This window comes from Desmodus rotundus, chromosome 1 (genome assembly GCF_022682495.2).
Source record: "Desmodus rotundus isolate HL8 chromosome 1, HLdesRot8A.1, whole genome shotgun sequence".
Lineage (NCBI taxonomy): Eukaryota > Metazoa > Chordata > Mammalia > Chiroptera > Phyllostomidae > Desmodus > Desmodus rotundus.
In genome coordinates this window covers 137726430-137870608 of record NC_071387.1, presented here as the reverse complement: position 1 = coordinate 137870608, position 144179 = coordinate 137726430, and the positions used below count along the sequence as shown (strand labels likewise).

Sequence of the window (144179 nt, the reverse complement as noted above, 5' to 3'; positions counted from 1 at the left end):
GTCCCCTTCAAGGTAGTCACCTTGGGACCTCACACAGTTCTCCCAATCACCATCAGCTGCCCTGTGTTATTTTCCTGAATCTCGTTGACAGTCTGAAATCTCTTTCCTTTCAAAGGTGATTTTAGTTTTGGGAAAAGCCAGAAGTGGCAGGGCGCCAAGTCTGGGCTCTAGTGGGGCTGGGTAGGGCTGATTTTAAATGCCTGTAACTGTTCTTTGGCCAAAATTACAGAAGAAAGGACAGGAGATATGCACTAAGTTAGAGCACTCACAGTCATATCAATAAAACCATCGGTCATGATATAGACATAGTCTGTTCAAGTAGAATAGCTAAAATTTTTCAAGGATTGAATGAATAACTCCATCTCAATGGCAAAAAACAGGTTATGTTTTGTTTTTTAAGCTTCTAACAATTCCTATGGCATTCCAGATACAATCTCAATGACCCCAAGTTCTTTAGTCAAAGTCTTGAAATTTTAAATGTTCTACTCAACCATAGTTTATCAGAAGCTATAAATGGAATTAGGTAAGCAAATGAGCTCTCCCTACTACATCATAGAATTGGAAACTCACCTGCTATCCCAGGGGATGGGGCAAGGTAGAGGATTCAGTTTTCTTTTTTAAATATGTTTATTGATTTGAGAAAGAGAGGGAAAGAGGATGAGAGAGAGGGAGGGGAGAAAGAGAGAGAGAGAGAGATACATCAATGTGAGAGAGAGACCTCGAATTGGTCACCTCCCTACATGCACTGACCAGGGATCGAACCTGCAACCAAAGTAGGTGCCCTGACTAGGGGCTGACAGTCCAACCAACTGGCCAGGGTACAGAAGATTTGGGACTTTTTTTTTTCTTCCTTCCTTTGTCAAATCCTGTTGTTTTTATTTGTTCGTTTGAAAGGAATTTGATTTTCTTGAGCTGATTTTGGAACAGGGAGGATATTTATGGGAAAAGAAAACAAGAACAGAGTCTCTCCCTGGAAAAAATCTATGAAAGTTCAGTAAGAAAAGTGAAAGAGTCTGTAATACTTGAACCAAGATTGCTTTCTCCTTTCTTCCCTCCCAGGCTAACAAGGTGGAGATTTTACTCCAGACTGCTGTAGCCAGGAACATAGGACCCCTTCTTGCCCCAGCTCTTAGAGGGTTTCATCCCTGCTTGAGAAGGATGTTCGTGTTTCTCATACTGTTACTAGCTATCCACTGCTGAGGCTAAGTTCCAGGAGATTGCTGATGAGAGGTGGAGCTCCCGTCTTCCACCCAGACTCCACTTATGGAACGGAGGCTATACTTTGGGGGCGAAGCACTGAGAATACTGGGAATCTAACTGTATTTGCCTCAGCTCACGAGGCAGTGATTTCCTGGCAGGAGAGACAAGCTGAGAGGTACTTGGTTGCTGCCCCCTCTACTGACTGTTCAGCTTTTTGAGTGGGGTAGTCATACAGAGAGAAGCTTGCCATTGTCACCACCCCCAGCTCCAGGACCCTGGTGAACAGAGCTTGTCTAGGGAGAGAATAAGGCCTTTAGATAGCTTCTAATCTCCCCCCAAAACAAGTGACTTCATTTGCAACAGCAAGAAGAAGTTCAAGTCTAAGCAATCTAAAGAATAGTGGAGGTTGTGGTGAAAGGCTATGGCGGGGAGGGATTATTGGATTTAATGAAGATATAGTTTAGACTGTTGGTTGACAAGTTTGCATGAGAGAACCAGAGAATAAGATAACTGGGAGAAGTCTTCCTGAGGTTAGAACAGTTATCAAACACTGACCCCAGTATCTATTTCTTCAAAGGAGCCACCATTTAATCAGACCAGTTTGTAGAACAATATAGGGATATCCTGTTTTATTGTGCTTCATAGATATTGCATTTTTTTTTTTACAAATTGAAGACAAGATCTTCCACCAGCAAAAAGATTATGACTCTTTTTATTGCAATACTCAGCTTTATTGCGGTGATCTGAAACCTAACCTGCGATATCTCAGTGACATTGCCCATAATACGCCTCTGCCCGTAACACGTAATCACATTGCCCGTAATTAACGGAGTTTAACAGCTGGCTGTGGTCAGTGAAAGAGTAAGGAGCCTTACTGATGATACTGCTGCCATCCCAGGGTGACTGGACATTCCCCAAACTGACTTCCTGAAATGCAACAGCACAGATTTAACACTGTGTTTGGGAGGGTGTACATGGGGAACAGACCACACTAAAATAATCCAAGCAGTCACTGAACAAATGAAAAAGATCACAATAACAGGCCCTCGAAGGAGGGTAACTAAATTATCTAAAATTTCCAGTTTCCAAAAAATGTACAAGGCATACAAAGAAACCAGCAAAAGACGAAGCACAAACAACAGAAACTGTGAGAGTGTCTAGATACCAGATTTCACATATACTTTTCAGTGCCACAGTTTCCACTGGGTACTTTTTAAATCATTTTTATCTCCTTATTGATATTTTCTATTTGAGTGAAACTTGTCATCATACCTTCCTTTACTTCTTTAATTATACTTCCCTTTAGTTCTGTGAACACATTGTAATGGCTGCTTTGAAGGCTTTTATGTGAATCGGATATCTTTGATGCTCTAGGTGTTCTTCTCAAAACAGAGCCAAGAGGAAGACAGAGTGCCCTGACTAGACGATCAGAAAAACTCATAGACATGTTAGTAATGTTGCTTTAGAGCTATGGGCCGACTTTAAAGTCCAGTTTTATTTCTCTATGGAGCTAAAGACTACCATTCTATTATAATTCCCAAGGGCAAATTCACTCAAAAATATTTTCATATTCTGTCACATTGTGGAAGCTTTTCTGCCAACCTCTCTTCTTGGCTACTTTATAGGCTACAAATTTAAATTTTTCTCACTTTATGAGTTAAATATGAGATTTATTTAATATATTTTTAGAAGTATCAGAAAAGCATGATTTTTTTTCAGATATATTGGATGTCATTCCTCTAGGAAACTGAAGTCTGGTTAATCCATCTGAAATACAGATGGAGATTTCTACAAAATATATTTAAAGATGAGATTTATTCTATTTATAAATGTTAGGCTATAATACTAAAGTTAAAACTAAATATAGTTATTATATAATTCAAAAATGATACTTTTATCTACTTAAAAGAAATATATAACTTGTACATGTATGTATATATCTCAGAAGGTTCTGTCTGATAAAATAATGCTAATTTAATTTTTAATATTTGATAGTAAAATAGTTTTCACATGTGTACGAGAGCATACCATTATGAAAGAATAGTAGGTGGTGATAATTGATGTGTATAGATCACCAGGATGTTCTTTTACGTTATTTCCAAGATTACTTGTGGATTATTCACTATAAAACAGAGATTATCCCTACCAAATTAGTGTATTTGAGCCTCTAAAATAAACATATTTTTTATTAGAAAGCATCAATTCACTTGAACAACAATAAAAAATGTGAAAAAAAAGAAAGCATCAATTCACATCCTTAAAATATAGTAGTGACAGAGAAACAAAAGTTAAGATGGGGAGAAAAGGCAGACAACTATAATCAAATAACAATAAAAATTAAAAAAAAAATAAGAAGCCAACTAGCAAGAAATTAAACCAGTACATGTAAAAAAAAAAGATTTATAACAAAAAAAAGTTAAGATTTGCGTGTTAACAGACTTTTACAAAACTGCCAAAATTCTTCATGTTCATAATCATAATTGCTTTCTAATAGGCTATATGGTGTGTCATGTTAATTGAATATTAAAATGTTCAATATCAAGAAAAAACTCAATAATAATTGAACAAAGGATTTGAACAGTAAAGTCAGCATTTTAAGTGGATATTCAATGAATTTTGATAAATGTTGATAGCCTCGTAGCTACTAGTACAACTAAGATACAAAATACTTTATTCTCTCCGGAAGGTTTACCAATATAGCTTTGTATTTAGTCTGTTTTCCCCACTCCAAATCCTTACCAATTACTGATCCAATTTCAGTTTTTGTACTTTTTACCTTTTCAAGAATATCATATGAATGGAATATAGCTTTTTGTATCTGGATTCTCTCACTCAACTTCTTATAAGATTCACCTACATTTTTGCATGTTATCAGTAGTTCGTTACTTTTTACTGCTAAGTACTCTCCCACTGTGTTGACGTACCATAGATTAGTCATCCATTCAACAGTTGAATGGTTGTTTTCAGTTTTGGTCAATATAAATACAGCTGCTATGAATATCTATATGCTGACTTTTGCGATGACATGTTTTCATTTTTCTTGGATAAATCGAAAAGGTGTGAGGTTGCTGGGTGGTGATGTAAAGGACTCTAACAACTCAACATTAAGAAAGAGAACAACCCACTAAGCACTGGGCAAAAGATGTGAAAAGACGTTTTAGCAAAGAAGATATACAGAAATGAGCACATGAAATAAGCATGTGAAAAGATTCTCAACATCATTAGCCATTAAGGAAATGCAAATTGAAACTACAATGAGATGCCACTATACAGCCACTAGAGTGGCTAAAATAAGAGTGACCAAGTACTAGTATGAATACAGAACAATAGAAACTTTCACGTGTTGCTGGAGGGAATACAAAATGGTATAGCTAATTTAAAAACTAGTTTGTTCATTTCTTTTTTCTTTTATCATCAGAATGTATGTATGTATGTGTGTATTTATTTATTTATCCTGTTTATTCTATTACAGTTGTCCCAGTTTTTTCCCCTTTGCCCTCTTCCACCCAGCCCACCACCTGCTCCCACAGTCAGTCCCCACACCATAGTCTGTGCCCATGGTCATTCATACATGTTCCTTGACTAGTCTCTTCCCCTTCTTTCCACCATTATCTCCCCCTTCCTCCCCTCTGGCCACTGTCAGTCTGTTCCATGTTTCCATGACTCTGGTTCCATTTTGCTCATTAATTTATTTTATTCATTAGATTCCTTTTATAAGTGAAATCATATGGTATTTGTCTTTCACCAACTGGCTTATTTCACTTAGCATAATGCTCTCCAGTTCCATCCATGCTGCCACAAAAGATAGGAGTTCCTTCTTTCTGCTATGTAGTATTCCATAATACAAATGCACTGCAGTTCTTCAATCCACTCATGGGCACTTAGGCTGTTTCCAACACTTAGCTATTGTATATAACACTGCTATGAAAATAGTAGTGCTTAAGTTTTTTTAAACTGGTGTTTTGGGATTCTTAAGGTATATTCCCAGCAATGGAATCACTGGGTCAAAGGGCAATTCCATTTTTTATTTTTTGAGGAAATTCCATACTGTTTTCCACATGGCTGCACCGGTCTGGATTCCCAGCAACAGAGTACTAGGTTTCCTTTTCCTCCGCACCCTTCCCAGCACTTGTTGTTTGTTGATTTATTAATGATGGCCATTAGTGATGACAGGTGTGAAGTGATATCTCATTGTGGTTTTAATTTGCATCTCTCTGATGGCTAGTGATGCTGAGTACCCTTTCATATGTTGGTAGGCCCTCTGTCTGTTTGTATGCCCTCTTTGGAGAAGTGTCTATTCAGGTCCTTTGTTCATTTTTTTAATTGGATTGTTTGTCTTCCTGGTGTTGAGACCTATGAGTTCTTTATATAGGGTTGGAGATTAAACCCTTGTTCCATTTATCACTGCTAAATATGTTCTCTCATACAGTTGGTTCCCTTTTCATACACTCCCAATTTTCTACAATTAAATTAAGCAAATGGTGCCACCTAGTGTATATATAGAAACAAATGCCTATAAAATCTAAATTTACATTCAATTTGGAAGAATTGTAGCATGTCCATTTTTATCATTTTTTATTTAGACATTCACATTTTATTTTAAATTTTATTTCTGTGTGGTAGTTTGAGTTTAAGGTAAAAATTATCCAAAGAATAATCAAATGGATAAAATACATAATATTCCACATAACATTTCCTTTCCTCTTTTAAAATAAATACCACACAAATGTATTTTTATTACGGTACAGTATACGTAACATAACATTTACCATTTTGGTCGTTTCCGAGTGCAGTAGTAGGTACACTCACACTGCTGTGCAGTCATCCCCACTGTCCATCCCCGGAATCTAAAACATTTCCAACTGAAACCGGTAACCACTAAACATGAACTCCCAGTCCCTGGTTACCTCTATTTTACTTTCTGTCTCTGTGAATCTGAAAACTAGTTTTTTTCCAGCTTTACTTAGATATAATTAGCATACAATATTATGTAAGTTTAAGGTGTACAATGTGTTGATTTATACATATATATTGCAAAATAATTACCACCATAACATTAGCTAACACCTTCATCATATCACATACCCATTTCTTTCTTATGCCACATAGTGTTTTCTTAATAGAATAAAGAATAAGGGAAGAAAGTGCTATATAATCTTGGATAAATCTCAGACATAGAATAAAATAAAACGAATAACTTGTTTTCTAAAGGAAACCTGGTAAGTTGGAATAAAGTGCTGAGAGAGCCAGAAACTCCTATGCTTCTAAATAAAAAAAATCATTTTTTACATGAGTAGCAGTGTTAGTATATAAAATAAATATGTGGGGAGAAGGTTAGGTAGTTCTTTGATTTTACTAGATCGTGATTTTTTCATTTATCATTTAAATTTTAATTCTGAATTTAACATGTGCCAGACATACTACTAGGCCCAGAGAATACAAATATAAATATAAGGAATCGTTTCTATCTTCTGGAAGAGTTCATGTATTCTGGGGCTGACAGTAGCAACACATAAAAATAGAAACCACTGAATAAAAAGCTACAAAGTTAAAATTGCATTCTAGAGACAATGGTGTAACTGTAGACACATTGACTCCCCCAAAACAATTTCCTGCTCTGGTTGGTGTGGCTCAGTTGACTAAGTGCCAGGCCTTGGAACCAAAAGATTGCCGGTTCGATTTCTAGTCAGGGCACATGCCTGGGTTGTGAGCCAGGTCCCCAGTAGAGGGCACGCAAGAAGCAACCACACATTGATGTTTCTCTCCCTCTCATTCTCCTTTCCTTCCTCTCTCTAAAAATAAATAAATAAAATCTTTTTTTAAAATTCCTGATAAAATTTCATTTATTTACATGAAGTTTGTGTTGGAATTCAAGTAGGTAATTATTGGAAAGCCTACACTAATTTAAGAGGGATAAAGGGTTTTTTTTTTTTTTTTGCACTATTACTGGAAGGATTCTTAAATTACTTTGATAACCCATTACTTTCAATTAATTTAATAGAACTAGGTTTAATACAAACATTTACTACAGCATGCAAGAACTAAGTAGTTTTAGTACTTACTATAGGAAGCTAAATGCAATTTGAGTGTATAAAAATGATTTAAAAATTATTTTAAAAGCCTTTAAATTATTCTAAACTGGCAATCTTAAGAACTAGAAATTTATTATTTCGGGTACTTTTTTTGATTCATCTAATGAAAACCTATCCAAGTCAATGAACAGAGAATATTTTCTTAAATTACTAGATATATTCAATTACATGTAGAAGACAGAAATATTTGTGTAGTAGAAAACAGCAGGGAACTCATTCATTTGGAATGCTATTTTCTTACATTTGTATTATGAAAAGTACATTTTAGATGGTATCTATCTTTCAATATATTTATTATTCTCTGTATTCTATAGCAGAAGATTTTTAAAATATTTGATAGGTTTTATAAATTGGATTAAATGCTTTCCAAGAGAAACAGGACACAAAATGCCCTCAGAGAATACTGGGTTTCATTAATATAAGTCTTTGGAATGCCATTCTTAGGTTGGGCATGGTCTCCTCAGCGGCCAGCTGCTCTGTGGTTCCCTAAGGCTTGCTGTAACGAGGAGCCGTTTTCATTCGCAAATTTAGAATGGTCATCCCGAAGGATTGGAAAGCTCGTGTTTCTCACGTCTCCTAGCAGTATGGGTGCTGGAAGGGCAGGCCCGGCCAAAGGCATGATGTCACTCCTACTGTGGCTGTGAGAATTGAAGGGTGAACTTGTTTCTCATCTTATTTAAAAATACACTGTTTAAATTATTGAATATATTGCCTATGTTTAATTTTATAGACTATACCAGGTACTTAGAGCTTGTTAAATTGTTAATTTTATCAACTTATAGAATATCTCTTTTCTGTAATATGTTGATTTACATAACAAACTACTCAGGGCAGTTTTGATTCAACAAACAGCTAAATAAAAAGATGCAATCCTAAGCTTTTTAGAGAATAATTTATATAGTCTCTTAATAGGAGAAATTTTCCATGCATACTAAACATGGTTAACTATAAATTACAGATTTTAACCATAAATCTTTACCCTATTGTATATAACCTATACCCTATTGTAAAAATTCTATATCAAAACAGTAAAGGGCTTCCAATAGGCTGTAGAACCATGCTTCCTGTGTTACAAAGATGTAACTTTGGTTACATCTGTTCTTAGGAACTGGGGCTCAGACAGCGCTGTATCCTGTTTCAACTCTGCTAAAGGAAAGGAGTTTGTAACCTAGTAAATTTATGTTCTACAAATTTCCTCCCCCAAGGAAATCAATGTGTATTTTATTACAACATCCTTACAACATTCTGGTGATGTAAGAGGCAAAACTTGCTTTCCACAATGAGAACATGAGGAAACTCATGTACGTTGAATTAAGTGGTTTAACGGAAGTCATTCAGAGGGGCTGCTCGGACCCTCTTAGCCCCATTTCCTTTGCACTCAGACTGCATTTTTCACACATATAGACCCACAACCATCTTTGTTCTGCTTCCCTAGAGTTTCTGGTTATTTAAATTCTGCAAGTTAATGTGCAATAAAGATAATGCTGTTTAAGAGAATGAGTTTTCTACACCTGTTTTATAGTGTGGGGTTTTGGAGGTAATCAGCATTCTCGTAAAGCTTTATGTTTAGTTATATGTTGCTCCATAGGACTTTTCCTTCTGTTTATGTCTGCTTGGTCACCAACATGATTGCCTGCTTGTTCCTGCTTGTGAGAGAAGAAGGGCATCATCCTAAATGGGTTGAGCAGGATAATCCTGGACTTAAAACACATGCAGTCATTTTATGGGGGTCCTTGGTCTAATTACTGAAAATGCCTTTTAATACTTCTGTCTCATTTTTAAAGATTTTATTATAAAGAATAACTGAGTGATTACTACTTCAAAGCTATTTAAATATTATAAATCTGACATTGTGATTAAATTTGGTCTATTACATTCCAGACCTTAAAATATAGGCTTACCTTGAATACAGTATTGTGTGCTCAGTTGCAGACTACCACGTTAAAATGAGTATCGCAATGAAGTGAGTCACGTGAACTTTCTGGTTTCCCGGTGCATACACAATTTATGTTGGCGCTATATTGCAGTATACTAAGACCGCAAGAGCATTATGTCTAAAAAATGTAATTTCCTTCATTTGAAAACACTTTCTTTCTTAAAAATGCTTGCCATCATCTGAGGCTTCAGTGAGTCATAATCTTTCTGTTCGTGTAGGTTTTTTTGCCTTTATAACATCAAAGATCACTGATCACAGATCACCATAGCAAATATAATGTAATAATAATAATAATAATAAAGTTTGAAATATTGCGAGAATTACCAAAATGTGACCCAGAGAAAGGAAGTGAACAAATGCTATTGAAAAAATGACGCCCATAGACTTGCTTGATGCAAGGATGCCACAGATCTAAAGTCTGTAAAAAACACAATACCCACAAAATGTAATAAAGCAAAGCACGGTAATAAAGCAAAGGAGATAAGTCTGTAACTTTGGACTTTTTCCCTCGCTGTTACTTGGCGTGGATCTTGGTACTGACCAAGTACCATTTGATGACACACGAAGTCAAACATGAAGTCTCTGTGCCAAAATTCAACTAGCATCTATGGGGCACCAACTCATTTAAGCTAGTATTTCTTATGGTTCTCTTGGTAATTATTTAACTTTGGAGCCTGGGACAAAAGTCCAGCAAATGTGGTAATATATGCATGAGTAGAATACGTTTTGTTGTTGTTGTTTTCCTTTGGAAAATGGAAGAGGGAGTGATGTGGAGGTGTTCAGAATTCAGAAAAGGGACTCCAAACTTACAATGCACCCGAGGTAACTCTGTATTGGTTAGAAAGACCTAATCAAATAGTTCGATTTCAAATCTTAGTGAACTTTTTCCCCTAAGAAAAGTACTACAAATGGATTACTTACATAATTAGATAGTTAGACCTGCTTGGTCCTTTAACTGTATCTTAAATGAACAAGGAGAAATAACAGTTCTTTGTGGCCTGGCTTCTTTTCTCTCCTCTTGCTCTGCTTACTCGGGAGGAGAAGATCCATCACAAATAAACTTATTTTAATTAACAGGAGCTGGGTGTCTGAGTGTGTGCAGGGAAAGGACTACATGAGTCAAAAGGTGCTTGATCTAATAGTGCTGTGAGGCCTTACTTACATGACTGTGGATTATTTTCTGTAAACACAAGATAAATTATTAATGTGGAAGCCCACTGGAGGCTGGTTTTTGCCTAAGAGGCTTGTAAACACAGTATTTACCACTATCCCGTCTATGCTGAGGAACAACATCCAGGCAGTGAAATCCATTCTGCAGTGACCGTGACTATGAGTACTTTCTACCATTTGTCTTTTTTGTTTTGTCCACAGCACCTAAAATAATGAGGCTCTTTCCTTTATTAGTGTTTGATATCAAGTTCCTAATTTAGTTGAAACTTGGTCTTCTATAATTCTTAAATTGTTCAATTCTTAACCTGTGTTACTCTGAGTTAGCCTAGAAGAAGGATTTGTGTGCAGTCGCTATTTGGGAGGCAGACTCCGTAGCAGCAGTGAGGAGAGTCAAATGGGGAGGCAGGAGAAGTCAAGACAAAGGCAAGTTACTGAGGTGGTCATTCTGTACGTAACAGAGCGTCCTCCTTCCAAGGTGAATAAAGGGCATCTCAGGACTGTCCACATGAGGGCGCACTAGAGGAAGCATTTGCTCTTGGCTCTCATCCTCCACTGACTGAGCGTTGCCCAGTGTTATTACTCCTCAGCCGTCCTCCTGCGCCTACCGAATGGGATCCTGCAGGACTAGCAGGGCGCAGAATTGGAAGGGCCCTGTGCAGCCACTTCGGGCAAGACACTGTCAGCACCAGGTGAGGGGAAGCAAGCCCTTAACTGAGTGCCACCGCCCAGGCTAGAATCAGAGGTGAGGCCTGAGATTGGGCATCTGGGTTAGGTAAACTGAAGCATTTTTGTGACAGACCAAACTGGATTGGAATCTGGACTCCATCACTTGCTCTGTGAGTCATTTTGGACCAGTTATTGATCATTAGTACGCTTCAGTTATAAAATGGAAATAGTATGTATTTCATAGCAAGGCTCTGAGAATTAGCACTACTGCAGGAAAAGTGGCGCAAATTGCCTCGAAGACTCTGTTAGGTCACAACTCTGCCTAGGAGCTGCCTGGGTGTAATCTGAAGTCAGCCCCCACACTCAGGTGTAGGGAGAGAGGAGAAAAAGGCGGTCACTCCAGTTGGTAGATGGAAGTAAGATAAGTAGAAGCCGTAGGACAAGTAGATTTCTGCACCCACCTCCAAGTTTTAAAGTTTACACAGAGGCCTTAAGTTGAGTTCAGTCGTGTACTCAGTGCAGACAGTCTTATCACCGTATTTCTATCTGAAGGCTGTGTCTTTGGCAGCTTCTAGCTCAGGAAAGGCAGGGGAGCATACATTCCAAGCACCGGGATAGTTTTCTACCTCTTCTAAGTGTTTAATCTCATTCTTCAGTGTTTATTAAATATTAAGACTGCTAAGTTGATCTGCAATTTGCAAATTATAATTTCCTTACAAATACAATTTATGGACTGAGGCTTAATTGCAGTGTACAAATATCTGTTTACTCACTGAACTTGGTGAGTAGCTCATTCCCTGTCATTGATTTGATTGTTGAAAATTTGGCAAGGTCTTATCAAATCATTTTTCATCTCAAAGTTTACCATGGAAGAGTCAATATAATTATCTCCACCGACTTCTAGCTCTTAATTAAATTAGTGATTCCGGTAGTCTTCCTTAAATAAAGTTCTTAGGAAGCAATTTAGTTGTTAAAAGATTCAGATTAACTGTGCACATTTGGCTGCTAACCTTTTTAAATGCGCAAGTAACTGAAAAAATTAAACATGATAGCTATAATTCAAAGAGAGAGTTATATAAATTTTATTAATCTAAACTTCATGAATTAAAAGAAATACTGTTAGTGACCAATTATTCTCCGCATCTATTTCTTTAATGAAAAGTATACTGCAGTTTTATGCCACAGCACACAAAGCGGCATCAAATTCTCTTTTAAACATTTGTGTAATATTTATGATAGGCCCAGCCCTGTACTAAGCCTCTTATATATACTATCCTCTTAATCCTCATGATAGCCTTATGAGATAGAAACAATTATCATTCCTATTTTATAGATGGAGAAACTGAGGCACAAAGAGGTTAAGACTTTCTCAAGGTCACTGTTATCTTTAAACTACATTTGAGGAAACCCACTTAAACATTGTAAAGAACTAATAAATGATAGAGTTCTAGTACAAATTCAAATAGATTAATGTCTAAATCCATGTTTTTAGTCACTATAATATATCACCTCTCACTCAAGGATTCTAATTAAAAGAATGGATTAATGATTACTGAGAACCAACCCTAATACTATGCCATGACTGACTGAAAAATGTTAAAATTAGAAAGAAACCAAAATTGATATTAGTTCACTTAAAAAGAAGACAGTGAAGTTAACCTTTTCACATTTTATGAATGTTATGTTAATCAGTCAAAATCTTTAGGGTAATGTGAGGTATTTTTGTATAGTAAGATACTTGTTTCTGGGAGAACATTGTCATCTAATAGAACCATAGCATTTGATTTAAACAGGCACACACATCCAAAATCACCTTTCTAGTATGTGCTGTCCATTAAATACATACACTTAATATTTAATTTTTTTTCCTCAGGTGATAGTCAAATGTACGGTAACCTACATGCATTTATCTTTTCTTTCACAAAATGTCACTTACTGTTTGTCCTTTGGCATTTCAGGAACAATGCTTTCTGACAGTACTGCTGAATCGGTGTCCACTTTGCTCGCAAATTCGGTTGTTTTTAGCGAGGTATGACACACAGCTATCTGACACCTGGCAATATGTGGTTACTTTTGCCTGAATAATGCCAACTTTCAAAACAAACACTTAAAATGGATTGGATAATAACAGATTCTAGGGAATGGAAGTTAAAGAAAAGATGATGAGTTAATGCAAAAAACAAAACAAAACAAAAACCAATTTAAAAAAAAGCCCCTTACAATGAATAATAGTCTCTGAAGAAGCAGAATTTCTGTCCAAAAGCTAATGAGATGTAGACCCCAAATGGCAGAATAGTTACCATACTCCATATCTGGGAAAACCTTTTCCTATATGCATTTGAAAACTGTCTTTATGAAATTCCAATTTAATCTCATTTAAAAGGCCATTATTCACCTGAATTTGTGGGCTACTCTCCAGATATACTAGTTGTTCCTATTTTTTGTCTAAACTCTTCAACTACCCTATGAATCTTTCACTGTCATTTAAATATATTATTCACTATCAAGAACTTCATTGCCTTTCCTTTATTCTTTAAGTAAATCACTAATTTTGACTCATCATATCATAATTTTGAGATAAATTGCAAATAAGTAGTCTAAAAAGAATAATATTATTTTACCATAAAATTAGAGCTCTTTCTATCATCTTAATATTATTGGATCTTAATATCAGGACTTTAGAATCATGCTTATAAAACCTTAACTTGTTAGAACTTCTCCATATTTAAAGTTTCTTCAATCTGTTCACTTCACATAGATATGCAGAAACAAGAGAAACCCATGGAGAATGGTATTCCAATACTCAGGGCTCTTTTTCCACTAAGTTACCCAATGAACTCCTCAATATTTTGCTTAATCCACTCCGCTGTAAAGATAACTAGAATTGGCTATCTGCATTATGTCCACACACGTACTCCGATGTCAGTGAGCTCACCCTCCCTTCCCCATAGCATCATGGGTTTTTCCCAGAGGACTTTAGCAACAGGAGATAATCCCAAGAATCCTGTTAAGGGTAGAATTTTATTCCCCCCAAATTCATGTATGGAAGTCCTAATGCCCAGTACCTCAGAATTTGACCTTATTTGGAAATAGAGTTGTTGCAGATGTAATCAGTTACGATGAGCTCCTACTGCAGTAGGTTGGGCCCCTAATCCATGTGACTGGAGACTTTACAAATATGGGAAATTTGGACATGGACGTGCACACAGGGAACACCATCTGAGAATGAAGACAGAGATCGGGCTGAGGCTTCAATAAGCCAAAGAATGCCAAAGGTGGCCAGCAAACCACCAGAAGTTAGGGGACAGCCATAAGACAGATCCTCTCTTTCATGACCTTCGGAAGGAACCAACTTGATCTTGAACTTCTAGCCTCCAGACCTGTGAGACAATAAATTTCTGTTGCTTCAGCCACTCTTTTTATGTATTTTTTTTTTATCGCAGCCCTAGAAAACTAATAGAGACTCACACAGACTTTTGGATAGGCCTGATTCTAATGTTCAGTGACATAGCGGGAATCTCAAAGCCATCTCCGGCCTGAGCTCACATTGTCCGCACAATTTAGGTGCCGTCACTAGGTGAATCCTCAAACCCAGCAACGACTGTACCTAAAACTCAACAGCAAAAGGACATCATTAATCTCAAATGTCATTTAAAAAATATCTATTTACTTTTGGAGAGAGTAAGGGAGGGAGAGAGGGAGAGAAATATTGACGTGAGATAGGAACATTGATCTGTTGCCTCTCATACACACCCCAACCTGGGACCGAATCCTCAACCCAGGCATGTGCCCTAACTGGGAGGCACAACAGCAACCTTTCACTTTCTGGGGAAACGCCCAACCAACAAGGACACACCAGTCAGGGCTCAAATGGTATTTTTAATGCTAGGATTTTAGTGCTGAAGGAATTCTTCAGACCTGAACTATTAATATTAGATATGTCTCCTAAACTCTAAACCAAGGTTCCTGTGTTCTCAGCAGTTGTAAACTCAGTCTTTCACAACTCTGTCTGCACCTTCCTTTCCTGGCTTTGGTCTACAGGACAGTTCTTAAACCTCACCTTGTCCTACCATCATCCCTCTCGATAGCGAGAGATGTAGCCTGGGCTACTAACATATGAGTTCGTGTATGATGTACCCCGTGTGTCCAAGTTAAGTAACTTGAACAAAAAGTTCCCTGCCTCTAGAATAATAATAGCACCTGACATATACTGAGTTCTAACTTTTTGTGTTATGTACTCCACCCGGTATGTGGCCTATGGATTTCTAGTTGACCCTAATAATGACCACCATTCTCATCATTTGCTGAGTACCTACAGTGTGTTTGCACTGTACTAGGTTATAATATATTCAACTTTAATTCATACCAAATAAAAGGTCAAGCATTATTCTCCACATTTTACAGATAAGGAAACTGAAGTTCAGAGGTGTTGAATATTTACAGTGGCAAAGTAGAAATTTTGACCGACTAGAGTAATGCTCTGATAATCTAGGAAAAAATTATAAAAAAAGAAAAAGAAGAAATTCAATAAACAGTAGAAGTTTCTATTTGCATTTCTACGATCAAAGAGATGTATTGCCTTATGGAACACACTAGTGGCCAATAGTGTCTCATTTCTGAAAGAAACAGAATAATAAGACAGATTCTCTTGATATGTAACATACTAAATTTTTAACGGCACTGTTGTCCCACTTGGGCTAAAAATGTCATGTTTTATTCTCTCCCTCCCTATTGACCACCCCTCTGTCTCTCCAAGCAGGAGCGTGGCCTGAAGTGGAGGACAAAGGTTGGTAGAGTGCACAGACAATACCTTCCATTATGCGGTTCACACCATTACTATGTATCTTCCCTGTTATTTCAGACATGGAGGCCTTAGGTCTGTGCTGGAACTCTGAGAACTGATTTTTACCCCCCAGATTGCAAACACCCGTTGAATTAATATGGGAATGCAATAGTCTGGCTAAATCTGAAGTCCTTGAAACTGCTGAAAATGGAGTTTCCTGAAGCTTGTAAGGTTAATATTACTTGCAGTAAGATGATTTCCCCAAAGATGCTCTTTTTCTGTGGAATAACCTAGATTCATGGCAAGATTCTGGGTTCTTTCTACCAATACCCTGGTATAAATTCATGAAAACACACATTCATAAATTCATGTAGGCATGAATCTGAAAGCTCACCATTCCAAAAGCCAGCTTATTTTTTATTGTTGTGTGGGGAAAAAGAATTACTCTCAATGGGAACTTAGTTTCCCACTGAATTCTAAAGATTACTGACACTTTGAAGGGATTATTTCTGAAGTAGTTTTTTAAAAAATCTGTTGGGAGATTGTTAGGAAAAATCAATAAATTAGAGTTAATATTGATGTAAGTAAAATGGTCATTGCTTATCTGAGAAAAACAGATAATAAACAGCTGATCCATTCCTTTTCTTGTGAGCAAAAGAGAAGAGATTTTCCAAGATTTGTAATAGCATCACTTCAGGGATTCATATTTCTTAAAGACGCCAATTGCACCTTTTCTTTATACCTACACTTAAGACAATAGGGCAAGTGAGATTTCAGAGCAAGATGGATGGGAAAGATGATGACTTGTATTCATCCTTTTTTTCCTGACAGTTTCTTTCTGGTACAAGCAGTAAAGCAAATATTTTAGCAAGTTGGAAAGCTGAAGGAACTAAAAATTATTTCCACCTGGCTGGTGTAGCTCAGTGGATTGGGTGTGGGCTTAGGAACCAAAGGGTCTCTGGTTTGATTCCCAGTCAGGGCACGTGCCTGGGTTGCGGGCCAGGTCCCTATTAGGGGGCACATGAGAGGCCACCACACATTGATGTTTCTCTCCCTCTCTCCTTCTCTTCTGCTCTCTCTAAAAAATAAATAAATAAAATCTTTAAAAAATAAAAATTATTACCAAAGGATAATACTAAATAGAAAAAATTAAACAGAATGACATAATCTTTGTATGAACTACATAAATATCAAATACATAGTATTAGACATTTATAACAAATAATCTTTGAGAACATTTGTAATTTCCTTTATGCCAATTTAATATTTCTCCTTCCTAATTTCTTTACTGACGTGCAATTTCAGAACAAAATGTTCTATACGTGTGTACACGTGTGTGTGTGTATGCGGACACACATTTACAGGACGTATAAGAGGTGTATGGGATAGTGTCTAAGAATGAGGGCTTTAGAGACAACCTGGATGTGAATCCCAGCAGCACTATTTGGTAAGTGTGTCACCTTGAATAAGGGAGGTCACATCTATTTGTCCAAATGTTCTCTTGTGTGAACAGATTAATAATACCATGTTGTAGTTTTAGGGTCAGTGGGTTCATAGGTGGCCTGGACTGAGTACGTGAACACTTGGAAGAGCATGGGCAGTTTTAAGGGAACCGCTTTTCAGATCCTGAACTTCGCCTGCGAACCTGTGGCTGAAGAGGGGTCTCATCAGAGGCGCCCTGCCTGTCTTCACGACTGCTCTTCTCCACGCTCTGAAATCAGGTGTGCCTTTTACCCATCCAGAATCTTACCAGGCTGTTTTCACTTAATATATAAATTCTCCAGTGTCAAATAAAGTGACTACACGAAATAGTGTTGTTGGTGTTCGGCCAGTGAGTGATACTAATGAGTAAAATCATGTGTTTTGGAAGTCTGGTGATTTCCAGTTCTTTGTTCTCAACAAAATTGGAGGAGGACCTATTTGAGTTTTCAGCTGGTAGATCATTAGAAATAATTAGGGGTGATAAGAACAGAGGTTTCTTCCACTCTTATCTACCTCTGCATGTGAGCAAGTTTCTTAGTTCATTGTTTCCCTAGTCACAGTTAAAAATAGTTTAAGTATATATATGTGTGTGTGTGTATGTATATAAAATATACAGTTCATACACACACACACACATACACACACATAATAAAATTAGGGATAGTAAGTATCAAATTACTTTATGACCTAGGCTCAGAAGGCAGAAGTTAACGCTTCGGCTGTGGTCACAAGCCACCCGTATTCACGGGGAAGACATGTAGATCCCACCTCTTGAGGGAGACCTGTCAGTGTCACATTGTGGCGGAGCTCGAGCTGGTTGGGTCGAATGTGTCATTGCCACCATCATTGAAAACTGTTGAATACCATATGTTATGAAGGGTAAAATCCTACAATTTTAAAGTTGGAAGAAGTTTTTGTTTCTATAAATGAAGAAACATGAATTAAGCTTTGAGATCAGCTATGTCCTTTGTTTTAGGGAAGAAATCTAAGCAGCTTAATAAGGCGTTTCCTGTGTTAAGCCAATTTCCCATTCTGAAATGAAGAGATGGAATACAGTGAGAAGTGAAATCTCTCTGCAGTATACAGATCTGTTTTTTTCTACTTAGAAATTAAGCCACAACTCTGACGTTTGTTTCCTTCAGAATGAGAAACTCTATTTCCTTCCTTTCCGGAGTCCCTGGGGAGTCCTGATCCTGATTCCGGGCAGGAGAGGCGCACTTGACGAGCACTCACATGTGCAGGAGCTAATAATCTAAGGTGCTGGGGACTCAGAGGACAGATGTCCCCAAGCACTTACATTAGAGTGGTTTGGCTAGGGGGTTCCTGGGGCACTTTTATACAGTGTCCCGCTTTGAGTTTTTCTTTGATAAGTCTGTCTTATGACATCCCATGGACTTTGGCAAAATTTTGGTTTATGTTCCATTACATTGGGTTCTTTTTTGCTTTGTGGAGTTAAGGAATAGGCTTGTGTTAGGATGAATAACTTGTCCTGATTTGTCTAGGATTTTCTCGGTTTAGTACTTAAGCTCCCATGTTGCAGGAAACCCCTCAGACCCAGGCGCACTGGAGTAGTTGGTGCCTCTAGCTCACGTCTGTCCTTGAGGTTACTTGTTGGGAACAAAGGGTGACAGCCTGAGGAAAGCGGATTGCGGGTCAGTTAGTGGCAACCTTCCTTAGAGTTGTGCTTTGTCTTCTACTGGAATCGGGCAGCAATTCAGGATCAATATAATGCTGAGAAAAAGTCTCTAAATCACAGAACTAAGCAGAAGAGATTATCAGGTACCCGCTCAGTGCCATGCTAGGGGCTGCCTGGCTGGTCCACAGAGGTATTATCTGACTCTCTAGGGGAGAATACCTTTGTTTGACTCGCTATTTTAATAAGGATTTAGATACTTTGTATCTCTGTAGTGGTTGTTATTAACTTGTAGAAGCTGATTCTCATGATTGTCTTCTGATAGCAATATAAATAAATTTTGTTCGAGAAATGAAATTATGTCCTTCCTGCAAAAAAAGATGAACCCCAGAAGTTGCAGTGTTATTGCCCTGTGGGATATTAATTTGTTTTATATTTAAATTAGCATTCTTTGTGAGTTAGCTTCAACTTCTTGCTGGTTCCCTCATTAATAAGGTAAATAAATATTTGACATTGCTGACATTTTGGGGGTTAACAATGTTTTTATTTTTTTCAAAATCATGCTTTGCCATTAGAGATTTGTAGGACATGTTAGTATTGCTCAGAAACACCCCAGACATTTACAGAGGGAGTGAACCTGGTAAAAGTCTAGGTCTCCTACATCCCCTCCCCCTCCCAGGGTCAGGGAGACAATGAATACGAGGAAGAGCTTGGGTATTCTAGAGTGAAGAAGTCTTTCTGTCCCTCCTTCATCTTCGCTGGCAGTCCCCCTGGCCTTCACCCTGCTTTCCCCTGCTGAAGAATCCCTCCTTTCAGTCGATGGATTTTATCAATGGCGGTGGGGTCAGAGGTGGCACAAATTCTTCCCAGTACTCAAACCAAAACATCTATGTCAGGCATTTCTCTCACCGAGATGGACTTCTTAGAACTTAATTATACTACATTATGATCCCAAAGGGCCTATGTTGTTTTCCTGTCTCACCAAAGATGCTAGGAAGGAGTTGGAGATGGAATCAGAATGAAACCATATATATATTATATTATATGTAATTATATAATACAATATATATTATACAACCATATATAATATATAATTATATAAATTATATAATATATAAAGTATTATATATTATATATGTCATCACGGTGCTGACAGGAAAACAGAAACCAGAGACCACTCTGCAAGTTTTTTGTTTGTTTGTTTGTTTGTTTCTAAGCAGTGAACACCAGGAAATTGATTAAATAAGTGATAGGCTGAGACACCAAGCAGAGGAGAGTGAGGTGCCCCAGAAGTTAGTAACAGCTGGAAGCTGCTCCAGCCCTACGGCTGTAAGGAAGGAAGGAGAAGACAGTGTTTCTGAGGCTCATGGGCTGGTATTAAAAGGCAGAGACTGGAGTCATGGGGATGATGGGACTGTTGGTGGAGAAACTGCCAAGGCAGATAGCGAAGAAAAGAAATAGCCTGGTTTCTTGCTTCTTCTCACCTTCCCACTGGCCAAACCCATCAGGAAACAGATGATCACAAAGCCTGGAAACTGCAGCCTGCAGGGCCAGCACCTTGGTGAGGGGAACAGAACAGCAGAAGGGGGAAGAACAAGAGGAAATGAGACAATATTGGTACTTTATTTAGTGGGACACGTAATAGGTTAATAAAGGTTAATTTTCTGTTTCATGCATTTTTCAGTTTCGTTGGCCTTTAGATTCTTTATCTTGCTCTTAGGAGATGTGAAGAAAAGCGTTTTTATTACTTGCTCCAGGACTTTGAACGAGGCCAAAAACTTTCTGAGAATACAAAGGGCTGTTTTGAGTTTCTTGAAATTACTTGTATTTGAAGACAGTTAACCTGGTCAAGCTAAATAAATTCTCACTCTCTCAACCCCTGAGTTTTACTTCAATAGTTTTTTTTTTTTTTCATTATTCGTCTTTTGCTTGGCTTCCCAAAGATCTTTCTTGTTTTATGACTCATCCCTAAAACCCACAGAAAAAAAGAGGCCTTTTACTACTGATTCCGCTTCCTCTGACTCAATTGCTGCTCTGTTTCACACATACACAGGCAAAATACTGGGTTTTATGGTAATACTAATTATACCCTCCATTTGACTTTTAGTTCTATTTTTAGTTCTATATAATCAGTAACTGCAATTCAACCCTTACAGAGTCCTGAAAGTATGATTAGGAACATTAAATCATCTTCTGGTTTAAAGTAATCAAAAATATTTTCCAGAAAGGAAAGGTATGTAACAAAACAATAGCATACGAAGTCTATTTTGTACCTCTAAATCTATTTCTTTGAAATTTAGTATTAAAAAAAAAATGAAAGTATATGTCCACTAGATGGCAGCAAATTCAATCTTTTAAACAGTACCTCCGCTAAAGGACTAGAAAGGAAGTCCCTGCGGGCACTTGTGAGGTGGAGCTGGGAAAGTAGACAAAGACCACGACTTGCAAAATGCACTGTTAAGTCAGATAAATCTGATTGACCAAATTGTGGTGACAGACTATCTATATTGGCTGGTCACCTAAAGTCAAACTCTTTCAACACCAATTTCTTTGGACCCGTATGTTCTGAGATAATACCACAGCCAAACTGATCCAAATACCACTGTCCACAGTCTTAATCAGTTCTGAAAATACAAATACTGACTGTGACAGAGACCAGCTTAAATTGCAAATTCTGGTCAATGTTTGCCAACACCACACTGTGATTAACTCTAGCACCCCAACCTTTTTTAGTACCCTCCCCCTAAACCCCTTCTTTGGTATTTGTTCTCTCTTGCAGGTAGACATGCAGAGGTGTCCCTGGAGGTATTAGCTGAAGAGCTTTAATACATCAGTGGGACATGCTATTTTCAAACTTATTAAGAATTATTTTCATAATTGCTTATAATATTGCAATTGCTTATAATTATTTCAGGTAATATAAGTCATATGTTATCAACAGTGCAGGAGCAAATCATAAAATATGCATACTGACAAAGTCTCTCTCCTTGACCAAACTTTGGATAAGTTCCCCTGAGCTTTCTTTTCAACTAGTCTAAGCCAGTGTCAACAAAGAACCCTGCTACGTCGCCATCATCATCCCCTGCCCTCGATTTTGATCACCCTTAGTCTCTTGATCAAGTTCCTCATCCCCACCCTTGAGGTGTAAGTCCTTGTCCCATCTCTAACAGGAATCCTGTTTTCAAGAATTCCCCTACTCTTGAGTATCCTCTTAGTACTTTTCCATCCACTGTCACCCTCAGTCTGCTGTTTGGCTATAAATCCCCATTTATCTTTGCTGTATTTGAATTAAGTCACTTTCTCACCCTTATTACAATAGCCTTGAATACAATCTTCTTTAGCATTTTAACAATAATGAAAATAATTTATTTTTTATAATGCATGTTTATTTTTAAATATTTTACTTGTTTTTAAAGCTTTAACATATAATCTAACAATCACCTGAATGGTTTTATCCCCAAATTTAGTTTTGAAGTGCATTATCTCTAACAGGAACACATTTCTAAAGGCCTTTTTCTTCCTCATCTATCTTTTCACTCAGTCGTGCGTTGTGCCCTCTACTTCTGCAAAGATGTCAATAAGGCAGCCATTCCTGGGAATCTACATATTGTTTATCTTTTTAAAAAAGTTTTATCCTCACTCAAGGACATTTTTTTTCCATTGCTTTTGGAGAGAGAAGAAGTGGGAGACAGAGAGAAAGAGAAACATTAATGTAAGAGAAACATCAGTTGGCTCCCTTCTCATACATACTTCAAACGGGGATCAAACATGCAACCTGGGTATGTGCCCTGCCTGGAAATCAAATCCACGACACTTCGGTCTATAGGATGATGATCCAACCAACTGAACCACACCAGCCAGGGCACATATCGTTTATTTTTTATTCCAGATCCTTCCCTTCCAGTAGTGTGTCGTCTGTAAAGCTACTTCTAGAAGCCCTGAAACTGTGACAGCTGTTAGCTCTCTAAGTTTCATAAACCTTATCTCTATTGTACCTTACAGCAAACATTGATTTAGGCTGTTATGCTTGCAAACATTATTACTTGTTCAAATTCTGCCAGGTCATTATGGATAATCTCCAGTGTTACCCTTTCTCTTTAGTCTTTTGTGAGTACATCTGCTGTAAATTTTCTCCCTCAATTTATTTGACTTCTAACCATTGGTTGAGGGTCTAACTTGTAGAGGGCTACACATAGTAGGTACTTTTTAATATAAAAGTTTATGATTCTAGTAAGTTGATAAATAATTATCTTTTTTGAGTATCTACTCTATGGCAGGAACTATGCTAGACACTTTTAGCATATTACTTCTAATTCTCAGAATAATCTTTAAAATAGTTTATTATTATCCTCATTTTAGAAATGAGGGTCTAAAGGTCAGGATGTGTAAAAGACTTCTCCCAGATCACACAATAACTAAGCAGAAGAGATGGATCCAAAGTCTGTGTTTTATTCACCCTGTGATGTTTCCTTTATGCTCCCTGTGTCCTACCCCACCCCATGTTTCTCTGGGTTTTAAATTATTTAGCATTTCATTTATCTAGCAGTTAGACTTCTAACATCAATAAAGTAAAGAGTCATGGGAAGCCAAAAAGTACAGTTAAATAAAAAGCCTTTAATCATTGAGAAAGTGGTACTTATAGCACCCACACTTCAAAATTTTTTAGCAGTAGATTGCAGTCATTTTCAGCCTAGAACCTTCAGACCTAATTTTTTTGTGTAGAATATGTAATGCTTGACTACATAATTACAGGAGGCAGCATATTAGAAACTTAGCAAAAGTAACTACTTTCAATCAGTGAGGAAGTAAGAATAATTTACCAGGACAGGTAAGCAAACAAGGGCCATTTGCTAAAGGCGTACAGTTTTATATCCCTTAAATCATTGAGGTCATTGCTATATTAAACTACATTAATTAGTACTATCATGTTGTTTATCTAAATTATTGACTCATTTGTCAAAGAGAGTTCCATGAATTACCCTCAATAGGTCAGTGCAGTTCTTTCTACATACATGTTTAGCTGAAATTGATATTACGTGGACGGTATTTAACTGCAACTCTTATACATTTGTTGTTCAATTCAAGCTGGTCTCTCAATACTTCCTAAGCTTTTTGATCAATAAAAGTATAGACATTAAATCATTTTGCATATTTACTAGAAGTTAACAAGTGATTATTACATAAAATTTCAATGTAAGCATTGAAATATAGCTACCAACTGGAGTACTCCCTGATAAGTTTAGCAATCTAAGAGTTTTTTTTTCATGTTTAGCATTTCCAAATTTGGGCTATATTTTATAACTTTATTTTCATTTTTTAACTGAATTTTTATTTATTTAATTTTTGACCAACAAATGCATACTTTTAAAAAATACATCTTATTGATTATACTATTACAGTTGTCCCAATATTTCCTCATTTGCCTCCCTCCGTCCAGTACCTCCTCTTCCCTCTGGCAATCCCGCCCCATTACTTCATGTCCATGGGTCGTGCATATAAATTCTTTGGCAACTCCATCCCCCCTGCGTATTCTGTACCTACCAATTTGTACTTAATCCCTGCACCTTTCCCTCATTCTCCCCCTTCCCCCTCCCAACTGGTAACCATCCCAGTGACCTCCATATCTATGATTCTACTTCTATTCTGCTTGTTTGCTCAGTTTGTTTTTTGAGATTCAATTGTTGATAGCTGTGAATTTATTGCCATCTTAACATTCATAGTTTTAATCTCCTTTTTCTTAAATAAGTCCCTTTAGCATTTCATATAATAATGGCTTGGTGATGATGAGCTCCTTTAGCTTTACCTTGTCTGGGAGGTACTTTATCTGCCCTTCCGTTCTAAATGGTAGAATTGCTGGATAGAGTAATCTAGGTTGTAGGTCCTTGCTTTTCATCACTTTGAATACTTCTTGCCAGTCCCTTCTAGCCTGCAAAGTTTCTTCTGAGAAATCAGCTGACAGTCTTATGGGAACCCCTTTTTAGTTGAATATCTGCTTTTCTCTTGCTGCTTTTAAGATTCTCTCATTATCTTTAACCTTTGGCTTTTTAATTATGATGTCTTGGTGTGGTCTTTTTCGGGTCCAGCTTGTTTGGGACTTTCTGTGCTTCCTGGACTTGTATGTGTATTTCCTTCACCAAAATAAGGAAGTTTTCTTTCATTATTTTTTCAAATAAGTTTTCAATTTCTTGCTCTTTCTCTTCTCCTTCCAGGACCCCTGTGATTCAAATGTATGTGTGTTTGAAGTTATCCCAGAGGCTCCTTATCCTGTCTTCATTTTTTTAATTCTTTTTATTCTTTTTCCTGTTCTGATTTAATGCTTTTTCTTTCTGTGTTCCTAATCATTAATTTGATTCTTGGCTTCATCCACTCCACTGTTCATTCCCTATAAATTTTTCTTTGTTTCACTTAGTGTCAACTTCATTTCTTCCTGGGTCTTTTTATGCTGTTGAAGTGTCAATGAATTCCTTAACCAGTGTTTTTAACTCTGCATTTGATAGATTGCTTATCTCCATTTTGTTTAGTTCTTTTTCTGGAGTTTGTCTTGTTCTTTCATTTGGGCCATATTTCGTTGTCTCTTCATTTTGGTAACCTCCCTGTGTTTGTTTCTGTGTATTAAGTAAAGCTGCTTTGACTCCCTGTCTTAGTATCATGGCCTATTGCAGAAAAGTGCACCTGTAAGTTGGATGGGGCAGAGACTTAGGTAATCGCCTGGGTGGGGAAACCCTCGTGAACCAGGTTGATGGAGTCTCAGACATGTTGCCACTGCTCTGTGACTCTGTGTGGGGAGGTCTTGGAAAAAGGACAGTGCCTGGCCTCTGGAGTTTTGTCAAGGAAGGAGCTGTCCCCCAGCACTTTCCTTGATGACAGATACTTCAATTTCTCCCCATGTGCCATTGATGCCTTCAAGATGCTGCCATGGTGCTGGAGCCCAGAGGGAGTGAGTCTATATTCCTAAGTCCATTGCAGACCCTTTAAAAGGAGATGCTTGAGAATCTTGCAATTTTTTCTGCTGCCCCAATCCCCATGGGTTTATACAGCCAGAAGTTATGGTGGCTTATCTTCCTGGCACTGGAACCCTGGGCCGGGGAGCCTAGTTTTCAGCTGGGAAAAAGAAGAACACTAGGAGTTGTGCATTTTTTTGTGTGGGGAGGCACTTATGTTAATAAACAACACTAGGGGTGTGGTTACCCTGACCTTCAAGCTCATGCTTCTCTTACTGTGAAAAAGATGTATTTTATGACTGTTACCTGCTATTTCCAGGAGTGATTTCCAGACTTGCTTCTTTAAGGGGATAATTTTTTTCCTCCATGTACATTTTAAGCATAATTGGATATTTAAAATATGACTACATGGCCATGTAGTTGTCTCCTTTCATAAAGAATTACTCAAATAATCTTGCAAGCAAGACAAAGGTCAATAAGGAACAAATCAGAATCAGAAGAAAGATCATCTTTCAATTTCCTTGTGCTATCCAAGTAAACCGTGCAGTTCAGAATCTAGAAATGTTCAGATATTATTAGGGTAAGGTGTTATTATAAAGTCTAATATGTATAGTTAAAATAGTTCTTGTAAAATCTTTTGTTCATGGAATGTTCTTTTATCTTTGCATAGATTTCCCAGGGTAAACCAATCCAAGGACAATACTACTCTTATTTTATTTTCACCTCAGTAATATCCTCAAATATGCCTCTTTAAAAATTTCCCAAAGTATTACTTGTATTTTCCATGGACTGTTGTGTTTGGTTTCTGAGACATCATGTAGCAACCACCTTTTATTTGATTAAGTTAGTCAATAATTAGTATTAATTAATTTCTTCAATGTACTAAGTACTGTGCCCATAAGATGCTTTCAGTTTGGTGAATTTTGGTACATGTACACATATATATGTGTACAGGAAAATATGATGAGATGCTTGCTTTAATGGAAATTAATGTGGTCAAAGTGAAATGGTAGCATGAAGTCTTAGGAGAGTTACAATGAACTGAATATACCTGAAATATGAAGACCAAGGAAGTCATAGTAAAGGCAGTCAAAGGCAGCAGTCAGATCATAAAGAGGCTTGCAGATTTAATTCTAAAAACCACAGGTTTCCAAACAGTTTTTGAACTATAGGATCCTTTATTCAAATAAAATATTACATAGTGTCTCAATGAGTAAAACAGGTAAATAGATTGCAATACTGGAAATTCTTTTCTATCACTGGGTCTAAGAATGCCCAAGGAATTAAAAAGATGAAATTAAGGATGACTACCATGACTTCTGACCAAGACTGAGTAGGTGCTGGTACCATTCGTGGAGTCAAGTAATATAAAGAAATTGGCCTTTTAGTCTTTTCTGGCTCTAGAGTTACTGTTAGCTGCCAAAATGCCATAAAAGTATTCTGAAGCTACAAATCCTCTAACACTATGAAGTGACAGTATGATCTGCTTCCAGATAGGAAATCTTATCTGGTCCAAACTGAGGTTGGGGTATTATACTGCTCTTATTCTTATATCCACATCAAACTCCAAATGGGAATAGTATGCTTGCTTCAGTTTGATGTTATACTATTATGGAGCTATTGTAGATCTTCCCAGGGCCTCAAAGAGAGTTTCATGAAAAAACTCCTTTAGCACTTGCTTGCATTCCTCTCACGAGGACAGGATGGTATTTGGTGTGGGTGAGGGAGAAGCCAGGGCATGACCTGAGTAATATAATAGATCTACCCTGTTTTTCAGAATCATTCCTAGTCTCTAACCCTGAGTCATTTTCCTTGGATGAATTAGCATGATTCTTTCCCCAGGAATCTCCTTTATTCCTTGAATGAAAAGATAACTTAGTGGGATCTATAATAGAGCCTCCCAGACATACTTGCAACACAGAGAGAATACACCTTATATTGAAGTTGGTACTTGTGTGACAGCTGAGTATTGTGGAATAGTTAAACTTAGAAATAGCTTTCATTTTTACTATTACATCATAAATGAAGACCAGAGCTTTACAACCTTGGCACTGTTGACACTTAGGACTGGATAATTCTTTATTGTGGGTGCTCGTCCTGTGCGTTGCAGGATGTTTAGCAGCATCCTATCACTCACCCTGAATTGCAACAAACAAGAATGTCTCTCAACATTGCCAAATGCCTCCTGGGAGACAAAATTGCCTTGGTCAAGCACCTCTGAATTGGACCTAACATAGAATTTCCAACTCCTTCCTTATCAGTGCATTATTCTAAGCAAGGGACTTAACTTCCCTTTGCCAGTGTATCTGAAACACTTAGTAAAATGTTAAGCGTCTAGTATGGTGATTAATAGAGAGAAGACACACATCAAATTGCATTTTTCTTTTTCACTTCCTCCTTTTTTTTCAATTTTGAAAATCCAGCAAGTCATCTTAGATTCTAGAAATGGAGACATAAGTTACTAACAAAGCAGTTTACCTTCTAGGATCTTTGTGTGGTAAATAATGAGACTATTTTAGACTAGAAGTAAATGTAAGCAGTAAACATTGGAGAAAATAACTGTGGTTATTTTGTTAACATATTTTTAAATTTTAAAATATTAAAAAATTAATTTAAAATAAAAATTATATATTTTATAATTTATTTTCCTTTATATTGTCATCTTCATAACAGCCATATGAAATAGGGTAGGGAGTATACCCAATTTGTAAGTAAGGATTTTTGAGTTGATAGAGTCTAAGTGACTCATCAAAGACAGTTTAATAAGTATGGGAGGTGACTCTTGAACTAGGTCTCTTATTGCAAATGTGGTACATTTTGCACTTATAATAGCTACTTTCTACTAGATTAAATACATGATTTGAATACAGTGCTGCATAGTTAGTTGAAGCACATATTATCTTTATTTAAAGATTTTGATATTTACTTTCTATTATGCCATCCTGTTTGAGATTTGAGGGGAATGAAGAACAAGCTGCTTTGATTTTTAAATATTTCTTTTAACTTGTTTTGAAATTTATAAAAGTAATATTTAATTTATTATATAATAAATTTAATGAAATAATTACACACAAGCAAGAAATAGGCTTTTGCCCAAATGTACAATCTCTGTACAAACTCATGAACAGGTTTTCTTTGTTTAAAACACCTGTGTTTATGAGCCAAGACTCAACACTAAAGACGTGTTCTTAATCACAGGGAAAGAGCTTCCAAACCAGTAGCTAAAAATCCTTCTCCGTCAAGAGAAACCAGTTATACTTGCATGGTAACTACTGTTAATGTTCTATTGGAGTAGCCCTAACTGGTGGTACTTACTTCTTATAACTTACCATTTGTGAAATACGGTGAACAAATAAAATGGAGTCACTGTGGTCAAGCTAAGAAATTATTGAATTCAAGTGAGTTAAGGCATAAGAAAATGATAAGCCTTGTTTTAACTGGCTCTGGAAACGTAATCCTTGGAACTTTTTAGTCCTGTGCCAATACTTAGATAGGCATCAGTGTGTTGTGTGTCAATGCCTGAACATAGACCAACCCTTCATTTAACCATCTGAATGACTTCAAGAAGAAAAATGTTCCATCGTCTAGAACATCAGACATCCGGTGACTACTATGTTGGACCACCAGTCTAGGGGCTGTGAATGAAGAACTGATTCTTCTCAAGAATGTGCCTTTTACTATAAAACTCTCAGATTTTTCTTACTCTTCTGGGACACTCTTTGTACTACTTAGGTGTGTTTCTACTAGTTTGCAAACCCTAAGACCCTTGAATAAATCTTTGTCGTTTATTTCTAGCCAAAACTTCCTTCCTGACTCTTTGAGTATAGTCAAAACCATTATGAAACACTTGAAATCAGAGAACAGTTTTTTAGAATGAAATGCAAAATGTCATGGAATGATCAGATATTACATGAAAAAAAGGTAGAAGTACAGAAAATATCTTATTTCAAAAGTTTATTCCTACAACTTCGAAAATCTTATGAAGGATCAAAAATAAAATGGTATTTATTCTCAAAATAAGGAAAGATGAGAAAGGTCTAACTAGTTAACCTCAAAACTCACTGAACCAAGAATAAGATTTTTCTGTTTAAATTTTAGTTTAACTCAAGAATTCCCTTTTGTGACTAGCCTGTGATCTTTGCTACTACACCTTCTGTTAGAGAAAGGAGAAGCTCGAAACTAAAAATTTACCTGGGAATTTCAATATAATAAAGATAAATTCAACATCTCTATTTTTTTATTGTTGTTCAAGTACAGTTGTCTCCATTTCTCCCCCACCACTCCTCTCCTCTCCACCCATCCCCACCTCCCACCCTCAATCCTACCTACTTAATTTTGTCCATGTGTCCTTTATACATGTTCCTTGACAACCCTTCTCCTATTCTCCCACATTATCCCTCTCCCCCCTCCCCTCAGCTTACTGTCTGTCCTTTATTTCAGTGTCTCTGGTTATATTGTACTTGATTGTTTGTTTTGTTGATTAGGTTCCACTTATAGGTGAGATCACATGGTATTAGTCTTTCACGGTTGGGCTTATTTCATTTAGCATAATGCTTTCCCGTTCCATCCATGCTGTCACAAAGGTTAGGAGCCCCTTCTTTTTTTCCTCTGCTTAGCATTCCATTGTATAAATGTACCATAGTTTTTTGATCCTTTCATTTAATGATGGGCACTTAGTAATAGCCAAATGCATCCAACATTTGGCTATTGTAAATAATACTGCTATAAACATAGGGATGCATAGGTTCTTTTGAGTTGGTATTTAAGGATTCTTAGGGTATAATCCCAGCAGTGGAATTGCAGGGTCAAAAGGCATTTCCATTTTTAGTTTTCTGAGGAAATCCACACTGTTTTCCACAGTGGCTGCACTAGTCTGCATTCCCATCAACAGTGCACTGGGGTTCCCTTTTCTCCACAATCTTACAGGCACTTGTCATTTGTTGACTTGTTTATGATGGCCATTCCTACTGATGTAAAGTGGCATCTCACTGTGGTTTTAATTTTCATCTCTCAGATGGCTAGTGATGGTGAGCATCCTTTCATATGTCTATGGGACATCTGTATGTCCTCTTTGGAGAAGTGTCTGTTTAGGTCCTTTGCCCATTTTTTAATTGGACAAACATGTCTTGCTGGAGTGGAGTTGTGTGAGTTCTTTATGTATTTTGGAAATCAAATCCTTGTCTGAATATCACGTGCAAATGTATTTTCCCATGCAGTTGGTTCCCTTTTCATTTTGCTGCTGTTTCCTTTAGCCATGCAGAAACTTTTTATTTTGATGAAGTCCCATTTGTTCATTCTTTTCTTTATGTCCCTTGTTCTAGGTGACATATTGGTGAAAATATTGCTGCGTGGAATATCTGACATTTTCCTGCCTATGTTCTTCTCTAACACTTTTATGGTGTCGCAACTTATATTTAAGTCTTTTATCCACCTTGAATTTATTTTTGTGTATGGTGTAAGTTGGTGGTCAAGTTTCATTGTTTTGCATGTAGCTGTCCAGCTCTCCCAACACCATTTGTTCAAGGGGCTATTTTTACTCCATTTTATGCTTTGCCTCCTTTTGTTGAATATTAATTGACCATACAGACTTGACTTTATTTTTGGCTCTCTAATCTTTTCTATTGGTCTATGTGTCTATTCTTATGCCAGTACCAGGCTGTATTACAGTGGCCTTGTAATACAGTTTGATATCAGGTATTGCGATTCCTCTTACTTTGTTCTTCTTTCTCAAAATTGCTGTGGCTATTTAGGGCCATTTATGGTTCTATGTAAATTTTTGAAATATTTGTTCTATATCTGTGAAATATTGGTATTTTAATTGGTATAAAATCCCCTTATATGGTATTTTGATAGGGATTGTGTTGAATCTATAAACTGCTTTGGACAGTATGGACATTTTTTTTTAAATATATTTATTGATTATGCTATTACAGTTGTCCCATTTCCCCCCCACTCCACTCCATCCTGCCCACCCCCCTCCCTCCCACATTTCCCCCCCTATAGTTCATGTCCATGGGTCATACTTATAAGTTCTTTGGCTTCTACATTTCCTACACTATTCTTACCCTCCCCCTGTCTATTTTCCACCTATCATCTATGCTACTTATTCTCTGTACCTTTCCCCCCTCCCCCTCCCACTCCCTTAGTGACAACCCTCATGTTCTAGTTGTTTGCCTAGTTTGCTCTCGTTTTTGTTTTATGTGTGGTCATTAATAACTGTGAGTTTGCTGTCATTTTTACTGTTCCTATTTTTGATCTTCTTTTTCTTAGGTAACTCCCTTTAACATTTCATATAATAAGGGCTTGGTGATAATGAACTTCTTTAACTTGACCTTATCTGAGAAGCACTTTATCTTCCCTTCCATTCTAAGTGATAGCTTTGCTGGATACAGTAATCTTGGATGTAGGTTCTTGCGTTTAATCTTGGGTAGTGTAATTATGATGTGCCTTGTTGTGTTCCTCCTTGGGTCCAGCTTCTTTGGGACTCCCTGAGCTTTCTGGACTTCCCAGAAGTCTATTTCCTTTGCCAGATTAGGGAAGTTCTCCTTCATTATTTGTTCAAATAAGTTTTCAATTTTTTGTTCTTCCTCTTCTCCTTCTGGCACCCCTATAATTTGGATGTTGGAACGTTTCAAGGTGTCCTGGAGGTTCCTAAGCCTCTCCTCATTTTTCCAAGTTCTTGTTTCTTCATTCTTTTTTGGTTGGATGTTTGTTTCTTCCTTCTGGTCCACACCACTGATTTGAGTCCCAGTTTCCTTCGCATCACTATTGGTTCCCTGTACATTTTCCTTTGTTTCTCTTAGCATAGGCTTCATTTTTTCATCTGTTTTTCGAACAGATTCAACTAAGTCAGTGAGCATATTGATAACCAGTGCTTTGAACTGTGCATCTGATAGGTTGGCTATCTCTTCGTCGCTTAGTTGTATTTTTTCTGGAGCTTTGAAGTGTTCTGTCATTTGGGCCTTTTTTTTTTTTTTTGTCTTGGCGAGTCTGTTACTTTAAGGGGCGGAGCCTTAGGTGTTCACCGGGCCGGGGTTGCGCTGGTCGCTGCGCTGTGACGCTGTACGTGGGGGAGGGGCTGAGTGGGAGCAATGGTGCCTGCCTCACTCTCCTCCAGCTTTCAATCTTTCACTCCACTACCCACAATCAAACTGGGCCACTCTGGTGCTGGTTCCCGAGTAAGTGGGCCTGTGCACGCTCTAGGCCCCTGTGGGTCTCTCCAATGACCTCTCCTGTGAGGCTGGGAGTCTCTCCTGCTGCCGCCCCAACCCCCACGGGCGTTTTCAATCAGAGGTTTGAGGCTTTATTTCCCCCCTGCTGGAGCCCTGGGTTGCACGGTCTGCTTCGCTCCCCGCCGTTCATCTGGTTTATCTGTGGGCGAATGTGGTGCTGCGGGGTGCTACCCGCCGCTCTGCCTGCCCCGTTCTCCGCCACTCTGAGTCCGGCCCTCTGGGTTTATCTGTGCAAATGTGGGGCCGCAGGGTCTGCTAGTGCTCGGACTGCCTGCGCCATTTGTCCCACACTCCGCCAGTCTCAGTCCTGCCACAGCCACGTGAGTCCTCTCCACCCCGGTGCCCGGTGCCCGTCTCCGCCCCTCCTACCAGTCTGGATGAATGTTTATTTTCTATTTCCTTGGTGTTGGTCCCCCTTGCTGTTCGATTCTCTGTGAGTTCTGGTTGTGCGAGGAGGCGCAGTGTGTCTACCTACGCCGCCATCTTGGTTCTCCTCCAGTATGGACATTTTGATGATGTTAATTATTCCAATCCTTGAAAACAGTATATGCTGCCATTTATTTGTATCTTCCTTAATTTCCTTCCTCAGTGTTGTGTAGTTTTCAGAGTACAGGTATTTTACCTCCTTAGTTAGATTTATTCCTAGGTAATTTATTTTTCTTGTCGCTATAGCAAATGGGATTTTTTCCTGATTTCTGTTTCTGATATTTTGCTGTTGGTGTACAAAAATGCCTTTGATTTCTGAATATTGACTTGTATCCCACTTCACTTATTAGGTTGAGTAGTTTTTTGATGGAGTCTATAGGGTTTTCTATGTACACTATCATGTCATCTGCAAACAAAGATAGCTTTATTTCCTCCTTTCAAATTTGGATGCCTTTTATTTCTTTTCCTTGTCTGATCACTGTGGCTAGGACTTCCAATACTATGTTGAATAGACGTGGTGGAAGCAGACATCCTTGTCTTGTTCCTGATCTTAGTGGGAGAGCTGTTAATTTTTGCCTGTTGAGTATGATATTGGCTGTAAGTTTCTCATATGGCCTTTATTATGTTGAGGTGTGCTCCATCTATTCCCACTTTGCTGAGTGTTTTTATCATAAATGGTTGTTGTACTTTATGAAATGCTTTTTCAGCATCTATTGATATGATCATGTGATTTTTGTCTTTCATTTTGTTTATGTGATGTATCATGTTTATTGACTTGCAAATTTTGTACCATCCTTGCATCCCTGGGATGAATCCCATTTGATCATGGGGTATGATCTTTTAAATGTATTGCTGGATGCAGTTTACCAATATTTTGTTGAGGATTTTAGTGTCTATATTCATCAGCAAAACTGGCCTGTAGTTTTCTTTCTTTGTTGTGTCTTTATCTCACTTTGGAATTAGGATAATGCTAGCCTCATAAAAAGAATTTGGGAGTCTTCCATCTTCTTGGATTTTTGGAGTAGTCTGAGAAGGATAGGGGTTAGCTCTTCCCTAAATGTTTTGTAAAATTGTCCCATGAAACCATCTGGTCCAGGGATTTTGTGTGCATAGGTTCTTGATTACTGCTGTGATTTCTCCAGTTGTTATCTGTCTCTTCAGGCTTTCTGCTTCTTCTTCATTCAGTTTTGGAAGATTATAATTTTTAAAAAATTTATCCATTTCACCCAGGTTTTCAAATTTCTTGGCATATAGTTGTTCATAGTAATTTCTTACAATCCTTTGTATTTCTGTGGTATCAGTTATAATATCTCCTCTTCCATTTCTGATTTTATTTATTTGGGTCCTTTCTCTTTTTTCTTGATGATTCTGTTTAAAGGCTTGTTGATGTTTTTTACCTTTTCAGAGAACCAGCTCCTGGATTTGTTTATCCTTTGAACTGTTCTTTTAGTTTCTGTGTCATTTAATTCTGCTCTGATCTTGGTTATTTCCTTCCTTCTACTTACTCTGGGCTTTGTTTGTTGTTGTTCCTCCAGTTTTTGTAGATGTAGGGTTAGGTGGTTTATTTGAAATGTTTCTATCTTTTTTAGGTATGCATGTGTTGCTACAAACTTCCCTCTCAGGACTGCCTTTGCTGTGTCCCATAGGTTTCAGACTGTTGCATGTTCATTTTCATTTTTTTCTAGAAGTTTTTTAATTTCTTCCTTGTTCTCATTCTTAAGCCTTTCATTGTTTAATAGTGTGCTATTCAATCTCCATGAATTTGAATGTTTTTCAGTTTTTTTCTTGAGGTTGGTTTCTAGTTTCAAGCCCTTGTGGTCCAAGAAAATACTTGAGATTATTTCAATTTTCTTGAATTTGTTGAGACTTGTTTTGTGTCCTCATGTGGCCTAATTTTGAAAATGATCTATGTGCAGTTGAAAAGAATGTGTATTTTGCTTCTTTGGGATGAAAGGTTCTACATTTATCATTTAAGTCCATTTGTTCTAGGGCATTGTTCAATGCCCCAATATCTTTGTTTATATTTTGTTTAGAAGATCTATCCATTTTTGACAGTGGGGTATTAAAATCCCCTTATATAAGTGTGTTGCTGTCAATATTTTTCTTGAAGTTCTCCAAGATTTTCCTTATGTATTTGGATGCTCCTATGTTGGGTACATATATGTTTATAATGTTTATACCTTCTTGATGGAATCTTCCCTTGAGTATTATAAAGTGTCCTTCTGTGTCTCTTTTTATGGACTTTGTTTTGAAGTCTATTTTGTCTGATATAAGTATTGCTACACCAGCTTTTTTCCTGCCCACTTGCTTTGAATATTTTTTCCAACCCTTCACTTTCATTCTGTGTAGGTCTCATATTCTTAGGTGGGTCTCTTGTAGGCAGCATATGCACAGGTCATGTTTTCTTATCCAGTCAGCTACCCTATGTCTTTTGATTAGAGGATTTAATCCATTAACATGTAAGGTTATTATTCATAGGTACATATTCATTTTACCCCCATTGTACCTGTTCCACTCTCTCTCACTTTTTTCTACCTCTTCTTAAAACAGTCCCTTTAGCATATCTTGCAATGTTGGTTTCATGGAGGTGTATTCTTTTAGTCTACTTTTGTCTGGGAAACTCCTATTCTGCCTTCCATCTTAATTGAGAGCCTTGCTGGGTAGAGTAGTCTTGGTTTCAGGCCTTTGCTTTCTATCACTTGGAATATTTCTTGCTGTTTTGTTCTGGCTTGTAGTGTTTCTGTTGAGAAGTCAGCTGCTAGCCTTTCCAGAGTTCCCTCATATGGTACTTCTGTTTTCTCCTTTGCTGTTTTTAAGATTCTCTCTTTGTCTTTAAAACTTGGTATTTTAATTATGATCTGTCTTGCAGCAGGACTCTTTGGGTTCATCTTGATTGGGACCCTCTGTGATTCCTGAACTCCATGGCTTTCCCACTCTCCAGGTTTCAGAAGTTTTCTGTCACTATTTTTTTCAAACAAGGTTTCTATCCCTTGCTCCTTTTCTTCTCCTTCTGGTATTCCTATGATTCAAATGTTGTTGCATTTCATGTTGTTCTACAGTTCCCTTAATCTATCTTCATATTTTTTGAGTCTTTATTCTTGCAGCTGCTCTCCCTGTGTATTTCTTTTTACCTTGTCTTCCAGCTCACTAATTTGGTTCTCTGCTTCATCCAGCCTGCTTGTAATTACTTCTCATGTATATTTTATTTAAAATATTGTATTCTTCATTTCTTCCTGCTTCTTGTTTATAGTTTCTATTTCTTTTTCATACTGTTGTAGTTCCCACTCAGTTCCTTGTAGTTGTCAGTTAGTTCCTTGAGCATCCTTATAACCATTCTTTTGAATTCTGTATCTGCTAGTTTACTTGCCTCCATTTCATTTAGCTCTTTTACTGGGGAATCTTCCATTCCTTTCAATTGCAGATTCTTTCAATTGCAGATTCTATCTCCCCATTTTAGATGACTCTTTCTGTTTGTTTCTGTGATACCAGGTGCTCTACTTTGCCAGCTGTCTTCGTAGGGTGAACTTCTCTGGTAGGGGTTCTGTGGGACTCAGTGGAGTGGTCTCTTTGATCTTGTCTGGATTCTCTAGGGCTGCCCTTTCTTCCATTTGTGTGGGCTTTCTTGTTGTACTTGGGCTTTACCTGTTGGTGGCTCCTTTGTTGGTGGGTTCTGCCCTCCAGCAGGTTTACTGGTATTCACACCTCCCACCTTGTCTTGTATGCTGTTGTACAGGTGTTAGTTAACACAGAAGTATTGCCAGACAACCAAACCTACGCCAGCAGAAAGAACCCCCTACCACATCAGCAGTCTCAACAGCAATTGAACCAAGATAAATGTAAAGAGAGAATGCAGATATTGTAAAATATAACAAAGGGAATATGAGATGACTAACAAAGGAGAAAATGTTGTTTTGTGGTAAGAGGGAGGAGAATTGATAAAAGTTGGAATAGAACCAAGGTGAAGAAAGGGAGAGAGCAAAATTTACAATGTTAAATGAAACATGAAAGAGTGATGAGAACGATGGGGTAAGAAGAGGTAGAGTATACTAAGACACTTGAAGCAAAATTGAAAAGGTACTGGGCCAATGGGAGCAAAATTGCAGAAAAACCACAGCAGAGTCACTAGCAACGGCAGCTGAATGAAGTTTCATAAAGGTGGAATGGGAATAAGTATATTGCGAAAAGTGAATATGAGATGTCTACAGTAAAGAAAAATGATTTTGAGAGCATGGGGGAAGCAAACTGATAAGAGTAAGGGTAAACCCAGGTTGAGTTGGGGGTGGGGAGGGAGAGAGAAAACAATGAAATAAAATTCCTCACTCAACTGATCAGGGGCAGGACAAAGGTAAAATGGAGTAAGACAGTGGGAGAGTATTCTATGGGATTTGAAGTACAAACAAGTATTGAACAAACAGGAGTTCCTTTGGAAAAGTACAGCAATAACCCTGATATGTCACCCACCTAACCACTGTTTATAAAAGGTGCAAAAGAAATAAGACTCTTATTAGAAGGGAAAAAGAATGTGAGCTGACTAATAGAGAAAAGTGGTTATGCAAGGGTAGATGGAGGAGAAACAGTGAGAGTCAGGGATGGGAATTTGGTGCAGTGTGAGAGAAAATAAAGTTATCCGCAACAGTCATAAAGCTCAGGAAGATGGTGAAATGGATCAAGACCAGGGAAGCATGCTGTGCGGGATTTGGAATAACAATAGTGTGATAAGAAATACATAATCTGAATAGAAAGGATAAAAAGTGAAAGACCAAGAGTAGTGTGTTATTTGTAATACAAGTGAAGTAAAAGAAGAAAAATTAAAATGCAGTATGAAAGGAAGGATAAAAAAACAAACCAAACAACAAAAACAAACAACCCCCCCCCCCGAAGTAAATGGAAAGGAGAGAAATGGAAAAAAAAACCACACACAAACAAAAAACAAAAAAAACATGCAAGTTCTGAAGGACAGCAAAGTGAAATTTGTCCTAGTTGTTGGTGTTCCCCTTCTGACTCCTTTCTGGATCTGTCTCTGGTTTTCTCACAGCTCCAGGTCTTACTGTTTTACTCTTGAAAGGAAAAGAGAAAAAAAAAAAAAAAAAAAGGCTCCTGCTGATTTTAAACCTGCCAAGCCAGTTTTGAAGGTCTTCTGGATCCAGCAGGCAGAGGGGGGCTGGGCTCCATTTGCTCCTTTCCTGGGGTTCCACAAGGATGGGACTCAGTCTGGGCTACAATAATCACAGGTGCCCAGTTTCCAGCTCACACCCTCAGAGCACTGTGTGACCCACACTGTCCATTCTGTGCATTTGCACCTGGCTGGTGCTGATAATCTGCCTCCTTCTGCAACCCTTTGAACAGCACTGAGTGGGAGCAAATTGAACCCACCCTCCTTCCTCTTTGTTGGCCTGGCCGCTGAGTACGTAGGAGGTCCCTGCACGGAGGGCTCAGTTCCTCTATTGAAAAAAGTCTCTCCAACTGTAGCTGCCTCTCTGAGCCCTTGCTGAGCCCCTTTGATCAATCCATGAGGCACCCTGAGTGGGAGCAAATCATTCCCACACCCCGTTGCTGTCCTAGGCAGCTGTGTGCAGCAGTTGTGTGTGCAAGGTTCCTGCGCTCCCGAGGTCCTTGCACAGAGGCCCAGTTCCTTTTTTGAGAAAAATCCCCTTGGGTGCCCTCTGCCACTCCTAACAAGCACCAGGCTTCCCACACAGTCCAGCTCTCTGACCAGTCCAGAGTCTGTTTGGGTCATGGCCAGTTGTCGCCCATCTCTTCTCCTAGCTCCAGGTGTCATGTCACCTGGCTCCCCAATTTCTGTGGTACTGTCCTAGCCAGTGATTCCTGCCCCAGCTGGGGTATGCCTCTGGCTGTGTGTCACTGACTGCCTCTTTATCCCCCCAGCAAATTTAAGGGTCCAGGTCTCTTCTGGAGTGGGTCTGGGACTTCCTTGCTCTGGGAGGGGAGGGAGCTGCTAGGTTGCTACCACTGACCTAGCTCTCCTCCAGTGCTCCCACAGCAGCCCTGGTCTCCAGCTCAAGGCCCAGGGACCTTCCTGTTGGCCTAAAGAATCTCCTTACCGCACATTTTTAAGAGTGCTCTGTACTCTTTGGCTTCCAAAGTTCATATTAGCTAGGATTCTGTTGGCTGTTCACTCTGCTCTTTGGAAGATCATCCAGGTGTTCCAGTTGGATGCACCAGCAAATGGGCTCAGCTCCCAACTACATTGTCACCATCTTCCTACCTATAAATTTTTTTAAATGCACACTGATTTGACAGCTGTCACAATATAACCTAATGAAATTGTTTCAAATGAAGTTAAAAACAGCTAATCACTACTAGGACCATCTTACAGAAAAAAAAAACCAACTTTTTTGGCCAACACAATATTGTGTGTTACATGAATTGATCTTCAGATGTTAAATCAACCTTGCATTCCTGGGATAAGTCCCACTTGGCCATAAAATTCTTTTTATGTGTTGTTGGATTTGGTTTGCTGGTATTTTGTTGAGGATTTTTCACAGTTCTTGACCCATTTTCAAAGGATATTTTGCTGAATAAAGAATTCTTGGAGGGTTTTTTTTTCATATTTTCAAGGTACGGTTTCATTGTATTATGACCTATATATTTCTGATCATATATCAGAAACTACATACACATATAATTTGCTTCTCTACAACTTGTGTTTCTCTTTTCTCTGACTTTCCTCAAACTACTCTAATGAGTTTTGATTTTTAGTAGGCTGACTATGACATGTCTAGGTGTGATTTTTGTCATATTTATCTTGTTTAGAATTTTCTGAGATTATTACATATCTGGTTATACATATTTTATTAGTTTTATATAATTTGCGACCATCATATCTTCAAATAATTCTTCTTCATGTTCCCTCTCTGCTACCTCAATTATGTATATATATCCTAAACCATTTAATACTAAATTCAAGACATTGTATATAAAATAAAATTGGAGACTGATGTATTTATAATGAGAAGTGATGATTCTTTTATCTGCCTATTAATGTAGGTTTGTCGATGTCAACAGAAATGGAGTTGGATTTGGGTTTTCTTTACACCACAGGCTTACATTTTTCCTATGGGCCCTATAAGTTACCCTGTGCTTTATGTGAAGTCTTGAGTGCTTGAGAGCTTGCAGCAGGTCCAGTATGTCTGTACCAGAGACGGGACCTTTCTTTTGCCTCTACAGCTTGTTTCCTATGCCCATTTCACTTCTTTTATTTTCATGATTTTCTAAATATCTGCTCTCCTATAGTTTGAGTCTGGGCTCTGAATTCTTCCCTAGACAGAATGAGAGTACCGAGGTTGCTGAACCAAGGTCTGGTCTGGCCCCACAGGTCTAACACCTGGTGCTCTGCCAAAGGTGAAACAGTTTGTGTCTTCCATTCTTTTTCTGAGGGGTTTGTTAGCCTTTGGAATCAATTTACCTTGTTGCTTTGGAAATACAGGTCTTTGATGGGCATAAAAGGTGATAATATTTTGTATTACCCAGGTTTCTTTTGGATTATTGTTGTTAGGGTGGAGTTAACGTTGTACTTGGCTCTATGTTCTGAGTAGAAGCGAAGTCCTAGTACCATTTATTTTGAAAAGAGCTTTCTTTTCCCTTCCGCTTCCAGACCATGCCTCGTCTGGTATCAAAATACAAAATGAGTCCCTCCACATTCCTACCTCCTAGGAATTCTGTTTCCTTTATGCTTATTAATGTCTTGAAACAATGTAGGGGGCATCCAAGTTAAGTAGGAAAGGAACATGGAAAAACTAGGGCATTGCTCCTTCTTATGGAGTGATAATGATTCCCCTCTAAGATACTTGACACACTAGATCTCTCAGTATAAGTGAACATTTCTACTCACTGATGGGCAGAGAGCTCTGGTGAGGCAAGCTCAGGCCTCGGTCAGTGGTGGGGCCTGTGAGACCCTTCTCCCAGCTCTTTAGTGGTTTTCCCCCCACTGGTATACCAGCCCCAGCACTTTCTAGCAGCACAAAAACTTGTTGAAGAGCTGGATTGTTTGGGTGACACAATGTCTCTACTATACGGGAGGGAAGATAGCTTCAATTTTCCGGGAAAGCTCACCATCCCCACATACATGACCTGAGTGACTTATACTTTGCCTAAGAAAAGAAAACCAATTAGCAGTTACATTTTTGTATAAACAACACATACATTCTGTGTCCTGTAACTATTCTCCTACATTCTTTCTTTTTAGTTCAGTCTTTTGTATCTGAGAAAATCAATCACACTCTGGGCCCTAAACTAATAATTCTCTCTGTCCTTGGCTAGAGACTGAGTTTCTAGGACTATAATATCTACGTGTAAATCACTTTACTTAGGAGCATTCATTGGAACACTTTTAGGTTTTATGACAGGGTTTATGACCATTGCTGGTTTCAACACTTTTCAGGGTGTTTCTAGTGAGATTATTCAATTTGGAAATACAAAAAGTAATGTCTGGGGGAGTTGGGGGACACAGTTCCATTGTCCCATTATTACACCTTTCTCTTTCCTTGCTTCCTAACAACATTACTTCCATTAGGGTTATGCTGGTTCTTCCTGCGTTAACAGTGATCAGAATCCAATAGTACTAGCCCTGCCTCTTTTCCCCTCCTCCTTTCCCACACAGAAGTGAAGAGGAAATAGCCTTGGAGGTTTTCTCAGGCCAACTGTCAACCTTCTGGCAGGGTTGTTTGCCTCCAGCCCAGGAAGGAACGTTTGCTCTGGAGACCTGGGCTGCAGGCGCCAATTCCATGACGTCCACGCCCGCCCGCGGGCTGGTCAGTTGGAAGAGTCACAGCAGGTTGCCCCAGCGTGAGCCACGCCGGGCCTCTGCAGGCGCCCTCCTGCAATGCCTGAAGCGCTAGTGAAAGTGGAGCCCCAGGCCATGCAGGCTCAGCCTACGGGGAGCACGGTGCCCAGTGAGGCCATGGAGGCCGGAGAGGCCAGAGAGGCCGGAAAAGCCACGGAGGCCACGGAGGCCAGGGAGGCCAGGGAGGCCAGGAAGGCCAGGAAAGCCAGGAAGGCCAGGAGAAAATCCCAGTATATCAGGGTGCTTTCAACTTCCTTGATCAGGTTCCACAGGAAAAGAAAGGAGGCTAGGTCCCTACCCTCCATTGTCAAGACCCCGGGAGAACAGAATGGAAATTTGGAGCCCTGCGGCTTGGGCGGGATAGTTATTCCCAGCTGTCAGCGATTTAATAATATGCGCTGCTTTATGATTTTCTTCTGCATCCTGCTGGTCTCCCAGGGTGAGCCTGAGGGGGCGCGGTGGGGGTGGGCAGGTGGGGGAGGCAGGGGAGGAACCAGGTGGTTCCCCATGAAGCAGCTCTCCTCTCCAACGCTCCTGCGGTATGACCAGGATAAAAGCTTGTTAAACAGACTGCCACCATGGCTTGGGCTTGTCGTCAAACATCTGATTGACACAGTTACCCCTCACATTGCTGGTGATAGGGGCCTGTAGTACTGCGTCATTAGTGTTTGTGGGTCACCGATACTGAGAAGCTGAGGGTTCAGTCACTTGCGGGATTAATGTTGAAAACAGATCTGTGACCACCAGGTTTTTTCTGCTTCCGCCCACAATTTTGGCACACACTGGCCATGTCATTTTCTGTCTGGATCTTGTTTCATTGGGGGTGAGTTGAGGAGGTAGGTTGGAACCTCAGACAATCTATATAAAAGAACCCAGACTCCAGGGTGTGTGTCTTTGCCCACGGAGTTTGTAGAAGAACGTGAATTTGAATGCTTTCAGAGGGTCATGCACTCCCTGCTTGGCCAAGGCCCTCACCACTCCCGTGACACTTAGAATCTTTATCACTCATGGCATTGGACTTTGCCAAACATGATCTCTTTTTTGCTGTAAAATGCTATAAGTGCAATGTCTAAATAAGTGCAATGAAAAAGAACTAAATGTGATTAGAATCATATGAGAGGAACAAATAGTCATCAGTTTGTTTTTTAGATTATCAAAGAGTTTCTCTGAGGAAGAAGCATTTGAATTATACCTTGATAATAGGTATAGATCTGAGGTGGGCAGGTAGTTAAGGAATATTTATCAAATAAGGAAATGAATGCATAAATGGGTGTTTTGGTATAAATGTTCAGATACAGGAAGGCCTTTTTTCAGAACGCTGACAGGATGAAGTTACCGAAGAATCAAAAAGGGTAATTGTATTTATTTTATTTATTGTCCCCCACCCTGCCAGGACCTAATGTAGTGACTGAGGCAGAAAAGACAGTCAATAAATACGTATCGAATATATAAATATAGAAAAAGGAAAAGACAAACTGTGGCTACATTGTAAGGGCATTTAAATACCTGATGGAGACTTCTGAAAGGATACTAGTGTTTACTTCCTGCTCATGTGCTGGGTGATGAGTAAGGTGCTTTGTAGGCATTTTCTTACTTGACACAACCTCCTTATTGTGTGGGTAATGAGGAGCCATTGAAGGTTTTTGAACAAGTGGTTGACAGTGAATGGTTTTAGTTCCAATACTTATTAAGTGACTTCATACAGGTCATTAGCTCAGTTTAAGTGTCATATTGAGTCTTCCATTCATAAAAATGGTATATCTCTTCATTTACTTATTTATCAGTTGATGTTTTTATTGTTGCATTTTAAACAATTTTGAAATGATTTCAAGCATACGGAAAGGGTGCAAAGAATTCCCGAGTACCCTTCTCCCAGATTCTCTAGTGGTTTACACTGACCACATTTGTTCCCTCTCCTTCTCTTTCCCTATACCTACAGAGTTTTTCAGCATGGTGTCCCATTACTGCTAATACTCCAGTGGGCATCTTCCCCAAATGAGGACACTCTCCTATATAACCCCCCCTCACCCTCCAGTCAGGGCTGTCAGTGCACACTACCCTCAAACTTGGAATTGATGGCTCCATGCAGATATTTCCAGCTGTCTCACTAGTGTTTCCTTTTCCTTTTTGGCCCAAAATTCTATCTAGCCACACATGTTGCATTTAGTTGTTATATTTGAGATGACTTCTTTAATCCGCACCACTTCCTCCTCATCCCTCGCCCTCTCTTACATGTCTTATGTCCATGCAGGTCTTAAAGTATGTGGATGTTTCATTCCTTACGCGGAACTTCACGCTAGACATGTTTGAGGTTCCCTTACAAGACCCGGGCTGTGCATTCCTGCCTGCCTGCCTCTCTTCCTCCCTTCCTCCCTCCAGTCTGTGGTTTGTTTTTCTTTTCTTTGTTCACCTGTGTCTTTTTTGATGAAAAAGGAATTCAATTTTTAAATTATTAGTATTTTTTTTTACTGATTGTGGAAAGAAAGAGAGAGATTTGTTGTTCCACTCATTGATGCATTCATTGGTTGATTCTTGAATGTGCCCTGACCCAGGACCGAACCTAAACCTTCGTGTACCTACATCTGGATGACGCTTTAACCAGCTGAGCTACGCAGTTAGAACAGTGTTCAGTTTTGTTAAAGTCCAGTTTGCTAATTTTTAATAGTTTATTCTTTTTGGTTTCTATCAAAAAAAGTATTGCCTAAATCAAAGGTCATGAAGAATTTTTGCTTTGTTGTCTTTTAGAAATTTTATGGTTTACCCTGGCCAGCATGGCCCGTGGGTTGGGTGTCATCCCACAAAGTGAAAGGTCACCAGTTACATACACAGTCATGTCATCTGTGAATCAGCACAGTTTTACATCCTTCTTCCCAATCTATATGCTTTTTCTTTTTCTTGCTTTGCTACCCTGGTTATGACTTCCAGTTAAAATGTTGAGTAGAAATTCAAAGAGAGAAGTTCACTTGTTTTTATTGATTTTAGGTAGAAATCATTTAGCTTCTCACAGTTAAATATGTTAATTAGATTTTTTTGTAGATGTCTTTTATCAGTTTACATGTGTTCCCTTTTATTCTTAGTTGGTTGAGAATTTTTATCATGAATTGGTGCTGAATTTTATCATTTTTTTCCTGTATCTCCTGAGACTTTCATATGGTTTTTGTAAAAAAAAATATTTTATTTATTTATTTTTAGACAGAGGGGAAGGGAAGGAGAAAGAGAAGCAGAGAAACATCAATGTGTGGTTGCCTCCTGAGTGCCCCCGCACTGGGGGCCTGGCCTGCAACCCAGGCATGTACCCTGACTGGGAATCAAACCAGCAACCCTTTGCTTCACAGGCTGGTGCTCAATCCACTGAACCACACCAGCCAGGGCTGGTTTTTCTTATTTATTCTATTAATATTATATATTGCATTCTTTTTCTTTTGGATATTTAAACAACCTTGCAATCCTGGGCTAAACCCTTATTACTGAATTATTATTATTTTACATGTTGTTGGATTCAATTTGCCAACATTTTGTTGTGTCCTCTTTCACAAGGTCTGGATTTCAGCCCTTGAGTGCTTTATCTCAGCCCTAGAGGAAGCGGCTCTTCCTTCTACTGTCTATTTCTATATTCCTTAGCATTCCCTTTACTTCTTACCAGCTCATTCCTTGTTACTTTGATTCTCTGTTATAGTTAATAATTCTTTATGTTAAACTGTCCTTATTGAAATTACTGTGTAGTTTCTCTCTCCTGATTGGATCCAGACTATTATGGAATTGCTATGACTAGTAGTCCCAGAAGATATACCCCCAAAGATGGGATTTTAGGGTTGTTTTTATTATGCCTTTAATCTTGAATGAAGTGCTGAGCTCTCTGCCAGTAGGAAACGGATTCTTGTCATGCAGTGGCATCATACTTCGTCAAGCTATCACCGTGTTTGGTTGCGAAAAAGTGCCAACTGAAACATGTACCTTGAAAGCCCAAGAGGTTGCTGCGCTTTGGTAGAAATGGTGACTATAAGGCTCTGGTGTAGTATGGGATCTTTCCAGTGACATTAAGCACTTACGAAGAGAAATGACAAACTCTGGTCTCAACTTTTAGCTCAAGTTATGGTCTGAGAATTCAACAACTCCCCTCAAAGTCCTAAAGTAAGCTCTCATTTTTTTTTAACCCTAGAGCTGACATTTCTGGCAATGAAACACAAAATTTAAATATATGGCTTGATGAGTTATGATGATGGTTGAATTTACAATCTCATCAAGTGTGCTGTTTCTTCCCCCCTCTTACGTGTCCAAAGAGTTGTTGATTTTTCAGTCTGTTAAGTTGGTACTAGTTTGGACAGAGGGGTGACTTCCAATCTCCTTATACATAGAGCTGGAACTGTGTATAAGTTTTTGTGTGGACATATATATTTTTTTTCTCTGGGATTTATACCTAGGAGTGGAATTGTGGGTCATATGATAACTCTTTTATTGACTTTATATTTGTGTTGTAGAATTTTCACATACAGGATGGGGCAAAAGTAGGTTTATAGTTGTTTGTATGGAAAGTAGTACACTAATTAATAAATGATAATACAAGAATAAACTCTGTGTTTCATATACTCACAACTGTAAACCCACCCTTTTGTCCCACACTGTGTGTACTTTTTATCAGTTTGAGAAGGTTGCCTTCCATTCCTAGTTCACTGAATATTTTTATTATGAAAGTATATTGAGATAATAAAACCCAGTAATTTTATTGTCTCATTTATTTATTTTTGTTGTATTTTTCCATTTCCTTTTCATCCCCTTATACCCCCTCCCCTGCAATCACCACAATGTTGTCCATGTCCATGAGTCCTTTTCCTTTTTGCTCAATCCCTCCACACCCTCCCCTCCCTCCCTCTACCTTAGCTGTCAGCCTGCTATCTATGAGTCTGTCTCTATTTTGCTTGTTAGTTTTGTTTCTTCATTAGATTCCACATGTGAGTGGAATCATATAGTATTTGTCTTTCTCTGAATGGCTTATTTCACTTAGCATAATGTTCGCCAGGTCCATCCATACTGTTGTCGCAAAGGGTAAAATTTTCTTCTTTTTTATGACCAAGTAGTATTCCCTTGTGTAAAAGTCCCATAGTTGTTTTATCTACTCATTTACTGATGGACCCTTGGGCTGCTTCCATATCTTGGCAATTGTAAATAACACTGCAGTGAACATAGGGGTTCTTATGTTCTTTTGAATTAGTGTTTTGGGTTCCTTCAGATGTATTCCAAAAAGTGGGATCTCTGGGTCCAAAGGCAGATCCACTTTTAGTTTTTAAAGGTATCTCCATATTACTTTCCCCACTGGCTGCACCAATCTGCATCCCACCAACAGTACAAAAATGTTCCCCTTTCTCCACATCCTTGTTTGTTGATTTATTGATCATAGCCATTCTGACAGGTGTGAGGTGATGTGTCATTGTGGTTTTAATTTTAATTTCTCTGATGATCAGTGATGTTGAGCATCTTTTCATATGTTATTGGCCATCTGTATGTCCTCTTTGGAGAGAAAGTGCGTTCAGTTTTTGTCAAATTTCCTTTTTGGCATTCTGATGTTTATGTTTTTATTATCTTAATATAGTGAATTACAGTGATTCTTTTTCATATACTGGAATGAAATTAATAAGGGCTTTGGCTTTGCACATTTACCTTTGGAAAAACATTTAAAATAATAATAAATACAGGCAATTTATTGAAGACTTTTTAAAAGTATTTGTCAAAGAAAGATTCTATGAATGATTTTCGGCTGAAATATTTCAGTACAAAACCGAACATAAACACTATTTAGTAGTGTTTTCATAGATACACATTTGTAGAAAGTGTTTTCTCGATTAAAATATTATAGTCTACAGTGAAGAGTGATTTGGAGGCCTTAACAAACTTCACATTTATTAACTATTATATTGGAGATCCATACGACCTCACTCAGACTGCGTGATTCAATAGAAGGACTGACGACCCAGAGAAAGGTGTGCTATGATTTGTTAAAGTGCAAGGATACAGATTAAAATCAGTGAAGAGAAAAGGCACATGGGAGAAAGTCTAGAAGAAACAAGGCCCTGGCTTCCATGTGTCCTTTCCCAGTGGGGACATATGGACATGCTTAATTTTGCAGCACATGCAAAGAATTTCTGACCAAGGACGTTCATATGAGCCTCAATGTCCAAGACTTTTGGCAGGAGGGTCAGTCATGTAGGCATACAGCATCTGTGTGACTGACTTTAGCTACTCAGACTCCAATACCTCCCCCTACCTCCCCCCTCCCCCACAGCAAACGAGGTGTTCAAAACATAAATGTATTGTTAACATAAGCTAATTAAACTGATACAGCCTCAGGCATACAACAATAGATATTCACTTTAAATCACCCTGTTAGTATAAACTATCTGATCCAGTGGGCACTGTGTGGCCCAAGGCTTCAAGCATAGAAAAGCACTCTTATCAGGAAGAATATTCGAGGGCTTGGAGTCCTCTTCCAGGAGCAAGAAGTCAGTCTTGAGACAGGTCTGTTTTGAGCAACCAAGGCTGGCTGAGCCAACTTTTGCTGCGAAACTATAAACAGCAGCTTTGATGGATTGCAACTAAATTCATGAGAAATGAGGTCATATTAAAATATATATTCTTCAGATAAATATTCATAACATTTCATTAGAAGCATGGCTAAGAAATTGATTAATGTATGTATCAAGTAATATTCCTTGTAAAAATATTTTGACATATAAAAATGTTTGAAAAGTTTTTGACTAAACTTTTAGCTCTACCAATGTAATTAAACTAATTGATCTATAAATGGCAAAAATCATATAATTTTTGATACAGTACTTCATACTAAGCATTGAATTAGGCGAAAACAAACAAACCAGCCCTCAAAGATGGGCATCTGGATTGGTTATCTGACCTAATTGGGCCTGAAAGCAGTAAAAAGAACAACATTCGTGCCTGTGGAATATGGCACACTGGGAAGTCCATGGCATATGCTGACAAAAGAGTTATTTGAAATGTTGCCTGAGACAAAGTCTTCTTGAAAGCAAGACTTTGGGAGACCAATAGCTTCTGCAGTTGACTCCTACGGGGAACTTTAGACTACAAAGATTCTGGGGCTGACTGACTGAGTCCCTCTGACTGCACTGGGAAGTTTACAGAAAGGAAATTAGTTTAGGGCATCATTAGAACATGTGTGAGCTTCTCTGATGGTTGTAAGAGAATCTCGTCCCTTTGAGCCACATACTGCATATTTTGAATAGGACCAACCCTAATTCATGGCTGTAGAGTTATAATACAAGTTGAATTCATGGATTTATAAGTCTACTTATGTGAGAGTTGGGTCATTGCTTGACCCTGAGAATAGGGATAAAAGCATTTGGGTGGAATTAGGTGAATCAGAGGACCATCAGTCCTGAAATTGCAAATCTCCTTTGCCAGTAGGAGCAACTTTTCTTCCTACCACTGAAGAAAAAGCAATTCCCTGCTTGAAAACATGAAATTATCTTACCTGAGTTAAGGGAGTGTTGGCTGCCCTCATGACCCATCTCACCACCCCTTACTGCTGCCACACTCATAACTGGGATCAGATCCCAGTCTTCCCGGAATGGCTTACCTGAAGTCTGCCCTGGGAAATAATGTCTTCAGCGTCTAAAATTTTCCTGCCACTTCAGTGATGTCTCTAGAGACCAGTTGGTTTGGAGTATGCAGGGCTACCTCTTCTAAAATATAGGAAAAATTTCTTTATCTGTACCATTCAGTACTAAGAAAGAAGCATAATCTTTTGTGCCTATGGTTTTTGAAGGTGGAAGTATGCTATTGTAATGTAATAGTCCCACCCAGAGGTGTCCCTGAAAAAGTGAGCAAACAGGAAATCCTCCCAGTGGGCAGAACATTGAGCAGTACAATTTGATTGTCTGTATTTCCCAGATACCATGCTGCCATCGCCCAATAGTGACTAGGAGGGCCAGATACATGGTGTCTCTGAATGGGCAGAGTTGCCCTTTGCAAATCCATTCACCAAAGAAATCCATTGCAGAGGAAGCTCTCGGTAATGAGGTGCATAGATAACCATACTGTGAATATGAGCCAACCCCTTTTCCCAGCCATTGTATGTCTTGTTCAATGAGCTCATGTTCATTGCATCAAGGATGGAGTTTATACAAGAGCTGAATGTATAGATTTATCTCCACTGGAGGCAACACAATCCAGGAAATGGCTCCATTCCCCGATGAAATCAACCAGCTACCTGGAGGCAAGTTGATTACATAATCTGTTTCATTATGGAGTGGGCAATAATTTCTTCTCACTGAAACAGATATTTGTTTGGGTATGGATTCTTTTATCACCATATTTCTGCCAAAAATAACTATAGTTGGACCTCACAAATGCCTTATATACCATTATGATCATCTTATTTATTACATTGCTTTTAATGAAGAAATTCATTTTATAGCAAAAGAAATACATTCAGAGAGTTCATGTTTATGGAATTCACTGATTTTACTACATATTTCAATAATGAGAAACTCTTGACCTTGTAGATAATTACAATGTCCTACTGAAGATTCAGGTAGGCCTCCAGCTAGGCGGCAACAGCTGGGGTGCTGTGCTGTAAGGTGAAGTATATGCTTTGTAATAATGTATATATGTTATGTGGATTGAGAGGTAGAAGAGGAAGTAAATAAGGAAGAAGGAGGTTATAAATGTCAACTATGTCTCATAACCACTTAGAGAAATAAAAACTGTAGCAACTATGCATCTTTCCTTTCTTGTTTTTTTTATGTATACACACATAAATGTATACATTTGTGTGTATATTCCATTTTTTAATTTTTTCACATCCTTTTCTATACTATTTTATAAAAGAGGATCATGTGCTATAACTTTACAATTTCATCTCTAGGTTACAGAATATTCCTGAATTAGATGGGGAATTAATACCCCAACCCCAGAGCTGGACACGGTTACTGACAGGACATTTTTGCCTTGGATAATTCCTTCTTGGTCACATCTAAAATGAGAGTTGTTAAAAAAATGAGTAAATAAATAAAATGAGAGTTGAAAACATTGTTCTCTTGGATACAGCAAAGTATTTATATCTTGTTTCCTGCCACTCTTGGTCTGTTAAATTGTTGTGGTTCTAAGTTGGATTTATGATGTCTTGCAATACAATTCCCTCACAAATTTAGTTAGGCCTACCATATGTGTGCTTAATTATTTATTTATATCTTTCATACCTTTCTATAGCATTTATACCTTTGCAATTTAGTTTTTATGTTAAAAAATCCATTCATGTCTCTGATTAAACTAGAAGAATTAACATTACCTTGGTATGGATATTGTGACTGATTGGACTATGCATTTCCTTCCCTTTTTTAGGGAAAGAGTGAGATGGTCTTTGTCAGAATAATTGAAACACGTTAGTTAGGAAGATGCATGATGAATCTGTTGCTATTAATTTGGTACAGAAGTTTAAATATGGGAAGAAGGGTAAAAATGTATCCTGAGTGGTCAAAACTGTGAGCTTCGCAAGTTGTTTGTCTGTTGGCCATAAACTCCATTGTTCCCCTTCTGGACTCATTCCTGTTTGCTAAGAGACTGGCAGCCTGTAAACTACATTTCCCAGATTTCCTTGCCAGCTGGCTTCACCTAGGTGTTACCAGTGAGAAGCTGTAGCAGATTTGAAAAAGAAACAAACAGAAGCCTATTTTTTATTTGTTTGTTTTTTTGTTTTCTGGTCCCTGTTTCTGGTGATATTTTTAACAGCAACAGCAATCCTGGGGTTGAGAAGGCTCCAGGCTTTAGTCCGTAATCAACGCAGCTGCATCAGCAGCAACAGTAGACGGTTCAGCAGCACAGTGCGCTTGGGCTCTGTCTCTGGTAACTGGAAGAGCAGCAGGAGCCACAGTGGACCCCGCAGCTGCCCATGCTCCAGCCACTTTGGTAGCATTGGGAATCATGAGTTTTGATTAACAACTATTCCCCCTTTCCAATCCAACAAATGTATTACTTTGTAGCCAACCTCTCTGTCAATTTCCTTAAAAAAAAAAACAATAACATTTAGTATGATTATTTTTTCCCAGCTGGATGCTAAGTGAACATTTATTTTATGTTCAAGAACATGACAAACAATACTCTGTATTGTTCAAGGATGTATATATTGTCAAAAATGTGTTAAGAAGGCTGGGAAATGGTGAACTTCAAGGATAGGACACAGGTTACAGAGGGAGAAAGAAGAACGTGTTTGGGGAGTACACGTTGGGCTTCAGCTATTTTCTTAAAACTGTTTTGATAACATTTTATTTTCTGTTCTGGATGGTAGATATTAGATTATTATTTATTCATTTTTACTCATCTAACTGAAATATACATCAAAATAAATTTTAGTATTGAGATGATTAAAAGATCATACTCCAGTAAATTACTCATGAATATAGTATTTTAAAATAGCTTTTACAATATTCCATTAGCAACTATTTCATAGAGGTTAAGGCCTATTAGTGTTTTTAAAAAAGGAATCATTATATGCTCATAAATCTTAAACATTCCGAACAATGTGAAATAAAATTAAATCACTGTAAATTAAGTTTTGCTTTGCAATGATTATAATGGTGATATATTTTGTCTATTAAAATGCATGTTATTGCTTTCTTTTTTCTTTTCTTGTTTAGGTATTGTGTTTGGTCTTGTAGATCTGAGCATCAACACGCTTGACACTGGCAACCGTCTGAAAACCACTGAGCGCCTGGTGTTGTCCTCAGGCTATGATATTTCCTCTTGCCTGGTAGTCCTGTTTATATCATACTATGGAGGGAGAGGAAACAAATTAAGGTGGATTACACTCTCCTCCTTTTTAGTAGGGTTTGGATCACTTTTATTTGCTTTTCCTTACACTGTTGGTGAAAGTTATAAGGTGGATGTAGCAACTGAAGGTAAGATTTAAATGATACTGTCATACTTCAAATCATTAATCATTTAAATCATTGCCTCTAGGAACTTAGACTATGATACCTGTATGTTCATACATCCATCCATCTGTATCTATTTATATGACCAAGTTTATTAAGCTGAATAATTGTAGCTCCCTTGTAATGTACCCATTCTCTCGCCTTCTCATGATCATATGCCCTTTCATGTAAGAGATGGACCTAGGAAGAAGAAATAATATTTGGGGAAAATTATTTTGTAAAATTGTTTTTCTTTTATCCATTTCTATATTTGTCTTTTGAGAACTTTAGTAATTCTTTATGTCTTCTACAATATGCTTTAATTAATCTCTTAATTTTGACTTCAAAACACATACAGCACAAATACAACCATTAAAAAAAAACTGAACACACACAGAAAAAGATCAGATATTTTCTAGCTACTAATGAACTGCCCTTTGACCTAGGGCTTTAAATCTAAAACGATTGATGTCTTCCTCACTCTGTTCATTGTCAAAAATTTATTCCATGATCTTTTTGCTACTCCCAGTAAATAAAGGCTATTTGAAGTTTTGTAGTACTATTTCTGACCCTATTCACTACTTTTATGTTGTGAATAGGCTTACGAAAGTGTTGGAATGTATCCACTGATTTTGGTGTCTTTAAACCGGATTTTAGCAGGACATGATGGAAAAATGCATGAAGGTGTCTCTCTGTGTGTATATATATATAAGCTTATGATGTTTAAAGTGTATGTTTATAATGTGTATTTACAATGTAAATAAAATAATTCATATTAAACTAAATTAATATAATTAATACTTATACCTATAAAATTCATGTATTAAATAATATTCTGATAGACATTATATCAATGAATGAACTATATACTATGCTCATATATTTATAATGTATATTTATAATGTATAATTTATAATATATAGTATTTGTAGAATATAAATATTTCAAATACAATATTTATTAATTTATATAATATATTTTAATATACTTATCATATTTGTAGAATGGACAGCTAATTAAATGAGAAGGTGATTTATGGAAAGAAGGGAATGAAAACCACATCATTCCTATTCTTCCCTTTATCCTGTCCTGGTCAAAAAGGATGAGAAGTTAGGAAGCACTGCTTGAGACATATTAAAAATGCTACTTGATTAGCACTCAACAGGAGCCACAGGAGTAGAAATAGGACAATCTACCTTCCTTTGTGTCTTCTTTAAGTCATCTTGATTATAGCTTGTAAAAGGTAAAATATTTCATAAAAGATACTGTATAGTTGTTGTATAAGTTTTGACTCATTTAACAAAAAATTAAAATTATCTCTTCAAAGATATTTGCAAAGAAACGAAGGTTATGAAAACTTGCAAGAAATCCATATCATTTCAATCAAAATATGTATCTTTCTTCCTCCTTGGGCAGACTGTGCAGGGAATAGCAGGAATGCCTCTGTACATCCTCGGAATGAGCTTTATCCACGAGAATGTTGCCACACACTCAGCTGGTATTTATTTAGGCAAGTTTTTTTTCCTTTCTAATATGATTTACCCATTCTCAGTTTTTATTGAGATTCTATATTTTTTGGTGTGCGTATCTAAACTGATACACAAGGTCTAATTATTGGTTCTTATAATAATATTGGAATGACTGCTAACTGGTATGCCTAACTTCAAAATCACATTGAGCTGCTTGCTTCTGAAGAGCTGCTTGAGATTTGGAATTATAGACAAGTCATCTGAAGGCCACCCTAAGAGATATAGAGCAAATACATTCTTAAGTAGTAAAAACTGTACTCTTTCCATATACACTGTGCGTACACACACACACGTGTATGTCATATCAAATTATATAGGCTGCAGTTCATTTTTATAGAAAAAAAATCTTTAAATTACTAGGTTGACTTTCTTGAGTAGTTACATGTTTAACCTTTTGGGGATATGTGTGGGAAGTTGCTGCCATCACATCCATAAGGGGACAGAAACATTGTGTTATGCCTCTTCAGTACTGTGGTGCCAAAATAGTCATCGTTGTATTGTTCTTTCCATACATTAACTCAGTCTTTTGGGGGGCTCTTATATTTTGCAGTTAATCAATACAACCTGCTTCATCCCTTCTAGGAGAGAAGTGATATGTTACTTAATTGACCACAGTGTAGCATCCTCTACTTACACTGTTTTACGCTACTGTATCCTACAAAAACCAACGCTGGGGTACAACTCAGAATAATCTCTTATTTCCTTATATTGCAATAGCGTCTAGTCCTGGTAGATCATTTATTTGTACAGGGTTATCTAACTACCAGCTTTGAAAGAAAAATTAAAATTGTTTTTCTATACTTATTGTGAAGATGACTTAAAAGAGAATAGCATTTTGTACGAAGATAATTTTTTCATTAGAGATAAGGAAAGTCATGCCAATAAGCTAAAATAGATGACATTCATATATATGTTTGCTTTGAGAAAAAAATTTGCAGTGGTTTATTAGTCTCATGTGAGGGTGGACACAAATACCTTTGTTTTACACTTGGTTCTACTGAATAGTAATTAACACACACATTTATACACTGCGGAGAGAAGCTGACTTTATTGCCACCTCTTGTCACTCTGGCAGCTAAGATAAAAGATGCAAAGGTGATGATAATATGTCATGATAAAGTATTATCTTGTTTTAGTACCACAGATTAAAGTGAAAGAAGGTATATTGAATTTATATTTATATTAAATATAAATATATTTATATTACATTAAATATATAGACTAAGGTACAGTGAATTATATGATTAAAGTATCTGAGTTTCTCTAATACACACATTGGATAATATGTATGATGGTTAATTTTATGTGTAAGCTTGGCATAGTTATGGCAACCAGTTGTTTGGTTAAACACCAGTCTACATGTCTCTGTAATATTTTCTGTAATATGTGACTAATAGTTACAATCAGCAGACTTTGAGTAAAGAGATTACCCTCCAGAATGTGGGTAAGCCTCATCCAGTCAGTTGAAGCCTTTAGAATAAAGACTGAGGTTTTCCCAAAAAAGAAATAAATTTGTTTCCAGACTACAAGAGAAACTCTGAGTTTTCCCAGCCCACTGGCCTGCCCTGTGGATTTCAGACTTAATTATAGACTCAAGACTGTAACATTAACTCTTACCTGGATTTCCAACCTGCCAGCCTGTCATTCAAATTTGGACTTGCCCGCCCCCACAACTGCATAAGCCAATCCTTAAAATCTCGCTCTCTAAATATCTTATTTCTTCAATTGAATTGCCCTGGAGAATCCTGACTAATAAAGTATGCTATGAAACTTACACAAAGGATTCATTTTAGTGATGTAGCCTTTTATTGTCTTCTGACAGAGCTGGCTTAATATAGTTGTTTGATGTTCAGTATTCCTTTTATAGGCCTTACGGATGCTTCAGTAACAATTGGATATGCTTTAGGTTATGCCATAGGAGCACCCCTAAATGAGAACTCTGAGGACAGTACTTTTGATAACAGGTAAGCTATTTTCTTTCCTTTTTGTCTACATTGTGTAAAATATTGGACACTTTAGCTTATAAATATAGACATTTAATTTGTTAACAACCATATTTTTAGAAAAATATATGTAAATGTAACTGATATGCACATATATGTGCATATAAATATGTCTAAAATGTACATTTTTACCTTTACTGCTTGAAATAAAATTTTAAAAACACCACTTGTAATGGCAACCTTACTACTAATTCTGCACATAGTTCTTATTAAAATTGTAGTAAAAAACATGTAATATAAACTTTACCATCCTAACCATTTGTAAGTGTACAGTACAGTAGTGTCAACTCTATGAATATTATTGTGAAACAGATGTCTAGAAATTTTATCTTGCTAAACTGAAACTCTGTATCCATTGCATGACTTCCCTTTTTCCCTTTCTCCCCAGCTCCTGGCAATTACCACGCTACTTTCTAAGTGTTTGACTACTTTGGATACCTCCTCATTCGTTTAGCATAATGTCCTCAAGTCTCACCCTTATTGCAGCATATGACAGAATTCCTTCTTTTTTAAGGCTGAATAACATTCCATTGCATGTATATTTACTTTATCCATTTTCTTTACCCATTATTGTGTCAATGGACATTAGGTTACTTCCAACTTGTAGTTATTGTGAATGATTCTGTAATTAACATGGGTGTGCAAACATCTCTTGGAGATTTTGCTTTCAGTTCTTTTTGATATATACCCAGAAATGGGAAATTGCTAGGCCACATGGTAATTCTTTTTTTTTTGAGGAACTTTCATACTGTTTTATGTAGTGGCTGCACCATTTTCCATTCCCACCAATAATGCATAAGGTTTCCAATTTCACAACATCTTTGCCAACGTTTGTTTTCTGTTCTGTTTCGTTATTTGGTAACAGCCAACCTAATGGGTATAAACTGATATTTTATTGTGGCTTTTATTTTCACTTCCTTCACAATTAGTGATGTTGGACATCTTTTCCTATCCCTCTTGTCAATCAGTATTTTTTCTTTGGAGAAATGTCTATTCAAGTTTTCATGACCCTTTTTAAATCAGATTTTGTTGTTGAATTGAAGGAGTTTTAAAAAATGTATTCTGGATATTAGCAATTTATCAGATACATAATTTGCAAATATTTTCTCCCATTTAATAGTTTGCCTTTTCACTCCCTTGACTGTTTCCTTTGCTTTGTAGTTTTTATTTATTTTATCTTTTTATTATATTTATTGGGGAGACATTGGTTAATAAAATTATATAAGTTTCAAGTGCACAACTCTGTAATACATCATCTGTATATTTCATTGTGTGTTCAGACATTTCTCAAGCAATATTTTTTCTAATGTACATTCTTGAGCAAGGGAAACAAAAGAAAAAATAAGCAAACGGGACCACAGCAAATTTTTGCACAGCAAAGGAAACCATTAACAAAATGAAAAGATAATCCACTGAATTGGAGGATATATTCACCAATGATACATCTGATAAGGAGTTAATATCCAAAATTTATTTATCTTTTTCATGTTTTTTTCTTTTTAAATTTGTTTTTATTGTTCTTCAAGTACAGTTGTCTCCATTTCCAACCCCCAATTCCCCCACCTCACCCACCCCCACCTCCCGGCCTGGATCCTACTCCCATTTGGCTTTGTCCATGTGTCCTTTTTATACATGTTCCTTGATGACCCTTCCCCTTTTTCCCCCTTGTTATCCCTCTCCTCTCCCCTCTGGTTACCATCAGTTTGTTCTTTACTTCAATGTCTCTGGCTGTATTTTGCTTGCTTATTTGTTTTATATGAAGAGCTTATACAACTCAGCACCAAGAAAACAATCCAATTAAACAATGGACAAAGGACGTGAATAGACACTTCTCCAAAGAGAACATACAGATGTACAATAGACATGAAATGATGTTCAGTGTCCACTAATCATCAGAGAAATGCTGTGTAGTTTTTGTGTTTGATATGGTTCTGTTTGTCTTAATAAAGTACATACATCCCTGTGGTTTCACATACAATATTGTCTCCAACTAGGGAACGTATGATAAGACAAAGGAAGTGTGGCAGTATGATAACTCTAGAATTCACTGACCTTACTCTCTGCCCCCATTATCCAGAAGTAGCTGGCTTGATAGAATGATGTTATGGATTGGTGCCATGAGCATTTTTTCAGTGCAGTCTATAGGGTTTTCTATGTATAGTATCCATAGCATCTTAAAACAAAGCCAATTTTACTTATTCCTTTCTGTTATGGATGCCTTTCTCTTCCTCTTTCCCCTCCCTCCCTCTTCCTCTTTTTTCCTCCCCCCCCACCTCCCCCATGCCTTCCTCCTCCTTCTCCTTCTCCTCCTCTTTCTTCCCTAATCACTCTGGCTGGTACTTCCAGCCCTATGTTGAATAAAAGTGAGGAGACTGGGCATTCTTGTCTTTTTCTTGATCTTAGAAGAAAAGGTTCCACTTTTCACCATAGAATATGATATTAGCTATGAACTTGTCATATATGGACTTTATTGTGTTGAAGTATGTTTTATCTGTACTCACTTTTTTGAGAGTTTTCATCATGAATGGATTTTGAATTTTGTCAAATGCTTTTCTGCATCAGTTGACATGATCATATAATTTTTATCTTTTATTACTACATTGATTGATTTGTGGACATTGAACCATTCTTGCATTTCTGGGATAAATTCCATTTCATCATGGTGTTACGAACCTTTTAATGTTTTGTTAAATTAGGTCTGCTAAGATTTTGTTGAGGTTTTTGCATCTATGTTCATTAGAAATATTTGCCTTTCATTTTCTTTTCTCGTAGCATCCTTGTTTGGTTTTGACTGTACATTTAAATTTAACTTCCAATTAAAATTTACTATTGCTTATAATAAAAGGCATGGGCCAATATTCTATTTGTTTTCTCAAAGGGATATCTAATTGTACTAATGACATTTTAGATAATTTCATTTTTTAAGTTAATTTATTTTAGTGATATTAAATACCATCTTTATCATAAATTAGATTTCCTTATAAGTATGAGGGTTTTTTATCTATCTAATATATTCTCTGATATATTTTTCTATTTCATGCCAATACTACAATGTTTTAATAACTAAATAAAATAAACATAACTAGTTACATTTACTAACTAAAGCTTTATCATGATTTTCAATTTGGTTTCTACTCATTATTATCCATTAAATATCGGGGGCTTTTACTATCCATTAAATTACTCATTACTACCCATTAAATATCAGGGGACATTTTGCAAAATTGCTTTCTAGATATATTTGATAATCTCAGGTTATAATTCAAGCATTTTGATTTGAATTACTTAAATTTATGTGTCAAATTGAGAATAATTGTTATCTTTCCATGCAAGAATGTGGTGTGTTGCTCTATTTTCTTTGCTTTTATTTTTATAGGTTTTTTTTTATTATTGTTCAGTTACAGTTGTCTCCATTTTCTCCCCACCACTCTCCCCACCCCACCCACTCTCACCTCCCACCCTCAATCCTACCACCCTTTGGCTTTGTCCACGGGTCCTTTATACATGTTCCTTGATGACCCTTTCCCTTCTTTCCCCTGTTATTGCCCCCTCCCCTCTGGTTACTGTCAGTTTGTTCATTATTTCCACATCTCTGGTTATATTTTGCTTGCTTGCTTGTTTTGTTGATTTGGTTCTACTTATAGGTAAGATTATATGGTATTTGTCTTTCACCGCCTAGCTCATTTCACTTAGCATAATGCTCTCCAGTTCCATCCAATATGTAGCAAAGGGTAGGAGCTCCTTCTTTCTTTCTGCTGCATAAATGCGTAAATTCCATTGTGTAAATGTACCACAGTTTTTTGATCCGCTCATTTACTGATGGGCACTTAGGTTTATGTCCTTCAATGAAGTTTTATGATTTTCTTTATTGAAGATATCCAATTAAGCTTATTCCTCCTGACTTTATGTATTTTGTTAGTTTTTGCATGGAATATTTGTATTACTGCATTTGCTAATCATTTATTTGAATGAGGAGGAAATAATTGATTTCTATGTTTGTCTTATATATATGTTACATTATTAAATTATTTGCTTATACTTTGTAGTTTTTAAAATTTATTTTCCTTAAATTTTAGGCACTCAATTACTTATGCAAATGTAATAATCATATTATATGCAATATAATGCATAAGTTAGAATATACAGCTGGGTTCAAAAGTGAAAACAAAATTTCTGAAAATTATAATTTTTGAGGAAACTGGTACCTCTAGTGCAAGTCTGAAGTCAAAATTCTATAGGCTTAGCATGTGACTAGAGGATAGTGGAAGTCAAGATTGCAACCCTGTGTCACTGCACTTCGGAATTAGTATCCCTGAATAATGTAGCAATGGACAAGGAGTTGGCCCATCAGTAAAACAGAATATTCTCCACACTCTGTGAGAGAGAAGGCCTACAAGCAAGCTACTCCTCAGGTGTCTGTTGGCGGTAGAGTCACTAGTGAGAGAGAAACCAGCACCTCCAAAACTGCAGTTCCTGAGGATTGGGCTTTTCCCCACAATGGCTGGTTGGACTAGGTCTTACAGGTCTGTGAAACTGAAGGAAATGGCAGCTATGTAGTAATCAACTTTCCTAAATCTCCTCCCTACATGATATAAAATAACTTTGCAACAATGAAAATCTTCCACAAAATCATTCTTTGAGAGAAAGAATGCTGAAATTGTGAAATAAGCGTGAGTAAAAACAGCAAATTTAACAATCCCAGCACAGGATCCTTCACATTCCCATCCCACTCTGCACACTGTGAGGCTTTGTGGTTTACAAAGGTGCAGCAAGAGAAATTGCAGGCAAGTGAGAAGACAACGGCCTGACAAAGGGTCCTGAGGGTGATTAGTTATGATCATTAGAAGGGTAACTCACTCTTGGTCTGAGAGCTCAGAGAAGGGATTACAAGCAAGAGAGTTCATAATAAATGTGATTTAAAGGGTTAGCCATACAACTTAAAAGGAGTGTTTTCACTAAAGGTCTAGTTTCGTGATTTAAAGGGGCAGAAATGATTTTAAAGGAGAGATCAATTTTAAAGGGATAGTCTTCTAAGTGCATAGCTTCTGTTGGAGAAAAAGAGTTAAAAAGATTCAAAGAATTACTCTCCATCACCTTAGTGAACAGGGGAGAAGAAGAAAAGGGAAATATTCAGGATCATACAGGTCAAAAGGGAACAACGTAATTGGAGGACTCATAACTATTCATTCTCAGCAAAACAAACAGGGACAAATTAATAGAAAATGTTTCATTTCTCTCTTTCTTTTTCTGTTAGATTATGGCCTTGTCAGTAATAAAATATACAAACTTGAAATCTTTCATTTGTTTTTATTAAAGCATTGAAGACAGTGATAATAAAGAACACTGGCTGCAGACTTGGTGGATTCGTTTTGTTTTTGTCTCAATCATCGCGTGGTCCACATTAGTACCACTGTCATGCTTTCCAGAGCACATACGAGGTGACTATCACAATGTAATCCATTATTAAAGGACAGCAGGCTTCTCATCCCACCCCCATCTCCCATTCTCAGAATATGCGTGAATTACATTTCTCTCTGCATGAAGATACAGAGACATATAAGACATGGTTTCATTTGGGCAAACAAAGACTCGTGTGGCCAAATACTATTTTATTGAAGTACCAGGCTATCATTAGCACATATTTTTTGTTTCTTGTCATTTATTTTTTTTAAATCTGTTATGTATAGAGTTCATAAGTTTTCTCAAAGAAACATATTTACATCTATTTACCTAGCATTATTTAATACATATACTACCACATAGAATTGTTGTAAAATAAAATGGTAACTATTGAAATTCTCTTAAAAACACTAAAATACATGTAACAGAGAAATCAAATATTCTCTTAATGGTAGAACATTTCATTGGCACAAAATACTTTTAGTAATATCAAAGGTTGCTCTTTCATATTTTAGGCCTGTGCTGCCAAATACTGTGGTAACTTGCCACACATGGCTATTGACATTTTAAACTAAATTATGTTAAAAATTCATTTGCTCAGTCATAGGAGCTACATTTCAAATGCTTAATGGCTACAGTAGTGTACAGTGTAGACATGGAAAATTTTCATTATAACAGAATGTTCTTTAGGACAGTACTGTTAGAAAAATGTAACTTTTACTTAATTAGATTGACTTTAGCTTGTTCAAAAATAGCTCACTTGCCATCCCAAGAGAAACGAAGTTTTATAGGATGTGTATGTGTGCTTACATATGTGTTTTGTTATTTGAATATGTCAGAAGCTTCTTTTGCTTGTTAACATCAGGTACAGCAAAGATCAATGCTGGGAAACACAGGAAGCTTCATTTGTTGGACAGAAAATACAAAGATCAGGAATCCGAAGCTAGTATCAAAGATTTATTTGCTTCTGTTTGGGTAAAGTAAAATATTTTACATGAATAAAATTCATTGAGTTGACTTGTACAATTTACGAATAGTGAATTAAGAAAATAATCATAAACTGTTCAGCTTAAACCTGAGTGGGACTTTTGAAGTCTTAATTAACCTCTTTATTATATGGGTAATGAAAAATAGGACCCAGCTTACCTAAGAAGCATTTTCAAGAACTTGGCTAGTGTCAGGGACTGGTACCAAGTGTTTTCCTTTTTCTATTTTTCTTATATTATTTTGTGTTTATTTTTTCCCTATTGAAATATAGGTATTAACATTGTATATCTTTTAATTATGTTTAAATAACTTAGAAATCTAGAAGTTGACTAATATTCTAAGAAACATATTTTATTGAAAATATCTTATCTCAATATCAAATGGAGAAGAACTCTTGTTACTCCCGGCAAGAAACAAGGTGTACAGTATGGACATAGTGGGGTTAAAAACGACCAACTTCTAAATGATGATTCTGCATTCCATTTGTTTTCTGTTCACAACTTCATCTTTTATGTTGCCTGCAGAACTGCATTTCTCACATGTAGACTTCATCTAATCATTTCCCAGATGACTTGGTAGATGCATTTCATACTCTTTTACCCTTCACAATAACATCAACTGAATTTCCCCACCTCATTTCAGAACTTTATCCCTCTCTCCCCAACATTCCAGCCACTTACTCTTTTATGGATGCATTAGGCACTTTTAGACTTCTGTACTTTTGTAGATGCTAATCTCTCAATTTCTTCTCCATCCAAACCCCCCCCCACAAAACTCTTTGTCAAATCTTACCTTATGTGAGTTTCTCCTTTCTTTCTGCTTTCATAGGTATTTGTTCAAAATGTATCATAGAAAAATATAACACATATAAATGGGATAAACATATACATAGTGCTTTTTATTGTATTAGTCTAATTCTTAAAATGAACAGATATGTTATATAAAATCACAAATTTTGTTTACTTGTTTTCATTCAAACACGTGTTTATATTTTTATTAAATCATGGATCATTCATAGTAATGGATTATATTTTATTCAGATTTTTATTTAATTTTAATTTTTACCAAAATATTACATGTGTATATTTTAACAATACAGAAACAAATTATGTATAACCCCTTTCATATTGTTAAAAATTAAAATATAGCTGTTAAAAATGCTTTTCAGAAAATTTAAACATGAACATTTTAAGTTTGCTTTTTTTTAAGATAACTGTCATGCGAGAAACAAAAACAAGCTAATTCCAATACCTCTCTCGGAAATAGTGTTTTGATTATTGTTAGGATACCAAAAAATATAATGCCTTGTTAACAGTCTTAGACTTCTGACTGACACTTGTCTGGGTAAGTAACTAGAAGACATCTTAATACTTTAAAAAAAATTTAGGAGCTTGGGACTTCTAGAATATGAGTGAGGAGCTTGGAAAATCTTCACCTTAAAAATACAGTAGTTGAAACTGGCAAAATTTTTAACAATCATGTAAAAATTCTGGAAATTAGGACTACACTCGCAGAATCACAGATCCAACTTATCAGAAATCTTTCTACTTACCCTAATTCTGAAAACACTTTCAATTGCAGACAAGATTCTGCATATGTCACTGGCGTGTACATTTGGTGCATGGTAGGTGCCTGCCCTGGGAGAAAGGAAGGCTAGGAAAACCATGACTGACATTCTGATATTCCTAACACATTGCCGAAGGGGGCCAAGAGCAAAACATTTGTCAAAAGTGAGGTTGTCTTTCTTTAAACCCACCTGGACTTTATGTAAACAATAATTTGAGAAATTCTTATTTTCAGTTTTCAAGTAAGAATTGGTGTATAATTAAAATGAAATACTTGTCACTCTTTTACATTTTTTTATTACAACCTGATAGAACCATACCCATCTAATTTCTAAATGAGTACAAGTTAACAATTGTTAAAGTTGCCATTTAAAAGGGCCCTTAGATAATTTGGGGGGCATTATTATTTTATATGCCTTAGATTGTATTGTATTAAAAATGGCTATAATAGTATATACCTTGTATAGGTGCTTAGAATTAAATATGTCTATGTATATAAGGTGCTTAGAACAGTGACGGGCACATAGTAATACAATATAAGTATGTTATTTTATTTTACTTATTCCTGTTTTTTTTTTTTTTTTTATTGTGTAGTGTCACTGTGTTAGGTATTGAAGATACAGTAGTAACTAACACCCATGCCTTTATGGAGATTATGGTCTTGTGTGAGTCTCAGATTTCAAAAAAATAAAACCCAAAACAGATTAACAACAAGTAACTAACAACTCAGTTAAGAAAATCCTTTGTGAAGCCTACTTTAGATGGTGAGGGAAAGAAGGCTTCACTGAACAGGGAACATTTAAATGGGGGAAGCTGAAGCGTGATAAGGAATAATCCATGTGAAGAATGGTAATTAATTAGATACCAAGCCCAAGAGAGTCCTGTGGAAAGCTCTTAAGTCAGCAAAGATTTGGGTATGTTAATGAAGGTCTTTGCAGCACATGGTAAGAACTTTAGATTTTATTCTTAGTGCAATAGGAAGTCACTAATATACTTTAAGTGAGGGAATAATTTGAACATGAGATAAATTTTGTTTTAATAGCTTTTAAACATGACTGTAAAAACCGAATTACAATGGGAAAGGAATTGAAAAGGCATTGTCATTTGGGGCATTGTTTCAGGAAGTCTTCCCTGGGTACTATAAGTGGTTGGTTTTTTTGTTCAGCTGTAGTATATACCAATTGCAAGAATCCATGAAAGAATCACTTGGCATTTATAAAATTCAGGGCTACTGACAATGGTTTATGTAAGAAGAAGACCAAAAGAATAAAAATAAACTTCCAGGTATGAACTTGATCTGAGCTTCTGGAGCCCTAGAAAATAAGTAAATAAATAAATAGCCTAAAATATGGGGAAGCAAATGTACTAAACTCTAGACGCAAACATGTAATATTCAGATCCAAAAGAAAGGACCGTGCATCTAGGCCCTTGCGTTTAACATTGTGCCAAGTCGAGTTTCAGAAAGAAAACAGAGGGATAATAAGTCATATTTTAGGGAGCCGACTAGGTTAAAACAAATTCCCAGTGGTGTTAGCACCCGCCAAAAGTTTTAGCACCTGCCAAAGCTGAGTTTCTCAGGAGAGCATGTCTGTTAAACCTTGTTGGTGAAGTTAGTCGAGCATGTCTTCCCTGATACTAAAGGAGTCAGCCAGTTTTGCCTACTAGGTTGGTGTTTACTTATGAGTCAGTTAAGCAGTGGAAATAATTAAATGATTCGCGCAAGAAGAGTGGAGTTCAGCAGTATTCATAGATATAATACCTTATCAGGTAAGGGCTAGAGATGCTATGACTTTCTGCCAATGAGTAAGTAGAATTCAGTGTGACTTTATGCTTCTCTGTAATAATCTCATAGGCAGAGAGATTTTTCATTTCAGGGTCTGTTACTTTTGCCTAAGCCAAAATGCCAGGTTACACACTAGAAACTGACCATCTAGTTATCATCCTTTGCTTCTTTGATAAAAAAAAGTCTTAGAGAGAGCCAGCTCTAGCCTTCTCTTTGTGATCCATGGTTTATCCAAGAAGTAACAAGGCAGACAGTAAACCAGGTCCCTCCTAATCCACAGGTTCTGGCCCTGTTTGCAGGCCTAACCACTAGTGGGCCTACCCAGTGGGGACATTATATAGCATTTACTACTGGTAAGGCCTTATGCAAATGTCCACATTTCTTTGACTCTAAGACACACACTTTCTTCCCTTCACATTTTAACACCTTTGAAATTGGGTTGGGTATTACACTGATGGAGTCTTGAAATACCTACGTCAGGAACTTACTGTGACATAGTAGATGCTGCCCGAGGATGGGCAAAGTTTGTTGTGGTTGTTCATGTTGTTATTACTTTGAGTTGTAAACTTCAGTGGCGCTGTCCATATTGAGCAAAACTGCTTTTTAAACTCTTTAAAAAGATGATGCAATGTTTTTCTGTTGAATTATAAGGTTATTATATGTGTAGAAAGGCAGAGAACGTAATAGCACATAATTTTGACATTAGTAAAACAATACTTGCTGCTTGGAAAATGAACACTTGATCACATTTTCTTGCAAAGTGATATCCAAGTGATTTATGGAACTTAAGTAAAGCATCCTCACAGTAGAGATAGCTTTATTGTCCCTTTATTGAGATATCTGCAAAAGGATTGCCTACCACACACCAAGCTATGCAGGTGAATCAGGAATAAGTGGCAAGTACTTCTTAATAAATCTAATATATTTCAAAAGCTGGTGAGATTGATAACTGCATAGCATAGAATTTTACTTAAGACACCGTAATAGTGTGTAAGTGGCAGTAATATTTTTCCTTAGCAGTACCTACAATAATGGTGTCTCTTATAATTCAGGGCATTTTAGATTCAATGAAATATGGTATTTTAATCCTTCTGAGCCTCACTCTCTTCGGCTGAGAACTTGGTATTATAACAACACTTATCTCACAGAAATGTAAGGTGTGTTCAGGTCCTCTGGCTATTTTTTAATCGGATAAAAGGCAGAATTTAAATGACTCTATTCTTTCTGTATGTAGAATTTACAGGAGTAAAATATTATAGAAACTTGACTGCAATCCTAGTGAATTTTCTTTAGCATTGCTTAAATTATTTTTGTCTATTTTTTAGCTAAATAAAAATATTTGCTAAGAAAAAATAAACTAAATAAAGTTAAGGAAATTTCTAGATAACTGGTTAATGATATCTACTTTTTCTTAATCTTTCTGGCAAACTGCTGGACCCACAAATAAAAATTACAAGTGGTGTGGACATCAAGTTACAAATAAAAATAGTTCAGACACTCCATGTCTTTCATGGTATATGTACACTGGTAACTTGTAAATTTCTGTTGGATAAGTATATATATATATATATATATAATATGCCATATTTTGCCATGTATAATGCACACCCATGTTTCATGTTTTTTGGCCCAAACTCTGAGGAAAAAAGTCTTTCATTTTAATTTTTTAATTCCATTATTTATTTATTTATATTTAGATACTTGTTTTTGTATTATAAAGGAATTTTAGCATTTATTTTTAAACATATTATGGTACAAGAAATTTTAAGTAACCAACAATTACAAAACACAAGAACAGATACAAGGTATAAGAAACTTTTTGTACTGGAAACAAATTAGTACTGTCCATGTATAATGCACACCCTTACTCTTCCCTCAGAAATTTGGGTAAAAAAGGGCACATTAAACACAGCAAAAGACAGTATATATATATATTTTTTTTTTAATTCAATTTACACTGGGAAAGGTTAAATTTTTGTAGGTTGGTTTTTAACATAGGAGTGAGATATCTGTTCTTCTTTAGCTAACTAAACAAAATAATCCATATGTAACTTTTTCATTTCAGATACTGATGAAGACTCCGATATTTATATGCCTGGCTCTGACCAGAGCTTCAGAATCTTTACTTATGATTGGAGCTTCTGAAATTTTGCCTAAATATCTAGAAAATCAGTTTATATTAAATCCTCATCAGGCAGCTACACTTTCAGGTAACTTTTCTGCTCATTGAACTCATTTTGAAATTTTAATGTAAGGTTTCCTTATATGTACTTATAAAACATTTCAAAAAGGGGAAAATAGATGAGTAATAGTATTTGCTCAGATGTTAAATACCTAAAACCCTTTGCTCAAATTTAAAAAATGAACAATCTGTCATCATTGCATCAATATTTTAAAATATAGTTTATTGATTATGTTATTACAGTTGTCTCAGTTTTTCCCTCTTTGTCCCCCTCTATCCAGCATCTCCCATTCCCTCCAACAATCCCCCTCCCTTAGTTCATCTCCATGGGTCATGCATTCTTTGGCTTCTCCATTTCCTATACTGTTCTTAACCTCCCCCTGTCTATTCTGTACCTACCAATTATGCTTCTTAATCCCTGCACCTTTTCCTCCATTCTCCCTCTTCTCCCTCCCAACTGATAACCCTGAAAATAATCCCCATATCTATGATTCTGTTTCTGTTCTGCTTGTTTGCTCAGTTTGCTTTTTAGATTCAATTGTTGATAGCTGTGAATTTATTGCCATTTTAATGTTCACAGTCTTGATCTTCTCCTTTTTCTTAAATTAGTTTCTAACATTTCATATAATAATGGCTTTGTGATGATGAGCTCCTTTAGCTTTACCTTGTCTGGGAAGCACTTTATCTGCCCTTCTATTCCCAATGGTACTTTTGCTGGGTAATCTAGGTTGTAGGTCCTCGCTTTCCATCACTTTGAATATTTCTTTCCAGTCCCTTCTAGCCTGCAAAATTTCTTTTAAGAAATCAGCTGATAGTCTTATGGGAACCCCTTTGTAGGTGACTATCTGCTTTTCTCTTACTGCTTTTACATTTCCCTCTTTATCTTTAACTTTTGGCATTTTAATTATGGTGTGACTTGGTGTGGTCCTCTTTGTGTCCATCTTGTTTGGGACTGCCTATGCTTCCTAAACTTGTGTGTCTATTTCCTTCACCAAATTAAGAAGTTTTCTTTAATTATTTTTTCAAAAAGTTTTCAACTTCTTGCTCTTTTTCTTCTTTCCTATGATTCGAATGTTGGTCTGTTTGAAGTTGTCCCAGAGGCTCCTTTGCCTATCTTTGTTTTTTTTAATTCTTTTTTCTTCTTGCTGTTCTGATTTAGTGCTTTTTTCTTCCTGTGTTCCAAATTGTTGATTTGATTCTCAGCTTCATTCCCTCCACTGTTGGTTCCCTGTAAATTTTTCTTTATTTCACTTAGTGTAAACTTCATCTCTGCCTGGGTCTTTTTTATGCTGTTGAAGTACTCCAATGAGTTCCTTGAGCATCCCTGTAACCAATATTTTTAACTCTGCATCTGATAGATTGCTTATGTCCATTTTATTTAGTTCTTTTTCCAGAGTTTTGTTTTCTTCTTTCATTTGGGCCATATTTCTTTGTCTCTTCATTTTGGCAACCTCCCTGTGTTTGTTTCTGTGTATTAGGTAGGGCTGCTTTGACACCCTGTCTGAATAGCATGGCCTATTGTAGAAAAGCTCGTCAGTAAATTAGATGGGGCAGAGCCTTAGGTAATTCCCAGGGCAGGGCAACCAGTGTTGCCATTCTGTGTCTCTGAGTGTGGGAGGGCTCAGAAAAGGACTATGGCTGCTGCCTGGACTCTGGAGGTTTTTGTCCAGGAGCAAGCTGTCTCCTGGCACTTGCCCTGATGCCAGTCACTTCAGTTTCTCCTTGCATGCCACTGGTGCCCTTACACCTGCTGCCCTGATGCTAGAACCCAGAGGGAGTGAATCTGTAAGTCCTAAGTCTGTTGTGAGTCCTTTAAATAGAGTAGTAAGTGTGTATATATAAATAAAGTTTGTCAGATTGAGGGGGAAAATCCAGTATATTACTTATGAGGCACTCCTTAAATATAAAGACATGAAAAGGTTGAAAGTCAAAGGATGGAAAAAGTTGCATTATATGAACACTAATCAAAACAAAAGGTGGTGTAACTATAGTAATTTTTAAAAAATTTTATTGTTGTTCAAGTACAGTTGTCTGCATTTCCCCCCACCATGTCTCCCCACCCCAGCCATCCCCACTTCTCTCCCCTGATTCCACCCACCTTTGGTTTTGTCCATGTGTCCTTTATAGTTGTTCCTGAAATCCCCTCCCCCCTTTTTTTCCATTATCCCCTTCTACCTCCCCTCTGGTTACTGTCAGTTTGTTCATTATTTCAATGTCTCTGGTTATTATTTTGCTTGCTTATTTGTTTTGTTGATTAGGTTCCACATGCAGGTGAGATCATATGGTGTTTGTTTTTCACTGCCTGGCTTATTTCACTTAACATAATGCTCTCCAGCTCCATCTATGCTGTCACAAAGAGTAGGAGCTCCTTTTTTCATTCTGCTTCATAGTATAAAAGTCCTGGAGGAAAATATAGGCAGGAAAATCTCAGATATTCGACACAGCAATATTTTCACCAATATGTCCCCTAGAGCAAGGGACATAAAGGAAAGAATAAACACATGGGATCTCATCAAAATAAAAAGTTTCTGCACGGCAAAAGAAAACAGCATTAAAATGAAAAGAGAACCAACTATATGGGAAAACATATTAGCCAATAATACCTCTGACAAGGATTTGATCTCCAAAAAATACTATAGTAATTTTAAATATAGTATTCTCCAAAGCAAGAGGCATTACTTAGTATAAAAAAATCGTTTATAATGTAAGAAGAGTCAACTAGTGAGGTAGGTAATATAGTTATACATGTGTATGCCCTCAACAATATGATTTTAAATTGCATAAAACAAAAATCGAGTTAATTAGATATTAGTGATATTAGGTCACTTAGATATCCTTATGAAAATTAGATAAATCTTGACCTCTTCTTCACTACATACACAAATACAAATTCTAGATGGATTGTAGAACTAAATGTGAATGATAAAACAATAAAGCTTTTCAGAATAAGGCATAGGAAAAGATCTTCATAGCCTTAGAAAAGACAAAGATTTTTAAAATAGGGCATAAATCATATAACCCTAAAGAAAAATAAATAGTTTTACATTAAAATTAAGAATTCCTGCTCATTAAATGTCAGCATAAAGAGTGAAAGTGCAAACAAGAATACATTTTTATAGAAATAATCTACAAAGGATTTATGTGCAAATATATAAAAATATTTGACAATAATAAAAAGGTAAATAATCCAGTAAAAATGGACAAAAGACTTCAACAGGCATTCTATAAAAGGTGCTGTCAACTGGCCAGTATTCATATGAAAATGTGCTCACCTTCAGTGGTTTTCAGAGAAATGCCACACTGTAATACTATTATTGCCCATTCACCAGAATGGCTAAGATGAAAAAGAGAGATAGATGTTGGCATGAATGAGCTATTGGCATTTTTTCTACTACTGGTGAGAGTGAAAATTGGTTTACCATTTTATAAATCTGTTTGGCAGCATCATAAAAATCTGAATACATACATATCCCCTAACCCAGAAATTTCACTCCTGATCACATACCTGACATAAGTTCCTCCCTTCAGAATATGCCCAACAGAAATGCACATGCGCATACATTTTAAAAGAGCACAATGCACAACATCACAGTGAACAAATAAGCGTGGGGTACGCATATACATTTCTAGTCAGCAATGATAAGACCTGATCTATTGTTATATACAAAAACATGGGTGAATTTTTCAAGCATGATGTCAAATGAAAGAAGCCATAATATATGGATACTTTGAGGCCCGTATTTTATAAAATTCTGTAAGCGCATGAAAGAGCCTGTGGATCTTTTGGTAGTGTTCAGTATTTGACCCGGTGGTGGTTACATATGTTATGTTCACTTTGAAAATTCATCAATATGTACAGTTGTGATTTGTGTACTTTTTGCTACAACAATAAAAATATTTATTAAGATAAAAATTGATTGAAAGTTCTGCACATTGCAGTTAAATTTGCAACTGTTTTGTTTCCTTTTTGGGTGGTCTTTCAAGGACCCAGGTCTTTACTTGTTGAACCCCCAGTATCCAGTATTTTCTTATTGTTTAGGGCAGGGATTTCCACCTTTCTGATCTCCTGGCACACATAAATTAATTACTAAAATTCTGTGGCATACCAAAACTATATTTTTGCCAATCTGACAAAAAATAGGTATAATTTTTATTCATTCACACTTGATGGCTGTTGTTGTGTTGGCTGTTGTAGTTTTTTATTAAATTTGATAATCTAAGGGAAGAGAGGTCAGTGCCCCTGACTAAACAGTCAGGTATGGCATGTTTTAAAAATCCTTGCAGCTCACAGTGTGCCTTAGCATACTGATTGGAAATCGCTGGCCTAGGGTGATGAGCCTGACAGCCAGTGATTTTCTTACCTGAGTTGGGTTCTCAGTTTTCTGCTTAGAGATGCAGTTGGTTTTCCCAAACCTACAGTTGTCAAGTTCAAATTGAATACATCTAAGCTCTTCTTCTTGGTCAATCATGTGGCATGTAGGTGAGAAAAGGAATTTTGAGAATCCAACATTTTATATAGACTGCCATCTGATCCTCTATCTCACTCTGTTTTCATTGGTACCTACTGCCTATAACTTCTGTGAATCCGGGGTAAAATGTGGTTTGCTTCTTCTTGACTTCCTTACCAGTAGGCTTATTGCTTACCCTCTGAAGTCTCCTGATTCAGTTCCAATTCTCAGAATGTTTTTCATAAATGTTGCCCCTCTGTACATTTTTGTTTTCTAATAAATGAATTTGTCTGTAAATGTCTGCTTTTTAATGAGCATTCATATAATGTCTACTCTCTGACTAGATACTGTTCTAACCACTTAAATATTAACTCATTTAATTCTCTTAACAACCTTACGATGGAAGTATCATCATTTACAGATTCTCTTTAATAGCATGTCATACATTTACATTCAATTTTATTATTGTTCAGTTGTAACTATTTTTAAATCAATAAATATTTTAATATCTTTAATAGTGTTATAAGCTGTCTGCTTTGAGAAAGCTGAGTTAAAATACTACTTTGTTTATGGATTTGTAATTTTCTTGAAATCTGGGTAGTTAAATAATTCATTTTATCCAATGTCATGATCTATTTTCATGATACATATTTGTTCACTACTTTAGTTACAAACTTTGCTTTTTAAAAATATCAAACTCGATAAAGTGTTTTAGTAGTTTGATTTTCTTTATTTAGTATTATTGTGAATTTTAATTTAAGTAATTTTAACTTATTTGTATTTTTTATTAATTACCCTTCTACTTTTCTTTTTTTGTTCCTTACTATCTTTTCTGCTCTCAATGGTCTTATTTTTTTATTCATTACCCTTGTTTGGCTTAGGAAATTTTAACTCCCCACTGACAGCTCCATACTTTTCAGGAACATATGTGTGCATGTGCATATGTGTTCGGTCTAATTTTATCTTTTAAGAAACTGGCTATAATTAAAATTATTTTGCAAGCAACATGCTTTTTGGCTGCTCTTATAATTTTTGCTTTAATCTTGATGTTATGAATTTCCCTAGCTTATTTCCTTATGTGCAAGATGGATGGAATTATTTAATTTGTACTCCTCAGTAATTGAGGTATACTTTTATTCCCAGGACTAATATATTTTAAATCATGGAACAATCCTCATTCTCAGTTATAGTTTTTCAAATATTGTTTTTCTGGTATACTTGTCATTATATTTCTCACAACTGCTGTAAAACATTTTGTAGAACTTCTTATCCTTTCATCACTGTCTTTTAAAACAAAGTTTATTTTTTGAATTGTTTTATGTTTACAGGGAAAAAGTTGAAGATAACGCTCAAGTTTCTATATATGTGTACCTAGATTCCATTTTCTTAAGGGCTTACATTAGCATGATAGAATGGTTAGGGTTACTGGACCAATATCACTTTTTTTTAATTACATACTGGACAAATAACACAATGCCTTCTTCCAATTAATTAATTCACTATTTAGATGTCTCTAGTCTGGAATTTGAGTTTTATTTTTAACAGTTATAATTTTAAATATCTAGGTTTTTTATTTGTTCTTTTCTTAATCTACCTACTCTTATTTTTCATTATTTTCTCTTATTATTTTATTTTTTATTTATAGAAGTTGCACTGTCATTAACCTTTTTGAGCACTCCAAAATTATTTATAAGTGTGTCAGAAAATTCTATGAGATAAATTTAATCTGGTGGTAATAAGATTTTTGTTTGTTTTTACTTTATATTTCTCTTCCTATTTTCCTATTTAAATTACCATTTCTATATGTTTGGGCAACAGATTGCTATCTTCATCTCATTGATTATTTTCTAAACATATTTCTTCCTCTCTTCCTCCTCCTCTTTTTCTTTCTTATGCTTACCTCTTTGTAATTCCTTATACTTCATAGAAAAGAAAACTGCATCTCCTAATGGCTGTTCTGTGAGCCCTGCTTTGTTGTGAGATTGTTGATATCACACATGCATTCACTCAATCAATGGGTGACTTGGTCTAATTCTTGGTAATGAATCTCCATGTATGGAGATGCCTCTTGTCAATATAGGTATGCTTCTTGCTGTAAACCATCAATCCAGGCAGCTATCCAATAATAGCTCTCAATAAAACAATTCTCATCTTCTAGTTTGCATGGATTACGTTTGGGGTTTACCTTAGATATCATTACCACATAAGAGCAAAATTTAACAGCTCTGCCGTAAAGTCTATTAGGGTGATGGTTTCAGCCCCACTCACAAATTTGTATTAATTGTAAGGTTTAGGTTTGTTAGGTTGTTTATCATGGCTTTAAATTCTCTCTCTGTCTTTTTGTTTAAATCTATGTTTGCTATATGTTTAGAGCAGAGGGGATTGCATCGAAGTATGAATTTTCTGTACTATCTTTAGTTGATTATTTTTAATTGTGTTTTCTCTTCTCCATTTTTTTAGGACTTCTTTTAATTCCAGGAGCTGCACTTGGCCAACTTCTGGGAGGCGTCATTGTTTCCAAGTTACATATGTATTGTAAAGGCTATATGAGATTTGTAATGGTTACATCTGCCATATCACTTGTACTGGTTGTGTTTGCAATTTTTGTACACTGTAATCCCATACCAATTGCTGGAATCAATGAAGATTATGGCGGGTAAGTAGAATTTTGTATATTATATATTTACTTCCAAACTCAACAATGTATTTCTTAGTCAATTAATGATTATTTATCTAGTAACTTTTATATCTTTATCATTCTTGAAATTATTGAACATGTAAAAGAAATATACAGCATAGTCTCATCTTTCATATTAAGGATAGAAATATAATAATGATAGCTGCTATATGATTGCTTATGCATTCACAAAGTGCTAAAGAAAAAAACACATTGAAATGATTAGAACCTAGAAGTAGAATTCTGTACTGAAAGTGGGTAGCAACGTGGAAACAGTACTGTCTGTACAAAGCGAGTCTTACTCTGTGTTCCTGAACTGGTATGTCCGCCTTCTTAAAGACATCAAAGCATGGAACTGAAGTACCTGTGAAAATATGCACGAGTCATGTCTCCTTTAAGCCAAAAATGCAAAACTCAAAGAACTGGGCAGAGATTGACATTAAATACAGGGGCACAGAACTGGAATTGGAAACCAACAGACTGAGCAAGTCAAACAAGTAATGAAATTCCACTTCCAGCTACAATGGAGTAGCTTATGGCAGATCGGCACTCCCACTGAGAAAAACTAGAAAAGCTGAATAGAGTTTTAAAAGATTTGTTTTAAAGGCTGCTCAGATAACTAGGAATTTAAAAGCCAAAATCCTGAGAAAGGCACGCTTTTGAGAGGAGAAGCAACTTTCTGCAGTTTCTCCCTGCCCTGCCTGCCGGCCAACTGAGGATATTTGCTAATTCTGCACATTGGCAAGAAATTGAGAGTTTGGACAAAAGATTTGGGCAAAAAGCATCTAGTAAGATGACAAGAAACCAACATAAAATTTTGACAGACCTATGAGTTTAAAGAGAGAACAATTAGAGAATGGGGCAGGGCATAATACCAGAGAAAGAGGTAGGCAAATGAGATAACACTCTGTTGGGTTTTCACTGAATTAATACATTTGCTGAATTAGGAAGCTAAGAACCCGAAATCAAGCAGAATCTTGTGAAATCAGAGAAAATATTCAGCAGTATTGTGATGGCCTTTACATAAGAGGTTAATGTGCTGGGAGGTTCGAATATACTCGGGAGAGGAACTTGGGTGAACATATGTTCTCAATATATCTAAAAGGCTAAGACCTAGAGTGAGGGCCTTCCTAAAGTACTATTGCCCAGCCAGGAGTTAATCCTGTCTTTAGTTGGGTTGATGTAATCAGCCAGCACTATCTAGCAGCAGAAAGAGACACCCTGCCTTCTGAACAAAACATAATATACAGAGCTATAAATTGGCTTAGGCAAAGATTTGCATTAAAAAAAAAATTACTAGGCAAGCCAAGGTACATGGCCAAAAAACTATGGGACAAAACAGTCAATAGAATAGATTCACAGGGGATCCAGATATTGAATAGCATGGGTTTGAACTCATGGGTTGACTGACTGTATGTTTTTCTCAATAAACACACAGTCAGCTCTCTGTGTCCCTGGGTTTCACATCTGCAGATTCCCACCCATGAATGGAAAATAATATTTTTGACCCACAGTTGGGAATCCCCATATACAAAGGGTCAACTTAAGTTATACATAGATTTTCAACTGTGTGTGGGTTGGAGCCCCTAGCCACCCCACCCTGTGTTGTTCAAGAGTGAAGTGCATGTATGTGTATTAGGTATGTATATAGTTGCACTATATGTATCTATACCGGTCTATTTACCTATACTGCTGCCTGTTTTTGCATGGTCTGCAAGCTAAAGAGTGGTTTTAACATGAGTATGGGTTGTGAAAAACAATAAAGAAAGCGCTTCTAGTTTGTACTCTGATAAGCAAAGAGCATATAAATTGTTACTTCCCACAACAAGAAAAAAGTTGAACAAATTGCAGATTAATAATTCTTAGATTCTTCAGAGACTCGAGATCACAGGGCAAACTGCTGCCTCTAAAACTGGAGAGATAGGTAAATAGAGACAACTGCAGTTTACTGGGAGCAGAAGGGGTCAGTGCTAAACATTAAACAGTATTTGAATGTTTTTGGGTGTGGAGCTTGGACTCACTGGAGAGTTAATAACTCTTGGGCATGCAGTCTTAGGAAGAAACCCTCTCCATGTTAAGGGCTCTTACATTTAGGTGCCCTGACCAGGTTCTCACAAGAAGAAAAACCCTCCTGTGTTTTGGACAGGGGGAGAGGGAAAGTAACCATTTTGAAATATGCCCAAGAGAAGTCCGCTCCATGTGACAACACCCTGCTTTTTAAGGAAACTACCAGAGTTTCCTGTACCAAACTTTAGAACAGAGGGCAATTGGACAAGTGGATCTTTCTCTAACCCTCCTGTTGCACATGAGGGGAAGAAAAACAGAAAAGCTAAGCAAAACTTATGAAGGCCACAATCTAGAGACTCAGGCCCATGAAAACAACCTTGTAAAGTCTAAGATTTAATCATAAGATTATACATTATAGAATACTTCCTCCCTACAATACCACCACATCAACATATATCATATAATGACAGGTAATCACAACTACAAGAGCTACAAGACACACTCTGTTTCATAAAGGGTTTCTAAGGAAACCCAAAGACGATAGGGAAGCCAAAATGGGGATATCACAGGAAATTGAGGCTTCTGATACCTACAGTTACAACAAACTTAATCACAGCCTAATTCCTAGACAGGCAATCAAAAAACCTTACAAAAAAAGGCCTATTTACCTGATTGCTTATTACCTAATACACTCATTACAAGACATGCTAAGAGGCAAGAAAAAACAGAGGCTGAAAAGACAAAACAGGCATCAGCACCAAGTCAGGTAGGGCAGGTGTTTTGGAATGATGAGACTGTGAACATAACTATGATTAATATGCTAAGAGCTCTAATGGAAAAAGTAAGCAGAGAAATGGAAACTCTAAAAAAAATCAAAGTAAATTCTAGAAAGCAAGAACACGAAATACTATAACACGAATGGAGAGTTCCTTTCTTGGGCTCATTAGTAGACTGGACAGGATTGGGAAGATTACAGTGACTTTGAAGATATGTCAATAGAAACTTCTCAAGCTGAAAAAGAGAATAAAAGAACTTAAAAAACTGAAACAGAATATCCAAGAACAGTGCAGCAATTTCAAGGGTTTAACAAATGTGTAAAGGAAACACCAGAAGGAGAAGGAAAGAAAGGAACAGAAGCAATAAGTGAATAATGGCTGAGAATGTTCCAAAATTAATGACAGATACCAGGCCACAAATCCTGGAAGATTAGAAAACACCCAAAAATATAAATATCAAAATAACCTACACCTAGGCATATCATATTTAAACTGTAGAATCAAAAAACAGAGTCTTGAAAGAAGACAGAAGAAATAAAAACTTGCCTATAGACGGTCAAGGATAATTTACAACAGACTTTACAAATCATGCAAGCAAGAAGAAAGTGGAATAAAATTATTAAATGTTGGGGGGAAAATCCCCTCAACCTAGGATGCTGTATGCAATGAAACTATTCTTCAAAAATGAAGGAGAAATAAAAATATTCTCAGGCAAACAAAAAATAAGGGAATTGTCACCAGAAAACCTGCATGCAAGAAATGTTTTAAAAAGTTCTTCAGAAAAAAGAAAAATGATGTAAGTCAGAAATTTGGATCCACATAAAAAATAAAGAGCAAAGAAACAAAGAACATTAGAGATACATGAAGGTAAAATACAATCTTTTGTTATTCTTATTTGCAGTTGGTGTAATGGATAACTCTTTGTTCAAAAATAACAATAGCAATAAGGTGTTTAGTGATGATAGTTTATGGACAGTGAAATGAGCGACAGCCACCTTATGGAAGGGAGGGAGGAGTTGGGAATGCTCTAGAATACACTGAAGTACCCATAAGGTGGAATAGCGTTATTTGAAAATAGATTTAAGTTACTTGTAAATGTATAATAGGAACTCTAGAGAAACCAATCAACTATTTTTTAAGTATGATTGCTGTGCTAACAGAGGAAAAAAGATGGAATCCTATAAAATACTCCATTAAAACCCAACAAGGCAGAGAAAGAGGGAAAGATGAAAATATGAAAGAAAGAAAGAAAGAAAGAAAGAACGAAAGAAAGAAAGAACGAAAGAAAGAAAGAAAGAAAGAAAGAGAGAAAGAAAGAAAGAAAGAAAGGAAGGACAAACAATTTTATGACATATAATCGTGCATAATAGTTTTTTATAACCTTTATCTTTTGTTATCAGTCTCCTCGTTCATTTAATTTCTTTTGTGAACTTAATTTTTCTTGTTGACACTACTATAGATGTCCCCATTTCTCCATCCCCCCCTTTGCTCACATCCACCCATCTTCCCCCCCTTTTTTTTTCTTGGCAAGTCTAGTTAAAGATATGTGTATTTTGTATACCATTTCAGAAAACAGGCTTTAGTTTTATTGATCTTTTCTATTTTGTGAAATATAAGTCTATTTCATTCATATTCACTCTGATCTTTATTTCCTTCCTTCTACTAACTTCAGGCTTAGTTTGTTCTTCCTTTTCTAGTTCTTTGAGATAAAAAGTTCGTTTTTTTGTGTGAAATCTTTCTTCTTAATGTAAGCATTTATTGCTATGAACTTGTCTCTTAGAATTGCTTTTGCTGTATCCCATAGGTTTTGGTACATTATATTTCCATTTTTATTTATCTCAAGGTATTTTTTGAATTTTTTTTCTGTGACCCATTGGTTGTTCAGTAGCATGTTTAATTTTCACATATTTGTGAATTTTTTATTTTTCTTGTAATGAGTTAATTTCTAATTTCGTACCATTGTGGTTGGAAAAGGTGTTTGAATACGATTCCAATATTAAACTTATTAAGATTTGTTTTGTGGTCTAACATAATATCTATCCTGGAGACTGTTTCGTGTGCACTTAAGAAGAATATATATTTTGCTGTTGTTGGGAGAAATGTCTTATAAATGTTTGTTAAGTCCATCTAGTAAAACGTAGTTTAAGTTCAATAGTTTTTTAAATAGACTTCATAAATTTTTATGGATAATTTTATTCATTGCTGAAACTGGAATACTGAAGTTTTCTAATATTATTGTATTGCTATTTATTTATCTCTTAAGGTCTGTTAATATTTGCTTTATGTATTTAGGTGCCCCTGTGTGGACTGTATAAATATTTACAAATGTTATATTTTCTTGGTGGATTGATCCTTTTTCATTATAAAATTACCTTCCTTGTTTCTCATTACAGTCTTTGTCTTAAAGTCAATTTTGCCTGATAAATGTATAGCCACCTGAACTTTTCTTTTGGTTTCTGTCTTCAGGGAGCACTTTTTCCTCCTTTCACTTTCAATCTTTGTGTGTCCTTACACCGGAAGTGAATCCCTTGTATGCAGCACATAGATGGGTGCTGGTTTTGTAAAAATATATTCATATGTTCTATGTGTTTTGATTGGAGAATTCTGCCCATTTACATTTAAAGTAATTATTGATAGATATATACATATTGCCATTTCATTGTTTTCTGGCTATTTTGTAGTTCCTGTGTTCTTCCTCTCTTGCTCTTCCTTTGTGACTTATTTTCTTATTGGTAGAATTTGATTCCCTTCTTCTTATCCTTTCAGGGGTATCCAACCTTTTGGTGTCTCTGGGCCACACTGGAAGAAGAGTTGTCTTGGGCCACACGTTAGATACATTGAGATACATAATCACAAAAAATTCTCATAATGTTTCAAGTAAATTTATGATTTTGTGATGGGCCTCAGGTTGGACACCCCTGCTTATATATTTATTTAGGTTTTTGCTTTGTGGTTGCCATGAGGCTTACATACAATGTCTTATTTTTATATGAGTTTCTTTTTAAGTTGGTAACAAGTTAACTTTAAATACATACTAGAGCTCTACATTTTTACTCCCCCCCATTTTGTTTTTGATGTTACTTTACATATTTTACCTTGTAAAGTATAAACATTAACAAATGATTGTAATTCCATTTATTTTAATAACTATTTTAACTAGATGGACCTTATCCTTAACTATATTCTTACCTATAATTGTAATAACTAGATTAATTTTATTATTCAGCCAAGCCTGAGCTCTTGGATGCCCCTCAGACCTTTGTGATTGTGCAAGCCACCTTCTTTGTCTTAGAGGCTCCCAGCGGTAGAGAATGTACCAAGAACTGTCAGTGTCCCAAAGGAGAGTATTGCAGTCAACACCTAGGTGCAGGCTAATTGGAAGATGGACCCTTAGGCACTGAGAAGTACGTAGTTAGGACCCTCCTATGGAGAAACTGGGAGATGGGCTTTTTTGCCTGCTTCTTCTGTGCTGGGCCAAAGTGTATAGCTGTAGGGGTTGCTCCTGTGCTTTTTAATGGCTTCTTTGTTTCCCAGCCCTATGGGACTCATGAATGCAAGCCCCATTGGCTATCAGAGTCAGGCCTCTAAATGTCCATCCTTTGGGCAGCAGCTGCAGAAGCTGTGGGTACCTGTATGTGTGTAGGCTCCTCCCAGAGAGATAGTGATGATTTGGAGCAGGCTTAAGAGAGCAGGCAGAGATGGTGTCTAATGACTTTCTTGGTCTCAGGAGGATGGCAGGCAGCCCCTAGAAGCCTGCTAAATTAGGAGCCTTACTCCAAGGCAGTATCTTGCAAAGTATGCAAATAGGCCTCTTTCAGGGAAATTCTGAGAGATTGGCTATTTTTGCCTGTTACTTCCATGCTGAACTCTGGGGTATGTAGCTACAGTGAGTCCTGGAGAGACCGTTAGGAACTATTTCTTTACTATAGTCTTGTAGGTCTCCTGGACCCAAGGCCCATTGGCTTTCAGAACTTGGTGGTTAGGAGGCCCATTCCTTAGATGTGAGTCTTAGAAGTTGGTGTACTAGATGTGAGTTCCTAACCCTGTGCTGCTCAGGAAGGAAGTTGGGAGTTGGGAGCTCCTTCCCAATTATAGACACTGTGCTGGGGGTGGGGCTCACAGGGAGAGTGTGTCTCAGCTTTTCCTACACGTTTCAGTGTGGGCAATGTGGGTATTTTCTCATTTGCCCAATGTGAAGAGTCACGCAGCTAGTCCTGGATTTCTTTCGGAGGAAATTTCTCCATGTGTAGCTGTCCATGGGAGGAGGTGAGTTCAGGAGGCTCCCATGTCAACAATTTGGATCAGTATGAGGATAGTTTTTTCAGCAAATGGTGCTGAGGTAATGGAAAATTTACATGCAAAAAAAGAAAAGAAGGAAGGAAGAGTCTAGACACAGAATTTACACCTTTCACAAAAAAATTAACTAAAAATGGATCATGAACCTAAATATAAAACACAAAACTGTAAAACTTCTCCACAATAACATAGGATAAAATCTAAGTAACCTTGGATTTGGTGGTGACATTTTAAATATAACACCAAAAGATGATGTATGAAAGGAAAAGAAATATGTTTGACTTTATTAAAATTAAAAGCTTTCTCTGTGAAAGATACAGTTGATAGAATTAAAAGATAAGCCACAAGTTGGGAGAGTATACAAGTATATCTGATAGAGGACATATCCAAAATATTCAAAGAACTTTTAAATCTCATTAATTTACAAATAAATAACCCTACTGAGCATGGCCGAAAGGTCTGAACAGACACTTCACTAAAGAAGATATACAGATGGTGATAAGCATATGAAAATAGGCCCAGTATCATATGACATTAGGAGATTTCAAATTAAAACTATGAGATACCGTAACACTATCTATTAGAATGGCCAAAATTATAAAAACTGACAAAACCAAATGCTAGTGACTATGTAGAGCAACAAGTACTCTTATTTACTGCTATTGGAGATATAAAATGGTAAGTGACTTTGGCAGTTCCCTGCATAGCTAACCATAGTCTTGCTATTGGTCATCTACTCAAATGAGATAAAAGCGTATGTTCACACAAAACCCTGCTAACAAGTTTTTATAGCAGCTTCATTCATAATTGCTAAAAACTAGAAGCAGCCAACATACCCTTTAATAGGTGAATGGATAAACTATAGTATATTCATATATGGAATATTATACAGTGATGAAATGAGCCCTCAAGCCACAGAAAGACATGGAGGAACCTTAGAAATATATATTGATAAGTGAAAGAAGTCAGTATGAAGGCCTACCTAATGTATGATTCCAACTATATGACATGCTGGAAAAGGAAAAATTATTGGTTCATCAATTTTTAAAGAGATTTTACTTATTTAATTTTAGAGAATGGAAGGGAGGGAGAAAAAGTTGGCAAGAAACATCAACGTGTGGTTGTTTCTCTCATGCTCCCAAATGGGGAACCTGGCCTGCAACCCAGGCATGTGCCTTGACTGGGAATCGAACCAGTGTCCTTTTGGTTCACAGACCAGCACTCAATCCACTGAGCCACACCAGCCAGGGCTGGTTCATCAATTTTTAAAAAATGTACCAGAGTAAAGCAACATATTAATAATGGGTTAAATTGTGTGTAGGAGAAGTATATGGTAACTATATGCTCAATTATTCTGATCTAAAAAATGAAGTTTATTACTCATAAAAGGATGAAGAATATACAACAGACAGTATAAGGTTTGTAAAGCTTAAAATATTTACTATCTGGCCCTATACAGAAAAAATTCATTAATCCCTAGTCTGAACCTACTTATTTGAAGGCAGCAATTTCAGATTGGATAAAAAGATCAAACCCCAACTAAATTAAGTCTGCATGAAACCTACAACAAACAATGGCATATATGGCTTAAAAGTATAAAAGATAATAAAAGTTATGCCAACAGTAAACAAAAGAAAGCTAGAAGGAGTATATTAACAGCAGATTTCAGAACCAAGAAAATCACAAGGATGAAGAGACATTGCAAAATGTCAATTGGTCAATTTACCAAGAAGAACAAACAATTCTACTTAGGTATGCAGCTAACAACAGAGGATCAAACTATAAGAAAGAAAAACTAGTACAACTAGAAGGAGCAGAAGACAGATACAGAAATATGCTTGAAACTTGATCACTACCCTCTCAAGAGAGAATAAAGAAACACCAAATAACACAGCCAACCGACTTGAACTAATTTGTATCTATGGAACTCTCCAGTCAATAACAGCAGAATAGATATTCTTTCTGAGTACAAATGGAAAATTCAGCAAAACATACAGACAATATTTAAGAACATCAAACAAACCTTGAAAGTTTAAAAGAACTGAAACCATAGAGTGTGCTTTCTATCACACTGAAATCAAACTGCAGTCAATAATAAAAAGATAATGGGAAAGTCTAACATTAAAAAGTTAAGTAGAAATAGTGTTTAAAACCCAAATTATACATATAGAAATGAAAATTTGAATGTATGAGAAAATACTCTGAGATTATGGTAAATTATACATTGCAGAAGATTAGTGAATGTGAAATCAATAGAAATAAAAATCTTCTAAGAAGAAACAAAAAGATAGAAGAGAATTAATAAAAATGCACAAAGCATCAGTGAGTTGGACACCTTCAGGTGGCCAACAGAGATGTAGTTGGAGTTCCCCAAAAGGGGGTCTGCGGAAAGAAAATATCTAAAGAAATTATGTCCAAAATTTAAAAATTTCATATAAACTATAAATCTACAGTAAAAGAACATCAGCAAACCTTCACTATAAGAAACAAGAAGAATATTACACCATTGTTTATAATAATCAAGTTGCTCAAAATAAGTGCAAAGAGGAAAATCTTAAAAGCAGCAAGAGGTGAACAAAATAGTTTGTATACAGAGGGCCAAAGATAAGGCTAACATAGATTTTTACATCAGAAACAATATAGGTAAAAAGACAATTAAACAATACTTTTAAAGTACTGAAAAGAAGTCAACCTGTAAGTCTATATTGAGCCAGAATATTTACAAAAATGGAGAAATAATTTTAGACATAAATATCTACATGATATACATGATATTAAAGTGCTAAAGGAAGTCTTTCTGCTTGAAATAAAATAACACTGGGTGAAAATATGAACTACACAAAGCAAAGAAGAGCAAAGGAAATGATTACTGTATAGGTAAATATTTTTTCTTATTTAAATCTCTTTATGTAATTTTTAAAAACAGTTTAACATGTAATCTGAGTTTACATGAAGTGCTATAATATATGTTGGTACACGAAGTTAAAGATGTATAGAGTAAATTTTGAAGTAATCACTAAAATAAAAATGAATCAGAGCTGATAAGCCAACATGAGAGTTAAAATAGCATTTCACAAAAATATCTGTTTAATCTCAAATTAGCAGAAAATAGGAGAAAGGACAAAGAAGAGATAAAACAAAAAGAGGATAGATTCAAACCCAATCATATTGTTAATCACATTAAATATAAATGGTTGTAATATCTCAATAACCTCCAACTTGATTTTTCTTAATAATTAATGCAAGTAGTCCAAAATTAACCAGTGATGATACAAAAGATTTGAATAACACTGCCAACTGGACTAAATTAACATTTGTAGAACTTTTTCATCTAACACAGCAAAATACACATTCTTTTCAAGTGATGAAACACTTACCAAAGTAGATTGCATTCTGTAAAATGAGTCTCAATAAGTTGAAAGGATCAAATCATACAATAGAATTAAATTTCTGACCATGGTGAAATTAAATTAGAAATAAATCAATAAAAAGGAGATTTCTGGAAAAAACTTAAATATTTGGAAACTGAATAACACACTTCTAACTAACCTATGGATAAAAGAATTTTTTAAAAAGGGAATTGGACAGTATTTTGAAATGAATAAAAATGAAAACACATAATAAAATTTGTGGAATTCTGCTCAACTAGTATTTGTGGAATAATGTATAGCATTAAAAACCTGTATTAAAAAAAGAAAAATAGTGTTAAACCAATGATAGTTGCTTCTACCTTAAGAAACTGGAAACATTGATCCCACAGTAGAACAAATGAAATTGAGATTGGAACAGAAATCAATGAAGTAGAGATAAGAAAAACAATGGAAAAATTTTTAAAAAGTACAGGTGATATTTTGAGGAGATTGATAAAATTGCTAAACTTCTAGAGGGAGAAAATTAGTACTATCAGAGTTAGAAATCTGATGTGATATTAGTGTAGATTCTATCAGTATTTTTAATTTAATTTATTTATTATTAGAGGAAAAATGAGAGAGAGAGGGAGAGAAACGTCAGTGTGTGGTTGCCTCTCATGCACCCCCTACTGGGGACCTGGCCTGCAACCCAGGCATGTGCCCTGACTAGGAATTGAACCAGTGACCCTCTGGTTCGCAGGCTGGCACTCAATCCATTGTGCCACACCAGCCAGAGCTCTATCACTATTAAAAGTGTAAGGAAATAGCATGAACAACTTTATGTCTATAAATTTGAAAACTTCCATGAAATGGATAAATCCTTTGAAAGGTACAAACTCACTCAAAAAGTAATAGAGAATTTATATATTTAGGAAATAAATCAAATTTGTAGTTAAAAACTTTCTGACAAAACAAACCAAAAACAAGTACAGGCCTAAATGGCCTCCCTGGGAAATGGACAGAACATTTTAAAAATATCTGATTTTACAAAAATTCTTCAGGAAAATTGAAAAGGAATGGATAATTTCTAACTCATTCTACGAGACTTGTTTATCCTGATATCAAACTAGACAAAGACAGTGTAAAAAAAAAAAATAGACCTATATCTCTCATGATCATTAATTCAAAAATTCTTAACAAAATCTTAGTAAATTAAACCCAATAATATATTAAAAGGAAAATAAATTATGATCAAGCAAGATTTATCACAGAGATGCAAGGCTAGTTTAATATTTGAAAATCAATATAATCAACCATATCCATAAACTAAAAATGAAAATGTATATATAATCTCAATAAATGCCAAAAAAGCATTCGATAAATGCAATATTCATTCTTGATAATCTAGGAGACTAGGAATGGAAGAGAATCTATGAAAATATAAAACTAACATCACACTTAGTGATTATTATGTACTGAATGTTTGTTTTCCCTCCTCTCAGCAAATTCGTAGGTTGAAATCCTAATCCCCAATCAATAGTATTAGGAGGTGGCACCTATAAGAGATAATTAGGTTTAGATGAGGTCCTGTGGCTGGACCCCACAATGATGGGATTAGTGACCAAAGCCTTCCATCTGTTTATCCTGTGAGGACACACTGAGAAGTCGGTGGTCTTCAATGCAGGAAGAAAGCCCACACCAGACACTGAAGCTGTCTGTGCCTTGAGCTTGGTACAGACTTAGTACCAGACTAAGTACCAGACTAAGTTCTGGACTTAGCTTCCAGAACTGTGACAAATAATGCCTGTTGTTTAAGCCACCCAGTTGATTATATTTTGTTATAGCAAGCTGAGCAGACTGAAAAATGATGAACCACTGAATGACCAGGAATGCAATAGAAATGTTGGCTTTGGTGACTTCTATATTAACATTGTACTGGAGGCTCTAGCCATTACTGTAAGAAAAATAAATAAAAGGCATCCAGATAGAAAAAGTGGAAGTATACCTGAGTTATTTGACGACAACACAGTTATCTATATAGAAAACCAAAAAACCACTATATCTAATAAACTGAGTTTAGCAAGTTTGCAGGATATAAGATCAACATAAAAGAATCTATGGTATTTCTATTTATTATCTACAAATTAGCAGAAATTAATATTAAAAATAGTACTGTTAACAACAGTATCAAAAAATATTGTCAAAGAAAAGATCAATCAATATACAGGAACCTATAGTAATTCTAGGTACTACTTATAAACAACTAGAAATTTATAATAAAAATATGAGCATTCATATAAAGAAAAAGAAATACTTAATGATAAGTATGACAAAAGATGCTCAACACCTTTAGTCAGTAGGGAAATTCATATTAAAAATCACAATTTGAAATTACTACATCCCTGTTGGAATGTCTACAATTAAAAAGGCTGACCATACCAACTGTTGATGAGGATTGCAGAAAGCAACTGAAACTCACACACTGCTGGTGAAACGTAGAATAGTACAACCACTATGGAAAACTAAGTTTCTTAAAAAGTTACATGAACGCCTGCCAGATTATCCAAACGTTCTTCTCCTTAATCTTTACTCAAGAGTATGGATGCATATGGCCATACAAAGACTACAATGACCATATAAAGATCAGCTGCATGAAAGAAGCCAGACACGGAAGGGCGCATTTTGTATTATTCCATTTCCCTAAAAGCTATGAAATCCAAGCCAATGAATGGTGACAGAAAGTAGATCATCAGATGCCAGGGGGTGGAGGAATTACAAAGCAGCATGAGGAAACTTTTGGGGGTGATGATTATGTTTGTTAACATGATTGTGATGATAGTTTCACAAGTGTATACATATATCAAAATTGCAAATTATAAACTTTAAACATGTATAGTCTATTGTATATTCATTATACCTTAATAAAGCTGTTAAATTTTTAAATAATATTTAATGCACCTCATTGATATCTTGATTTGTACATTAATAAGTATACTACAATGACATTATAATTACATTCAATGTCTTTTTCTTTTTTATAGAACAGGGAAGTTGGGAGACCTGAAAGCTCCTTGCAATTCTGCTTGTAGATGCTCAACATTTTATTCTCCTGTGTGTGGAAGAGATAATATTGGATATTTTTCTCCTTGCTTTGCAGGTTGTACATATTCTAAAACAATAGATATTCACAAGGTAATTATTTTTAATTATGCTTCTTCCTTTCCAGTAAGATGTTGAAGCTGTAGATGATGTTTACATTATGGCAGCGATCCAAATAACTTAAAATTGAACACGTTATCTGTGTCTGTCCTTTGATATTTACATGGATCAGGTCTCATTTTAAAATCCCCCTATTTGCTCATTTGGGGGCCATTATCATCAGAATTCCTTTTTTCCCTGGGCTTTCTACCAACCTCCAGACGAATTTCCCTTTTTTTGTCATGTGAGCAGTTTACCACTCAGCTATTTTTTTGACTCCAGGTTAATTTTCTTGTTTCCAAAGTAGCCTAAATATGCTTTCAGCTAAATAATGGACTCTAACTGCAATTTCTCCCTTGTCAGGGAGAAATAGAGGCAGGGACTCAGACTTTAAAAATTCTATATTTCTCTCTCTTCTCGGGCTAGTTTTTGTGAAGGGGAGAGAGCAACAGAGACGAATATTTCCTGATCCATAGGCATCATCCCACTTCCCTTAGTTGGTAATAAAGTCCTGTGTTGGTTATGCACCTACATACCAATATTCTTTCCCCTGATATACACAGACTGTTTCACTACACGGTATTAGCACACCTGGCCAATTTCAGTTCCTTATAGTCATGTTTCAGTTGCCTACGCTTCAGTGATATATCTTTAGGTTTTCATTGACTATAATATAAAAAGGTTGCATATCCTTTAAAAAGTCTTTATTAAATGTTACAGTATATATTTAAAATGACATTTAAAATCTTTAAAATATGTTACTGGGGAAAGCATTAAATGTAATAGAAAAGCATAATGGACTCCTATATGCCAATTACCTCTTTTCAACAATGTATTAACTTACAGAAAATCTGATTTTATACTCCTGCTTACTTCCTCTCCTCTATTTTTGTTTGAAACGAGTAAATGATTATTAAATGCTCACATTGTCACCACAGTATAAAACAGAAATGTTTGGCCTTGGTGTTTTGAACCAATATGATATTTAAGAACTAAAACCGACAGCCACTATGTAGCTCCAACCTCTTTTTCTTTTAGGGGGAATTCCTTTTAGGGATTTTTGTTTCTATTTAATAAAAAATAGAAACAAAATAAGAAAATATTTGTAATTTTCTTCTATTTTTCTAAGAAATAATTCATAATGAAAGCAGTGAGAAAAATTAACGTAGTAATCAAACTGTGATAACTGTGATACTAAATAAAAATTAAAAGAAGAGTAAAAATTTTGACAATTTTTGTAAGATTTATTTGAGCCAAACTGACAACACATACTGGGGAGCAGGATCTCAAGTGCTCCCAGAATAAAATATTTTTGACAAAAAATAGGCATCTGAGAAACTACCCAGGACAGTTAGCCTTGATAGAAATAATGGCTCTGAGGGAAAACTGACGATAGCAGAAGCTATGACCAGTACAATTTGATATGCAACTGATTCATGGAGAAAATATGCATTCATTTGAAATGGGAAAGAGTCAATACCAATAAAGATCTTTTTTAACAAAATGAAAATTAAATAAAAAAAAGAAATACCATATACAAAAATGATCAAGTATCTAAATGGTTTAAATGGAATTCCCTCTGGAAAATATTTTTTTCAATGAAAATATGTAAACTTTGAAATAATTCTGATTAAATGTTCATTTTCAAAACATGATCAGGGTCAACATGAGTTTACACTTACACAAAAGTTTGCGAGAGGAGTGGTAGGAAATACCGTGTCTCTGAATAGTATTTCCTATAGAAAATCAGAACTTTACTGAAACTGAAAATAGATATATCCTCTTCATATCGATAATATTCCTGGGCAGGTTTGCTTCATTGAAACCCATATATATTCTTCTTGTCTACACCACCGAAGATCTTCAAATTTTCTTAGGTAGATGTAAGAGAAATCGTGGTGTTTTCTTCTTCATCTTCTCATTGGGACGAGTTCTGCTCAGCAGCTGACATAGCTCTCATGATTAGCTAACAAGGTGAGAGGGCTTCTTCCAAAGGCTGATCTGGCTCCAGCAGGAGCCGCATGCCAGTGATCTATAAAGGGGAGATCAGTCTCACACATACCGTTTAGGATTCCAGGGAGCCAGGTTTCAAGGTCACTTTCAGCTGAAACATTCTTAAAATATTTTACTTCTGTTACTTACCTCCTATCTTTGTGTTTTGTTACACATTTTACTCTTCATATATCTTAAATGATACTTAACTATTATTGTTCTTATTTTGTACAGTCAATATGCACTTATATTTGCCTACCCATTTCCTTGCATTCCATGCTTTCATTTCTTTCTTTTTGAAGAACCATATTTCACCTTTGTTTTTGAAAAAAAAACAAATAAAAACAAAAACAACTGTTTTCACGGGGTATGGAATTCTGTATTGGCATTTGCAAGATGCCATTATATTGTCTATGTCTCTGGCTGCTTTTAGGATTTTTCTCTTTGTTTTGATTTTCAGCAGGTTTCCTTTAATGTGCCTAGATATGATTTTTATTAAATTTATTTTGCTTGGGTTTCACAGAACATCTTTAGTCTGTGGATTTATGTCTATCTGTTGGAAAATACTCAGCTATTATTTCTCCTTCAATTCTCTTCTTTTTTGCAGGTTGCGTGTATTAGTTTACTATTGCTAGGTAACCAATATCACAACGTCATGTCTGTAAATCATACCCATTTATTAGCTCGCAGTTCTAAGGAAAGCAGTCCAGATACAGCATGAGAATCTCTTCTGCTCAGAGTCTCACAGGCTGAAATCAGTGTGTTGGATGAGCTGTGTTCCTTCTGGAGCCTCTGGGAAAGAATCTACTTACTAGCTTATTCCAGTTATTGGCCAATTCAGTTCCTTTGGGTTGCAAAAAAGTGAGGTCCCTGCTTACTTGCTAGCTGTCTGCTAGGTCTAATTTTAGCTCTTAAAGACACTCCCATTCTTTGCCATGTGACTTCCTCCATCTTCAAGGCTAGCAACAATCTCCTTTATCACAGGCTTGGAATCTCTGACTTCGGGGAAAAACTCAGTACCTTTTAAGGCTTACCTAACTAATTAGGTGAAGTTTACCCACTCTTTCTTAAAGTCAATTATGCCATAATGTAATTTGGTAAGGGGTATAAAATTCATCAGTTCACAGTCCTAAGAATTATGTAGGCTTTATATTATACAATGGGAGGGTGGAAATCTGAGGTGCCATTTTTGAATTCCACCACCACACACTACCAATAGACCTTTCCACTGTGTCTAATACTCCTCTGTCCTTTTCTCTGTTTTCCACCTCATTTCACCTGTTCAAATGTAAATATTTTTCATTGACTTGTCCTAGTCTCTATTCTGTAGCCTCTATTTGGTAATGTCTGCTCTGCTGTTAAATCTGTTAACTGAGGTTTGAAATTTACTTATTGTATTTTTCAGTTCTAACATATGAGTTTTTGTAGAATCCAAATCCTGTTGAAATTTCACATCATTTCAGATGTTTTACTCATTTTATCCTCCCTTTTTGAAAAATATTAATTACGGTTATTTTGAAGTTCTTGCTATTAAGTCCACTATCTAGATCCACTATGAGTCTACTTATATCTGTTCTTCTTTTAATTTTAAGCTAATTATTCTTGCTAATTTGTATGCCTAATAATATTATATTAAGTCCTGAACATTGTAGATGAAAAATATCTCCTACGATAATTATTATTTGGCTTCATGTGTTTTCAGGCTCTGTGGTTATGCGCATGAACAGCGACAGTCGTCACATCGCCTTGATGAGCTGTTCCTTTCATCTTTGTAAAACGTCCCTTTCCACCACTCTGTCTTTAAGTAGCACACTAAATTTTACATATTAAATAGTCAGTCTAGCTTTTTCTGACTGACAGTTTCCATGATGCATCTTATTTATCTCATTTTATTTTTCAAATATTCGTGTCTTTATGTTTAAAGTGCCTTTGTAGCCAGCATATAATGTGGTTTTTCTTTGTCTTCAGTTTCGTTAACCTGTTTTTTAATCGGAGTTTTTAGAGTACTCACATTTATTATAATTATTGATATGTTGTGTTTAGATCTATATTCCTTTTTATTAATTGAAATAAATGTTTTTTACTATTTTATTTTGATACAACTTGGCATTTTGATTATATCTCTTTGAATGTAATTCCCCAGTTTTTTGTTTGACCCTTCCAGAGCCTGAGATCTTGTGATTCTATAATCTGTTCACCAAACCTTCTTTATATTTTCAGTTTAGCCCTTAGGCAGCCTAGGTTCTGTAGCCTGTGACCCTTTGTTGCGCTACAAATCTTGTGACTGACGTCCAGATCCACTTTTCACCCTTCTTCACAGTCCTCATTGTTCCAGGAGACCGATGTATATGATGAGAGCTCCTTTGCCTTCTGGCTTATGACTGGACTAAAATAATGTGGTGTTCTAAAAGAAAATCAGAAAGACGGGGGAAACAGTGAAGTCAGAGTCATTTTTTAGGTGCCCTCTCTGACGCATGGACTGCCTCCCCAGACTGAAGGTCTCAGTTTCTTTCAAGGAAGCCTCCACGTGACTTTTTCCTTCCAATAACCATTTCTACCCGAAGAGCTTTCAGAAAATCCTTTCAAATCTACTTTCAGAATAAATGCCAGATCTAACTACCTTCATCATTTCCTCTGATACTTACCCTGGTCCCAATCACCATCATCTTGTATCTTGTTTCAATACCTTTTTAACTGTTTTCTCTGCTTTCACCTTTACCTTCATAAGCCAGAGTCTCAATATAGCAGCTAAGTGATCTTCTAAAATGTCATTTATACATATATCCCTCCAATGGTAACACATTACTAAGATTAAAAACCAAAGTTTTTTAATTGGCCTTGTAATTATTTACCAGTTTCTGTATAATCTAATCTTCCCCCACTACTTCATTATATTTTCTCTTAGTTTACTTTATGTTCCTCTGCTCTGGCCACATTTTTCTCCTTGCTTTTCTTTGAACTTATCAAGCAAACTCCAGACCCAAGGCCTTTCATTTTTTTTCTTTTCATTTTTGTTTCCTTCCTTGGAATGCATTTTTTTTAAGATAACAAAATGGTTAAGAACAATCTAACAATAGCCAGAGGGGAGTGGAGAGGGGACAGTGGGGAAAAGGGTTTACAGGAGCTACTATAAAGGACACATGGACAAAACCAAGGGACAGGGTGGAGGTGGGGGAGGGAGGTGGTTTTGGCTAGGGTGGGGTGGAGGGATGGGGAGAAAATGCAGACAACTGTAATTGAATAACAAAAATTTTTTAAAAAGATAACGAAATGGCTCCCTCTTTTACCTCCTTCATATCTCTGCTCAGTTTATCAGAGAGGCACTGGGATAGTCACTGATTATCATGCAAAACTGAGATGATGTTTGGACCAACATTTTATGAATCGTTCAGATTCAAGCATCTTTGTTTCCTCTTATACCTTCACTAGTAACCTAGTTCCATATTTCTGTTGAATTTATGATATTTCTTAACTTAAAACCTTTTCAGTAAGTTAATAAATCACTAATTTGTCTCTGTATCTTCAAACTGTTTAGTTCTTCTTAGAAAGTATTGCCTATTCATCTTTCCTGAATTATCAACCCTACAACAACCACCCCCAATTTTCACTGGCTCCCAGTTAGGGCTATCTTGTGACTTCAGCCCTAGAAACTTTGCTTTTGTAAACAAAATAATAATAATGATAATAATAATAACAACAATAATAATACATTTAAACATTAATGTATGACTGCATTAGTATAAAGACAAATATGATCCAGGCCAAATTCATTATTATTATATTCATTTTTTTAATTTTCAAAGACACTAAAATTACAACATTTTTATGTGGCCTAATATATTTGGGGCTATTGACAATGCCTACTCTGCCTAATAGATAACAGCCCTGCCATCATTACATACAAAATAACATCTTATCTTTGCAGTGGAAGTCCCAAAACCTCCCACAGTTGGGTGACTGTCCATATTTCAAATCCCAGCTAAAGTTCAATTTGTTTTAAAGGGTTTATTTATTTATTATTTTTAGAGAGAGAGGAATGGAGGGTGAAAAACATCAATGTGTAGTTGCCTCTCATGTGGCCCCCACTGGGGACCTGGCCCATAACCCAGACATGTGCCCTAACTAGGAATCAAACCCATGACACTTTGGTTCACAGCCTGTGCTCAATCCACTGAGCTACACCAGCCAGGGCTAGAGTTCAATTTTATTTATTAAATCATCCTGAACTGCTCTCAATTTATGTAGCTCTCTGAAAATTATTTGTGCAATTAGATGTAAATAGTTTTGGTGGAATTTCTTAAGTTAGTAGAATTTTTCCTAAGTAACTATAATTACATACACACACACACAAACACATGAGTCTTTAAAATAGCTTGGCCTTACCATTAATATTTCATTTCTAAGTGATGACTAGCGGACTTAATGTAAGGGCATTTACTGTTAAAACTGGCTAGTCTCCATATAGTTACTGATTTAATTTTTATTTTATAATAATATGTTTTTGCTTTATAACTATATTTCTAAAATATAGTATTCTATCTTAATTTTCAGACATATTTCAATTGTTCTTGCATTACTGACGGATTAACAACCTCAGATGTTGAAGGTGATTTTATTGATGCTAGATCAGGGATATGTGATACAAAATGCTATAAATTACCTTTGTTCATTGTTGTCATCTTTTCTACACTTATATTTGCTGGTTTTTCTGGTATACCAAGCATGATGACCATCCTTCGGTATGTATATTATTATTTATACTAATTGTCTTTTAAAATATAAAAATTCAATTTCAGGAAGATTTTATATTGTAGTAAATGATTTACTCTTGTTTCAAGGTAGCAACTGCTAGAGGGGAAATTGTTACACTGTCAAAATTCATGTGTATAGTTTATTCTCTATATTGGCTAATTTATTAGCCTAAAGCCTGTAGCCATCACATTTAGTTCAATAAACTCTAATTTATAACATGGAAAATTTACATATAGGCATACTGTTACATTGTCAAAATTTATGCACATGTCTAATTCTTTATCTAATTTATTTGCCTAGTCTACAGATACCACATTTAGTTTAGCTTTAACTTAAAATTAAATTTAAATACTTAATTTGCCAAACCTGGAAATTTTGTAAATATAGGAAAATTCTTAATTATGACAAAGATGTAATTATAAGGTTTAATTGGTTATAGGTATTTATTGAATGTTTACTTCTATATTAGCCAATTTGACTGTGAGAAAACTTCAGTATCATCAAGAAAGGAACATAATTTTTAGAATTTTATTTTTTATAAGGTTTCTTTAAAGATTTTATTCATTTATTTTAGAGAGGGGAAGGGAGGGAGAAGGAGGGAGGGAGAAAGAGAGAGAGAGAAACATCAATGTGCAGTTGCCTCTCATGTGTCCCTTGTTAGCCACCTGGCCTGCAAACCGAGGCATGTGCCCTGACTGGGAATCGAACCAGTGACTCTTTGGTTTGCAGGCTGGTGCTCAATCTACTGAGCCACATCAGCCAGGAAAATTTTTAGAATTTTAGAATGTTGCTATGTGTTTATTAATATTCTAAATTAAAGCAACATTTGTTATTGATTTTTTTCCTGAATATGTATCGATAAAATAAACTTGATATTTATTTTTATTACAGTAGCAGAATAGTTGGCCACTGTTTTCAAATTATTATTATTATTATTATTTTTTGTGTGAGGGGCTAACATAAAACTTTAAGTCATCAGGAGGACTCTTTTGGTTCCTTAGGAAAGCATACTAGAAAACATGAATAAATATATGCAGAAATAAAATCTGAATTTGGCTTATGTGATCTCTGTCTTCAGTGAAATTGCAATTTAGATGGGAGACAACACATGGGCATATCAATATAGGAAGCAGCTTTTTAATTTACTTGTATGTGTCTGGCACTGAACCTGTAAGGGCCAATAAAATATGGACCTTGACCTTAAGTTACTTAGAGTTTAGTTGGGAAGAAAAACACTTACAAAGAAATAGAGTGAATATTTAAAAGTGCTTTGACTAAAGTCTGCCCAGACTGACCCAGGACAAAGTGAAGAAAAGGGCAATTTTTACCTCGGATGATTGAGAAATGCTTGCAGAAAGTGTGTCACTTGAACTAAGGTGTAAAGATAATGATTTCTCATAATGCAAGCAGTTCTTAACAGTTCTGGGACAAGTTCTTAACAGGAAACCTGAGCAGTGAAAGTAGAAGCAAAATGCATAAAATATCTGAGCAACAAGTTTTGTTTTGACTGGAGTGATATGGTGGTGAATGGGATGAGGAGATTCGGGCTTGGGAAGGGCCCGATAATGGGTGGCTTTCTTCGCCACGTTAATGCGAATGATGTTACCATGTGTAGCTGTGGAGGTCATGACCACAACACATCTCAAAAGTAAAAGTGATCAGCCCTGGCCAGTGTGGCTCAATGGATTGAATGCCAGCCTGTGGACCAAAGGGTCACTGGTTCGATTCCCAGTGAGGGTACATTCCTGGGTTGTGGGCTGGGTCCCCAGTGGGGGCCATGTGGGAGGCAACACACATTGATGTTTCCCTCCCTTCCTTTCTTTCTCCTTCCCTTCCCCTCTCTCTAAAAATAAATGAATAAAAATCTTTTTTAAAAAAGTAAAAGTAATCAAATATGCATTTTAGATAGAATACTTTTAAAATAGTGTGGAAGATGATGCTGAGGGAGAAAACTTGGAAGAAAAGAAAAAGTACTTAGGACATCATTTTAGAATTTAGTAGTGGTTTTTAGAGATAGAGATAATATTTTAGAAAAATTTAGTTTACATAAAAGGGTGAAGTTATTACTTTGATATTCCTGGTAGCAAATATGAAGAAATTTATGATTATGGCCAGATTTGCAGTGTGGGGAACTAAATTAATGATAGTGCATTAACTGAAATAAGAGATTTAAGGAGAAGAGAAAGCTCAGATTGAAGATAGTACAATGTTGAGCATGCCTTAGTAAAATTTTATGTGAAACATCCAAGGAAATATTCCCCGCAGTGAGGTAAGAAAGATGATAGTAATAGTCCAGAAGTTTAGTTCTGAATCTTCTCAATTCTGAACCTGGTAACGAGACAGAGCAAAAAGTAGACCAAAACACACACACACACACACACACACACACACACACACTATATTTTCAGTACTATTATGAGACAGATAAAAACGATAAAGTTGAAACTGCATGTAAGTATTTCCTAAATTGAAACAGACTGGGATCCAGTTGGTAATTTCACAAAGATGTTAAAAAGAAAAACAGGAAATGTGGAGAGTGTCTCAGGATTGACCAGTTTCAGATATCTCCGTTATATATTTCTGCTTAGAATAAGAAGACCACCACCTTTATTTTTTAAAATATTTTATTTAATTTTAGAGAGAGGGGCAGGGAGGGAGAGAAACATTGATGCACAAGAGAAATATCTATCAATTGCCTCTCGCACGCCCTGAACTGGAGACCTGGCCTGCAACTCAGGCATGTGCCCTGACCAGCAATTGCACCAGTGACCGTGCAGTTCACAGGCCGGTGCTCAGTCCACTGAGCCACACCAGCCAGGGTGAGGACCTCACCTCTAGATGGAAGTTATGGGAGCATTATCTAGGTAGATAAGTTAAGGCTGAATATTTCTGGAAAGAATGAGAGAAAAGTTTAGAAAATGCCCAGGAGGGCCACATATGGCAGATCTGAAAGAGTGCCAGTAAAATATGCCTTCTACAAACGAATCCATACCTTTGGAAAGCAAGACATGTAAAGAGACCTCAGAAGCCTAGGGCTGGCAGAAGTTCTTTGAAGCAGCCCAGGTTTAGGGAGGCAGAATCTCCCCTCTGTCCTCAGAGGAGATAACACTGTTTGAAGCTTAGAAACCCTGGCTCATGTTCCATCTCCATAAACTTCTGCCTCTAGTTTAACAAAATAATCTCATTCAAATATGAGTAAGTAGAAAAGGAAAATGTTACGCCTACATACACAATAATTATAGTGAAAGAAATGAAACATTTTAATCATTACTACAAACCACACTAGAAAAATAATACCAAACACTAAAATCAGATAAAGTATACATGTAATTATATGTAAGTTTAAACCAAAAAAAAATGTAAACAGTCATGGTCACAAAACAAGAGAAAAATATCTAGTTGAAGGAAACTGTGGAATAAAAATGAACAGAACTCAGGAAAAAAAACCCAGAAATTTCAGAAAGGAAAATTAAGTTATAAGCACACACAAAAGAAAAGACAACATACAAAATGAGTATGAGGCATAGAACATATAGAACATATATATATATAGAGAGAGAGAGAGAAATGGAGAACATAAAATAAATTTAAGATAAAGGTCTTAAGAGAAATGAGACAAATATAGTAGATGATCCAACATACTACATAATTGGAGTCCCCAAAGAAGAAAACCAAAACAGTCAAACAATAAATATTTAACCTATAGCTAATTAAACTTTACTGAAATGATTTAAAAATTTTTATTTGTTGATTTTAGAGAGATAGAGGAAGGGGGCAGAGAGAGAGAGAGAGAGAGAGAAAGAAACATCAATTTGTTGTTCATTCCACTTATGCATTCATTGGTTGCTTCCTGTATGTGCCCTGACCGGAGATTGAACCCACAACCCTGGTGTATGGAGACAGTGCAATAACCAACTGAGCTACCTGGTCAGGGCTGAAATAATTTGTAATAAATACTGAAATAATAAGCAATAATAATAAACAATGAATAAATGATGGAATAAATTAATATTTGAATTTACATATTGAAACCACACATCAAATATCTAGGGAAATTGACTGAGAACAATCAGCACTGAGATATAACACAGTAAAATTGGATTTAAAGTAAAGAAATAATTTTGTTATTATCTCAGAAAAAAAAAAGAAAGCAGAAAGTTTGGCATCTTATTTCTCAAAAAGCAACATTCAGCTCCAGAAGACTAGAAAGATCTTCAAGGAAAGAAAACATGAGCGAATTATTTCATCATCAATAAACTGCCTCATAATTACAAATAGTTTTGAGATGGAAGAACCCAGGAAATGTCGTTATGAGCTACTCTTTAAGAATGGAGAGCAAGGCAGGTTATGAGTGGTCAACATATGATTGGGGAAACTGCTAAAAGGTCTGGTGGAGAGCATTGGATATGGTAAACTAAACAAATTTAAGTAATACATTTAACTAAATATACTCGTTTCTGCTAGAACTAAAAACTGAGCATAAGGGTGGCAAAATAGAATGAAATGTAATATATTGTGATAAAGTAGAAATTACATAACTAACAAAAATGGGAGAATAAAATGAGGGAGAGATCAAAAGAAGGACAAGCTTGCTGGCTGGCTAGTAATAAAATGGAATCATTGGATATCATTTTTAGAGACATTTTACTGAAGCTTAATACATATTCAGAAGAGTGCACAAATTACAGATGGATGGATTTCTACAAAGTGAAGACACTTATGCAACCACAATCCAGTTCAAAAAATTGATAATTACAGTTATTTCTTAAGCCCTTCCCCAACTCCCTTCTTGTCATTAACCCCTTTAACCCTAAGGTTCCCGCCATTTTGACTTCTATAATGAATAAGTTAATTTGTTCTTTCTGAACTTTGTATACACACAGGAGGGTACAGGACATAGTCACTTGTGTGTGCGTCATGTTACTTACTCCAGAATGTGCTTAGAAGAGTCAGTCACCCTGTTGCACACTGTTGCACACAACTGAAATTCATTTTCACTGCTCTGTAGCAGTGCTGTCTAGTCATGTTTTCTAAAATGATGGATATATTCTACATTTCTGCCGTCCCATATAGTTGTCTCTAGCCAGGTGTGCCTATTGAGCATTTGAAATGTAGTTAGTGTGAATGTGGCACCAAACTTTGAATTTTATTTAGTTTTAATTACATTTAAGTAGGCACCTACAGCGAATGGTTACCACACGTACAGGCTAGTTTTGCAGCAGTCCATTGTATGAACACGCTCGGATTTGCTTCTTTGTTCTACAGCCAGTGTGGTCTCCAGGTGAGGGCTATCAGGACTAGTGTTTTTAAGAAGATTCTTGCACTTGTCTTTGGGGGAACATATGACATTTCTGTCAAGAACATACAGAAACAGCAGAATTGCTGGGTTATAGGCTACACATATTTTAAGTTTTTTAATAAATCATAAAAAATTTCATGAATTCATTCTTCCATCAGTTTTGTTATTATTTTAAATTGATCAGTTTTGATGAGTGTGTGTTATTTCCTTTGTAATTTTAATTTCCTTATTCAGAAAGCTAATATTATTAAATTTGTTTTTCTTTATTTTTTAATTTTTTATTTATTGATTTGAGAGAGAGAGAGATTTGTTGTTCCACTTATTTAGGCATTCCGTTTCTTGTACATGCCCTGACGGAAGATCCAACCCACAACCTTGTCATATGGGATGCCTCTCTGACCAGCTGAGCTACCTGGCCAGGGCAAATTATTTTCCTTTATCCATTAGCCACATGAATATGACATTTTCTCAAATGTCTATTCATTCCTTTTGTCTATTTTTATATAGGGTTTTCTGTCTTTTTTAATGATTTGTAAGAATTCTTTATATATTCTTTATACTCCAAGTGGGAAGTCATTTGTCATGTATTTTCATGGTAAATATATTCTCCAACTTTTCACCTTGCCTTTTTACTCCGATAATGGCATCTTTTGAGTGAAATAAAATTTTAATATTCTGTTTAAGAAATCTTTGCCTCATCAAAATTATGAGGACATTTTGTATTTTAATGACTATAGTACATAATCAATAATTCAGCTGGAGATTTTTTTATATAAAGCAGGGGTTCAGTTTTATTTTTTATATGAATGTTAATTGACTCACCACCATTTATTTAAAGGCTATCCTTTCCCAGAGCAATGAACCAATAGGCTGTATATATGCGGTCTGTATATATGTGGTCTGTATATATGCAGTCTGTGTATATGCGGTCTGTGTATATGCGGTCTGTATATATGCAGTCTGTGTATATGCGGTCTGTGTATATGTGGTCTGTATATATGCGGTCTGTATATATGTGGTCTGTGTCTGCCCTCTGTGTGTTCCATTGGTCTGTGCATCCCTGCACCCATTTTATACTGTCTTAATCACTATATATTTATTGTGAATATTGATGTCAGGCTTTGTTGCAAGCCCACCTTCGAGATTTTCTTGGTCATTCTTGGCCCTTTGTATTTGTAGGTAATTAAAACCACCAAGACAATGCCCATAGAAAACCTGCTGAGATTGTGATAGGGATGCCTTTGAATCAGTTTGGGAGAATTGCAAGCTATAGTTACCACACTGAGTCTCTTGATCAGTCAGTGAGATAAAGTAACTTTATTTATTTAAATTATTTATTTCTTCCAATGTTTCCTAATTTTTATCTTGAAAGTGGAGGCCATCCACCTGTTTCATTAGATCCATTCCTAGGTAGTTGATGTTTACTATAGCACAGTATAGTGTAATTGTTTATTGCTGGTATGAAGAATTGCAATTTATTCTTGTGCTTGGGCCTCATATCCTGTGGTTGTGCTCATAGTAATTTTTAATATTTTGTTGGTGGGTTACTTTAAATGTTTTATGTACATAATTATGATCTGCAAATAATAGTTTTATTTCTTCTTTTCCAACCTTTATGACTTTTTTTTTCTTGCACTGATTAAGCTATCCTGTGCAATGCTGAATAGATGTAGTGACAGTTACTATCCTTATTTTTATGCCCATTGGATAAAGACTTGATATTTCATTGTTAGATATGAAATTTACTGTACATTTCAGTTCTAAGTGTGGTATTATAATACCCATCAAAATAAGCCAGTTTGCTTCAATTTCCAGTTCACTAAAACTCTAAAAAATAAATTTTGGAATTTGTCAAATGCATTTCATATATCTAATACAATTATTGCAATATTCTATGTGTACTTTATTCTAGGAATAAATTGGGGTAGGAGTGGGGTAGAAATGGGGGGAAATCAGGGCAAGGATTTAAACATACAATTCTCTCCAGCATGTTTTCTTTATATTGCTTTGCTTTCTAAAGCCTGTAATTATACTACAAATTTAACAAATAAATTTCAATTAAAAAAATACCATGAAAGTCAAAGCTTAAAGACATACATTACGAAATCATTATCAAATAATTGATTATTAACATTGTGGAAGTGGGGTAGGATGGAGTAACTTGTAATAGGCCACTGCTCCTACAGAGCAGAAAAGCTCAGTTAAATGATAAACATCATATTGTTTAAGGCAGCAATCGGATGACTAGAGGAATTGAAATTCCAGAGAGAGCAGAAGGTTTTAGAGGTGAATCCGGATCTAAAGCTGTCCCTGAAATTCTCGATGGTTCTTGACAAGTGGTAGATGGTGACACTCTGGACCAGGCCCGATCAGCAGACATTTGGTCCTGATAGATGTCCACAAAGATGGCTGGTCTACACCACAAGGCGTAGATATTTGGTCCTGTCCAAAATGTCCATAGAGACATTTGGTCCATAGTTAATACCACCCTGCTCTTCTGCAGGATTCAATCCCAGACCCATTTATCTCACGCCGGCTACCAAGGCAAGAAGGGTGATTCTTGGCAATACAGCCCCAACACAATTATTAAACCAATATAACATGATAGTATTTTTATGTATTAATCCTGTAAACCTAAAGTAGAAATAAACATTGTGGGCAGTTTGAATACAGGGATATTTTCTATGCATGGATTTTTTTGACAGGACCAAATATTGAGGACCACTTGGCATGGACCAATATGTTTATGGAAAATTTGGAGAGGACCAAGTGTCCTGCAGGGCTAGGTCAAGGTGGAAGGTCGCTACTGGGAGACCCGCAAACTGGCAGAGTTTTGCTGCTCACATGAAGTTAAGGATGAGAACATTGTTTTTCCTCTGGTGAAATGTTCTGAAGTTTGAAGCTGTGTGAGGCTTAAGTCTAAACAGAAAAGTATCATGATTTGTCAGTATCTCTTCATCACTGTGGTTATTAAGAAAAACTAGTTCTTCCATCTTTCCCTTTCATTCCTCATTATTTTAATATGTTTGTGTCTTTTCAACGGTGATAGACACCATGGATTCAAATAAGAAGGTAGATGAACACTTTAAGGGAAAAAATGGAATAAAAGAGGAATAAAAGTGACCGGGTTCCTACTGCCTTGATGGATGTTTAAGAGTGGCAAGAGAGACAGCAAAAAAAAAAAATAAAATAAAATAAAATAAATTAGGTTTCACTAATTAAGTATTTAATAATAATGCAATTAGCTATTTAATTGCAATATTAAAACATGTTGCAAAGAAAATTAAAAAATGCAGTGAGAAAATCATAGGGTGATCTAACATAATCTGGGGACTCAGAGGTGGCATGCTGAAGAAGTGACACGCTGATCCCTAAAGAGTGGGGACAAGTGTTTCACACAGTGGGAGAAACATACACGAAGATTCTGTTGCAGCTTTGTAAGACTGTTGTATTTTTGAATGTTCTGAACAAAGAGGGTGAGAAAGACAAAAGTTGTGAGGTGTCACAGAATAAGACTGCTAATGTTACAGAGCAGAGGGGGAGGGGGTGGTTCCTTCACGATAAATTACTACAGAAAGGATCCCCCTTTCTGTCTCTGGAGGTTCCTTCCCCCACGCCCACCTGCTAGGTTCGCAATGCCCGCCGCCAGAGGAAGGACGTCTCTCAATGCCAGAGACTGGTGAAAAGGAAAGGAATTGTTTATTTAAAAGTTACACAAACTTAGAATAATGACCTAATGTCTTCAATAAGATACTAAAGTCCTCTAGAATACCCACAGATGCACAGTCCTTCCCTCTCCCTGTGCCCAGTCCGGGGTACCGTGTCTCAGGAAAGGAAGTAGAAGTCCGTGATTCAGGCTCCCGGCACCATCAGCTGTGTGGCTGCTGCGATCTCCAGTTAATCCAAAGCCATGCGGCACCTTCTCATGGCCCACCAGCAAGAGTCCTTTCTCCCCTTTCTTCCTGGCAAAGTCTCTCCTGCTGCCTAAGCCGCGTGGCAAGAAGAAGCACTCCAAAACCTCGTGGTCCTCTCTACTCTCCTTCAGAACCGCGTGGTCCCTTTCCCCACTTCAGAACCACATGGACCTCTATCTATCTACTTGCTTCAGAACCTCGTGGTTCCCCCATTTACTTCAGAGCCACGTGGTCTCTTCTTCTCTCCTTCCCCAAAACCTTGTGGTCCTCCCTACTACTTTGGAGCCGCGTGGTCTCTCCTATGGCTGCCGGGCCTAGGTTTTAAATCCCAGTGCCCATCTTCCTTTGCAGCCCCATTTCTGACTCCTCCTACAGTCAGCTACACCTGCCAGCATCCCTGTATTCTTCCAGCTTTACTGGGCTGCCATAGTAAGTCTGGGCAGGTGTGGCCCCATGGCTTGGAGCCAATCATTTCCAAGCTCTCACGCAGGCCCTGTAACCAGGGGGAGTTGCTTCCCAGACCCATCTTGGGTGGAAGTCACTCCCATCCCCCTGGCTCAAAGCAGGGCCACAGCTATTTAACATATCCATGAAACCAGTTAAAGGTTATAGATATGTTAAATGACTGTGCCAGGGGTTGGCTGCAAAGCTCTTGCCACCCAAAACAGCTCTGAATGGCCCTGTTCCATGTGTCCCATCTCCCCTGGCTCAGGCCTGTAGGGGTGAGGACATCCTATATACATTTTTCTAATATTTCCTGGACACCCTGAGTCCTGGGCCCCATTACAAATCCTTCTTGGGGCCCTCCTCTTGGCTGCACCCTGCTTCACTAAGACCAGATGATCCTTGTACATTTTTTTTTTGTAATTCTAGATTTTATCCTAAGAACAATAGGAAGATTTTGAAGGATCGTAGCGTAGCAGTGAAATAATCAGAATTTCACCCTTAATAATATCAGTGTTCCTCTATGTGGAAAGTGGAATGAAAGGGTAAGGATGTTGGGAGGTATGAGAGGTAAATTAGGAAGTCATTTCATTTTTATTTTAAGGTAAAAGATATAGGCTTAGAATAGATCACTGGAATTAAAGATGTAGAAAATCAGAAAAAGAAATATGAAAAAAATTAAATTTTTAAAATAACAGTATTTGATTATTGATTGCAGCGAATGGGGAACAGGATGGTATCAAGGATGCCTCTTTCTAGGTTTTGGGCTTGAAAACTGCATGGATGATGGTTCCCTTCCCGTGGTAGGGAGCACTAGGGGAAGAACAACTTTAGGGTAAGTAAGGCAGGAACTGAAGTCTACAGCTGATGCCTTCTATAAGACATGGAATGAAAATGTACATTTGGAAGTTGTAAGGGATAGTAGGAACTGCCTTTTACATTTTGAAAGAGTACTAACAAAATTTTTGTTTACTCCTTGAAGTTCTTAAATCATCCTATACTTGTTAATCAACAAGTATACTTAAATCAACCTTACTTGGTAGAATAATAAAAAGCTTTCACTTTGTTATTGAAACATTGTAGTTTTTCATTAAAATTTTGTTTTTATAAGTATCTATTATTTGTTTTTATATTGTTCATTTAAATGAGTTTGGAAAATCCTGGGAATCATTAATCTTTCCATCTTGTTTTGTATATCAGTTAGAAAGAGGGTTGTAATCAAACTGAAGATGCATAAGTACTTCTTAATGACTCTACTTATGAGTTATGGTCTGGTCTATAAATGCTTCAGAGAGCACCGATATTATATTACATATAAGAAAACTACTTATGCTAAATGAAGCAGAACACTCAATTACAGTTAAGCATATGACGATTTCCACTTTATACCAAAACCTTTACACTAAAGTGTGGTTCTAAAATGTGAAGCTTTACTTGTTTTACCTGTCTTTAATGAATCTGCTCATAATAAAAGTGTAAATTCTTTTATTTAAAACTGATCATTTGAGAACTGGCTCATTTATTTTCATTTTACTAGTAGTAAGCATTAGAGGAAAGAATATATTTTCCAGACTGGTACAGGTGGAATTATCTCACTTTTTGAAAAATAATCACAAAATATTGTACATATGCTATATTTTAATAAGTTGAGTCATTTTAGATGAAAATATTGGTCATGCTAGTTTGCTCTTCAAGTTCTAGCACAGGAAACAAAGGACAAGCATAGAGTTTATTTAAAATATTCACTTAAAATATAGTTAGTTTTTATAGTTCCACCTCCTGAAAAGTTGAATTTTTAAATTGTATTTTCAATTTATTTTCCAAACTACAATGAATGATATTATGCATTATTTTTTCTTTTTTAAATAAGTGCTCAATTTGACCAATGGGAAATACAGAGATCTTCATTTTTTTATTTAAGAAAGTTATTTTTTATATATTTTAGCTTTTGAATAGTGAGGTAACAGTGAGAGGTCCAACAGGAAAGAGATGACACCCCCAAATTAGGGCAATTCAAGCAAGGTTGAATAAAGTGGCCATTTAAAAGCACAGCAGGGTTTAGAGAATCCCCAGGTATAATGCAGTACCTCTGGGTTCCACCCCAGCCAGGCCCAAAGGGAAACGGATAGGAGGGACAGATACTTGTACAGGGGACTTCTTTGTCTAGGGACCACGTCATCCTGAAGGAACTCCTCAGGGATGGAGTTTGGAGATGAAGATCTTGACCTTAGTTTCCTTCCTCACTGTGGAGGATTCCATTGGCAGAACCCAATCAGAAGGCAAGAGAGCCTATTGATATAGTCCATTTAGGTCAGCCCATTTAGGGCAGACAGAAGGGTGAGAAATGTGGAGAGTGGATCTCCTGGGGGTGAAAAGAAGAATCTAAAACAATGGGTGTGTAGCACAGAATGACAAAGAGAAGTGGGAAAGGGGATGCTATGATTTTTTTTTCCAGAACGCAGGGGCCAGAGGGTTTGGGTCATAACTGCCTACTCCTTGTGAAGTGCAAGAAGCTTTGGAATTGGTTAGCAAGGGGCAGGATTTGGAGAACTGGAAGGAATAGCAGTTCTTTAGTTCAAGCAGACTGTACTCTGTTAATTGACCAAAGATTCTTAGTCTAATTCATGCCCAGGAAAGAAAAGTTAACCTCGAACCTAGAGAACGTTCTCTGTAGCTAACAATAGTGATGTTTTGATGATATCATTGCTATTTGCTTGCAGGATCGTATCTGACAAACAACGTTGTCTGGCCTTGGGTGTGTCCTTTGTGATTTTGAGAATATTTGGTATGGACTTTTAGTAATCTTTTATTATACTGAAATGTTCATATTTTGATATGTGTATATGTTTACATGTATATTTATAATTTCAAATAAATAATAAGGATAAACTAAAACAAAACAAGTGAAGGGGGAGCTGCTTTGCAGAATTTAGGAGATAACACCTAATGTAAAGAGATAATACCTAATGTAAATCCTATTCTGCCATACGAAACATGCATTAATATGATATTCAATTAGGAGAGATAATCCATTTGATCACAAGTATGCTCATTAAGCTCACACAAGTGGTTTGGTAGCTGAAATAAAACACTTATATAAGCTTAATAACTACACATTGCTTTGTATTTGGGAAGTCAGTAACCTAAACCACTGCTTTTAAACATTTCATTACCAAAGTCACTGAATCTGATATTTTTAAGGATTTCTACTGAAAGAAAGAATTAGTTTTGCTGAGGGTAATGCACTCTGTACTCCCAGCTTTCTTAAAGTAGCAAAAACTAGCTTTCAAATCCACATTATGACTGTATTAGGACCCCTGATTCAAGAAGCTGATTGAAAATATTGGTGGGGCAAGGAAACAAGATTGGACTGGATTGAAGACTGAAAGATACGTGATAAGTGAAGTCAACAATGTAGAAAAATGTTTAGTGTGGCTCTGATGTGAATCAGAGAGACCATTCCAGAGCTACATCAGCAGGGCGTTAAATTAGCTTTAATTGGGGGAACAAAGAGGATGCTTTTATGGTGCACATGATCCACTAGATAAGGGCAGGTTTGTAATGGAAGAGGGAGCATAAGAAAACTGCAGAGACAGTGTCCTGCATCAGAAACAAACCCAGGGAGAGTGACGCATTTATTAATGAAAGTGGGTAGAATAAGATGATATTTTAGACACAGACTCTCTAGACAGGGCTCTGCTTTCAGACAATTTTAAGCAGAGGATAGATATTATCTGATTTACATTTAAAAGATAACTCTGCTGCTGGAGGGAGAAATAGTTAATAGAATATAATGTGGAGAATACAAAAATGGAGGCTTTTCCTGAAATATGTCACAGTCACATTAAATTGGTGTCTGAGGCTTGCCCCAGAGACAGAGAAAAACCAGAATATCCAATCTATGTTTGGAGTTGGTGTTACAATAACTCGTCATGGATTGGGAATGCATAGTACGCCTGGGGTTTTTTACCTTGAACAATTATAAACAGAGTGACAGCCCTCATTGAAACAGGGTGGATTTCTGGTGCTGGATAGTGCTCTTTGGCAGGAATCAAATCATGAGGCATGAGGGCCCTCATAATTTACTAATGAAGATGGTCAGTCATTAGACATGTTAGTTTTCAGAACCTGGTTCTAGTGTCTTTGGGGTGGCTTTAAAAAAGTGACTTAATTCACTTTTACCTGCCAGGGGCGCTGTTGCTGAGCAGACACCGGCTCTGAGGGTACGCAGAGGTTTCCCTCAGGCCGCAGCACTCAACTGTTCTGTGGCTGTGCGGTCGTCTGAGCCCAGGGCTGCTATTAACATACCAAAGTTTACCTTTTAGGTTATTCTCCTCAATATCTTGGTAAATAACAGCTATACTTTTGATTATAAAATTAATTTTTCAGTTATTGAAAATTTCATAATTTGAAATTTTGGGAAGAACATTGAGTGCTTAAAATCAATATTTAGTATCTCTGTTTGAAATACTTTGTCCTAAATTTTTCATTCAAAAATGAACAGTTTTGAGATGTCAACTAAATAAGAACATACACACCATGGTGAAAAGATGCAAATCTACCAAATTTTTATACTTATAGGGATAAGAATTTTTCAAAATGATATTTTTCTAGTTATTAACAACCCTATTTGTAAGTAAATTCTTGGATAATTTTAAATGATATGTGTAATAGTGATGATGTCTAAATGTGTATATAGAAGTTTAATTATAGGATAAAAATTATTATGATCCCAATCTATTGTGTTTTCATGGAGAATTTACAATCACTGCATTTTTTCATAGGGAGTATACCTGGACCGATCATTTTTAAAGCGGTAGGAGAAAGTTCTTGTACCTTTTGGGATAGAGGACACTGTGGGAACAGAGAACACTGTTGGATCTATAACAAGACAAAAATGGCCTACCTCGTTTTGGGAATATGTAAGTCATATCTACTGAAGAAATGTAGAGAGGTAAAATTGTTTTAAAAATTATGATTGTTTATAGTAAGGTACAGTAATAATAATGAACAAATGGATACTTTGATGATTAAAGAAGCCTTATATTATTACATTAAAATATTTCAGAAACTAAAGTACTATAGAATATACGTAAATATTTGAGTCATTGTATTAAACATACAGTTGTTTTATGTTATTCCTGAACAAAGGGTGATAATTATTAGATTTTCAATTTGGGAAGTAGTTTTGCCTGTATACATATCCAACCAAGTTGTTTGACCCCGCGGCCCTTTCCATTTCCACCATGAAAGATTGGATGATTTAAAAAGGGTTTTTGCACGACTAAAGAGCAGCAACATACTTTCACCCTACTTAAATATAGGGTTCATATTGTCTCTTCTGCTCAATGACGGGACAGTGCTGGGCACACAGCAAGCATTCGTTGATCAAATGAGAGGCAGAGGGCCAGAGATGCCGTGGTGGTGTGGGCTGTAGCCAAAGTGCTGGGGAAGTCTAGATATGCTTGTGTTATTTTGAAAATTCAATAGATCTTCCTGCATCTTTATTCATCTGTAAAAGGATGTATAATTTTCGAAGTCTTAATCATTACTAACATTGAATGATGTTACTGTATAGATGCTATTGGTGTGATTAATATTTTAAAGTATATGTTTTGTGATTTTACTAAGTGGGTTCAGTAATTCAAAGAACCACATAAAGTTAGACTCTAATGTTTAACAGTAACAATGACCTGTTTGATAAACAATATACAGCAATGCCTTCTAATTCAGAAATTAATTACTGTTAATTAAGTTCAGCAAACTTAGTCAACACTTAACCTGAAAAGTAAATTTTAAGAAGAAATTAAAAAGTCAAAAATGACATTTAAGAAATCAAAATAAATTTCTCAGAGATAATTCAACAAAACTTGGCATTGTTCTTAAGGACGTCCTCTTAAAATACTGCCAAGCCTTTTAATTTTTATGCTAAACTACTTTTAAACACAGTAGATAATTGAGAAAGATAATTAGCTGCTCGAGATCTACTTTTTAAGGAGCTATAAAAGGAGAGAACAATAATAAAGAACATAGGAAACTACAGTAAGAGAAGGCAAACACAGGAAACTGTAACAGGAATATGCATCTGTGGCAATTTCGTGTAAACTAGTACATTTTAAAGTGTATTCCATAAGTCACTTGAATCAGAAAACCTTGGAATGCTTGCTAAAAATATAAGTATTGAGGCCCTGAATTAGAATCCCAGGGATTAGAGGCAGGCATGTGTATTTTTAATAAAGTACTTCAGGTGACTCTAAAGTCCCAGAGATTCTAGAGCTACTCTGTCAACACGGTGCCCCTTAGCCACGTACAGCTATTCAAGTAGAAATGAAATAAAACTAAATCCAATTGAAAATCCAGTTTCGCATTAACAGTAGCTTAGTTCCTCACGCGTCGCAGTCACATCGGACGCTCTGTCGGACACAGCAGACCTGGAGCACTGCCACTGAGGCGAGAGGTGCACAGCGCACGGCTCCTGCAGAGCAAGTCTTACTCAGAAGGGATCCGCGGACCCCAGGAACCCACACTAAACTTCAGTGTAGCTTTGAAACCCTAAAATTCTTTTTGTTCAGTTTACGTCCAAAAAGTTTTTCCCTGTGGAGGAAGGCAGTGGCATTCACCATTCTTAGAAATTTTATCACTCAAAAATGTTGGTAAGAAATTTATCATATTTAATATCTCAGTTCTCTGTGGTAGCAAGAAAATTCTTCTGATCTTTCTCTTAAGTTTTCATTGGAATGACTCAACACACATGTACATTACATACATGCTTTTACTTTAAATGAAGGATTCTATCACCTTTCTTTAATTGCACTAAAGAGATGATTTATAAGTCTATTGCAAACATTTCCTATTTTAACTTGCTATGTTTACCACTTCATCGGGCTTGTTTTATTTTTTTTGTAGAATTTTTATTGAAATATATATATTTTCAGAAAAGAGCACATATTATAAATGTATAACAACACATTTTTATAAAGTGAACATACATGTAATTAGCATTAATATCAAGAAATACATATATTAGAATTAAGAAGTGAATTTAGTAAGCTTGTTGATCAATATACAAAAATCAGTTGTGTTTCTATATACCACGTACAACCAAATAAAAAATAATACAATAACTAAAATAACATAAAAAAGGAAGTACCAAGAAAAATATCTATTGAAAGTGGTATAAAACATCTATACTAAAGACTACAAATTTTACTTAAGAGATGTTAAAATGTAAATTCAGTGGTAGCTCGGTACTTGTCTACTTCAGAACTCTTCAAACCTGGTGCTTGTCTCATTTTGATGAGAAAAAATGTTTCAGCACTCGGTGCTTGCTCGCCACTCTTCGCACTTGTTAGAACTTGTATGAGTCACAGCGCCACCCCACAAGAGAAAATGCTTCATCAACTATCACTTGCTCACCGCTTGTCGGGACAAATTAATGACGAGTACTGAGGCACCACTGTAAATGAGAAAATGCATATGCTTCCAGATATAAAGATTTGAAAATGCCACTTCTCTTAAGTTAATTTATAGCATCAAGAGATCACAAATAAAATCCTACAAGGTATTTTTTTTTGAAATTGACAAGGGAATTGAAATTCATTTGAAAGTCAAAGGGCCAAGAGAATCTTGAAGATGAAACAAAATTGAAGGATATATGCTATCAGATACCCAAACCTATTATCAACCTAGAATAATTAACACAGTAGGATAGTGATGCAAGTGCCATCACACTGACCAATGGAACAGAGCAGGGTGTCAAACTCATTTTCACCGGGGCGGGGGCGGGGGGGACCATCAGCCTTGCAGTTACCTTCAAAGGGCAGAATATAATTTCAGGACTGTACAAATGTAACTACTTCTTAACTAGGGGCAAGGAGCTCATCGCTCCCACCAGGTAGAAACAAGGTGCTGTGATGGATAAAACAAGGTAGAGGGCGAGATTCGGTCTGTGGGCCTTGTGTTTGCCACCTGTGGAATAGAGGATCCAGAAACAAACCCACACAGGCACACTCAACTGAGTTATGGTGAAGGAAGAAGACACTGAAATGATTAAAAAGACGGTCTTTAAACATAGGGTAATGACTCATTTTATATATGGATATCTAAAAACATATCTTGATCCCTACCTCATATGTACATATGTACAAAAAGCAATTCTAAATGCATAGTAGATGTAAATGTAAAAGATAAAACAATAAACATGTTTGAGAAAAACAGGGGAGTATCTTCATGGCCTTAGAGGAGGAAGAGATTTCATAAACAGGATACAAAAAGCAGTAGCTACAAAAGTCAAACTATATAAAAACATAAATTCTGATCATCAAAAGAAGTAATTAAGAGAGAGAAAAGAGAGCTGCAGTGTAGAAGACAGTGAAAAAGGTAAAAAGGTGAAAAAGAACTAATTCCAAAATATATAAAGTACTCTCACAAATAAATAATAAGCAAAGGCGTAATAACTTAATAGAAAAGTAGACAAAAGACTTGAAAGAAAGCCACAGAAGTGGATAATCAAATAGCCAATAAACAATAAAGTAGATAATAATTTTGATAAACTCAACAATAGAATACTATACAGCAATGAAAATGAAAAGTACCCAAATACATAAAATACAGATGAATCACACAAATATAATGTTGAAAGAAATAAACAAGTCATAAATGAGTTTGCACTGTATGATTCCACTTGCATAATTTTGACCTGCTATCAAACATTTCAAAAGCAGAGCAAACCAAACTAACCCTTTCGGGTTAGTGAATTTGATTAAACATGAAGAAGGATTCTCTGTTGCAGACAATGTTTTGTTCTTGATTCAGATGCTGGTTACATTGTGTTTCATTGAATAGATAAAAAAGCAGTGGTACACTTACACAGTAGAATACTAAGGGCTATGAAAAAGAAAGATATCTTACCTTTTGCAACAGCATAGATGGACTCGGAGATTATTATGCTAAATGAAATTAGCCAGTTAGAGAAAGACAAATACCATATGATTCTCACTTATGTGTGAAATCTAATGAACAAAATAAACTGATGAATAAAATAGAAACAGAGGATGGACACATGGAACAGACTGACAGTTGTCTGAGCAGAGGGGAAGGGTGGAACCGGATGAAAGAAGGTGAAGGGATTAGCCAAAGAATGTACATGCATGACACACGGACACAGACAGCAGTGGGGTAACAGCTGGAGAGAAGTGGCAGGAGAAGGATGGAGGGAGGCAAAGAGGGGGTGGATGGGACATCCGCATTAGTGTCAACAATAAACATAAATGGAAAAAGTAAAAGAAGATAAAAATGTATCAAGCAGCACTCTAAAATAACTGAGATTTTTTGGTAATTCATACAGTTACATAATATAGATCTTAGGTGTTTGGTTTGATGGCTTTTGGTAATTGAGTGTACCTGTGGATCCACCACCCAAAAGAAGCTATAGAAATTTCCCCTGTGTCCCTTCCCAGAACATTCCCCTCCTCCACAGATAAGCATCTTTCAGATTTCTATTACAGTATGTTGGTTTTACCTATTCTAGAAATGTATGCAAATGTAATGCAGCATATTCTGATTTTTTTCCTTATTCCTTTGTGTCTGTCTTGCTTAATGTTATGCTTTTGGGAAATTCATCCATGATATTCTATAGCAGTCGTTAGAGCTTTTCGAACTTTTTGTGAACGTACTACAGTTTATCTATTCTCAGTCATGTACACTTGGATTGCTTATGGTGTTTGGATCTTATAATGAAATGTATGAAATATGTGTTGTTATGAATGAGATAGACTTGTTAATTTTTTTTCTATTTTATCTTTTGAAATCACTATCATTTATATTGTCAGATAATTGATATTGTTGCTCTGAAATATTTTTTACTTTATTCAATAGGGTTATTTGAACCCAAAGTTCAAGTACTTTTAAATAATACTTGTACTGTATTAATTTTCTGAAACTTGAAACCTAAAAATCAATTTAAAACCCTCTATAATCAATTAATATTTCTAAAATACTTCTGTTTGTATTTGGAAAATGAATATTTTGAGAAGAGTAAAGCTGCACGAAGTGACTTAAACAGATTCCAGTTCCTATGATAGTTAAGTTTTGAAGGTAGAAATTCATTTTTTTTGTTTTTGAATTAATACATCCTGTGAAATAGCAACACGCCTTGCATATTTCTTGGGCCACACATTTAAGAAATCTGAAAGTTTTTCTAAGTATTTAAAATGTCTCCTTTAAGTAACCTGATATGTTTATGACATAATTACATTCTACAATAAGGAAAATGATACCTTTAGAGATAAAGTACACTTATTTCTTCTTTGACAACTGACATTCTTTCCAGAAATATTTTTGCTTTAAATAAATTGATGCATCTGATGGTGGTTGTTTTTTTTAATTTAGGTTTTTCTTGCAAAGTATGCACTATCTTCTTCACTGCTATTGCATTTGGCCTATACAAATATTTACTAAAGGAAAAGAATGGACTCCTGTCTTTGCCTCTAAAAATTCTAAAATTTAAAAAAAAGAGAGAGAAGGAAGAAACTGATTTATAACTGGATCATCATTGTGTAAGAATTACATGTTGTCAGTCCTTCAGTGGAATGTTATACTAATAAATTTAAAAATAATTATAATATAGTTGAATGTTTAATAAATGAATATTTCATATGTCCTATAAGTTTTATTATATTTTTAGTATAAATATAGAATTATAGTCTTTGTATTTTGAATATTTTAAAGATTCTAATATATACATTTAGTACTTTCAATAAAACAACAATACTTGGAAGAAAAGGATGACGTGGACGTGGGAAAACACCCACAAGTGAACTGAGTGCCATACTGTTGCATAGACTAGTCATTGGCCTTTGGCTAAACAACGTTACTCAGGTTCCATATGTTTTCTGCAGGTTACTTTTTACTTGCATTGAGGATGTGTATTTCTCAATAATTTTCCAAAATTAAATTTGCCAATTCAGTTCATATAATAAAAATTTAAATTAAGTTTATATTTATTCTCCAAAAGAAAACTATTTTAAACCCTTAAAAAATGAACATTTCATTTTTCTTTTATTTGATGATGGAGAGGTTTCCTTAGAAAATGTCTTCTGTCAATTGGCCAGTTTGTAATCATATTTTCCATAGTCTTTTAACTTTAGTAGACATAAAATTCAGCATGATATTATAACCTTTCTATTTTTACCTTGACTTGAATTTTGATAAAGACTACCTGATGCCTAAATTGATATCCATTTTTGCGTATTTAAATGTCATTTTGTGATTAATAATAATTATTCCATGTGAAGAAATTTTCAAATTTGCATGTAGAAGATGTGTCAACCATTTGTGGAATTTTTCTTAAGCTTAAACATGTCAATACAAAGTTTTTGTTTTAATTACTTCCTATATATTTATACACCCATCCAAATTACATAGCAAATTTGCAAATATTAGAATGAAAGTCAGATTATTATAAAACAACTTCTTTATCAACAATAGTTTTGTCTCTTGAGAGAAGGAACGGCTGCCAGAGGCTGCCCTTTGTCACTCACTTGAGCCACTGCCCGTGTGTAAGGCTGCGCGCTGCCCTGTTCAGGGCCCTGTCCACCAGGAAGAAATGTGAAGCAGGGGTATTTACATGATACTGTATATTTTTCTTCCTTAAATTAAATATGCACTTATGAAAATCAATAAACTACCTTTTGGGGGGGAAACTCTACTTAACTGCTTGCCTCTTCTCTGTTTGAACGAGCAGGAGCGCAGAAGGTCCGAGGATCCGAGTGTGAGCACAGGAGTGTCTCCTTCACACTTCTACAAAGTGTGGGTCTGTGCCCTGCATTCAGAGAGGAAAGTCACACGGGAGGCTCACCTGTGTAGCAGAAGTGTATCTATGGAGATCTTTCTTTTCATAATAAAGTACTTCCTTGTGAAACATGTCTAATTTGTTTTTAATGTATATGGGATTTTAAACATCAGTTTACAATATGGCCCTTTCTAACAAAAGTAAGGTTTAATAGTTTTAGCTTACTTTTATCCTTTCTTAATATTCTGTCTGAAAAATATATAAAATATATTTTAAAATTTATATAACCAAGAAATAAAGTAAAACAACAACACTCAGATCCATTTTGAAGGTGCTTGTAATGTGTATGTGTAAATACATATTGTCTATATACGTATTTTTTAGAAAACAAACTAGCAAAGGCATAATTAAAATAATACTTTAAAGAGTAGCATTGTCTTTAAATCTGAATATAACTTTATGTTACAAAGGAACATATGACAATTTGTATGTCACAAACTAGTTTATAGAGAATTAGTCAATAGAGAAATAGTGTCAGTATAACCCAGATGTTGCACTGGTTAACACCAATTTACTGGCTTTTGAAACAATCAAGGGAAGTTTTCTCACTATTAAAGAGAAGATTTTAGCAATATATTAAGTCTTAAAAAAAAACACCTAAAATCCTACAAAAGTACATTCCTTTTGGAGTCCATTTTGAATCATTTGCTGTTGTCAAGAATCTGTGTGCTTTCTACAATATTCATGTATCTAGTGAAGCTTCGAGTGCCGATAAAAAAGTTACAAATATTTCTAAATATCAAGACTTTTAATTTGTGTTAAAATATCTCCATTGAAAATTCATTCCCTCAGAGAGCTACATGCCAAAGACGAAAGGTGAGCCCCAGTGTTTGAACCTACAATTGATTGATTCTTGTGCTAGGTGAAAATACCAGTGGGGATTTTTATCTGTGCTATGATTTATTAATGCTGTGAGTCCTTTATAAATGTTCCTTGATGGCCCTTCCCCTAAGACTTAAGGGGGCAGGTTCGAGGGTGGGAGGCGGGGATGGGTGGTATGTGTGGGGGGCTCTTAGGGGGGGGGAAATGGAGACAACTGTACTTGAACAACAATAAGAAAATTATAAAATAAAAAAAGATTGATTAAGATGGATTGTGTTTGTTAGGACAGGTTACAAAGTTGTATAGGTTTTTGAGTGGTTTACCTCTACAGTATTTTCTTTCTGTGCCTAGTTATTTCTGGTGCTTGATTTTGCCTAAAAGGACATTTTAAAGGAATGCATACATAATATTATAGGTGAAATGCTCATGTTTTAGAATTGATTAGTTTATTTGTGCTAGAGTTTTCTCCTAAGTTGCAGGATAATTACTATGAAAATCCTAGTTCTTCAAGCTTTTCCTTTTCTGGATTCTTGTTTGTATTGGATTGAAGGTTTCCTGCTTCAAATTAAGTAGGTGCTCTTTCTGATGTAGAATAGAAAATTATCAACTTTCTATTCTATACATACACATATGTAAATATATGGATTTATATATAGATATGGATTTATATTTATATATAGATATATATGTGTGTATATATACACTATATTTATATATAAATAAATAAAATAACTTTTTAACCCACCACTTGGACACTTAGGTTGTTTCTGTGTCTTGCCTATCATAAAGATGTTATGAACGTGGGAGCGCATATCTCTTTGACATAGTATGTTTGTTCCTTTTGCATATATTCCTGGATATGGAATTGCTGGATCATATGGTAGTTCTTTTTTAAATTTTTGAGCAATTTCTATACTGTTCTCCATAGTGGCATTACCAACTTACAATTCTACCAACAACGTAAAGGGTTCCCTTTTTTCTACATCCTTTTCAGAATTTGTCATCTCCTGGCTTTTTGATGACAGCCATTCTAATTGATATGAGGTGACAAATCTCAGTGTGGTTTTGATTTGCACTTCCCTTGTGACTTTATGTGTCTTATCTGGTGTTGGGATTAGGATGATGCTGGCTTCATAAAAAGAGTTTGGGAGTCTTCCCTCTTCTTGGATTTTTTGGAATAGTCTGTGAAGGATAGGGGTTAGCTCTTCCTTAAATGTTTTGTAAAATTCTCCTGTGGAACTGTCTGATCCAGGGATTTTGTGTGCTGGGAGTTTTTTTTATTACTGCTTTGATTTCACCAGGTGTTATCAGTCTGTTCAGGCTTTCTCCTTCATCTTCATTCAGTTTTGGAAGATTATATTTTCCTAGAAATTTGTCCATTTCACCCAGGTTTTCAAATTTCTTGGCATATAGTTGTTCATAGGAATTTCTTATAATACTTTGAATTTCTGAGGTATCAGGTGTAATTTCTCCTCTTTTGTTTCTGATTTTGTTTATTTGGGTCCTCTCTCTTTTTTTCTTGATGATTCTGCTTAAAGGCTCGTCAATTTTGTTTATGTTTTAAATGAACCAGCCCTTGGATTTATTGATGCTTTGTGTTATGTTCTTTTAGTCTCTGTCATTTAGTTCTGCTCTGATCTTGGTTATTTCCTTCCTTCTGCTTGCTCTGGGCTTTGTTTGTTGTTATTCTTCCAGTTATTGTAGGTGTGGGGTTAGATTGTTTATTTGAAATGTTTCTATCTTTTTTAGGTAGGCCTGTACCGCTATGAACTTCCCTCTCAGGACTGCCTTTGCTGTGTCCCATAGGTTTTGGACTGTTGTGTGTTCATTTTTATTTTTTTCCAGAAACTTTTGATTTCTTCCTTGATCTCATTATTAACCTATTAATTGTTTAATAGCATGCTATTCAATCTCCACGAATTTGAGTGTTTTTTAGTTTTTTCCTTAAGGTTGCTTTCTAGTTTTAGGCCCTTGTGGTCTGAGAAAATGCTTGGTATGATTTCAATTTCCTTGAATTTGTTGAGGCTTGCTTTGTGTCCTATTATGTGGTCTAGCTTTGAAAATATTCCATGCACATTTGAAAGGAATGTGTATTTTACTTCTTTGGGATGAAAGGTTCTATATGTATCAGTTAAGTCCATTTGATTTAGGGCATTATTCAATGCCACAATATCTTTGTTGATATCTTGTTTGGAAGATCTATCCGTTGTTGGCAGTGGGGTGTTAAAATACCCTAGTGTAAGTGTGGTGCTGTACATATCTTTCTTGAAGTCCTCCAAGATTTTTCTTATATAGTTGGGTGCATATGTGTTTATAATGTTTATGATGGATTCTTCCCTTGAGTATTATGAAGTGTCCTTCTGTGTCTCTTTTCATGGGCTTTGTTTTGAAGTCTATTTTGTCTGATATAAGTATTGCTACCCCAGCTTTTTTTCCTGTCCATTTGCTTGGAATATTTTTTCCAACCCTTCTCTTTCAGTCTGTGTAGGTCTTTTGTTCTGAGGTAGGTCTTTTGTAGGCAGCATGTGTGTGAGTCATGTTTTCTTATCCATTCAGCTACCCTGTGTCTTTTGATTGGAGCATTCAGTCCATGAACATTTGAGGTTATTATTGATAGGTACTTATTCATTTTCCCTCTTTGTACCTGTATTCTTCTCTCACTCTTTTTCTTCCTCTTCTTAAAGCAAATCCTTTAGCATCTCTTGCAGTGCTGGTTTGGTGGAGGTGTATTCTTTTAGACTTTTTTCCGGGAAGCTCTTTATTTGGCCTTCCATTTTAACTGAGAGCCTTACTGGGTAAAGCAGTCTTGGTTGAAGGCCTCTGGTTCTCATTACTTGGAATATTTCTTGCCATTCCCTTCTGGCTTGGAGCGTTTCCACTGAGAAGTCAGCTATTAGTCTTATTGGGGCACCCTAGTATGCTACTATCTGTTTCTCCCTTGCTGCCTTTAAGATTCTTTCTTTGTCTTTGACTTTTGCCATTTAATTATGCTGTATCTTGGAGTAGGCCTCTTTGGGTGCACCTTGATTGGGATCCTCTGTGCTTCCTGAACTTGTGTGACTTTTTCTGTCATAAAATTATGGAAGTTTTCTATCATTATTTTTTCAAACAGGTTTTCTATCTCTTGTTTTTCTTCTTCTCCTTCTGGTATCCCTATTATATGGATATTATTATGTTTCATGTTGTCCTGTAGTTCCCTTAACCCCTCTTCATTCTTTCTGAGACTTTTCCCTTTTCTTGCCCTTTCTTGGAGTTTTTTCTACCTTGTCCTCCAGTTCGCTGATTTGATCCTCTGCCTCATGTAGCCTGCTTTTGATTTCTTCTACTGTGCTCTTCAATTAAAAAATTGTATTCTTAATTTCCTCTTGGCTTTTATTGATAGTTTCTACATCCTTTTTTATGCTGATATAGTTTGTAGTAAGTTCCTTGTACTTTCCCTGTAATGTTTGGTAATTCTCACTGAGCTCATTGAGTTTCCTTATAACTGTTGTTTTGAACTCAATATCTGATAGTTGAATTGCCTCCATTTCATTTAGCATTTTTTTCTGAGGATTCCTCCTTTCATTTTGATTGGGGTTTCTTTGTCTTCCCATTATCTGTGACACTCTTCTTGTTTGCTTCCACTTCTTAAATTGATCTGTTTTGACTCCCTGAGTTTGTGGTGTGAACTTCTATGTTAGTAGATCTGTGGGATTCAGTGGTGCAGTCTCCTTGATCTCCTGAACTTGATGCTCTTGGGATGCCCTTTATGCCATTTATGTTGGCTCTCTGGATGTATTTGGGTTTTGATTGTTGTTGGGCTGTTTTTGGTGGGTCCTTCCTTCCAGCTGGTTGACTGAGGGTCTCTCTGCCCACCATGTCTTATTTTCTGTTGTGCAGGTGCTGCCAGAACAAAACCACGAAGCCCAGGAAACAAACCCACTTCCACAAAAATTACTTCCCCTCCCAATCCCACAATCAACAGCAAATGAACCAGTATTAATAAGGGTGTAAAAAGATTAAGACTTACAAGAAAGGAGAGAAATAAACCATAGTATAAAATCTAGTGTTTTAATATGCACAACCTTGATGGACAAGAAATGAGTGTTAAAAAGCTATGCAGGAAAGAAAATATCACAAATCATGGAGAAGACCACAGTGGATTTCATTTTGGTAACCACTAGTATTTACCACTATTTTCTATTTTTGGATCCGCCTCTGGTGATGTTAGGTGTTGACCCTGCCTGACCTTAGGCAGCCTACTCTGAGACTGCTAGGGATCTACTCTCTGTGCTGTCTCCTTCAGTTGTTAATCTAGTTACTCTGTACTCAGCAAGCCCCAAAAGGCATGGCAGAATCCCTCCTGGGGTTGGGGCTATAGTTTCCCCTCACGCTGCTTCTCATACCCCTATTGGTCTGCCTGAGGAGGGTGGCTGCTGCCATATCAGTGATGACTCAGCACTGGGATCCCGGCATCTACTCTCTCAGGTCTCTCCCCAGTCTTTCCTCAGGCCTCTCTAGCCCACTCTGCTCCCACCTTTGTGAGAGACCAGGGTAAGTGGCTACAAATGAAAATTTGTGTATTGGCTCTTTAAACAGCTCTTTGCATCTCCAATCGTCCATTTTTGGCAGAGAGCAACCCTGCTGCTTTTCGCTGCTGGTTGTTATCTGTGTACTTTTTGGGCTCTGGTGTTTTAGGCTGGGGATCCCAGCTTAGGGTTTAGACCCATTTCTTATGGGGATCCAACCTACTGCTTAATTATCCCTCTGGTGCTGCCGCCTGTGGATGCCTACCCGGCCTTCTTTAGTTTCCACTGCACTCCTTACCAGTCAGGTTGTGCTGAAGCTGATTCTTCTGTCTGTCCGAGGTTATAAGGCTTCTCTCTCACTATTGCTCAGTTGTTTGTTCTGGGTGATTTCTCCACAATTTAGTTGTAACTCCAGATTGGTCCTGGGAGGAGGTTAGTGTGGCTTCTGTTCACTCCTCTGCCATATTGTGCCTCTCCCACAATATCTTATAGTAATATGGCTTTACCAGTTTTTTATTTGTCTAGGATAACCTTTCCCATATTTTAATTTTAACTTTTCTATTTATTTATATTTTAATTATACTTTTTCCATCTAATGTGTTAATATCTGTATTTTAAATGACAATATTAAGCCATAATTATTTACATAGTTTTAGTAATTTCTGCTACCTTGCTTTCATTTTTTAATGTCTCCTAAATTTCTTTTTTTTTTTTTTAAGTTTGAGGTAAAATGTTAGCTTCGGTTTCACCAGCACTGTGTATAGTGTATGGACTCACTGGTGCTTATGCCCAAAGCTGTACAGGGTACCCCATGTCCCTGCAAATAGGTATCCACTGGCCACCTCTGGGGCCTAAGAGTGTGCACAATAGCAGTGTGGTATGACCTCCAGCTCATGGATTTAAGGAAGGGGAAGAGGCCTGTGTGGACTGAGGAAGCAGGATTAGGGCTGCTGAATCAGAAAACCCCAAGTTCTTGGAACTCCTGATATATCCACTTGGCCTCAAGGACTCCTCACACAATGGGAAGGGGAAAAACTGGAACTGAGCCAGAGTGAGTGAGACCTCATAAGGCACAGATCCCAAGACAAGGGTACTTCCTGCCTAGGTCTAAGACAACACTGAATATATTAATACACATAAATATTACAACTTCTAAAATTGAACCAGCAAAAGACAAACACCCGAATGGAAAAATAGGCGTGTTATAGAGGAGGAAACACAACTGCCCAATAATCATATGAAAAGATGTTTTCCCAAATTAAGTAAGCATGAAAACACAAACTGAGACAACATCTTAAAAATACCATTTTGTACTCATTAGGATTACAAAAATTTAAAAAGCATGACAATATTTCTTGTTGAGGATTTGGCCAAACAGGAGCTCTCTTAGACTGCGGGAACCAGTGTGAAATGATACAAGCATTGTGGACAGCCATTCAGTGTTAGCTTCTAAATTAAAGCGCACCCTGTAGTTCAGAAATTTCATTCCCGAGGATATATATCTTAGAAAACTTTTATATATATCCAAAAAAAGACATGTTTGAAATGTTTAAAAAAGCCTTGGTTTGTATTAGGAAATAAATGAAACATTATAAATATTAATAAGATAACAGACAATTACATTGTGTCATATTTTTGTGATGGAATGCATACTCCCATGAAAATGAATGCAACTGAGGTGTAGCTGTCAAAATAAATAAATCTTAGACAAATTTTTTGAACAAAAAATGCCAAATTACAGTTTAAATATATAAATGTATACAACTTGTAATAGTACATTATCTATGGACCTATACATCTGTAATATGATTATAAAGAAGTTTAAGGTAATAAAGCATTAGTCGTAGCAGCAAAGCTAACATGCTGCATTGCGTTCCTTCATTGTTTGCATGCCTATGCCCACAACAATAACAGTTGAAAAGATAATAACAACCAGATTACCTTAAATTTGAGCTCCTAAATTAATTAATACCAAGGGGAACATAATTGACATAACTGGATAGTTTAATCAGGTCCTAGCCTTGGAGCTGCAGCCGCAATCAGCTTTCACTAGGTCCCAGGGGTATCTGGGAGAGGCATATATCCTGCACCAAATGCAATTCTTTTAAGAAGAAATCTGTAGGAGTTAAAGTGTTAGAGCGCCCATGACTGCAGTGGTACAGTGAGACTGAGGGCAGTGTATGCATGTTAAGGGATGAGGGATGAGACAGGGAGAAAGGGAGGGAGGGAGAGAGACAGAGGGAGAATGGGAAAGGAATTGAACTTGGTATCCTTGGCTTGTATGTTTTGATACAGAGTGTTACCACTTATTAATATGTGGAACATAGGAATAGAAGATTTAGAAGATATGAGTTCAGTTTTGGACATATTAATTTTGCAGTATCCATGAGGTAGCCAAATGCCTTTTGGCATTGAAAACACAGATATGGAGATGGGGTGAGAGAGCTCAATTGCAGTCATAATTGAGGATCATCAGTATGAAAATAATTAGTTGACCTGTGGAAAAAGACAACGTTTCCGAAGAAGAGAGAGCCTACCACAAACTGAGGAATTTTGAAGAACTTAAAATATAAGAAATGGCTAGAGGAAAGCTAGAGGAAGAAACTCGGAAGGAGAAGAAAGAAGAAAACCTGGGCTGAAATCAATATAATAAAATGCAAGATAAGAGAGTACACGAAGATAATGGGCGTAGTCAAACTGTCACGCGAATTCCTCAATCCAGGGTTCTGTGTGTCTCTTTGTTTTGTCCTTACAATCACTTCCTCCTGACCTAACCTTTGTGACTTATGTTCATAATCAGCATAATACCTCTCTCACTGGTCTCTTGGCCTCTTCTTGTTCCAACCCACTCTCCACCCTTTTGTGAAAGGAGTTTTGTTTTTGTTTTTTTTTTAAATGCCAGTCTGATTATGTTACACAATGAGTTGTAACTGCTTAATTTCCTGGTTCTTTTCTAGATTACAATTTGAAAGGAAGTATTGTGTTGTTCATTACTTTATTCTGTTCTATGTAATAAACTTTCAAAAAACAGTTGAGCAAAGGAACTTTGACTTTAATGTCTAAGAGCTAATGACTTTAATGTCATTGGAACCAAAGTCTGACAGATGAAACTACTGTTTAATTAGTTCATATAATATTAACCAAGGCAACTGAAGATAAAAATAAATGTGAGATATAGTTTCTGCTTTTCACTTACTATAAAATATTTCAACAAGTTAATTTGTTATTTTTTATTTGAGATAGATGTATGGTGACGAGTTATCTAAAGTGGTTATTGTCATATACTATTTTTAATTTGTAAATCTGCCTTGGGTAGACAAGTCTAGACCCAGGGTTTCCCAGTATTTTTTAGGAAAAATAGCTTTATGTTTATTTCAGCTCAAAGAGAGGGAGGAGATAGAGATATGAATGCCAGTGGTTTATTTCTTGTGCAAAAGCAGGGGACTATGGCAGTCTCTTCTGACCCATGCATTTCTTCCCACATAAGGTACAGGTTATTTTGTTTATTAGGAGGTGGTAGGTGAAGCAGAAGAAGAAAAACAAAGGTTATGCCCTTAAAGCCGTACAGCCTAAATTTTTGGTCATTTGCCATCTGGAAAAACAATGGTCAGAACTATTTTGTGATAGCTACACCCTTGTTCTTTGTTTGCAGGTGTGTACTTGACAAATAGCATTCTTAAGCTGTGGATATAAAAGGTTTATTTATTTTATAATTGGATATGGTTGTTTGGTAACTCTGTTTTTTAACAGATTGATGCAATTCCATGTATACTAGGGAATTTTGCCATAAGAAAGATTTATATCTCAAAAATATGTGTGCATAAGAAATGACTTTTTAGAATTTAGAAAGATAAAATGTAGTTTTCCCACATTGTAATGAAAATTCACCCTAAAATAATCTATAAATGTAAGTTACACACGAGCACGTATTTGGTAAAAGGGATTGTGTTTACTAACTGCTTATATGAGCAGGGCTTACAACAGTCCTCTTTCTAGAACATTCAAGTACTAACTAACTTGGAAATGGTTGTTCCAAACCATTTCATCAACAAGGTTGTTTTGAATTGTTCTCTTCCTCCCCTTGTGATTTGTTAATTTGATAGATTTTTGCCCAAAAGTATTGCATTTATTTTTTTAAATCTTACATAATTTTTTGAGGGATCAATATGTTGTTTTTATAGTCCTTTTTGCCCAGCCTAATGACTCTAAAGTTTATAGAGAGAGCCAAGAGTCCCAGAATAGCCAACAAAATATTGAAGGAAAAGGAAAAGGTTGGAGGTTTGAAGCTACCAGACTTCAGGACTTAATAGGAAGCTACAGTGGTCAAGAGAGCGTGATGCTGGAACAGAACAGACAGCCTGAAATAGATATACATGACTGGAGTCAACTGATCTCTGACAGATTAGTGTTTACAACGGGTGGCGTTGGAGCATGTTGGAACAATTGCATATCCACATGGACAAAAAATGAATCTAGGTACAAACTTTATACCCTTCACAAAAATTGACTAAAAATGAATCACAGATCTAAATGTAAGATTCAAAACTATAAAAGTCATAGGAAATAACAGAATGAAATCTAGATAACCTTGGATATAGTGATGACTTTTTAGATTAAACATCAAAGGCATAATCCATGAAAGAAATAATTGATAAACTGGATTTAATTAAAATTAAAACTTCTGCTCTGTTACATACTGTATAATTCCAATAACATGCCATTCTGGTAAAGACAAAACTATGGAGACAGTAAAAAGATCAATAGTTGTCAGGTATTAAGGGGGAGGAAGGGAGATTGTCAGGCATAGGAAGAGTAAGGAAAATTCTTCCAGCAGTGAAACTATCCCGTATATTTTAATGGTGGATACGTGTCACTATAGTTTGCCCCAAACCATGGAATATACAATGTCAAGAGTGAAACCCGATCTAAGTGATAATGACTTGTCAATGTGGTTTCATAAATGGTAACCAATGTACCACTCTGGGGTTGCTGATAATTGAGGAGGCCATGCATGTGTAGGACTGGAAACAGGTTTACGTGGAAAATTTCTGTATCTCCTCTCATTTTTGCTGTGAACCTAAAACACAGTTCTAAAACAGTATTGTTAAAAAGCTTTTGTCCCATCAGATCTTTTATCATGTACTTATTCAATTTTCCTTTTTTTCTTCCTAACTTATATAGCATTGATCTATACTTTTCTGCTTATTTCATGGTAGGTGTAGCTAGTTATACCTTCATGGATGTGGTTTTTTTCATTGCAAATAAATGTTGTGCTTCTTGAGCAAAGTGATTCCATTTCTTCCTCTGAATATTCTTTCTTCAAAGTTCACATATGTCTTGATCTCTGTGTGGTTGTAAATAAAATATAAGGATAACTATATTCCTCAGAATTATGCTCAATATTTATTTTTCCTTTCACTTTGCATCCAAAATTTGCATCTACAAATTTTCTTTCATTCCGAAATGCTGACATTATTATTCTATATTTTCATTAATGTACTTCTTAATACTTTTGGATTCTAAAAGCATTGGAAGCTGTAGGGAGCATTTTTTAAAGGAGAAATGAATTATGGGACTACCTAGGAAAACAGGGTTTACTTGTTCCAGAAACTGATACTGAAATGGGTATGGCAAGGTATTACTGAGTTCATTTTTCTTCTTCCTTGTCTCTAACACTAAAAGGAAAACATATTGTGTTACTCTGTTTCTGTGAATTGATAGAAGGAAACTTGTCAGTTCTTAAAATTTTTTAAAATTTGAGTTGCATTAAAAGTCACTGTAGATCATAATATGCATTATCTTCAATATCGGTGTGTCAGCGCTGCACAAATGTGCTTTATATCCCATTCAGCAGGCAGAATGATGACCCCTCAAACATGTCCATGTCCTAATCGCAGGATCTTGTGAATAGGTTATGTTCTGTGGCAAAGGAGAACTAAGTTTGCAAGTGAAATTAAGATTCTAATGAGCTGACCTTAAAACAGAGAGTTTATCCTGGATTGTCCAGATTAAATGCAGTCACAAAGATCCTGAGGAGTGGAAGACGGAAGCTGAAGACTTGGTGTCAGAATGATGTGATATGACCCTGAACTGCCCATTTCTTGTTTTGACGATGGGCAGGTGAGGGCAACAAGCCAAGGAACGCCCAATGCTGGCGCCTTGATTTTAATTTTTGATTTCTGACCTTCACAACTATAGAGTAATGAATTTGTGTTGTCACTAGTATGTGGTAATTTGGTATAACAGCAGTAAGAACCTAATGTATCCATCATATTAGTCCTCAAAATCTTGTTAGATTGGCACTGTCATAGAGATAATATTCATCAAATATTCTATTCCCTCTCCTCATTTGCATTTTCCAGTCCATTTGAATTCAGATGTTACTCATTCTGGCCACTGAAATTTGAGAAGTGAAACTGGTCACTTTCAGATTACACCCTTTTCTTCTACTGTGTCGGTATGGTGCAGACGGCACAATGCCAACATAGGCAGCCGAGGCCTCTGAGTGACTGTGTGTAGCATAGCAATCACTCTCAAATCCTCATTGAACACTGAGCTGGAAATAAAATTTTTATTATGATGCACCACCACAATTTAAGTGGTAATTTGTTACAGCAATGTGACATACACGTAGTTTACCACAAAAAATAAGAACATCAAATTATAGCTTAGTAAAAATATTTCCATCACAAACTAAGTTTGTCTGATTTCTAGAGTGCTGGCTTGAAGATAGAGCTTACAGAATTTAGAAGACTTTATGGCTAACATTATGCTTAGACTCTTACATCCCATCTACACTTGTAGTATACAGTGTTTACAGTTCTAAATTGTGCTCTGTGGCTAGTGCCTGGGATGAAGCCTGTATCTTATTGAAAAGATCCATATGATCTTTACCGCCAATCATCAGTAGCAGAGTAAGATGCAGTTAAACAAGTTAAGAGGTTGTCTTATTTTTACTTAGCAGTAACCCTACCTCCTCACAGAAGTGTGTGGGTCAGAATCTACAGCTATGGCAGGCTAGAAGTCAATATTTTTCTCAAAGAACTTGCAGCCTCTTTTAAAAAATTTTTTTTAATTGTTTAATTACAGTTGTCCCCATTTCCCCCCATTACTCTCCCCTGCTCCATCCATCTCACGCCTTCCCGTTGGGAATAATTTAATACCTTCATCCCATTGTCTTTGTCCATGGGTCCTTTATACATGTTCCTTTGCTTGACCCTTTCCCTTCTTTCCCTCATTATCCCCTTCCCCTCTCCCCCCTGGTCACTGTCAGTTTGTTCTTCGTTTCTGAGTCTCTGGTTCTATTTTGCTCACTTGTTTGTTTTGTTGATTAGATTCCACTTACAGGTGAGATCATATGGTATTTGTTTTTCACCACCTGGCTTATTTCACTTAGCATAATGCTCTCCAGTTCCATCCATGCTGTCATGAAGGGCAGGAGCTCCTTTTTTCTTTCTGCTCCATAGGATCCCATTGTGTAAATGATTCACAGTTTTTTGATCCACTCATTTACTGATGGGCACTTAGGTTGCTTCCAGCACTTGGCTGTTGTAAATAATGCTGCTATGAGCCTCTTGATGCCTGAACAAATACATATTTGACAGTTATTTTCCAAATAACTAAAAGTTATGATTTTGTCTCAGCCTAGTGGTTTTTAAAGGCAAGTTGTTGCCATTTGACCCAATCAATTATAATACTCGAGTATGAATCTGTTATGTAAATGACCCCAAGTAGTCTCTAGGTTGTTTATTTCTTCACAGTGGCTTCTGAGATCTGTTAGCTCAAAAGACCATTGTGCCAAACTACAATTTTTACACATCCAATTGTTTTCAGCATAGCCCAAATAAACTTTATTTTAGCCACTTTGAGTTGTCTGCTTTGCATATCATAGGAAACTGTGCCCCAAATCCGCTAGCCATAGATAAAATAGATCTGTAAACCTGTAGCTATCAAAGACCCCAAAGTGCTGCTGACCTTTTGAGCTCTTGACCCAGACTTCCTGCTCAGCAGCTGCATGACGTCACCTAGGTCACCTAGTGCCTATGCCTAACTCAGTTTCCTCTCCACCCAGCGTTCCCTTCCCTCCTCCCCTCCTGGATACTGCTTCTCATCTGCTTCCTTTTGCTACCTCCACTAGGTGGCGTCATGCTGTGACAGACTTCTCCCACATGCAAACCTGTCACAGTGTTGCCCAAATGAGGCTCATAGGTGCTACTGTCACCTCATGGTTATAATTTTTTTCCTTGATCAGCTCTAAAATCCCTTGAACACACTATAGAATCTTACAGAATGTCTGGTTTTATCTATCGCTGCTGGGCCCACTAAAATGTTAATTGCAAAAAGTACTTCCAAGTAGCTGAGAGAACTCACTAAGTGGGATTACTTAATATTATCCACTTGGATCATGGTGAAAACATCCCAAAATCCATGGTTTTACTTCGACTTAGTTACATATTAGGAGGTATTTTTTCTTAATTTTATTTGGCAATAGGTTCAGATGTTTTATTAAACTTGATTCTGGTTAAGAACAATTTCATTAAGAAATACAACTGCTATTTTAAGGGACCTTACGAGCACATTATAATGCAGTGAGTGAAACTATAGACTGTCTCTGAGAGACCAGTGTCTGCATGTGATTTGTCAATTATGTAACTGGGCAGCTATCTACTTTAAGCTACTTTTCTCATTGGAAAAGAAAGAATAATAATTGTATAGAGACATGGGTCTTTCTTATCTGTTACTGTATAACAAATTAATCCAAAACTTAAGGCTTAAACAACATACACCATCCAGTTTCTGTGGGTCAGGAATCTGGGTGCAGTTTCCTGGGTGCTATGGCTCGGAATCTCACAGGGCTGGATCAATGTGTCACTGTGGCTAGTCATCGCAAGGCTTGCACAGAGGAGAGTCTGCTTTTAAGCTCAATCATATAACAGTTATACAATTATTGGTAGGATTCAGTTTCTCTAGGGATTTGGATCAAGGGTTTGAATGGCTCACTGGCTTTTGATCAGACGCCACTCTCAGTTCCTTGCTGTGGGCCTTTCCGTGTGGGCTCACGTCGGGGACCTTGCTTCATCAGTGTACCAAGCAAGAAGACCCAAAGAGCAAATGCAAACAAACAGCAGTTAGTCTTCTACAGCCTCGTCTCAGGACTGACATCTCAACACTTCTTTAAAAATTTTCAACTTTATACAGAATTCACCAGATTTTCCACCCATCGTTTTCTGTTCCACAGATTAATCCAGGATGTCACACTGCGTTTAGTTGTCTTGTCTCCTTGGTCTTCTTGATGTAATCATTCCTCAGTCCTTCCTTGTGTTTCGTGATCTTAATGTCTTCCAGAACTGGTAGTTATTTTGTAGAATGGCCCTCTTTTAAGTTGCTTGGTATCTTGTCATGATTATATGGAGATTTTCATGATTATATGGGAAGAATAACACAGAAATGATTTGCCCTCTGTATTGCATCACTTTATGGGGACATGATGTCAAAGTGTATTGCCAGTGTTGTTAACCTTGAAGATTTGGTCACAGTTGTATACAGCAGATTTAACTTCAGCAAAGTTACTGTTTTTTTTTTTTTTTTTTTAATCATCCCACCCCACCACTTTTGACATATCCTGTTTGTTAGAGACAAGTCACTAGGTTCAGCCAGTACATACAAGGGAAGGAAATGACGTCATGGTGTGATTGAGATAGGACTCATTGGAGCCATTTCAGAAGCTGCCCATCACACTCTGAAAGGTAAGGTAAGGGCACAGTGGTAAGTAAGATGAGGATGTGGTAGGAGATTATACACCTATAGCATGTTGCTGTCAAAACAAAGGGTAGCTATCAAAGTAATTATTACAAAAATAACTATATTGTGGCTCTCTTTCAAACTGATTTATTCAACATGTATTGAACACTTATCATGCTAAAACTGGAAATATAAAACCACTTTGGTTTAGGAGAAAGATAATAATAAACTGGTATAGAAAATACTTATGAATTGTGATAAATAATATAAGGAAAGTAATTAGGACAAAGTAATAGTGTTTTTTGTGTGTTTGATGAATATTTCAATTAAGCCATAGAAAGACTCCCTGAGATGACATGCATGCTGAGATTGAATGTTGAGAAAAAGTCAGCTTTCCTAGATCTTAGAAAGTAATATTCTAGGCAGAAAGAATAGCAAGTTCAAGGGTCAGGAGGCAGAAAAGAATAAATCATGTGAAGGAAATGGGAGGCCTTTATGACTAAAGTACATTGAGCAAGATGTAAAGTGGTATGAGATAATGTTGGAGTGGTAGGCAGGGGCTAAAATAAATAGGACCTTATAGGCAATGGGAAGGACATTATTTTATTCTGAGTATGATGGAAAGCACTGGGGGATTTTATAAAAGATATTGACAAGGTCTTCCTTTTACAAATTTTGGTCTAATTGAAAAATTACAGAAAACTTGCAATAATAGTACAAGGAATTTCCATATATACTTTATGAAAGTGAAAATTATATGACAATGCCAGCTTTGTATTATTCTCTATGATCAAATCTATTCTCTTTAAAACATCTAAAATAGTATACAGCCAGTCCTCCATATCCATAAGTTTTGCATCCACAGATTCAAGAAACTGCTGACTGAAAATATTCTGAAAAAAAAAAATCCCAGAAAGTTCTAAAAAGCAAAACTTGAATTTGTCGCCCATGCCTGACATTACGCTGAACCCATGCCAATGAAGTGATGTGAAGGAATAACCTGCTGTAGCCCATCCGCAAATACCATCCCATTCTATGAGGGGGGGACCCAAGGAAAACCAGAATTTATTCATAAAAAATTGTGTGATTATTCTTACATGTTTAAACTTCAGTCACTTTCAAGGTATTTTCCATTCGATGCAATACACCTATAGAGATGTTTTTTCCACTGCTCAAAACACTGTTTGAACTCATTGATTTTGATGCCTTTTAGTGCTTCTGCTGTTTTTTTGTTTCACCTTTTTCCACATTGGCAACACATTTCCTTTTGAGGACTTTTTCTATCAGGGAAGCAAAAAAAAAGTTGCTCAGGCAAGATCAGGTGAATTGGGGGATGGGGCATGGGGATCATGCTGTTTTTGGTCAAAAACCACTGAACACTCAGTGGGGTGTGGGCAGGTATGCTTGTAAATCACCCATCATGAAATGGGCAAATGTGTTGAAAGAGTCTTCAAAAAAAATTCACTGAAGTTGAACACAGCCTCTCACAACAATGCCAGCTGGTACACTGATACAGATGGGTTCCTAGAACATTCACTGAGCAGGGGAAGCCTGTACTACAAGAGACCCACCATCCAGAAGATAATTCCATGTTTTGGGGTGGGTCTCCCCTGATATATAAATTTGAGCTTCTGTAAATCTTGGTATCTGAGGGGAGTCCTGGAACCAATCGCCCTGGTGTATGGAGGGATGGCTGTACTGGCACTTACTTTCCTAAGATTCAAAAATGATATTTCTATACCTAGTATTTAAGAACCAGGAACCATAATAATTATATCACTTTGCTCTATATATTTATATAATAAATGCAAAAACATTTGTGAGCTATTTAAATTATCTTTATTCTTTAAGTTTGGGACAGTCACAGGGTGGTACCTATTGGTTGGTGGAAAACTATTTTCCAGATCAGCCTCTACTGTCTGATGTCATTGTAAATACCCTGGGGGAGATTTTATTTTACTGCTTGAATTTCACTTTAGGATTTTTGCCTTTACTCTTGACTTTTCTGAGAAGAGGGATGGGCAAAGAAATACAGGAATAAGTTTCTGAAACAAGAACATTATAGAAGAATATGTAGCCCTGATCAGTGTGGCTCAGTTGATCGAGCATCATCCTGCCAAGTGAAAGGTCACTGGTTCAATTCCCACTCAGGGCACATGCCTGGGCTGTGGGTTCATCCCCTGGTCGGGTGTATTTAAGGGGCAACTGATCAATGTGATGTTTCTTTCCCTCTATTTCTCCATCCCTTCCTCTCTCTCTAGTAATAAGTAAATAAGTAAATAGGTAGATAAATACATATTTTTTAAAAAGGATGTGTATTTATCCAAAACTTTGCCATCAATAATGATGCTTGAATATTATGACACATACATTATAGTAACTAATTAATGCTTATGCTTACAGTACTTCCATGCTTACAGCATACCAAATGTATTGTGTTGTTATACTATTTTAGGAAGTCTTGAGTGGCATTCATGAAATGTACCTTTTACCTTCAGGTCCATTGTTTAGGAAAGTATTTGTTTATGTACAATTGTATGGGTCTTACTGTTTTATGACTCATTCCACTGTGTGAATGACCTCAAAATTAGGTAGCATTTTCATTCTTGTTTTCTTACTTCCCACCTACATTCAGAACTGAATTTTTCTTTCTTTGCTAACACATACTTTGAATGCCTTAGACATAAAAAGAAAACAAGAGTTAGGATAAATAGTACGTCAAAAGTGTAAGCAATTTATTTTCTAGACAGTCAAAAAAAATGCTAAGAAAAGAAGGCAGTCACAACAAACAAGCATCTTAGCCAGTGAGGTCATGAATGGTTCCAATCAGAATGGAACACAGTCCCTTTATTTGCCTGGCCAAGGCCTGGGGGGAAACAGATTGCTAGCTATGGGAAAGGTCAGGAGAAGGAATAAAAGTGTCCTAGTGGAAAGACAACAGAATTCTAATTATGGTCCTGGCACTAAATAGTTGTTTAAGTTTAACTAAGTTTATATTATTGTTAGTGTTTTATGAAATTAATGGATGATTATAGAATTTAGCACCACTGAATTTTATATTTGGAATAGGCTTCAGTGATTGCCAATGCAAATCTCTATAGTTTGAATGCCTCCCACAATATCCCCAATAACTGACCTGCTAGCTTTTCCAGTGATAGAAAATTTATCTACTGAGTCGGTCTATCCCATTTTGTATGGCTCTAATTCAATGGGTCTGAAACTATTTTTGTTTCAGAACTACCCCTCTAACCCCTGTTTTTAGCAAATGGTCCCAGCTGGAGACAGAAGCAGGAAAGATGGATTTCTTCATTTTCAGAAGTCTTACTTCACATAAAAAATACAAGGCATAAGCCATTAGTGGAAGCTCATTCAACTGCCCAGCCCTCCTCACTCACAAACGTATGTACATCTGCCTGGCCCTGCTCTTGGCCTGACCACACTGTGTTCGCTTCTGCCCTCGGCTTCTGAACCCTGGGCTCAGGTGACTCTCAGAACCCTCACAACTTGGCTCTTTATGCTCTCACTTTGCACTGGGTTTCACCTTTCAGCATATAAATATGTTCGAGACTTCCTCTTACCTTGTGTCCTATTCTATGTTAGCTTTCATCCTATATTTTTATTTTTCTTAAGACAGCTTTACTGAGATACAAATCACATACCATACCATCCAGCCCTTTAACGTGTACAACTCGGTGGTTTATCAGTACAGTCGGAGTTGTGCGGCCTTCACCAAACCAACCACACACATGCAGGAGGGCCGCAGGTGGTGTCTCCTGGCTCGTCTCCTACTAACTCTTCAGTGCACCACATTCTGGCTCCACCCCCACCTCTACTCAAGCTTCCCTCCCCAACTACACCCTAACTGAGAGGCAGGTATTAAAATCTCTGAGTGTAATTGTGCATTTGTCTATTTTTCCTTGCAGTTTTTGTTTTGTGCATTTTGACATGTTGTTTGTAAGCACATAATTGTTCAGGATACTTAAGTCCTCTTGATGAGTTTACCCCTTTATTATTAGGAAATAACTTTCTTTAATCCAGGTAGTATTTTATTTTTTGGCTATGAAGTTTATTTGTACTGTTATTAGTGCAGCCATCCAGGTTTCTTTTTATTAGTTTAAACATAATATATAACTTTCAATTTTTTACTTTTAGACTATTATCATTTATATTTCATGTATGTTTCTGGTAGCAGTATTTAATTGGTTCTTACATTTTATATCAACTCTGATGATCTCTTAATCTTTCCTTTTTTTAATCCTTACCTGAGGATATGTTTTTCTTTTCTAAATTAATTTTAGACAGTGAGGAGGGGAGAGAGAGAGAGATGTGAAAGCAAAACATCAATCAGTTGCCTCCCACACAGGCCCAGACCAGGGATCAAACCTGCAACCCAGGTATGTGCCCTGATCTGGAGTCGAACCCACAACCTTTCGGTATAAGGGATGTCAATCCAACCAACTAAGCCATCCAGTGAGGGCCAATCTTTTCCTTTTAATTGGAATGTTTACCGTATTTACACTATGTGACTTTGAACATAGTTAGGTTTAAAAAATAGTTAGGTTTAAAAACAAGTCACCGTGTTACTTGTTTTCTTTTTGTCTTATCCACTTTTGTTCCCTTTGTTTTCTTTTTCTGCATTCTTTGTCCTTGTCCTTTAGGATATGTTCTGAAAGCTTTCACAAGTTATAAAGTAGAAATGTAAGAGTTTTTGTTTTGTTTTAACTATGTCTGTTGCCTTGAACTCTGTTCATTAAAGCTCTTATTGTGTTTACAAGTAAATTATTTTGTGAATTAACAGGAGCTTGCTATCTTCCTCAACCTTACACTAGACTTCTCCCAATTCCCAGTATTTATGAAAAGATTACTGTGCAAGAATGTATAAAAGTCCCTGACTCACCACTCACTTTGATATTGGCCCATTTCCTGCTTCTTATTGCGTTGAGCTTTTGGTTGCATTTGACATGAATCTTCCCAGAAGCAGGCTGCTGGAAACAAATGATATTTTGATGTCCCTTATAGTTCTATTAATCTAAATTTTAATAAGCTTCATCATCTATTTTCCCTTTTAAAAAAAAACGGGTAGAAATTAAATTGTGGGTTGATGAGACTGTGAAGTGTTTCAGTTTGTGTGTTTATTCAGCAAAGATTGCATTTTCACATAATCAAAACATTGTGATTACATATATTCTGTAGAATCATAGCATATTAATGAATGTTTTGGGCATCAAAAGCAGATCTTGAGTGGAAAGTATCTTTAGATGTTTTAGAAATAATATCCTAATTCCTAATTTACAGTAGAAAAATTCTTCTAGTTTAAAGCATTTCTCAATATATAAGTTAAATAATGCTTTCTTCACTACATTAATGCTGTGGTATCTGTATCATAAGTATGCTTTTTAGAGTTCATGTTTTAAATGAGTTCTAATAAAATAATCATATATTATTGAAAAGCTTAACTTGATATTGTATAGTAAATTTTACCTGACTGGGTTAGCTTTCTTATGGGATTAATGTATTAAATGTTTATTTGTTTCTTTTTTAAAATTTATGATCAGCCATGTTTGTGGCTTAATGATTTACAGTTAGTATGACTAAAAAAAAAGTATAGCTGCAATTTTTCAATGAAACTGCAATTCAAAACAGTATTTAAAATAATCTAGTTCAATTCTATATTTTTTATTAGATATAATTTTTTATTTCTAATTATGCATTTTGTAGAGCATTTGAAATGGAAAAGTGAAGAATATTAAGATAACTTAAAATTCTTTATTGCTTTTATTAATATGAGATCAAGTGTCATTAATACATTTTTAATACTGGGATTTTTAATTTTCCTCAACCATATTGCCCTCGACCATCTTTGTACTCAGGTTCTCTCAAGATCCCTCTAATTTTAATATTCTATGAGCCTCAGAGTGTCATGCTGGTAAAGGATTCAGTCTGCAGCTATAAGGGAACTAATAAAATACTACAAGCACATAAATAGGAACATGGTACTCGAGATAGGCATATAAGTACATTTTCATTCTAAACGTATATATCTACATGGAAGGTCAACAGATAATCATACAATTGCTTTTAAGAATGGAGTCCGAGCAAAAAGGGTTAGTGAGTTAATCTGGATGGCTGCTGTCATTAAGCCACTTCCCCTTGGTTCATCCTGTTCCTGATTGGGAAGACCTACCTCCTCCACATTCCAGACAGTGATATCCGTAGGCAGGGGCATCTGCTCCTGTGTACATTGTTGGGGCTTTGCTATAAAATTTGCATACTGCTCTTTGTTCCATTCTCCACCTTCAAAAATATAGCAAATAAAATCCACTAAGATAATAGCAATTTATTAATTTCCTCCTGAAATTTAACATGGTACATTTTGACTATGCTCACTAGATTTACCTTAGATTGACCAATTAAAAAATGACAATTTTCCACAGAATTAATGCAGACAAAACCCAAGAGTTTTGCATTGTCTTGTTTCTCTCTCTTTGTAGCAAACCCAAACCCACTTCCTTACATTATTGCAGCTTAAAGGATGTAGGGGGAAGTAAAGTGGTGTTGATATCACTTTCAGTAAGAGCTAGATGTATTTAAAATGAAGCAATGCTACTTTCGCTAGTCTTTCAACAAAACACTACAACTCTGCAAGAGTAGAAATTTCTCCTTAAAGAGTACAGATTTAAGTGCATGATGATTGTGCTACTTTGTTTTTTAAAATATATTTTATTGATTATGCTATTACAGTCGTCCCATTTATTTCTCCCCTTTATCCCCCGCTGCCCCTCTCCCCCATTCCCATCAGCATTCCCCGCGCCCGTGATTCATGTCCATGCATCATACATATAAGTTCTTTGGCTTCTCCATTTCCTATAGTACTCTTAAGCTTCCCCTGCCTATTTGTGCCTACCAATTATGCTTCTTATTCCCTTTACCTTTCCCCCCATTACCTCCCCACCCCTTCCCCACTGATAGCCCTCCATGTGATCTCCACTTCTGTGATTCTTTTCCTTTTCTAGTTGTTTGCTTAGTTTGTTTTTGTTTTTTAGGTTCAGTTGTTGATAGTTGTGAGTTTATTGTCATTTTGCTGATCATCTATTTCTTAGATAAGTCCCTTTAACATTTTATATAATAAGGGCTTGGTGATGATGAACTCCTTTAACTTGACCTCATCTGGGAAGCACCTTATCTGCCCTTCCATTCTAAATGATAGCTTTGCCGGATAGTGTAATCATGGATGGGGATCCTTGCCTTTCATGATTTTGAATCCTTCCTTCCAGCCCTTTCTTGCCTGTAAGGTTTCTTTTGAGAAATCAGTTGATAGTCTTATGGGAACTCATTTGTAGGTAACTATCTCCTTTTCTCTTGATGCTTTTAAGATTCTCTCCTTATCTTTAATCTTGGGTAACATAATTATGATGTGCCTTGGTGTGTGCTTCCTTGGGTCCAAATTCTTTGGGACTCTGAGCTTCCTGGACTTCCTGGAAGTCTATTTCCTTCACCAGATTGGGGAAGTTCTCCTTCATTATTTTTTCAAATAAGTTTTCAAATTCTTGCTGTTCCCCTTCTCCTTCTGATACCCCTATGATTCAGATGTTGGAAAGTTTAAAGTTGTCCCCAAGGTTCCTAAGCTTCTCTTTTTTTTTTTTTAATTATTGTTTTTTTGTTCTATTCTGGTTGAATGTTTACTTCTTCCTTCTGCTCCAAATCATTGATTTGAGTCTGGTTTCCTTCCTTTCACTGTTGGTTCCCTGTGTATTTTGCTTTATTTCACTTTGCATAGCCTTCACTTCTTCCTCTATTTTGTGTCCATTCTCAATCATTTCTGTGAGCATCCTGATTACCAGTGTTTTGAACTCTGCATCTGATAAATTGGCTATCTCCTTCTCACTTAGTTCTTTTTTTGGAGTTTTAATCTGTTCTTTCATTTGGGCCATACTTCTTTGTCTTGGTGCATCTGTTACGTTGTAAGAGGCAGAGCCTTAAGTGTTCACTAGGGCAGGCAACCCACATTGCTGCATTGGTGGTGCTGTATGTGGGGGAGGGGTCAGGGAGGGAACAATGCTGCTTGCTCAGTTCTTTCTGTACTTTCAGTCACTTCCCCCACTACCCACAAGCACACTGTGCCATTTTGGTGCTGATTCCTGAGTGGGTGGGCTTGTGTATGTTCTAGGACCCTGTGGGTCTCTCCAACCAACTCTCTTGTGAGTCTGGAGTTTTTCCTGCTGCCACAACCCCCACAGATTTTTACAGCCAGAGGTTTTGAGACTTTAGTTTCCCATGCTGGAACTTTGGGTTGTGCGGTCTGTCTCACTCCCTAGTTGTTCCTTTTGGCTTACGTGCACATGAACATGGCACCACCCAGTCTGCCAGCTCCCACCTTACCCTCCTAGTGCATTTTCTTCCTGAGTCTCCTCTCTGCCCCAGATGCCCATCTCTGCCCCTCCTACTGGTCAGGGTGTACGTTGCTTCTTTAATTCCTCAGTTGTCGGACTTCCATACATTTCTATTTTCTGGCAGTTTTGGTTGGTTCTTGTTTTTAAATTTGTTGTTGTCCTTCTTTGGTTGTTCAAAGAAGCAAAGCATGTCTACCTACACCTCCATCTTGGCTGGAAGTACAAAATGGATTGATTGTGTTCCTTTGAATCTATTAAGTCAAAGCTGCAAAATAATCCTAAATTGTGACTGCATTTAATTACATCTCATGAAAGCAAAATTTGCTTATTGGTTAAATTGCTTCATATTTCATAGATAAAATGGTGATATCTATTTACACCTTTCTACACCAACTTAAGTTCATTTCTGTCTAAATGTTTTCTGATAGAAGGCCTAGGAGGATTACATACCAAGCCTAATTTGGATATCTGAATACTCTGGGGTATTCTGAGCAGAATTAGTCTTGAGACCTCATCGATAGGTAAATCTGAGTCTTGATCTCTCAGAATTTCTATGTAATAATTCTAACCAACAGAGATAAGCTGTAGCAATTAAAGGAAAAAATGCAAAGTGCAGGGAAGGTATCTGACTGGGAGTACTGACTTCAAGTCCTTAACAGGTGGCAGGCCATTTATTAGCTGTCTGATTTGGGGGGAGTTACTAATCTGCTCTTTAATATGTAAAACGTAGATAATATCTGTTGCTCTTGGAAGGATTAATAATGGGACATATAGCAGACATTTAAAAATGTAATTTCCTATTTCTACTCTCTCACTGTGTTCTAGGTCCGTCTAGACCTATTTTGATTGTGAAGGAACAAGAAACAGGGTGTACATCTGCTCAAAGTAAGATGTATTTTTTTTTTAAATCTCAGTCCCTCAACTCAGTAAAGCATATATAATTGAAGCAAAATTTTCACAAATACTACTTATATTATGTGCCATGCACAGTGTATTATCTTCTGAATTCTAGTTTATTTTATTAAGAAGTAAAAGTGTTTGAAAACCATTCCTCTATGTTATCTTAACTGAGCCTAGTGCCTACAGTTAGAAGAAATAAAAACATCTTATTTCAGTATGAGAGGAGACCTTTCCATCACCATATTCTCTTCTCTGGGTTAAAGCCTACATTGGAGATGACCATCATATGCTACCAAATCACTGCTACTCAAGAGGTATTATCACTGAGTGTAGAAGTAGCCTCTTGGGTAGGCAATCAGCCAGGTGTTAAATGAGGATAGCAAGACAAAAATTCTCTCTAAAACTTGATAGCATGATTAATCAATATGTAGTGAAGTACTCTAACTTCCAGCAAAAGGACCCATATATGTGAATAATAGTTGCAGTGCATTGAAAACAACATAATATAGCAGTATATTACCCAGTGACACCTGAGACCTGTTTTGAGATATTTTATAATTAGTAATCAGACCTGAGAAAGTAGGTTCCTTAACTCTCTACTGTCTTGTGAAGCATAACAACTTTTATATGTGACCCTGATTGCCTAACAAAAAGAAAATATATATGGTTTCATTATGTTCTTTTTTGGAATCAACATTTAATTTAGGGAAAGATAAACATTCCGAGATCTTTAGGTATAGTTTTAAAAGCATTTGTTTAAAATACATTAGTTTGGGATAGATTAGTCTATCTTCCAAAGGGGAGAGAGGATGGATGGTTTGAAAAACTTATCACGTCAGAATCAAGTCACTCCTTAGTTCCAAATCTTCCTGTTTCACTCACAATAAAAGCTAATGTCCTATCATTGCCTACAAGTCTGGCCCCAAACACTTCCCCTCCACCCCACTGCACTCCTTTACCCGCCCTCAACTCCTACTCTCTCCAACTACCTCATTCCACTGTAGCCACTATTTCCCCAACACATCAGGCCCCTCCCTTATCTCCTCCAGGTCTTATCTCAAATGTCACCTTCCTGGTAAGGCCTGCCCTGACCACCCAATTTAAAATACCATATGATCTCACCTTTAACTGGAACATAATCAACAAAAGAAAAAAGCAAACAAAATATAACCCGAGACATTGAAGTTAAGAACAATCTAACAATAGCCAGGGGGGAATGGGGAGGGGACAGTGAGGAGAGGGGATTACAGGAACTACTATGAAGGACACATGGACAAAATCAAGGGGGAGGGTGGAGGTGGGGGAGGGAGGTGGGTTCAGCTGGGGTGGGGTGGAGGGATGGGGACAAAAGGCATACAACTGTAATTGAATAACAATAAAAATTTAAAAAATATATGTATATATAAAATAAATAAATAAAATAGCATCGTGTGCCTCTCCCTCCCCAGTACACACACTCCCTAGCCTGTCCTTGATTTACTTTCTCCCTGACACTTACCACAATGAAATATACTATACATTTATTGCTTATTGCCTGTCTTATTAGGATGCAAGTACCAGAAGGCCAGGGGTATGTTTCAGTTTTTATGCGTACTGCACCCCCAGATTTCAGAACAATGTTTGGTGCCCAGGAAATAAATATTTTTCCATGAATGAATAAATTGTAACTACTATCGTAAATGGTGTACAGTTCTTCAGAGTGTTTTTCCTGTTTATTCCCCTGGTAGAAATTATTTATGATTATCAACACTGTTGATTTTACCTCTGTAATATACTGCAGAAAGAATATCATACATGCTTTCCCAGTTTCTTAGTTCTATTCCTTCAGTTTTGGGGAAGTAGAATCGAAAAAGTGGCTATGTTGTGATGCCGGGTGGGGGCGGGGGGGGGGCGGCAGGAGGTAGGGATTTCCGTTAAGGAGGGTGACAGGTAAAATTCTCACCATGATGTTCGTGGAATGCAAAGTATTGTACCTGTGGCTGCTAGATTCTGCGAGTCCAGGCCTAGGCTGGTTTGGTAAACGGCTAAGGAAGAACACCAAAAGGTGTTTTCTTGAACGATTTT

At 36.4% G+C, this 144179-nt stretch overlaps 1 protein-coding gene across 1 annotated transcript; it reads left to right on the top strand.

The window, feature by feature from the left end:
* Positions 1-42403: 42403 nt before the first annotated feature.
* On the top strand, positions 42404-117861 carry SLCO6A1 (solute carrier organic anion transporter family member 6A1). Its single transcript, XM_024563279.3, has 14 exons — positions 42404-42803; positions 53026-53286; positions 54629-54811; positions 56698-56794; positions 62150-62271; positions 63099-63208; positions 68634-68778; positions 75659-75854; positions 89346-89496; positions 96046-96233; positions 108624-108688; positions 110688-110825; positions 116293-116459; positions 117647-117861. The coding sequence occupies exons 1-13, from the start codon at positions 42404-42406 to the stop codon at positions 116442-116444; spliced, it is 2208 nt and encodes a 735-aa protein (XP_024419047.2). The 3' UTR covers positions 116445-116459; positions 117647-117861.
* Positions 117862-144179: the final 26318 nt, after the last annotated feature.

What these genes read in the sequence shown, in the direction of transcription:
- SLCO6A1 (XM_024563279.3), top strand. Translation starts at nt 42,404, where the DNA reads ATGCCTGAAGCGCTAGTGAAAGTGGAGCCCCAGGCCATGCAGGCTCAG. An exon ending in CTTTCCAGAGCACATACGAG is followed by an intron (nt 62,272 to 63,098) that starts GTGACTATCACA and finishes TGTTAACATCAG; the next exon opens with GTACAGCAAAGATCAATGCT. An exon ending in ATCAATGAAGATTATGGCGG is followed by an intron (nt 75,855 to 89,345) that starts GTAAGTAGAATT and finishes TCTTTTTTATAG; the next exon opens with AACAGGGAAGTTGGGAGACC.